The sequence below is a fragment of the Sapajus apella genome, unplaced genomic scaffold, assembly GCF_009761245.1.
Source record: "Sapajus apella isolate SASKATOON/1434 unplaced genomic scaffold, GSC_monkey_1.0 scaffold92, whole genome shotgun sequence".
Lineage (NCBI taxonomy): Eukaryota > Metazoa > Chordata > Mammalia > Primates > Cebidae > Sapajus > Sapajus apella.
In genome coordinates this window covers 5698543-5840351 of record NW_022437032.1, presented here as the reverse complement: position 1 = coordinate 5840351, position 141809 = coordinate 5698543, and the positions used below count along the sequence as shown (strand labels likewise).

Below are 141809 nucleotides of genomic sequence, written 5' to 3'. Positions count from 1 at the left end.
CTTTGGCCTCCCGCAGTGCTGGGATTACAGGTGTTGCCACCACACTGGGGCCTGCCTGAGCTTTAAGTGTGCTCTCCCTACTCCCCCTCCCAATTCCTTTAGTTCATCCATTCATTTATTTGCCCAGAAGGTATTGCACACCTCCTGTGGGCTGGGCCCTGCTTTAAACCGTGAACAGAGCAGACAACCCGCCTGCCTCACAGAGCCATCACTCCACCCGGGGAGACACACACGAGCACATGGCACACTGTACCCGGACAGGCGCCATTGGGGAGTCAGGACACAGCGGGGGCTTTCCCTGTTGGAGGGGGTTGAGGAAGGTGTCTCAGAAAGTGATGCCAAGGAGATCTGCAGGACAAAACGAAGGGAGTCATGTGAGTATCTGCGGAGAGAGAGTTCCAGGCAGAGGGAACGGCCAGCGCAAGGGCCTTGAAACAGGGGTGTGGCGGGCAGAGTCAAGGAGCAGCCAGGAGGCCAGCGGGGTGGGAGCAGAGTGGGTGAGGTGAGGGGGTGAGGCCAGCGAGGGGACAGAGTGGGCTGGTGGGTCAGGCAATGGGGAGGATGCGGCTTTTGCTCTGAGCGCCTGGAGGGTCCTGAGTAGAGGGGCTGTGGAGAGGGTGAGACAGTCAGATTCCAGGTGGGGTTGGGGGAGAACTGGCCTTCCAGGCAGACAGGCAGCGTCCCCACACCTCGCCTCTGCCCTGAGATGAAGCGCCAGCCTTGGATCAGGACCCTGCCCAGAGGCGGGCCCGGGCCAGGGCAGCTTCTCACCGTTGGCCTTCCCAGTGGAGGGCTGCTTTGGGGGAGGGGTCCCCTAAGTCTCTCCTTCTCTTTCCCCCTCTCTTTTGTAACCATCAGCCTAGCCAGAGCTTTGGTCAGGCCTGGGAGGTGGCTGGTGGAGAGAGGGTTCTCTGTCATCATCTGACCATGGGAAAGGTGAAGTAAAAGCCACGAGTGACGGAGAGAAGCAGTTTGTGGCCGGCCCAGCACCCCTCACCCAATGCGCACGCAGGCTGAGGGCCTCATCCCTTGGCCACGGCCCCCCAACCTCCAACATAATCAGGCCCGTGGGAGCCTGGCCAGAGCCGTGGCCAGTGACTCAGCAGGAATCACCCCAGACAGGAGCCAGAGCCCCGGTGTCCAGACCAGAAACCACCCCTGACCCGTCCGGCTGGGCAGGAACAGGGACAGAGTAGGCGGAAAAGCCCTCAGCCCAGGATAGCTGGGGGAGAGGGGGCGTGGGAAGACCCAGTCCAGAGGCAGTTCGTGGCCACCCGCCCCGATGGCGTCTGCTGAGGCCCGGATCATAGTTTTAGGAAGGGATTCTTGGCTGTTCTGCCCAACTCTGCTGAAGCCCTGAGCGTCAGCCTGGCTTTGACCGGTTGTGCTGGGCTGTCGTGGTGTATCCTGTCTATTCCATTGTATTGTTTCTGTTCTATTGTGTGTTCTGGTCTGTTCTAGAGCCTTCCAATCCTTTCTATTCTATTGTGATTATTCAGCAGATATTTACTGACCAACTCCTATGTGCCAGGCAATGTTCTAGATGTTGGAGTCACAACTTTGTTTATTTATTTATTTATTTTGAGACGAAGTCTCTTGCACTCTGTTGCCCAGGCTGGAGTGCAGTGGTGCGCCCTCGGCTCACTGCAGGGAGTTACAACTTTGGATGAAATGAGACCTCTGCTGCAGGGCGCTCATGGGGAGACCAGCGACAGGTGACTATCAGGTAGTGGAGAGCGCTGAGGACAGCAGCAGCAGCATCATAGCAGAGAGCCACGCAGGGAGCAAGACGCAGGCTGCACTCACAGCGGTGGGAGGCAGGCTCAGGAGCAGCCTCACTGGCAAGATGACAGTTTTTTGTTTTTTTTTTTTTTTTTAAGATGGAGTTTTGCTCTTGTTGCCCAGGCTGGAGTACAGTGGAGTGATCTCGGCTCACCGCAACCTCTGCCTCCCGGGTTAAAGCAATTCTCCTGTCTCAGCCTCCGAAGTAGCTGGGATTACAGGCATGTACCACCATTCCCAGCTAATTTTGTATTTTTAGTAGAGATGAGGTTTCTCCATGTTGGTCAGGCTGGTCTCGAACTCCCAATCTCAGGTGATCTGCCACCTTTGGCCTCCCAAAGTACTGGGATTACAGTTGTGAATCACCATGCCTGGCCTTTTTTTTAATTTTTAATTTAATTTAATTTTTTTTTTTTTGAGATGTAGTCTTGCCCTGTCATCCAGGCTGGAGTTCAGTGGTGTGATCTCAGGTCACTGCAACCTCTGCCTCCTGAGTTCAAGCGATTCTCCTGCCTCAGCCTCCCAAGTAGCTGGGATTACAGGTATGTACCACTACGCCTGGCTAATTTTTGTACTTTTAGTAGAGATGGGGTTTCATCATATTGGCCAGGCTGGTCTTGAATTCCTGATCTCAAGTGATCAACCTGCCTCGGCCTCCCAAAGTGTTGGGATTACAGGCGTAAGTCACCTTGCCCGGTCAAGATGACAGTCTTGAGCAGAATCAGAAGGAGCTGAGGAAGGGAGGCATGCAGATATCAAGGGGTCAGGAAGAGCATTCCAGGCAGAGGGAACAGCAAGTACAAAGACCTTGAGGCTGGAATGTGCCTAGTGTATTCCAGGACTGGCCAGGAGGCCAGTGTGGTAGCCAGGGAGAGCAGTAGGGAGGATGGAGTGTGTGGGGACGGGGACATGGCTTGGAGGAGGCAAATGCCGGGTGGGAGAGAGCAGGAGGGACAGAGCTCGCCACAGTCCTGCTGGGGTGTGGGGCCAGCTACATGGCCTTGGATGGGGGCTATGCGTGTGAGTGAGTGTCTGTGATGTAGATGTCTGCATGTGGGTCTGTGTGTGGTGTTGTGTGTCCCTGTGTGTCTGTGTATACCCATCTGTGTACCTGCATTGTGTGTCTCTGATTCGGGCAGTTAGTGCTTCTGTATTTGTAGGAGCCTGTGGGTGTGTGCAGTGTATCGTGTGTCTGGAATTTGGTGTGACTATACAGGTGCAGGTCTGTGTGTGTCGCATCTTTTTTGGCAGGTGCCTGGATGTGTGTGTTGAGTGCTATGTGTCTGTCATGTATTTTGTGCATGTATGTAGTATGTGTGCATGACAGTGTAGTCCGTGTATGACAGTGTAGCAGAGTCCGTGTTCTTGTGATTGTGGCATGGTGATAAGTTTCAGGGTTCCTGTGGGTGGAAGGGCATGGGAAGGAGCCTCCCTGCAGACCCACCCCAGGCCAGCAGCAGCCCCTCCCCACGGCAGCAGATACACACCCGCTCTGATGCCCAGGGAGGAGGCCGGGCAAGCAGCCCCAAGCAGCAAGTGGCATCAGATGCAGAATGAGGGTGGGGGCTCAGCTCAGCCACCTTTTCTAGGCCTTTCAGGGTCTGTCAGAAGCCCCCATGGAAAATGTGGAGGTTGGGGGACAGTGGAAGTTCGCAGGCCTGGGAATGGGGGTGTTTGAGTATCTGGGGTACCCACGGGGAGCTCTGGCCTCCTTGGGCTTAATGGGTGGAGCTGGGTTTGTGCACACATGTGGTGGGGTTGACCACATACACTGAGCTCATGACAGAGCATGGGAGGAGACAGCACCCAGCGTATGTACAGATAGACACATGTATGGAAGGATAAGTATATGTTCAAGGGTGGACACATGTGAGCACAGACTCTTGTATGTAGGGGCAAACATTCGTGTGCAGGGACAGACACACACATACAAATAGACATGCAGGTGCAAATGGACACACAGGTGCAGGAAAAGAGACTTATGTGCACAAATGAACATGAGTGTACATGGATAGACACATGAGTGTCCTCCGTGGGCCCCAGAACCTCTCCTGCACACACGTAAACACTAACTCACACTCACATGTGTGCAGGGCCTGGTCCACCAAGCACACCATGCATACAGGGTCCCTATGAATACAGAAAGTCCCCAAATGGGCCAGGCGCAGTGGCTCACACCTGTAATCCCAGCACTTTGGGAGGGAGTTCAACACCAGCCTGGTCAATGTGGTGAAAACCCGTCTTTACTAGAAATACAAAAATTAAGCTGGGCATAGTGGCCAGCACCTGTAATCCTAGCTACTCAGGAGGCTGAGGCAGGGGAATCCTTTGAACCCAGGATCAGAGGTTGCAGTGAGCTGAGATTGCGCCACTGCACTCCAGCCTGGGCGACAAGAGGGAAACTCCATCTCAAAAAAAAAGAAGTCCCCAAATGGAATGTGTGCCTCTCACCCTCAGTATCAACAATTATGTAGGAAGGAGAGTGCTGAGAGCAAACACGGCTGATATTCTCCATGTGGGGAGCAGGCACGTGGCCCCGGGAGCCAGGCCCGGCTGCCTTCTGCCCTTTGTAACTGGGGTCCTGCACAGTGTGCTTTACTTTCTGTACCTTGGTCTCCTCATTCTGTTTCTTTTTCTTGATTTCTTTCTTTTTTTTTTGAGATGGAATCTCACTCTGTCGCCCAGGTTGGAGTGCAGTGGTGCGATCTCATCTCACTGCAACCTCTGCCTCCCAGGTTTAAGTGATTTTCCTGCCTCAGCCTTCTGAGTAGCTGGGACTACAGGCATGCGTCACCAGGCCCGGCTCATTTTTTGTATTTTTAGTAGAGACAGGATTTCACCATGTTGGCCAAGATGGTCTCTATCTCTTGACCTCATGATCTGCCCACCTCAGCCTCCCAAAGTGCTGGGATTACAGGTGTGAGCCACCACGCCCGGCCAGTCGCCTCATTCTTTGGTGAGGACTGAAGCTGTTAACCCATGCCAAGCGCTTGCTTTACATCAAATAGTAGAAGTTACTCTTACTCCTGTCTGGTGCCAACCTAGGCTCATATTACAGATAAGAGGCCTGGCACTGTGGCTCACGCCTATAATCCCAGCACTTTGGGGAGGCCAAGGTGAGAGGATCACTTGAACCCAGGAGTTCAAGACCAGCCTGGGCAACGTAGCGAGACCCGGTCGCTACAAAAAATTTAAAAAAAAATTAGCCAGGCGTGGTGGTGTGTGCCTGTAGTCCCAGCTAGTCGGGAGGCTGAGGCAGGAGGATCACTTGAGCCTGGGAGGTTGAGGCTGTAGTGAGCTATGGTCACTACTGCACTCCAGTCTGGGCAACAGAGGGAGATCCTGTTTCAAAACAAACAAACAAAACTGGGCCCAGAGAGAGTAAGGTCCTAGCCTGGGGCTACACAGCCAGGAAATGGCAGATCCAAGATTCGTGTGCCCTGAAAGTCTCCCGTGCCCACAAATACACACACATGGGGCCCACATATCCACTTGGAAGGGGCCCAATCCTCAGATCGCACCACAGGACTGTGTGTGCACTCACAGCCTGGGCCCCAGCTGCAGAAAGGCCCTGGGGTCAGCAGAGGCTGGAAAGGTCGGTGGGAATGTTCCCTCCCAGCCAAGGCTTGCAAATTCCAGAACCTCTAGCAGCTGCTTTGGGAAGCCTGGATTCTTCCTAGTCTAATCTCTGCCTAAAATTCCATTTCTTCTTCTTTTCCTTGCTTTAAGCAAGGGTCAGATGACTCCAATGCCTGCAGATGCTAGGCAGGTACTTAAATAAGTGCAGGGTGAAGCAATAGGGCTTGGTAGAGACTGTGACGGGTGTGATTCATTGCCACGTAGGAAAGCCGGCCCATTGCTGTGGGAAAACGGGAAGTCAGAATTGCAATCGAATTTTTTTTTAAAGCGACGCAGTCTGGCTCTGTCACCAGGCTGGAGTGCAGTCGTGAGATGATAGCCCACTGCAGGCTAGAATTCCTGGGCTCAGAGGAACCTTCCCGACTCAGCCTCCTGAGTAGCTGGGACTACAGGTGCAAGCCACCATGCCCAACTAGTTTTTGTATTTTTATTAGAGACAGGGTTTCACCATGTTGGCCAGGCTGATCTCAAACTCCTGGCCTCAAGTGATCTGCCCACCTTAGCCTCCCAAAGTGCTGGAATTATAGACGTGAGCCACTGCGCCAGACCCATACCTGGATATTAAAAAAATTTGTTTTGGCTTGGTGTGGTGGCTCATGCCTGTAATCCCAGCACTTTGGGAGGCTGAAGCCGGTGGATCACGAGGTCAGGAGTTCGAGACCATCCTGGCCAACATGGTGAAACCCTGTCTCTACTAAATATACAAAAATTAGCTGGGTGTGCTGGTGCACGCCTGTAATCCCAGCTACTCAGGAGGCTGAGGCAAGAGAATCGCTTGAACACAGGAGGCGGAGATTGCAGTGAGCTGAGACCGTGCCACTACACTCCAGCCTGGCGACAGAGTGAGACTCTGTCTCAAAAAAATAATAATAATCTTTTTTTTTGTCGAGATAGGGTCTCTCCATATTGCTCTGGTTGGCTTTGAAGTCCTGGGCTCGAGCAATCCTCCCACCTTAGCCTCCCACAGTGCTGGGATTACAGGTGTGAGCCCCTTCTCCCAGCCTGATCTCGTGGACAAGGAATTCCAGTTGTATCTAACCCTGTGGGGGTCAAACAAGTCTCCTCTGTCCCTCTGTGGGTCTGGTTGGTCCCCGGTTTGTAATCTCTGCCTATACACTGAGGCCAGAGGCTGGGTGCTTGCTGTGTGCCCTAGGGAAGGCCCTGGGCTTCTCTGTGTTCAATTTCCTCATGGCCAGGCCTAGGGGAGGACACACAGCAGAGAGCTGAGACTGTCCAGGGGAGAGCCAGACCCGGACAGCAGAGGAAGGACTGTCATGCCTGAAAAAGTCATTTCTCTCCTTCATCCCTTCTCTGCCTGTCTCTTGCATCCGCCGGGACCTTAATGCAGAAAACATCCTGCCCATACCTAAGCTTTCCTCTCCGTCCTGCAACGGTGCCAGCCCAGATAAGTGGCTCTGGGCCCCTGTGGGTAAAGGGGTAGTGTGTCAGAGTTGCTCAAGAGCTTCAGAATGCAGCACGTCCCAGCAGGCCAGGGTCATTATGGAAGCCTTCCTGGAGGAGGGGGTTGAAAGTAGCTCTGTGGCTGCTAGCCTTGAAGTCAGGATACTTGGGCTTACACTAGATGGTTTGAAAGCAGGAAGGCAGTGACTATGTCATCCCAGTCACTTCTGTGTCCTCAGCTCCCAGACCAGGCCCTGATATATAGTAGGCACTCAATAATGATCTATAGGCCAGGCATGGTGGCTCACCATGGACAAGTTCCCCATCTATAACCCCAGCACTTTGGGGGGCCAAGGCAGAAGGATCGCTTGCAGCAGGAGTTCGAGACTAACCCAAGCAGCACAGCCTGTCTCTACAAAAGAAACACACACACACACACACATTTAGCCAGGTGTGGTGGTGCTCTTCTGTAGTCTCAGCTACTCAGAAGGCTGATGGGGGAGGATCCCTTGAGCCTTGAGTTCAAGGCTAAGCTATAATGGCACCACGGCACTCCAACCTGGGTGACAGAGTGAGACCCTGCCTCTGAAAAAGTAAGATTTGTAGGCCAGGCGTGCCGGCTCACGTCTGTAATCCCAGCACTTTGGGAGGATAAGACAGGTGAATACTGGAGGTTCAGGAGTTCAAGACCAGCCTGGCCAACATGGTGAAACCCCATCTCTACTAAAAATACAAAAATTAGCCAGGTGTGGTAGCGTGCCCCTGTAGTCTTAAGCTACTCGTGAGGCCGAAGTATGAGAATCACTTGAACCTGGGAGGACCCTGTCCAAAAAAAAAGAAAGAAAGAAAGAAAAAAAAGAAAAGATTTGTAAAATGAGATGGCAGAAAGTAATAGCTTTATGGAACACTCACCCTGGGCTAAGGGCCATAACAACCCTGTGAGGTAGGTGCTATTGTCTTCCATTTTATACACAAGGAAATTGAGGCACAGAGAGGTTAAGTAATATACCCAAGGTCACACCGCTAGCGAGTGACAACCAGGGTTTGAACCCAGGCCTGTCTGCAAAGCCCAGGGCGTATCACTTCCTGAACGGTTTCATGTCTGTCTCTCCCATGGGGCAGTGAAGGCCATAAAAGCTAGGCTTATCTGTTTCGGTCTCTGCTTATCTGTTTTGGTCTGGCATACAGTAGGTGCTTAATAAATATTTGTTGAATAAATTATAAAAGTCGTTTGGGTCCTCAGACAAGTCACTTCTCCCCAAGCCTTGGTTTCCCCATCTGTGCAATGGGCATACTCTAAGTACCAGCCTCATTGTATTGTTTTGACAAAAAAATGGCTGGAGTGGAGGAGGATTATGGCTCTGCAGAAAAAGTTCCAGAGTCAGCCAGACTGGGTTCGGGTCTACACTGCCTGCCTTTCCAGCTGTGTGACCTTGGACAAGTTCCCCACCGTCTCTGAGCTGCAGTTTTCTCATCTGTGTGATGGAGCAGTTTGGAGGCTGGGAATCTGGGCATCTGGGCTCTCTTGGGCCCCTGTCAAGCTCTGCCTCAGGTAATGACTGGCCTTGAAGCCTCCACCCCTTGGATCTCAGGGGCACTAAAGCTTTTGAGGAGGTGGCTTCCGGATCCTTCTCAGACTGGGCAACTCACCCCGGCAGGCAGGTGGCAAGGATGACTCTCTTTGGGCCTGACCCGGGGCTAGGAACCCTCTTGTTGGGGTGGGACAGAGCCTGAGCTCACAGCCCAGCTGCTCAGCAGGTTTGAGCTTGCAGTGGGTTAAGCAGCACCCTACCCCACTCCGCCTCCAACAAGGGAGATGGGAGCTCGTTGGAACCAAGCACCTGCTGAGTGCCAGGCTCCGGCTCTGAAACCCATCAACCTCCCTCTTCTTCGAGGTGTGGCCCAGGGCCATGCCCATTGTACGGATGGAAAAACAGGCTCCCAGAGGAACCTCACCCAAGATCACAGATTTTAGCTCCTCTAGCTCTGAGCTCTCTCCTCTGCCTGACCCTTCTTAGACTGAGGAGGGAGAGGGGTGAGAGAGCTCTCTCCAAAGGAGGAGGCGGAAATGGCAGCTCCAACTCTGTGTATGGGCCTGTCATTTTGCAGCCTTGGGAGCAGCTCAATTCCGTTTTCAGATGAGAAAACAGCGGCCCATCTTCTAGTCCTCCTCCTCCTCCCCCACCCCTCCCCCTGCTCTTCCAGCCCTGAGTAATCCGCCCCTATCTCTTGCTGTTCCTCAGACCCACTGGGCGCTCTCCCACCCCAGGGCCTTTGCTTGTGCAGGTCCAGCTGCCTAGGACACCCTTTCTCCTCTTCTCATGCTGGCGCCTTCTCCTCCTTCAGGTCTCAGCTCAAACCTCACCTCCTCGGAGATCCCTCAGCGCCCCTAAAGTGCCCTCAGTTAAATTTTCTTTTATTTTTATTTATTTATTTTTTTGAGACAGAGTCTCGCTCTGTCGCCAGGCTGGAGTGCAGTGGCGCGATCTCAGCTCACTGCAGCCTCTGCCTCCCGGGTTCAAGCAATTCTCCTGCCTCAGCCTCCCGAGTAGCTGGGCCTACAGGCGCATGCCACCATGCCCGGCTAATTTATTTTTGTATTTTTAGTAGAGACGGGGTTTCACCATGTTGGCCAGGATGGTCTTGATCTCTTGACCTCATGATCCACCTGGCTTGGCCTCCCAAAGTGCCAGGATTACAGGTGTGAGCCACCAGGCCCGGCCTCCCCTGTTAAGTTTTCTTTTGTGTCCTGGTCGTATCTGACATGATCTCGCTGGTTGCTTCCTTTGCTGGTTTCTTCTCTGTCTCCCCACTGGAAAGTGGGCTCCCTGAGACTGGGCTCCCTGAAACTTGGGTTCACATCCTGCTTGCTGTGTTATCTTAGGCAAGTGCCCTGCCCTCTCTGTTTTGTTATGTTTTCTTTTTCTGTCCATCCCATTCATGCTGTGTCCCCAGACCCAGCCCAGTGTTTGGCAAGTTACGTCTGCTGCATGAGACTTCCAAATGAACTTGGGCATGGCTAAATGCTTGGCAGAGGCTCTAGTGACATCAGCTGCCCGAGGAGACACAAGTTGGAAGAACAGGAAAAACACACAAACCTGTGTTCAAATCCTGCTTGCTGTGTTATCTTAGGCAAGTGCCCTGCCCTCTCTGTTTTGTTTTATTTTCTTTTTCTGGAGACAGGGTCTCTCTGTATTGCCCAGGCTGGTCTCGAACTCCTAGGCTCAAGAGGTCCTCCTGCCTCTATCTCCCAAAGTGCTGGGATTACAGGCCTGAACCACCATGCCCTCCATTTCCTCTGCTAGAATGAGGGATGACCAGTGACTCCCTCCAGGATGGTTGGAAAACCTAGAGATTCAATGAGAATGGGAACCAGCCAGGCCCCAGCGGGGCCCATAGGCTGTCATCCCTGCCACCCTCTTCCCCTTCCCAGCGCTGAAGTTTCCCAGCTGGCAGGGATGAGCGGAGAGGCCCCTGCCAATGGCGTCTGTACTGAGCGAGTCCCATTTGCTGTTGCCTCCTCCTCAGGCCAGAACAAATGCACACCTGCCCCAGGTCACAGCGCACCCAGCAGGGAGCCGAGGGGGTGGGGCAGGGAGCCAAGGAGGTGGGGCAGGGAGCTGGGGGGGGTGTGGGGGGCAGGGAGCCGAGGCTTGGAGCAGGGCTCCTGGTGTCTCTGAGGACAAAACAGTCCATTGTGGCCCTGTGGGTATTGAGGGAATCACAGGGCCTGAATGGCGGCGGCGGGTGAGGAGGCAGGGCAGGTGTGGGAGCAGGTGTCCACGGCCATCCCACGGCATCGCCCCTGGGGGGAAGTGCCCCCGTATGCGTGCCCTGGAACCGGCCTGGCTGGTCGGACACCTGTCCCCTGCAGCTTCTTGTCAGGAGACAACATAGGCGTGAGCCAGGCCCCAGGGGTGGAGTGGGTGGGGGGTTGGGGAAGTGGAAGATGGGGAGGATGGGGCTGGGGGACAGAGACTCCAGGGTCTAGGTAGGGCAGAGGGACCTGGGATAGAATCCCAGCCCTGCTACTTCAGGGTAGGACACTGGGCAGGTCACCTCTTCCAGCCGGTTTCCTCATCCACAAAGTGGGGCAGAATCTTCCCTCTGTGCCTCAGTGAATTCTCCAGGCATACACATTGGGGACGATGGGGGCCTTTGATGATTTGGGGCCCCAGTCTACCCACAGCCTCCCTCCCAGAAAGAGTTCATCATTCTTTTACTGAAGAAACAATTTAGAAAATAAGGCCAGTAGCTCACACTTTTAATCCCAGCACTTTGGGAGATCAAGTGTGAAGATCATGTGAGTCCAGGGGTTCGAGACCAGCCTGGTCAACACAGCAAAACCCCGTCTCTACTAAAAATACAAGAAATTAGCAGGCGTGGTGGCACGCCCCCTATAGTCCCAGCTCCTCAGGAGGCTGAGGTAGGAGAATCACTTGAAACCCGGAGGCAGAGGTTGCAGTGAGCTGAGATCACGCCGCTTCACTCCAGCCTGGGTAGGAGTGAAGCACTGTCTCAAAAACAAAACAAAAACACACTCTTATTGAGCTCCTACTGTATGCCAGAACCATGCTAGGTACTGGGGACACAAAAGTGAGCGGGACAGACAAGGTTTCTGTATTGGGGAAGAAGACAGAACATCCACAGGAGAAAGAATGAGCAAGAGAATTCCAGACGGGGATGCGGGCACCAGGAATTAAATTTAGGTTGTGCTGGAGGTTGTGCAGGGTGGTCAAGGAGGCCTCTCTGAGGAGGGGACCTGAAGCCCCGAGGAGGAGGAGCAGGAAAGAGGAGCAGGTGGGGAGACCTGGGGTGGGCTCCAGGCTTCAGGCCGAGGCCTGGGAAAGGACTGAGCTTGCATTTGCACTTGCGGAGGAAGTGCTTGGGGCACCCCAGCCCGGGAGGCATCTGGCCTGAGGGGACCCTCTCGGCCTGCCTCTGCCCCTCCCTGTCCCCAGGGGCTGAGGCTAAGGGGCAAGGTGCAGGCCAGGCTGGAGGAAATAGGGCCAAGACCCGTCTGGCCAGCAGACTCTCCTGAGACTGCTAATATCCCAAGTGCCGGTGACAAGACACAGCCCCGGGTGGCAGGGGGAGGGGGGGCCTGAGACTCCATAAACAGCCATGGCTCGTAAAGCTGATCAAAGGGGCAGGCCTGTCCCAGCCCTGGCCACTTCCTGCAGCGTGCAGAGCCCTGGCCTCTGGGAGATCCTGGGAAGGGCCTCTCAGCAGAGGCTGCTTTGGGGTCTCTAGGCGTTGGGGGCAGGGGCAGGGGCAGGGGCAGGGGCAGCTCCCTGAGCCTGTCCTGGCTTCAGTTTCCCCTCTTTTTTTTTGAGATTGAGTTTCACTTTTGTTGCCCAGGCTGAAGTGCAATGGCGCGATCTCAGCTCACCACAAACTTTGCCTTCTGGGTTCAAGCAATTCTTCTGCCTCAGCCTCCCAAGTAGCTGGGATTACAGGCATGGACTACCACACCCAGCTAAGTTTTCATATTATTAGTAGAGATGGGGTTTCTCCATGTTGGTCAGGCTGGTCTCGAACTCCCGAACCCAGGTGATCAGCCTGCCTCAGCCTCCCAAAGTGCTGGGATTACAGGTGTGACCGTGCCTGGCTCTGTTTCCCTCTTGTTTTGCAATGAGGACCCCCTGGAACCTCTGAGAAGCCTGTTTCACTGCACGTCTTTGACAAAAGCTCAGCCTCTGGAACCGGAGGTCTAGGGGTTTGAATCCCAGTCCTGCCAGGGTGTGACCTTAGGCAGTGACACCCGCACCTCCCGTACTGCCCAAGACTCTCCTTCGCTCTAAAATGGGGATAATGATGGTACCTATTTCAACAGCCTGAGACTGTGAAATTTTATTCATATAATTATTATTATTTTTTTTTGAGATGGAGTTTTGCTCTTGTCGCCCAGGCTTGAGTTCACTGGTGCAATCTCGGCTCACCATAACCTCTGCCTCCCGGGTTCAAGAAATTCTCCTGCCTCAGCCTCCCAAGTAGCTGAGATTACAGGCATGTGCCACCATGCCCGGCTAATTTTGTATTTTTAGTAGAGACGGGGTTTCTCCATGTTGATCAGGTTGGTCTCCAACCCCTGACCTCAGGTGATCCTCCTGCCTCGGCCTCCCAAATTGCTGGGATTACAGGCGTCAGCCACCTCGCCTGGCCTGATATGATTTCTAATTACAGTTCATTAATCATCTAATGACAACAGTGACAGTAGCAGGCATCCTGGCAGAGAAGGCATCCCAGTCCACAGGAGGGGCTGAGGTTTGTGGAGCCAACAGCAAGGCTTGCCAGGAGGGTCCTGCTCCCACTTGCTCCTCCTCCTGGGCCAGTTCTGGGCAAAGAGATGCCCCGAGGTGGAGGATTTCCAGGGGGGTGGAGGCTCCCCGGGTTACAGTCCCTGGCCTGACGTGAAGCAGCTTTTCCCAGGCCTGGCTTCAAGACCCCAGGGGTCTCACTGGGTCCCCGTGAGCCTCTGTTTCCTCAGCTGCCACATGGGGATGGAAATGGGCCTGAGGAAGATTTGAGGATGGAAACAGACCCAGGACTTGGCCAAATCTCCCCTCCCTGTTACCTGCCCGGCCGGGCCTCGTCCTCTCCTGCCCGAACCATTGTGGCCTCCTGGGTCCCTACCTCCCATCAGTCCCCTTCAGTCCCCTTTTGGCCACAGAAGCTAAGTCAGACCCTGTCCCTCCTCTGCTCAGAGCCCCCCAGGGCTCCCACCTCACCCAGAAAGCCCGAGCCCTCCTGCAGCCCACAGGCCCAACCGGCTAAGGCGGGTTAGGCCTGTCACCTCCCTACGCCTCTGTGTCACTCACTCAGATCCCGCCTCGCCACGTAAAACCACCACGGCCCGCATGCCAGCTGCCTCTCCTGACCTGGTGTTTTCATTTTCCTTAGCACTGGTTCCCTTCTGACGCCTGGTATAAAATCCCCGCTCATCTAGTCCGTCTCTCCCACAAGGGCGGGGTTTTTTTTCTGTTTTTGTTTTTTTCCATTTTGTTCCCAGCCGTATCTATACCCAGTTCCTAAAATTGGAGGCACTTAATAGGTGTTTGTGGGAGGCATGGACGGGTCCTCACCAGCTCTAGAGGAAGGCACTATTGTTATTTCCACTTTATGAAAGAGGAAGTGAAATTGAGCAAGACCTCACTCAGCTGGGAATTGGAAAGTCAGGGCCTTAATGATGATGATGATGATGACGACAGCTAAGCTATATTAAGCACCTGCTGTGTGCCAGGCACTGTTCTGGGTGCTGGAATCGTAGCAAAAAATATATACCAGTGCAGCCAGCAAGGTGGTGTGTGCTTGTAATTCCAGCACTTTGAAAAGCCGAGGTGGGTGAATCACTTGAGCCCAGGAGTGCGAGACCAGTCTGGCCAACATAGTAAAACCCCGTCTCTACTAAAAATACAAAAATTAGCCTGGCGTGGTGGTGCATGCCTGTAATCTCAGGTACCAGGGAGGCTGAGGCAGGAGAATCGCTAAAGCCTGGGAGGCGGAGGCTGCAGGGAGCCCAGATCGCGCCACTGCACTCCATCCTGGGCGACAGAGCCAGACGCTGTCTTTAAAAAAAAGAAAAGAAAAGGAAAAGAAAAATACCAGGTGCATCATATGTACCTTACAGCAGGTAACTCTTGGAATCCTCAGTGGGGCCCTCTGTGGAGGGGACTATTACTGTCCCCATTTCACAGATGCAGAAACAGAGACTCAGAGGGATTAAGTAACCGGTCTCTCACAATGACAGCTTCAACAGCAGCCCCTGTGTTCTGAGCTGTGCTCCGGGCCCTGGCATCCACCCAGTATCCCTCACCTTTCCCATGCCTTTGGTTATCCTCTACAGCAAAGAACCCAGGCTCTGGAGGTGCAGTTAGTCTCAGCCCGTTTCCCAGGCTCTTCTGCCCCCAGGCACAGACAGGCCCAAACACAGAGACCATTGCACATTTGCTGCCTCAAAGGGACCCACCTTGGTGTCTCAGTTTCCCAAATCTCTTTGGGATCTGGGGCCCATGGAACTAGCAAGCAGTTTTTTCTCATTCACACCCCCCACTGTTCCCAGGGAGGGCCTGAGGAAGTGGTGGCCACTCTCCTGTGTGACCTTGGACAAGTTGCTGTGCCCCTCTGATCTTCTAGCTCAATCAACTCCATGGGGTGGTGGCTTGCTGAGAAAACTGTGGGCTAGGATTTTTGAGCTGGGGCCTGGGAGGATTGAGGACCATTAATAGAAAGCCTGGCACCTGGGAGCACCTGCCTCCTGCCTGGGAGGACCACGTGGAGGGAGCACAGCTACCTTCACCCCTGTCTCAGGCCTCTTTTTCTTTCCCGCCCTACCCTGTGTTTTGCAAGCTCCCAAAGAGATGGGATTGGGTCCTGTCTACTGCTTCCCCACCCCCTATGTTGGCCAAGCATTCTCACTAGGAAAGAAAATGACCAGGAGGCCACATTCTACAGGCCCCCCAAAGCCTGCACTGGGGTCTCTCTGAATCCATGTCATTCCACCTTTTCCTGCTGCCACCACACCTCAGTGACCTCTTCTCTTGTCACTCAGTCCGTGCAATAACTAAGGATTCAGCCAGGGGTACGGCCCTGCCTTGTTTGCAGATCAGAACCTGGCATGGTTCTGAGTCCAGGGAAAGACAGGACGCCATCCCCAGAGGGCCACGGTGATCCGTCCAGGGGCCAGCCCTCCCTGCTGTGCCCTTGCTTGGGGCAATAATGGCTCAGCCAATGGACCATGTGCCACATGTACTGTCCCCCATTTTAAGAAAAAGGGAACTGTGTAGGGCATAGTGGCTCACGCCTGTAATCCCAGCACTTTGGGATGCCGAGGTGGGCAGATCACAAGGTCAGGAGATCGAGATCATCCTGGCTAACACAGTGAAACCCCATCTCTACTAAAAATACAAAAAATTAGCCAACCATGGTGGCACACGCCTGTAGTCCCAGCTACTCAGGAGGAAGAGTCAGGAGAATCACTTGAACCCGAGAGGCAGAGATTGCAGTGAGCCGAGATCACGCCACTGTGCTCCAGCCTGGGTGACAGAGCAAGACTTCATCTCAGAAAAAAAAGAAAAAGAAAAGAGAGGGAACTGGGCTTCAGAGGGGACAGCCAACTGCCCAAGGTCACCCAGCCAGGAGGTGGCAGTGCCTGTCTGATGCAGAGTCTGTGAGTACACGGAGGGAGAAAGAGGCCCAGTGAGAGGAAAGGCCTTGCCCAAAATCATGCTGCCCCTGTGAGGGCCGGGATCCCCCCAGGCTGAGCCAGTGCTGGGAGCACTGGAATCCCAGGCAGAATCTTCCCACGACCCTGGGTGGGGGAGGGGGCTGGCCTGGCATTTCCTGTTTGGGCAGGACCCAGGGCATGGCCTGAGTGGGGAGATAGGGAGACTTCCCACGGCCCCTCTCTGCTTAGTAACTAGCCCAGGATGCAGTTCGGGGCAGAGTTGAGGCCCGTGTCCTGGGTCCCAGGCCTGCTGTCCCCTTGATATCCTGGTGGTCTTGCTCTTGTCCCCCCACCCCACCTCAGAGTCTCTATGTCCTTGGATTCCCCATCCTGGGAGTTCACCATTTAATGAACAGATTCCGTCCCAGGTCGTCAGGAGAGCCTGAAGCCATGACCTTGGACAATCATATCTCCTTGTGGAGCCTCAGTTGCCTCCCCTGTCAAATGGGGCGATTGTCACGCCATTGCACTCCAGCCTGGGCAACAAGAGCGAAACTCCATCTCAAAAAAAAAAATGGGGTGATTGCAAGGATGAAATGAGAAGTCGCCTGCCAGCACTTTGGGAACTCCACTGCCCCAAGGGAGGAAGTCACCAAAGTCCTGACACTGACCTCAGGTGCTTCCCAGACACAGACCCGAGGCCACAGAGGTTGGGGGACCCATGTGAGGGCACACAGCCAGCTGACGCCCCTCCATTGCTATTTTCTGGGACACAGCTATGAGGTGCCAAGAAGCTACACTATCGTGTTCAATGCGCTGAGTTCACCCCAGCCGTGCTGCTCACTGGCTGTGTGGCACTGGAAAGGTCACTGCACCTCTATGAGCCTCAGTTTTCTCTTCTTCAAAATGGGAAGAAAACTAACCTGATGGCAGAACTTAATAAGCCAATTAAGTACACAAGCCACCAGTGGCAGAGTCTGGCACCTGGTAATTTATGATCTTCCCAGCGGAGGAGGCTGTGGTCTACTCTCCTGGGTCCCTTCAGGTGGGATAAAAGGCCCCCAGCTGGGAAGGGTAGAGTCCAGCTGGGGTTGCTGGGACAGCCAGGAGCAGTGGCTGACCCATGCTCTGTGTAAGCAGGACCACAGCACGGACCACAGCCTCTGGCCTGTGGATACTCTGGGGTGTGGGCACTGCTGACCCCTCCCGCCTTATCCCCCACCACACTCTTTCGCTAGCATCATTCTCCATCCACAGAGCCCCCTCTTTGTTCCTCCGTTCTACAAGCTGATTCCAGCCTCAAGATCTTTGCAGCTAAAGGTCTCTCTCCCTAGGTCACCCCCCACCCCACGTTTCCTCTATTTTATTTTCGTCTTCTATCATGAACTCTAAAACAGGACCTAGAATAGTTTAGGCACTTAATAAATGAAAGGCAATGAATAAATGAATGCATTTTGATTTTGAATCTGAGTCTTTGTTTTTTTAATAGACTCATTTAACTCATTTACATTTATTGTTTAAATGGGTATGTTTGGTGTTGTTATTTTGTATTGTATTTTCTGTTAATTGACTGATTGATTGAATGAATGAGTGAAGCAGAGTAAATTCCAGATTGCTGGGGTGAGCTGGAGACTGGGGTTTCTCCAAGCTTTCCTGGGGTGTCCAGGGTAAAAAGAGCAATTGCATTGACCCTAGACCCCTCACTTTTGCCATTATATTTTCCACAGCCCTTGATCCCCCAGATGAAAAATCTGTCCTTTCCTCTCCACTCCAGTCTCTCCAATGTAACCCTCATCCTGTCCCTCCCAAACCACCCTGAGGTTTGTACCTGGCTTATGATTCTGGGTTCTGAGATAGATTCCCTTTCCCATGCCTGCTTCCCCATGCCTGCTTCCCCATTAACCGGTGGTATGGCCTTGCCTTACCTGAGTCTTCATTTCCTCACTTGTAAAATGGGATCATAGTATTTGCTTCCTACTAAGCCTGTTGAAAGGATTACATGAAACAACTTGGGTCAAAGGGTCTAAGCCAGTGCCTGGTTTAGAGTAAGCACTCAACTAGGCTTAGATTTCGTTATTGTTTTTGTACCTCAGTTTCCTTCCATTGTAAACGAAGCTGAGTGTCACTTCCTTTCAGGCACCTCAGGTTCCCTAGCCCTAAAATCTGGAGCTGGGGAATCTATCCAACCCACACTCTCACCTTGTTCTCCACCCTCAGCTCCCAGAGAGGGAATTTCTGAGGACTCTAGGGGATCCTCAGAGGCCTGACCTGTCACCAGGAGGTGGGGAGAGCAGACAGCACAAAAATTTGAAAGCTTCTTCAGGGACTGGGTGCAGTGGCTCACACCTGTAATCGCAGGACTTTGGGAGGCCAAGGCAAGAGGATCACCTGGGGACAGGAATTTGGGACCAAACTGGGCAACATAGTGAGACCCCATCTTTACAAAAAGTTAAAAAAAAAAAAAAAAAGCTTCCTCATGCCTTCTCTGTGGCCACATCAGCATTATCCCCACACACAGATGAGGAAACTGGGACGGCACTTGCTCATTTAATTCCACAGACACGCCCCCCTGAGCACCTATTGTGCAGGCAGACCAGGCCCCTCTCCCCAAGGGCTCACAGCCCATCAGGGAAGACAGGAAACAGCAAGTCAGCCTGGGAGGATTTAAATCAAGAGCCTTGCCCAGCCCTTCAGAGCCTCCCAGAGAATTTTCCAGCATCCTTGCCTACTGGGCAGCACAGCTCCCTTTTCTCAAAAGAGAAAGCCCAGGCCAGAGAGGGCGTTCCCAGCCCGACTGGAGTCACAGCTTCCTAGGGGTGGTGACAGTTTTCCTGCCTTTGCCCCAGCTGGTGTCCCTGCGGGAATTCTCTTCCCGTGGTGGGTTGCCAGCAGATCCTGCCCAGTGCTGGGATGCTGATGGCCGTCACTTCCTCAGGGACCTTCCTGACTGAGAGGGTGAGGCCCTGACACTTGCTCAGCGCCAGAGGGTTTCCTCTTTCATGATGAGTTTCCTACTCACTAGGAAGGTCTGTGCCCCTCAAGACTCTGGGCTTCACGAGGGGCACAGGCTCTGCCACCTTCCTGGCACCTCTCACCTGCCCAGTCAAGATTTGAACGAGCTGCTGCTGGGTCCTGTCCTCAGGGAGACACCCGACCTCTGCTCCAGGCGTGGGTGGCACCGAGGGCCTCTCTCCCTGAATCTTCTCCAGCTGCAATTCTGCACTTGGTTTATGGAGTTATTTCTTTTGATTTTTTAAGACCTGAAGTACTTTTTAAATTTTTAAATTATTTTTATTTTTAAATTTTATATTTATTTATTTATTTTGAGACAGAGTCTCTCTCTGTTGCCCAGGCTGGAGTGCAGTGGCACGATCTCGGCTCCTGCAAACTCCGCCTCCCGGATTCAAGCGATTCTCCTACCTCAGCCTCCTGAGTAGCTGGAATTACAGGCGCTCACCACTATGCCCAGCTAATTTTTTGTGTTTTTAGTAGAGATGGGGTTTCACCATGTTGGCCAGTCTGGTCTTGAACTCCTCACCTTGTGAATTGCCTGCCTCGGCCTCCCAAAGTGCTGGGATTACAGGCGTGAGCCACGGTGTCCGGCCTATTTTTTTTTTTTTTTTTTTTTTTGAGACGGAGTTTTGCTCTTGTTACCCAGGCTGGAGTGCAATGGCGCGATCTCGGCTCACCGCAACCTCCGCCTCCTGGGTTCAGGCAATTCTCTTGCCTCAGCCTCCTGAGTAGCTGGGATTACAGGCACGCACCACCATGCCCAGCTAATGTTTTGTATTTTTAGTAGAGACGGGGTTTCACCATGTTGACCAGGATGGTCTCCATTTCTTGACCTCGTGATCCACCCGCGTCGGCCTCCCAAAGTGCTGGGATTACAGGCTTGAGCCACCGCGCCCGGCCCGACCGGCCTATTTTTAATTTTTTTTTTAGATGAAGTCTCACTCTTGTCCCCCAGGCTGGAGTGCAATGGCACGATCTCGGCTCACTGCAACCTCCACCTCCCGGGTTCAAGCGATTCTTCTCAGCCTCCTGAATAGGTGGAATTACAGGCGCCCGCCACCACGTCTGGATAATTTTTGTATTTTTAGTAGAGATGGGGTTTCACCATGTTGGCCAGGATGTTCTCAAACTCTTGACCTCAGGGGATCCACCTGCTTCGGCCTCCCAGAGTGCTGGGATTACAGGCGTAAGCCACCATGCCTGGCCAGTACTTTATTATTATTATTTTTTAATTTTTGTAAACACAGGGTCTCACTATGTTGCCCAGGCTGATCTCAAAACTCCTGGCCTCAAGCGATCCTCCCAGTTCAGCCTCCCGAAGCACTGGGATTACAGCCAGGAGCCACTGTGCCCAGCCCGTAGGGTCATTTCAGTGTCTAACTCCCTTTCTAGAATGTTGTCTCTGTGAGGACGGGACATTTGTCTGTTTTGGGCACCACTGTGTCCCCAGTGCCTTGCATGTGCTTGGCACGTAGTAGGTGCTTAATAACTATCTGTGGAAGCAAGGGAGGAAGAGAGGGAGAGAGGAAGGCAAGAAGAGAGGGAGGGAGGGAGGGAGAAGAAGGGAAAGAGACAGGGAAGGGGACATTGCCGTTTATTTGCCCAGTTTTTCATGTGTTCATTCCACAAATACTTACTGAACACCAACTGTGGGCTAGTTCTGGGGAGAGAGTGGTGCCAGACACAGACACAATCCTGCCCGCAAGGCACTGACTTTCTGGTCAGTGAGAACCATTGTCAGGTCCAGCAGTGCCAAGGGCGCACCGACATGCTGTCGGCAGCCCCTCACCCGCAGGGTAAGGCAGGATGCCTGGGCCAGGTGCCGGCAAGAGGGCTCAGCTGGCAGGGACAGCCCCCGGCTCCCCCTGCCCCCAGCTGGCAGATGCACAGGGCTCTCGTAGCTGTGGGCAGCCTGGCTTGCCAAACGCCACCACAGCTGCGTCACTGAGAGCTGGGAGGGCCCGAGGCTGAGGGGGGCTGGCAGGAGCCCTCACACCCGAAGCAGACAGAACTGGTCAAAGGCCTGCCCTGTGTCCACTGTTCCCCACTCTCCGTGACGTGGCTACACAGCTACTTCCTGTTCTGGACCATGTTCAATTTGCAAAAAGAAATGGTGCAAAAAATGTGTTAAAAATCAAATGAAAAAGAAAGAAATGGTACTTGAGCCTCTGCATGTGCTCCCACCTCCAAGAGAGAAGTTAACCATGGCAGTGACCATGGGAGGCTCCCAGCATCCTTCTGCTCTCATCCCCTCCCCACCCCCTCCAGAGGTGACGTCATCCTGAACTTGGCATCCACGACTCCGTGTGTGATTTCATAGTGTTACTTTCCTGGGTCTACACTTAGTGTGTCCCTGGGCAAGTCACTTATCTTCTCTGGGCCTCCGTTTTCTCAGCTGGAGGATGGGGGTAATAATAGTCCCCACGTCGGAAGAGTCTTGAAAATTAAATGAGTGCATCTGTGTAAAGCACTTCGATGGGCACCTGGCGCTATGCGGTAGCCAGTATTGCTGTTGGACACCCAGAACAGAGAGGGGGCAGACAGATGTCACTTGTATCAAGAATACAACTTTTATTTTTTTTGAGACAGAGTCTCATACTATTGTCCAGGTTGGAGTGAGTGATGCAGTCACAGCCACTGAATCGGTGACCTCCTGGGCTCAAGCAATCTTCCTGCCTCAGCCTCCCAAGTAGCTGACCTCAGGTGTGCACCACCATGCCCAGCCAATTTTTTATAGAGATGGGGTCTTGCTATGTTGCCCAAGCTGGTCTCAAACTCCTGAGCTCGAGCCATCCTCCTGCCTCAGCCTCCCAAAGTGCTGGGATTAGAGGCATGAGCCACGGCACAACCTCTCAAACAACTCCTTAAACAAACTCATCCATGGCAGTGCCAGGATGGCTGGCTGTGGAGTGGCATGACACAGGAGCTGGGTGCTAGCTAGGGTATATTCTTTTACTTCCTGTTGGGCTTGTCTCCCTGATCAGTTCTGAAAAACCAGGGTTGGTGCCTGGCTCGTCCTCCGCCATCACCCCCACCTCAGCCCTGGAAACTCCAAGGATGGGTTTTTGAAGTGAACAAAGGGGACTCAGTTTCCTCATCTGTGTGATGGGTCTTACAGGCTGTAGGAAGGAGAGGGTGCCCGCTGTGCAGTAGATGCTTTATGAACCCTTGCTTGTTTCTTCCTCTCCCAGCTGGACGCCACCCCCCACTCCCCCAGGGCTGGGCCTGGACCCCCTACCTTCAGGCAGCCATCATCCTGACAGAGCCCTCCGAGGTGGTCAGGCTGGGCTCCCCACTGACTCACTCATTCTTTCATATAATTATCATTCATGCACGCTCGCATTCAACAAGTGTTTTAAGCGGTGGCTCATGCCAGTAATCCCAGCATTTTGGGAGGCTGAGGCAGGCGGATCACTTGGGGCCAGAAGTTCAAGACCAGCCAGGCTAACATGGAAGAACCCCGTCTCTATGAAAAACATAAAAATTAGCTGGGCGTGGCGGCACACGCCTGTAATCCCAGTTACTTGGGTGGCTGAGGCATGAGAATCACTTGAGAATCGCTTGAACCCAGAAGGCAGAGGTTGCAGTGAGCCAAGATGGCACCACTGCACTCCAGTCTGGGTGGCAGAGGGAGACCTGTCTTGAAAAAATCACAAATGTTCTGAGCACCCACTATGCGCCAGGCTCTGCTCTAGGCTCTGGGGACACAGAAATGAATAATACAGGCAAAAATCTCTATCCTAGTGGAGCTGACACCTGTCGGGGAAGCCAGCCATCAGACAATGGTTATGACGCTGGGTGACCCAGGCCTGAGGGAGGGGAGAGTAAGGAGAGGGAGCTGGGCCTTATCCTGAGGGTGATGTGGGCACATGAGCTGGCAGAGGCCAGACTGGATATGGGTTCTTCATGCTTCCCTCTGGCTGCAGCAGAAGCATGTACCGGAGGAGTGAGGCTTAGCGCAGAGGTATCTGCAACCCCTGCCGTGCCAGGCCTGGCCTGAGTTCCCTAGAAACAGGCCCAGGATGTGGGAGCCGGGGCTTCCACCGTCCTCGCAGGGGACGGATCGGGCGTCAGCACCTCCCCATGGAGGACAGTTGGGCAATGGCCTTGGGCCTGAGGGCTGTTCAGTCCTGTGACCAGCCAGGCCCCTTCTGGGAATGGAACCACACCCCAGCCCCCAGGCAATGACGCCCCACCCGGGTGTTCCCCGCACGGCTCCCACGAGCCCCAGATGAAAACAACCCAATGGTGTATCCATCACCCAAAGCCTCATCAAATCCACCAGGATGCACCCAGATGGCAGAATATTCTGGAGTCTCGGGCAGGCAGGATGGGGCGGGGTTTTGGAGCACAGGCTTGGCCTGAATCTCAGTTTTCCAGTCATTGCTGTGTGGCGTTGGGAAGGTGCCTTGCTTCTTTGTGCTCCTGTTACCTTATCTTCAAAATGGGGATGTTGATGGCCGGGTGCGGTGGCTCACGCCTGCAATCTCAGCACTTTGTGAGGCTGAGGCAGGCGGATCACACGGTCAGGAGTTCAAGACCAGCCTGACCAACATGGTGAAACCCTGTCTCTACTAAAAAATACAAAAAATTGGCAAGGCGTGATGGGAGGTGTCTGTAATCCCAGCTCAGGAGGCTGAGGCAGGAGAGAATCACTTGAACCCGGGAGGCAGAGGTTGCAGTGAGCCGAGATCGCACCACTGTACTCCAGCCTGGCGACAGAGCAAGACTCCATTTCAAAAAAAAAATGGGGATGATGATAACAACAGACCTTCGGCCAGGTGGCACAGTGACTGCCGCCTGTAATCCCAGCACTTGGGAGGCCAAGGCGGGCAGATCACCTGAGGTCAGGAGTTCAAGACCAGCCTGGCCAACATGGTGAAACCCCATCTTTACTAATAATTAAAAAAAATTGCTCAGTGTAGTGGCATATGCCTGTAATCCTAGCTACTTGGGAGGCTGAGGCAAGAGAATAGCTTGAACCCGGGAGGCAGAGGTTGCAGTGAGTCAAGATCACACCACTGTACTCTAGCCTGGGCAACAAAGCGAGACTTTGTCTCAAAACAAACAAAACACAACAGGAGAGGCAGGGTGGCTCACGTCTGTAATCTCATCACTTTGGGAGGCCAAGGCGGGCAGATCACCTGAGGTAAGTAGTTCAAGACCAGCCTGGCCAACATGGTGAAGCCCCATCTCTACTAAAAATACAAAAATTATCCAGGTGTGGTGGCGGATGCCCGTAATCCCAGCTACTTGGGAGGCTGAAGCAGGAGAATCGCTTAAACCCAGGAGGCGGAGATTGCAGTGAGCTGAGATCACACCACTGCACTCCAGCCTGGGCAACAGAACGAGACTCCATCTCAAAAAACCAAAAACAAAAACAAAAAAACCCACCACAGACCCTCATGATAGGCTCAGCCCACCCTGTGGTTAATGAGTTAATCCATGTAAAGTAGTGGTCTCCGACCTTTTTGGCACCAGGGACTGGTTTCATGGAAGACAGTTTTTTCATGGAAGGGGTTGGGGACTGTGTGGGGGACAGTTTCGGGATGAAACGGTTCCACCCCAGATCATCAGGCATTAGTTAGGTTCTCATAAGGAGCGCACACCCTAGATCCCCCGAATGTGCGGGTCACAATAGGGTGCGAGCTCCTTTGAGAATCTAATGATGTGGCTGATGTGACGGGAGGCGGAGCCCAGCCGGTAATGCTGCTCCCGGATGCCCACCTCCTGCTGTGCGGCCCAGCTCCTAACAGGCCACAAATGGGTACCTGTCTCCAGCCCAGGGGTTGGGGACCCGGATATAAAGCCTCAGAGCTCTGTCTGGTACAGAGTAACCCCAAGGGAAATCTTGCTGTTGCTATGATTATTATTAACATTATCATTAGGTCAGGCAAGGTGGCTCACACCTGTAATCCCAGCACTTTGGGAGACAAGCAGGAGGATCCTTTGAGCCCAGGAGTTAGAGGCCGGCCTAGGCAACACAGTGAAAACCATGTCTCTAGAAAAATAAAAAATTAGCTGCATGTGGTGGCATGCACCTGTAGTCCCAGCTACACAGGAGGCTGAGGCAGGAGGATCACTTGAATCTAGGAGGTCAAAGCTGCAATGAGCTATGATTGCGCCACTGCATTCCACCCTGGATGACACAGTGAGACCCTGTCTCTTAAATAAAAAATAATTAATTTTAAAAATAAAAGCATTAGCAGCAGTAGTAGAAGCATGGATTAATCTAATGGAGAAAAAAGGAGGGGGTGGGGCAGAGGGAAAGCGAGCCGCTACTCCTAGAAAAAGGTAGACAGATGACCAGATAGATGCGCGCGTAGATGCTCACACTGTCTCCAGAGACCCAAGAGACTGGCAGCAGTGGTGGGGGAGTGGGGACCTGGGGGAGGGAAAAGGACCCCAACTTTCCACCCTGCGCTCTTTGTCTGCTTCCATGCTGTTTCAGTTGTCCTTTTTTTCTGTGGCTTGCTTTGAATATCCACTTGTGTGAATATTCACTATAAACACTACAGAAAGAAATTCTGCAAGAGGTTTCCTTCCTTAGCGAAAGCCCCAAGTCGTCCCTCTCCGCCCCGCCCCCTCCCGCCCCCGCATCCCGGCCTGTGGGTGGCCCAGTCTGGTCTCCCACCTCTGCTGGTGTTCTGCGCTCCCGGCCTTGGAGCAGGTCCGAGCCGGAGTGCCCTGCGAGGAAGGGGCTCCTCGGAGTCCCCCAGAGTGGCCCTGGCTCTGGGCAGCCAGGGTTGTGGGGCTTTGGGGAGGGGGTTCCCGGCTGACTGATGAGAACTCCAAATGCTCCCCAGCCCCGGCTGCTAATCGCTTCCAGATTGGCCGGGTCAGGGCCAGGGCCGCCGCCGCCGGGTTCCATAAACAGCCCGTCGCTCCAGATGGTGGCTGGCTCCAGCCTGGCGAGCAGGTTCACGGGGGTCTGGGGGTGGCAGCAGGTGGATGATCCGCACCCCACCAGCCGCCTCGGCTGCTGCGCCTCCACCCCGCCCTGAATTGGGGACCCTGGGGCAGAAGGAGCAGCAGAAATAGAGCCCATTGCTCAGAGGTGGAAAACTGAGGCCCAGAAGGGGCAAGGTGGGCGGGGCTCAAGGTGCGGGGGTAGACAGAGATGTAACCAGGGGGCTCCTTGAGGTTGATGCCAAGTTCGCTTCACCTCTGTGAATCCAGTACATGGTGAGGACGCCGTAAAGACCCGAGGAGGGAAGGAAGGGGAACATCGTTACTTGCTGAGTTCAAATTCTGGCTCCAGCTTTTAATCCCTTAGTGAATAAATTATTTCCACTCTCTGGGCTTCAGTTTTCTCATCTGTAAAATGGGGCTGGCTGGCGTATAGGATTGCTGGAAGATTCAGTGACGCAGCTCCTGCAGATACGGCTTGCACTGGCCAGCTACACACGGAGCAGGCGCTCAGCACAGCCTCTCCCTCTTCCTTTTCCGGAAACTCCTTCTATTCCCTCTTCTCCCCGCGGCCAGAAAGCACAGTGGCTTTCTCCAGGAAGCCACTTTGACTTTTACTCAGACCTCTCCTTTTGTGCCAGGCACTGTGCTTTTCCCACGGCCCCTCTCATGGGATCGACACAACTGGCACCTGTCGCTCTTGTCCTTCTGAAAACAAGGAAACAGAGTCAGGGAGGTAACTTGTACCCAGTGCTGTTGGGGACCCCGCCCCTTGCAGATGAGGAGACAGAGGGCCAGGGAGACAATGGGATGGATGTGTGGAGGTCATCAGGAAAATGCAGCCAGGTGTGCACCTGGAGCTGCCTCGGAAGGTCACACAGAATCTGGTGCAGCGTCAGGTGACCGGCCTGCCTCTCCTGCCACACCCACCAACCCCAGGGCTCACACCTTGGCACAGGAGGAAAAGATTCAGTCTGGTGCTGGGCCATAATACCCCAGGGAGAGGGATAAGGAGCTTCGACCTGCTCCCACACCTGCTGTCTCCCAATCGGGCTGGAACCTGGCTGGGTAGCGGCTGGGTGGTGGCCTTGTCCCAGCAGCAGGACAAGGTGTGGGGAGCCAATTGCTCTGTGGGTTTCCCTCATGATCATCCCTTCCTGTTCAGCTGGGCAGGGACACAGCTCCTCAAGGTCTGAGTACCCATTTTTCACCATCTTAATCCTCGTTCCTGGCACAGAAAAGCCTCAGTATTGCTTTGTTCAATGCGGTACTGAGCGCGTGGTGAGGCACCCGTCCAAGCAACTTTCCATAGTAGCTTCTTCAGGGGGCTGTTGTTGCCAGTTTACAGATGAGGAAATGGAGCCCTGGAGGGGTTAAGTGACTTACCGGAAGTCACACAGCTGGAACTAGGATTTGAACTCAGGTCTCCTAGCTCCAGCGGGCACATTCTTGCCCACACGTCCCTGCTCCCAGAATAGCGGTGAGCCTGAAATATGTGGAGCGCCTGGCAGGTAGTAGGTGCTTTTCCAAGCCCTTCTTTTGCATCGCCCAGCCTTGAGGTCAGAGGCCCGTTCTGCCCTGTGCCTGGGAGGAATGTTCATGGTGGCCCCAGCCTGGGTCCGAGAAGAAAGGCAGCGTTGTGGGCGAAAGGTGAGTGGCTGGGTGGGCGCAGGCGTGTTTATCCAGGGCCGGCGTGTGGCTCGGGGTGGCGCCGCTGTCAGCCGCGCCGGCTGCCCCGGGCCTGTGCTGGCCTCCAGATGTGAGCTGGCTCCAGCCGGCCGGGCCCCCCCACCCCACGCACAGAGGGGCTTTATCAAAAGCGGCTGTGAGGAGGCCCAGGAGGCCGCCTGGCTCCAGCCTGCTGGCTCTGAGCCCCGGGCCTGCAGAAGCCAGGCCAGTCGCACTTGGGCTTTTGTGCCCGGGTCTTCGTGTGCTCCACGGCCCAGCTTCTCTGTTCGCCTCGGGTCCCCTGGGGGCCCAGGCGAGGGACAGCCCCTTTGCCAGGAAACTGAAGCTGCAGGAGCAGTCTGGGAGGCGTGACAATGCCAGAACCCTCCTGCAGCGCTTATTTTTCTACATTCCTGGGGGGTAGAGGTAACCCACAAAGAAAAGTGCAGAATTCATCAAAATTCAGGGGGTGCTCGGTGAGACGTCAAAGTGCAGACACTCGTGGGAAGGAGAAATTGCAGATTCAGAGAGCCAGTTCTTATGGGGGCAAGAGAGTAAGTAGGGAGGGTTCATAGGGGCTATGTGTTCTCTGCAGTCTTCTTTTCTTTTCTTTTTTTCTTTTCTTTTCTTTTCTTTTCTTTCTTTCTTTCTTTCTTTCTTTCTTTCTTTCTTTCTTTCTTTCTCTCTTCTTTCTTTCTTTTCTTTCTTTCTTTCTTTCTTCTTTCTCTCTCTCTTCCTTCCTTCTTTTCTTCCTTCCTTCTTTTCTTCCTTCCTTCCTTCCTTCCTTCCTTCTTTCCTTCCTTCCTTCCTTCTCTCTCTCTCTTTCTTTCTTTCTTTCTTTCTTTCTTTCTTCTTTTCTTTTTCCTTCTCTCTCTTTCTTTCTTTTTTTCTTTCTTGAGACAGAGTCTTGCTCTGTCACCCAGGCTGGAGTGCAGTGGCAAGATCTTGACTCATTGCAACCTCGGCCTCCAGGTTCAAGCATTCTCCTGCCCTCAGCCTCCTGAGTAGCTGGGACTACCGGCACACACCATCACACCTAGCTAATTTTGGTATTTTTTGGTAGAGATGGAGTTTCACCATATTGGCCAGGCTGGCTTCGAACTCCTGACTGCTGAGGTGATCCACTCGCCTCAGCCTCCCAAAGTGCTGGGATTACAGGCATGAGCCACCAAGCCTGACCAGTATTTTCTTTCTTAGGTGGGTGTGCGGGGTGCTATTCTTTTTATTTTTTGGACACAGGGTCTCACTTTGTCACCCAGGCTGGAGTGCAGTGGTGCCATCTCTGGCTCACTGCAGCCTTTGACCTCCTAGGCTCAGGCAATCCTCCCACCTCAGCCTCCCGAGTGGCTGGGACTACAGGCACGCACCACCGCACCCAGGTAATTTTTTATTTTTAAGAGACAGGGTTTTGCCATGTTGCCCAGGCTGGTCTTGAACTCCTGAGCTCTAGCAATCCTCCTGCCTTGGCCTCCCAAAGTGCTGGGATTACAGGCGGGAGCCACCGTGCCTGGCCTCCCGGGATGCTATTCTTTATATTTTATTTAGTGGCCTGCACTATTTTGTAGTGATACATTATAATAACTGAGAAAAAGAGAGAAAAACCCGAGACCTCCCCTGCTCCTGACCCTCAGCCCTACTCCGATTAACAATGGCTTCTAATGCTTTCCAGAGATTGTCTGGGCACTCACAAGAAAATCCAGATACATTCTTTTTCCTGTTTGGTTTTTGGTTTTACAAAAAGTATCAAAATATAGGCCAAGGGCAGCGGCTCATGCCTGTAATCCAGCACTTTGGGAGGTCAAGGCAGGCAGATCCCCTGAGGTTGGGAGTCTGAGAGCAGCCTGGCCAATATGGTGCAAACCGTCTCTACTAAAAATACAAAAATTAGCCAGGTGTGGTGGCAGGTACCTGAAATCTCAGCCACTTGGGAGGCTGAGGCAGGAGAATCGATTGAACCCAGGAGGCAGAGGCTGCAGGGAACTGAGATCATGCCACTGCATTCCAGACAGTGTGAGACTTTTGTCTCAAAAAAAAAAAAATAAATAAAAGAAAGCTGCTTCGCACCTGGCTCTTTTCAATTAGCAATATACCCCGGCCTTCTCTGCAACTGTCTTTGTCTGCAGCTGTGTGGTATTCCTCCGTGGGAATGCACCACGGCCTGTTTTCCAGGCCGCTGTCGATGAAGATGCAGGTTGCTGCCTGAGGTTCACTACTGCAGACCTCGCTGACTGCGGGCGCCCTGTGTGCGAGTCTTCGAGGGCTCAGGCAGGTGTTGTCTAGACTCTCATGGTCAATTCTTAGAAGCAGAACCGCAGGGTAGGCGCCTTTCCTCCTCTGAGAGCCACTGTTAATTTGCTTTCCCCAAAGTCTGTGTCCCTGTGTTGTCCCACCAGCACTGTGGCTGAAAGGGAAACTGAGGCACAGGGACAGTCAGCTGTTCAGCAGGGTGAGAGAAAACAGCTTCATAAGGAATCTCTACTAAAACAACACACCAATAAACCCTACCTTGGTTTCGTTTCTTTCTGATTGCAAAAGTGGCACACGTCCATTGAACAAGCTTCAGAAAATACAGAGAATTGCAGAGTTAGAAAATAAGGCCTCCTCCCTCCTCCCCACATGGCTGCCTCCAGGGGCCGGACAAAGACCAGGGTTTGGGCCTCAGGGCAAGCTGCCTGGTGTCTTTGCTAGCCCCACGCCAGACTTGCTGTGTGGCCTTAGGCAAGTCTCAACCTCTCTGGGCCCCTGTGTCCTCATCTGTAACTGGGAATCCAAGGGTGCCAGACTCAAAAGGCTGTTGTGAGGATTACAGAAGGTCACACGGGTATAGGAGTGGCCCAGCGCAGAAGGTTTCATAAGAGGAGGGAGGCTGTGATGTGCCCTCCTCCTGCCTCTCCGCCTGTGCGGCTGAATCCAGAACCTTCCCCTTGACTTGCCCCCTACGGTGAGGGCTGGCATTTTATTCCCGCTACCCATGCTGGCATGGGACACAGCCCCGGGCACGTGGAAGGAACGTGATAAATGCTAATGGGTGGCCTGGTGACCCTCTCTCCTCCACCAAGGTCCTGAAGTCTGGGCAGTGGTTGGTGGCAGGAAACCTGAATGCCAAAAGCCGACCACCAGAGTCAAGGCTCAGTCAGAGAAAACAGCAGGTGTCTGAAACAAGCAAGCAGGGACTCCCAGACTCCGGCAGCCTGGCCCCAGCTGTCCCAGCGGGCACTCCACCAGCCCCTGGGTCCACTCCACCCAGGGTCCAGCCCTGACTGCACCAAAGGCAGCAAAGATGGAGGGGACCAAGGGTAACTCCCCAGCCACCACCAGCATTTAGGGAGCACCAACTGTGTACCCCACTCTGGACGGTGCCACATAGAGATTGTACCCCAGTGAATTCCTGGGGACCAGGGGTGGTGACTTCATTGTCTTCCTGTCTCTAGGGCTCCGCACTGGCTACACATGGATTCAAACATTTATGGAGCACCTGCTGTGTACCAGTGACTGTGCTGAGTACCTCTACCTGCCGAGAGAGAGAGAAGTTCTGGACAGTGGATTTAGGGAGGGGAGGAAGAGAGTGCACTTTTCTTCTTTTCTTTTTCTTTTTTTTTTGTTGTCGTTGTTGAGACAGAGTCTCACTCTGTCACCCAGGCTGGAGTGCAATGGCTCGATCTCGGCTCACTGCAACCTCCACCTCCTGGATTCAAGCAATTTTCCTGCCTCAGTCTCCCAAGTAGCTGAGATCACAGCCACCTGCTATCACACCTGGCTAATTTTTGTGTTTTTAGTAGAGACAGGGTTTTACCATGTGGGCCAAGCGAGTCTCAAACACCTGACCTCAGGTGATCCACACGCCTTGGCCTCCCAAAGTGCTGGGATTACAGGCGTGAGCCACTGTGCCTGGCTGAGAGTGCACTTCTCTATCAATGCTGTTTTGCTGTGTTTTGCTGTGCTTTGTTTTAACAGAAAGCATTCTTTTCATAAATAAATAAACATAAAGAATTCCCAAGTTAAGCCGGGAGCGGTGGCTCATTCCTATAATTCCAGCACTTTGGGAGGCCAAGATGGGAGGATCGCTTGAGCCAGGGAGTTTGAGACCTCCCTGGGCAACGTAGGGAGACATCATCTTTACAAAAAAATCAAAACATCAGCTGGGCATGGTGGTGCATGTCTGAAGTCCCAGCTACTCGGGAGGCTGAAGTGGGAGAATTGCTTGAATCCAGGAGGTAGAGGCTGCATTGAGCTGTGACTGCATAATTCCAGCTTATGCTACAGAGTGAGACCCTGTCTTTAAAAACATCAAAATTCCCAAGTTAGAAAAAAATACAACCCTACCACCTACCAGTGATGGGAGGATGTTCAGGGGGCCTTGGGAGCCCCAGAGGACACATCCAACATAGGCTGTGGGGCTGGGAGACGCTTCCGGGAGGGAGTGAGTTCCGGGCAAAGACCCCAGGAAGCATGAGAGGGAACTTGGTTGGGGAGAAAGAGCCCAGTGGGAGGCTGCTGCACGGGCCTGGTCGAGGCGGGCCCTAATGGTCTCACCCATCCCAGCTCAGCCGAAGGTGAGGCCTCTTGCCCCGTGAGTCCCTGTGTCTGATGCTCTTGGTGGAGCTTATTGCAGCCGTAACGAAAGCATCGTTTCCGTAATTATGTTTGTCTCCCTCCCGCCCACCCCACCTCTGAACTGGAACTCTAGGAGGGCAGAGCCCATCCTGTCTGCCTCATCTGCCACATTGTTTCTTGGGCCCGGAGCACACAGCAGGTGCTTATGGGGGATGGCGTCGTGTGCCCCTGAAGTTCATGTCCACTGGAAACTTCAGAATGTGACCATATTCAGAAATAGAGTCATTGGCTGATTAACTAGATAAGGATCTCCGGATAAGATCATACTAGAGGCTGGGCGCAGTGGCTCACGCCTGTAATCCCAGCACTTTGGGAGGACGAGGCGGGTGGATCATGAGATCAGGAGTTCAAGACCAGCCTGACCAACATGGAGACACTCCGTCTCTACTAAAAAAAAATACAAAATTTAGCCAGGCGTGGTGGCACGCACCTGTAATCCCAGTTACTAGAAAGGCTGAGGCAGGAGAATTGTTTGAACACGGGAGGCAGGGGGTGCAGTGAGCTGAGATCGTGACACGGCACTCCAGCCTGAGTGACAGAGCAAGACTCAGTCTCAATAAATAAATAAATAAGTAATCATATTGGAATTTCAGTGGCCTGAAGTCCAATGCCTGGTAGCCTTATAAGAAGAGGAGCGGGGACTGGGCGAAGTGGATGACAGAGCCAGTCTCAAAAAAAAAAAAAAGGAGGAGGATACACAGAGAGGCACAGAGGAGACTGTGTGAAGACAGAGGCGGGGACTGGAGAGGTGGGGCCACAAGCCCGGGAGTGCTGAGGAACCCTGGGAGCACTGGGAGCTGGAAGAAGCCAAGGCGGGTACTTACCTGGAGCCTTCAGAGGGGCGCACCCTGCAACGCCCTGATTTCAGACTTCTAGCATCCAGAACTGTGAGAGGACATATTTCTCTCTCTCTCTCTTTTTTTTTTTTTTTTTTTTTTTTGAGACAGGATCTTGCTCTGTCACCCAGGCTGGAGTGCAGTGGTGCGATCTCAGCTTACTGCAGCCTCAACCGCTCCAGGCTCAAGCGATCCTCCCACCTCAGCCTCTGGAGTAGCTGGGACTCCAGACACATACCACCACACCCAGCTGATTTTTGTATTTTTTGTAGAGACGGGGTCTCGCCATGTTGCCCAGGCTAATATTTCTCTTTTTCTAAGCCACCAAGTTTGCGGCCCCCTGGAAGACTGGTTCAGATCTAGCTGTGTGAATAAATATGTGAATGAATGAATGAGAGAAGGAATGAACCGAGAGTTCCTGTTGGCCAGGCAGGGCCCATGGGGTGTGGCCAGGCATCTGCCCGAGGGCCATAGAGAGCCATGGCAGGGTCCCAGCTGGGAGCGGGCTGGGTCTACATTTCAGGGCTGTTGCTTAGGCTGTGGTGGGGGCTGGATGCCATCTAGCCAGAGAGGTGGGGGATGTGAGGAGCTGTCTGGGGCCCGGCCTCATGGAGGTGACCAGGAAATTGGGTTCTGTAGAACCCCTTATCCCAGAAGCACATGTCCACACCCAGCTTGGACACCCACAGCTGAGATTTCGGGTGTCTGTCCTCCCACCTGGTGCCTTGCAGATAAGTTACAGCCAATGTTTATCCCTGAGTCCTGAATGCACCTCAGAAGGTCCACCCAAGTGACTCTCGTCACCTTTAGCTACAGCCCAGAGCCCGGGGAGTTGGGAGGGAAGCTCTCCACCTGTCTACCCTTCGTCCCTCTTGCTGTGGCTCTGGAAGGCAGGAGGCAGCAGGACTCAAGGGAAAGAGTCCAGATCCCTGCTCTGCCCATTGACTGGAGTGACTGCTCCTCACCAAGCCTCAGTTTCCCCGTCGGTAATTGGGGGAATATCTTCCAGTTCTGCAGAAGCTGTTGTGGGGAGTGGAGGCCAACACAGGCTGGCAGAACACCCAGCGCACAGTAGGTGCTTGCTAGGAGAAGAGGGCCCGAGTCCCCTGTCCAGACACAGCCCTGAGTCCTAAAGGGAGACCCCGGCTTTCCCAACCTCAGATCCTTTGAAAGTCCCGACCCCTCCCCTGAGGCCTGTCCAGTGACCCCACAAGGCCACCCTGTCTCCCCAGGAGCTTGACACCCTCGGAGGGACCAAGGCTTGGATTTCATGCTCATAAAATGACTGGAATCAAAGCAGGGCTTATGACATGGAGCTGTTTTGAAGTTGGCCTAGGGCAGGAGGGGTGTGAAATTCCTGGTTGTTTTGGCCCCTCTCCGGGTAAACTGGGGCCCCTGGCAGGAGGTTAATGGCTGAGTGCAGGTGGAACCTGCCATTTTAGCAGTGATCCAAATTCCAACATAGACTTTTGGGGAAAAACATTCTCTAAGTTTTAGAGAAGACAAATGGGAAAACGCAACTGAAAAACTCCCTTTATCGGGGGCTGGAGACAGTGAGGACCCAGTGGTTGCACTGTGTGGACCTGGACACTGAAGCTAGGGTTCTCGTCCCTGCCTTGCCACTCGCTTGCTGTGTGACGTGGGGCATATTGCCTAGCCTCTCTGCACCTCCGTTTCCTTCTCTGTTGAGTGGGGCCTGATACCAGTCCTTTCCTCAAAGGCTTGCGGTCTGTGTGACCACAGTGACGTTACCTGCCCTGCTGGCCCAGCCTCTGGGCATCACAAGCACTCAGCCACTGACACTGTTACTAGTATTTTTTTTTTTTTTTAAGAGATGGGGTCTTGCTATGTTGCCCAGGCTGGTCTTCAACTCCTGACCTCAAGTGATCCTCCTGCCTTAGCCTCCCAAAGTGCTGGGATTACAGGTGTGGCCACCACACCTGCCCAGTTACCAGTATTTTTTCTATAGACACGAACAGCTTCTCCTGAATTGAGGAACCCAGGCCTTTCACAGGCCTCCTCTCTCACCAAATCTTCCCACAGCTGCCGGAGGCAAGCCATGCACCCCCAGGCGGATGATCAGCGATGTCAGGACCCCTGCCCGGGGCACACAGTCAGTAAAAGGCAGGGCCAGGATTCCAGCCCCAGGCCTTCTGGTGGCTCAGTCCACATTCTTAGTCACTTTCCTTCAGGAAACATGGAGAGGCGAGGGGAGGAAAGCAATGGCCCCCCGCCCACACGGGGAGAGAAGGGTTGCTTTTCTTTGATTTTGTTTTTGTTTTTTTTGAGACAGGGTCTTGCTCTGTTGCCCAGGCTGGAGTGTAGTCACGTGATCATTGTCACTGCAGCCTCTAATTCCTGGACTCAAGAGATCCTCTGATCCTCCCACCTCAGCCTCCCAAAGTGCTGAGATTACAGGTGTGAGCCACTGCGCCTCCTGAGAACAGGGTTTCTCAACATGGACCACATTCTGGGCTTAGTGCGTCCGTGCAATGGGGCCGTCTGCCCTGTCCACCCTGGGCTTCTGCCTGCAGAAGGCCTATGGAGGCCCCCCAGAGTGTGACAACCCAAAATGTCTCCTCCACGTGTCTGGAGAGGGGCAGCTCCTGCTTGAGAACTGGGTTGGAGTGCTGGAGTTGAAATGGTGGAGTGTTTTCTTCTGGATTTTTTTCCTGACTACACCCATTCAGAGACACACTGAGGAAAAGAGGCATTTTGTTGTGTGTCTTGCATTTTCTCTTTTTTATTTTTTTATTTTATTTATTTATTTATTTTTGAGACAGAGTCTTGCCCTGTTGCCCAGGCTGGAGTGCAGTTGTGCGATCTCAGCTCATTGCAACCTCTGCCTCCTGGGTTCAAATGATTCTCCTGCCTCTGTCTCCAGAACAGCTGGGATTATAGGCACACGCCACCATGCGCAGCTAATTTTTTGTATTTTTAGTAGAGACGGGGTTTCACTGTGTTTGCCAGGCTGGTCTCAAAATCCTGACCTCGTGATCCGCCTGCCTCGGGTGGGAGGCCGAGGGATTACAAGTGCCGGGATTATAGGCATGAGCCATCTTGCCCAGCTGTTTTTTAATTTTTAAAAATGTTTGTTGACCTGGGCCAGGCACAGTGGCTCATACCTGTAATCCCAGCACTTTGGGAGGCTGAGGCAGGTGGATCACCTGACATCAGGCGTTTGAGACCAGCCTGGCCAACATGGCCAAACCCCATCTCCACTAAAAATACAAAAATTAGCCAGGCGTGGTGGTGGGCACCTGTAATCCCAGCTACTCAGGAGGCTGAGGCAGGAGAGTCACTTGAACCCAGGAGGCAGAGGCTGCAGTGAGCCGAGATTGTGCCACTGCACTCCAGCCTGCACGGCAGAGCGAGACTATCTCAAAACAACGACGAAAACGTTGACCTGTCAGCAGGAAGAATTTTAAAAATTATTTATTATACATATTTTTAGCATTTGCTCATTAAAAATACAGCTGGCTGGCATCACACATGCTTTGAATGTCGGCGAATCCATGTTTTCAGGCTGGGGTGAAGGAGAGAGAGTGCGACCATGAGTGATTATGGGGTGATGCTGGTATCTGTGAGCTGGAGCCAGGAGCTGTCACAGGCTCCCTGGCTGGGGCTTTCCCCCACCTTTGCCATTGTATGATGGGGAAACTGAGGCTCAGAGAGTGGACAGAGTTCCAGACTTCCAGGAGTAAACCTCTGGAACCCGTGTGGCTCCACAGCCAGGGCTGCAGATGCTGTCCCAGGGGCTCTGAGCCAGGCCCCCTGGTGCCTCGGGGCACCCCTTGTCTAGACCATTTCTGACCCGAGGGACCCGTGAGAGCAGGAGAAAGAATCAAAGGGGATTGGGCAGGTGGGAAGGAAGTGAGGGGTCGGGCCTAGCGGCTCACACCTTTAATCCCAGCACTTTGAGAGGCCAATGCAGGAGGATGGCCTGAACTCAGGAGTTCAAGACCAGCCTGGACAACATAACAAGACCGCATCTCTACAAGAAATACAAAAATTAGCCAGGCGCGGTGGCATGAGCCTGTGGTCTCAGCTACTTGGGAGGCTGAGGTGGGAGCATCACTTGGGCCCAGGAGGTCAAGGCTACCGTGAGTAGTGATCGTGCCACTGCACTCCAGCCTGGGCAGCAGAACAAGAGCCCATTTCTTTTCCTTTTTTTGAGATGGAGTCTTTCTGTCGCCCAGGCAGCTGGAGTGCAGTGGCGCCATTTCAGCTCGCTGCAGCCTCCGCCTCCCGGGTTCCAGCGATTCTCCTGCCTCAGCCTCCCATGTAGCTGGGATCACAGGCGCCCGCCACCATGCCTGGCTAATTGTTTTGTACTTTTAGTAGAAACAGGTTTTTGCCATGTTGGTCAGGCTGGTCTCGGTCTCCTGACCTCTTGACCCACCCATCTCGGCCTCCCAAAGTGCTGGGATTCCAGGCTTGAGCCACTGTGCCCAGTCCCCATTTCTTTAAAAAAAAAAAAATTTTAAAAAGGAAGGGTGGGAGGCAGGGTGGGAGGAAGAGGCCCTGTGCCCACCATCCTGGCAGGACTCTGCTGAGGGAGGCCCAGGGGCTTCAGGGCCAGGCCCCGGCTGACAGCTTCCTCCAAGGCACACACAGAGGGGCTGCTCATTCCCATTACACAAATGCAGACGCTTACCCTCCGAGGTGGGAGGGTGATGGCTGCCAAGTTGTCTACCCAGGTGGGCCGTGCCTGCAGGCATCTAAACGAAGACCTCCCTTTCTCCTTCCAGAGGTTGGGTTGTTACCCAAAGTCCCACAGCAGTAAGTCACGGGCTGGGATTTGAATGCAGGCCGCCTGCTCTGGAATCCTTGTTTTACCCATTCAGTGTCCGATATGGCCTGTGGACATGCATATGTGCACACACACACACACACACACACACACCCCTACACACACACACACAGTGGCAGCTGCTCCCCCAGACTCAAGGACCCCTGCATCTGTCTCCAGGGCCCTCTGAGACCCGGCTCGGCAGCAGCTGTGTCTGGTTTGCAGCCCAGCTGAGAGCAGAGAATCCCAAATCACTCAGACCCAATTCCAGCCCCACTCAGCCCACTCTGCAGCTGTATGTCTTTGGGCAAGTGCAATCCCCCATCCCCCGAGCCTCGGGGGTAGGCAACCAAGGTCACTGGCTCAAGGGTACAGGGATCAGAGTGGAATCTCACTTTGTGGCTGGAAGCTGTGTGATCTTGGGCAAGCCACTTGGCCTCTCTGGGCCTAAGTTTTATCCTGTTGACTTCAGAAGATCCCAGGACCGTACAGTGAGGGCTGAGTGTAACCTGGCATCCAGTCAGCGATGTGTTCTGCAGCCAATGCCTGGCACAGGGCTGTGCCCACCAGGAGAGGTGGGCGGGTGATGGTTCCCAGGTGTTCTGCCCAGGTGGGCCATGCCTGTAGGAGGGCAGACCTTTTCCTAATCTCAGCCAAGGCCTCCTTTCTTCCAACCGTACCCTCCCCTGGGAGCGTAGCCTCAGACCTTAAACTCCATTTCCACAGGGGATACTCTGGTGCCTGTCCCCAGGTCACTCTGGACTGGCCAGCCTCCTTGAGTCCCTCACCTGAAGGCCTCACAGGCTTCGTAGTTTTACATACTCCTGCCCAGCACAGAAGGCCCCCGTGAACTGGCTCTCCCTCAGCCTCCCCTGCTCTAGGCCAGAACCTGGGGGTCCCCTAGCTTCTCTCTTCCTCTTACCTCCTCGCTTCTTCTTCTTTTTTTTATTTTTTTTATTTTTTTTTTTATTTTTAGTAGAGACAGGGTTTCTCCATGTTGGCCAGGCTGGTCTCAAACTCCTGACCTCAGGCGATCTGCTTGCCTCTGCCTCCCAAAGTGCTGGGATTACAGGCGTGAGCCACTGCACCTGGCCACCCCCTCACTTCTGAGTCCTGTGGGCTCCCTGGCCTGAGTATTTTTCGTTTCATGGAATCTGAGAGGCCACAGGAAAGGTATACATCCCAGAATCAAGGAAATGCGGGAGCTGGAGTCTCACTCCGTCGCTGTGTTGCCCAGGCTCATCTTGAACCCCTGGCTTCAAGTGATCCTCTCACTTGGCCTCCCAAAGTGCTGGCGTTACAGGCATGGGTCACTGTGCAGTCCACTGATCACTTCTTACCTCTTCTGGAACACCAGGTCCAGCACCATCCTCTGCCCCTCTGGGATACTGCAGTCACCTCCTTGCTTATAGCAATGCCCCAACGGTCTGTTCTCTGCAGGAAGCTGGAGGGAAGCTAGGGGTAAAAACCTGGGGCACATTCGTCCCTCCTCTGCAATGGTTCCCATCTCCCTTGGAGAAAAAGATGGATCTTTGAAAGGCCCTGTAAGATCTGCCTCTGCCCACCACCACCCCTCCCCTGCCCACCACCACCCCTCCCCTGCCCTGTCTCCTGGGCCTCCTCCTCCCTCCGGGACCCTGGACACTGCTCCAGCTGCACTGGCCTGCTGGCTGTTTCTCCAACAAATTAGGCGTGCTCCTGCCTCAGGCCATTTGCACTGACTGCTTCCTCTGCAGGAGGCGTTCCTCCCCCAGATGTCCACATGACTCACTCCCTCAGCTCCTCCAGGTCTTTGCTCAAATGTCAGCTTCTCAAGCATCAGGCACCTGCCCCCATTCCAGTTTTCAATGGCACCTCTGCCCCACCTCATCCCCTATCCCCCTCCTTGCCTTGTTTTCCTCTATGGCATGTATCACGATCTCATCTTCCACATCATTTACTTTTTCATCTGTTTACTGTTTCTCCCTACTCCCTTGCCCTGCCCATCACCATTCCTGGAACATCCATTTCACGAGGGCCGAGTTTTTGACTTTGGTTCCTGCTGAGTCTGCTAGGCCTAGGGCAGTGCTGGGCACACAGTAGCTGCTCATTAAATCTGTGTGGAATGGGCAGCTCTGGAGTGTGGATGCCGACGTGCCTCTGGTGAAGCGGGAGCTCTAGGATTTAGAATCAGCCTGTAAGCTGTAGAGGGCAGTGCCCTTTGGACGGCACAGCTGGGTCAGCATGTTCCCAGCAGGGGGTTGTGGGAAACGGGCAGCGGAGGGTCCTGGTGTCTATAGTCCCAAGACAGGGTGCAGATGGATGGGCCGTGGCATGATGAGGAGGCCAGTGGGTGGCTGGGTCCAGCTTTAGGCCTCTGGCTACTGTGTCATTTGTGAAGCAAAGGATCAGGAAGGCACCGACGGCAGTGTGGCCGGAAGTGAATGGCCCGGCTTCTGGCCTGAATTATCTGGGAAGATAAAGAATTACATTCCAAGGAACCCATGGCTTGGGTGCCTGAACCACTGGGGGACAGGGAGGAGTGTGAAAGGGGCGGGGCTGGCGTGGGCAGATGGTGGCCTCGCCTGAGGTTCAGAGTGGTCGGGTCTGTAGGTCAGGGTGACCCTGGAGAGCTGGGATTTGGACAGGATCAGGGGAAGTGTCCCCCAGATGATGAATGGCTGGCGCATGGCAGCCAGTCCACGCTCCTGCTGCTGTAGGAGGGAGACCCCCACTCTGAGCTGGAGTGCAGCTCAGGGAGCCCCGGAACTGGCTGAGCCATGTCCTCGTGCCAGGTGACGTCCAGGTCCACCCCCAGGGTCAGATGTGGGCAACCAAGCCAAGAGAGGGAGGTGCTGAGGCCACGAGCTCATCCCTGCGTCCATTCATCCATCTGTTTACAGAGTGTCTACTATGTGCCATGTGCTGCAGACGTTTTTTTTGAGACAGAGTCTGTTCTGTCGCCCAGACTGGAGTGCAGTGGCATGATCTCAGCTCACTGCAGCCTCCAGCTCCTGGATTGAAGAGATTCTCCTTCCTCAGCCTCCTGAGTAGCTGGGATTACGGGCATGGGCCACCACGCCCAGCTAATTTTTGCATTTTTAGTAGAAACAGGGTTTCGCCACGTTGGCCAGGCTGGTCCTGAACTCCTGACCTCAGGTGATCCACCTGCCCTTGCCTTCCAAAGCTCTGGGATTACAGGCGTGAGCGAGTACGCCCGGCCCCTGTGCTGTAGACTTAATGTGATAATGTGACTTCCATCTTACTGCCCAGGGCCTCCGCTCTTGCTGTCCCTTGGCCTGGACTCTCTACCCACCAGATTCCAGGCTTGGCGGCTCCTCCTCACTTGGAGTCACCTCCTCCAAAAGGTTCCCCGCCCACTGCTGCCTTCCTGCCCCCTGGTCCTTTCCCTGGGTATGCGCTGAGAGCCTAGAAAAGAACACTGTGCATTTCCTCCTTTATCTAACTCCCCCATTCAAATGTCAGCTCCTCAAAGGCAGGGTTCTACCTCTTTCATCACTGCATGTCCCTAGCACAGGGCTTGGCACACAGTAAATACTTATTAAGTGTTTGTTGAATGAATGAATGGACAAACGAACGAATGGAAGCTCTACTGGGAAGCTCAGGGATGGAGCCTGGCTCCTAACCCAGATGGCGAAGCTGCCCTGGAGGAGGTCACCGGGAAATTGAAGCCTAAAGAAGCTCAGGCAGGCAGGTGAAGAAACCAGGGAGAGGGTTTTGTTTCAAAACACCTTCCTCTGTGGGAGGAAGAGGTGAACTATCTCTAACTTTGCTCAGAGGTAGAAACTGGTGATTAAAAATAAAAAACACTGGGAGTGGTGGCTCATGCCTGTAATCCCAGCACTTTGAGAGGCCAAGACGGGAGGATTGCTAGAGGCCAGGGGTTCGAGACCAGCGTGGGCAATATAATGAGACCCTGGCTCTACAAAAACAAATGAAGCCTTTAATTAATTGCTACCATAAAAATCAAGACATTTTACTACATCCTGATGTTCCAGTCTCTCTGGAAGACTTGGAAGATTTGGCCACGTGGGCCAGCATTCTCGAGGCAAATGTGGTTGGTCCTGTGTTCACGACAGCTTCCATAGGGTCCTCGAGGGAGGTGAGCTTCAAAGCCGTGCATTCACAGCTCGACCCTCACTACCCACACCTGCTGGGTGACCTTCGACAACCCTTTCTGAGCCTCAGCTGGTCTTTGGCAAAAAATGGGTTGGAGGCCACGCATGTGGCTTACGCCTGTAATCTCAGGACTTTAGGAGGCCAAAGCATGAGGATCACTTGAGCCCTGGAGTTTGAGACTGGCCGGGGCAACACAGTGAGACCCCATTGCTACTGAAAAAATATTTTTTTAATTGGCCAGTGGCTGGCGCTTGTAGTCCCAGCTGCTCAGGAGCCTGAGGCAGGAGGATCCGCTTGAGGATGAAGGAGGTCGTGGCTGCAGGGAGCCTTGATCATGGCACTGCACCCCGGCCTGGGTGACAGAGTGAGACCCTGTCTCTAAATGAATACATAATTAGTTGGGCGTGGTGGCACCCACTTGTAGTCTGGGCTACCCGGGAGGCTGAGGCTGGAGGATCACTTGAGCCCAGGAGTTGGAGGCTGCAGTGACCTGTGATTGTATCCCTGCACTCCAGGCTTGATGAGAGACCCTGTCTCAAAAAAAAAAAAAAAAAAGGAAAAGAAAGAAAGAGAAAAAAAGAAAGAAAGAGAAAAGGGGTTGGAAACACAGGTACTGGGAAAAAAGCTTGCGCACTCCCTCTCTGGGGATGTCCCGCAGTTTCCTGCTGTGCCAAAGGCTCACACTCAGATACCTGGTCCCCTGCCCGGCGGTCACGCCTGTCCCCTCCTCCAGCCCAGCTGGGAGGTGACGCGTGGCCCCGCCGAGCCGGCGCGTTGATCCCTAGCGCGCGAGCGCCCTCTGCTGGCCCAGGGCGGGCGCGCAGGCCCGAGCAGGAACCGGGAAGCCGGGCGCCAGGAGAGCCTGGAGTTTCACGCTTCTCGTCGGTGAGATCGGGAAGAACAATAGCGAATACATAAGCAGAATATACCGGAAGGAAAGGAAAGAACAACAGCGAACCAACATTTACGAAGGCGGTGCCCTGTGCCGAGGACTGCGAGAAGTCCACACCATGTAAAACCACACGTAATCCTTAGAATAATCCGGCGACGTGGCTACGGAAACGCACAGAGAGGTTGAGGAGCCTGCCTGGGGTCACACAGCTGGTAGTGGACTCCTGGGCCTGCACTGGTACCCACAGAGGCGGAGACAGGATGCGAAGGTCTCAGCTGCGCTCACTCATTCATCATGTCCTTCCAGCCACTCACCCATTCACAAGTATTCACTGAGCACCTGCTGTGGGCCAGACATCCTGTGAGATGGCAGGAACACAGCCGCGCCCCTGCCCTCTTGAAGCTGACATTTTAATGGGATGGGGAGGGGGCAGATGATAAATATAAATATATCATTAACAGTTGGGCCAGAGGCCAAAGGATAAACCTGTGTGACTCCCGGTGTTAGGCAGCCGCCCCAGCAGGACTTTTTGCTGCATCTGAGTCTTACCTGCACTATGACTTACTTGACATTTGCTCCTAGACAATTGGTTTTTACTTGAGTGTATTATTATTTATTTATTTATTTATTGAGACGGAGTCTAGCTCTGTTGCCCAGGCTGGAGTGTAGTGGTGCAATCATGACTCACCGCAGCCTCTGCCTCTTGGGCTCAAGCAATCCTCCCACCTCAGCCTCCCCAGTAGCTGGCACTACAGGCACACGACGCCATGATCAGCTAATCTTTGTATTTTCCGTAGAGATGGGTTTTGCCATGTTGCCCAGGCCGGTCTCAAACTCCTGGATTCAAGTGATCTGCCCACGCTGGCTTCCCAGAGTGCTGGGATTATAGGCATGAACCACTGTGTCAGGCCAAAGTGTTAGGTTTCTGTTGCTTTTTTGAGATGCAGTCTCACTCTGTCACCCGGGCTGGAATGCAGTGGCATAATCTCGGCTCATTGCAACCTCTACCTCCTAGGTTCCAGTGATTCTTCTGCCTCAGCCTCCCGGGTAGCTGGGATTACAGGCACGTACCATCATGCCAGGCTAATTTTCATGTTTTTAGTAGAGACAAGGTTTCACCATGTTGGTCAGGCTTGGTCTCAAACTCCTGACCTCAGGTGATCTGCCCGCCTGGGCCTCCCAAAGTGCTGGGATTACAGGTGTGACCCACCACGCCTGGCTACCAAAGTGTATTTTTAAAAGGGAATCTCGGTATGGTGAAACTCGGTCTCTACTAAAAATAAAAATATTAGCTGGGCCTGATGGTGCAAACCTATAGTCCCAGGTACTCAGGAGGCTGAGGTGGGAGAATCACTTGAACCTGGGAGGTGGAGGCTGCAGTGAGCCGAGATCGCACCACTGCACTCCAGTCTGGGCCACAGAGCGAAACTCCATCTCAAAAAAAAAAAAGGAAATCTCACATCACCACACCTAGCCAACCAGTATCAGCTGTCGCCTATCAGACAGCATCCCGGACTGAGGTTGAGGTATTGACATCACTGTTATATTAATGTCCTTGGCATGCCACCTCAGTTCCTCTGGGGCCTGGCAGAGGCACTAGAATCTGCCCCTGGTAACCCCAAGATGAAGCCAGCCCCAGGGCCAGGCCTCGGGAACAGAGGTGCCGTCAGCTTCTGAAGAAGGCGGGTAGCCTCACCAGGCTCCTCCCGGCCACTGGGACCCGTGCCTTTTCTGGATTCTGCTGGCGACCCTGCAGAACCTGAGGTGCCGGCCTTCTGGGCAATCTGAAAACAGTGGCTTCCATCTGAGCTCCCTACCCACTGTGGACAACACTGCGTCATGGAACCCCCGTCCGCTCTGTGTCATGGCCAGCAGTGGGTCTAAGGGGGACTTGCTCAGACCTGATTCTCAAAATTCCTGCCTGGAAAGGCCAGGCTTCTGAGCCAGTCCGTCTGTTGTCCCCCCGACCCAGCCACCCAGCTTCCCTGCATGCAGGGTGGAGGGAGCAGGAGGCCCCATGGGGCCACTAAGACTCCTCCCTTTTCACCACCAATGGCCTGAGAGGCCCATGTGACCCACCCAGAGAGGAAGGCCAGGCCCAGCCCTGGGGAGTTAATCATTCAGTAAACACAGTCTGACTTTGTGCTAGACAGTGTTTTTTGTTGTTGTTTTTGAGACAAGGTTTCACTGTGTCACCCAGGCTGGAGTGCAATGGCGTGATCTTGGATCACTGCAACCTCCACTTCCCGGGTTCAAGTGATTCTCCTGCCTCGGCCTCCCGAGTAGCTGGGATTCCAGATGTGCACCACCACTCCTGGCCAATTTTTGTATTTTTAGTAGAGATGAGGTTTCTCCATGTTGGCCACGCTGGTCTTGAACTCCTGGCCTCAAGTGATCTTCCCACTTTGGCCTCCCAAAGTGTTGGGATTACAGGCATGAGCCACCGTGCCTGGCCTAGACACTGTTTTTATTTTATTTATTATTATTATTCTTTGTGAGATGGAGTTTTGCTCTTGTCTCCCAGGCTGGAGTGCAGTGGCATGATCTCGGCTCACTGCAACCTTCACCTCCTGGGTTCAAGCAATTCTCCCGCCTGAGCCTCTTGAGTAGCTGGGATTACGGGCGCCTGCCCCCGTGCCCAGCTAAGTTTTTGTATTCTTTTTGTTTTTCTTTTTTTTAATATGGAACGCTTCAAGAATTCGCGTGTCATCCTTGCGCAGGGGCCATGCTAATCTACTCTGCATCGTTCCAATTTTAGTATGTGTGCTGCCACAGCGAGCACACTTTTTTGTATTTTTAGTAGAGATGGGGTTTCACCATATTGGTCAGGCTGGTGTTGAACTCCTGACCTCAGGCGATCCACCTGCCTCAGCCTCCCAAAGTGCTGGGATTACAGGCATGAGCACAGTCTATGATGATTATTTTTTGAGATGGTGTCTTGCTCTGTCACTCAGACTGGAGTGCAATGGCATGATCTTGGCTCACTGCAACCTCCGCCTCCCTGGTTCAAACGATTCTCCTGCCTCAGCCTCCTGAGTAGCTGAGATTACAGGTGTGCACCACCATGCCTGGCTAATTTTTGTATTTTTGGTAAAGATGGGGTTTCCCCATGTTGGCCAGGCTGGTCTCAAATTCCTGACCTCAGGTGATCTGCCCATCCTGGCCTCCCAAATTGCTGGGATTACAGGCTTGAGCCACTGTGCCCGGCCTTAGATGCTGTTTTTAACACTGGGTTCATGGCAGTGAAGGAGCCAGATGAGGTGCCCACCTGCAAGAGGGAAAAAGGAATAACGACCGCAGGCCGGGCGCGGTGGCTCACGCCTGTAATCCCAGCATGCTGGGAGGCCGAGGTGGGTGGATCACGAGGTCAGGAGTTCAAGACAGCCTGGCCAACATAGGGAAACCCCGTCTCTACTAAAAATACAAAAATTAGCCGGGTGTGGTGGCATGTGCCTGTAGTCCCAGCTACTCAGGAGGCTGAGGCCGGAGAATTGCTTGATCCCGGGAGGCAGAGGTTGCAGTGAGCCGAGACCATGCCATTGCACTCCAGCCTGGGTAACAGAGTGAGACTGTTTCAGAGAAAAAAAAAAAAAAGGAATAACTACCGCAATGAATGAGATGGTTAAAAGAGTGGGGGCGGCCACTTGACACGGGACTGGGAGGGCCTCTCTCAGGAGGAGACACACGAGTGGTCACGGAGGGGCTGAGACGCAGCCATGGAGGGCCGAGGGGAGCAGGAAGAGCATTCTGGGAGGGGAGAACTGCAAGTGCAAAGGTCGGGGTGGGGAGGCTCCGGAATTCCTCCCCTGTGTGGCCGAAAGCCCAGAGCCGTGACAGTGACGTGGGGTTCGAAAGCAGCCGTAGTCTGAGACCTGGCTTTCAAATCACTGCCCTGGGCTGGAGACAGCAGAAACGCATGCCGAGCAGTGAAGACACGCCCTGGTCACGGGCAAGCTGTGGCCACCACGCCAGCCTGCCAGGCTTCCTTTTCAACGCCTCTTCATCCACGAGACTCTGACAGGCAGAGGCCACTTTCCTGCCTTTCGAGGGAGGAACTGAAAATGTTCCCAACTGACCACAAGGGAAGCTTCCAATCTGACTGCACAAACTCACCCACCCGCCTGTTCCACAGGTCACTCGGCAGCTGGTGAAGGTGGCCACCAGTGGGCCGGGCCCACCAAGCCGTGCCAGTCATGTGTTTCTGCTCTCAATGACAGCCTTAGACGGTGAGAACTCCTTTACATAAGGCAGTCTTACAGGTGAGTGAGAAAAGGTAACAGAGGCCAGGCATGGTGGCTTAAGCCTGTAATCCCAGCACTTTGGGTGGCTGAGGCAGGAGGATCACTTGAGTCTGGGAGTTCAAGACCAGCCTGGGCAACATAGTGAGATCCTCATCTTTTTTTTTTTTTCTTCAGCTAAGACAGCGGAAGAGGTGATTTATTTTATGGTTGTTACACTTGGCCACAAGTAAACACAGAAATAGTCCAGAATGTCACAGGTCCAGGGCAAAGGACCAACATGGGCAGTTTTGGTTATGAGCAAGGTGGGTCTCAGAGGTGATCGGCGATCAGATGGCGATGAAGTTCTAGATCCATTGAGACAAGCTCTAGACAGTAGCATGCAGTCCCACAGCTTGTACCAGCATCCCCAGCATCTGGCATTCCATGTTTCTGCTCCTGTGGCCTCCACAGTGCAACAAGCTAGCGGTTTACGTGGACCTCTGCCTCATCTTTCTTCTTTTGCGCTTCAGCCTGTGCATTCGCTTCTTCCTCCACTTGGCTCTCATGGCGCAGAGCTTTCCAAAAAAAATGGCGCTAAGGCCAAGAGCTTTTTTTTTTGTTTTTTTTTTGTAGCTCTGAGGTATTTTATTATAAAAGCTTAGTACTCATGTACATAAACCAATATGAACTTAAAATTCATCATACATTCACTTCATTTTTAACTTGACCTTCTAGTAAATCTTTAGCTTCATGGATTTGAGCTGCTGTATAAGAAGACCCTCCTTTGTCAGGATGAGTTAAAAGCATAATTCATTGATGAGAATCTCTTATTTTTCCTTTATTGGCAGTTGGGCTTATACCTAGTATTAATGCTGCTTCCCGTTTTGTCATTTTGTCCCGTTTTGTCACCTCGGCAATAGCCAGCACTGAAGGCCTGCAAACCCTGCAGCTGCAAAGGTCAGTCCGACTGCTACCACCGTGCCGGCCATGGCTGTGCTGGGCTCCCTTGCTTCCACCGGGAGCACGGCTCATCCCAGCGCAGGGTCGAGGCTGACACCTGCACGCCTGGATCCGAGAGTGTCGCACCCGTGACTACTCGCACGAACCGCAGAGCCGAGACCCCCATCTTTATAAAAAATAAAAAAAACTGAATGCTTCTCGGCCTTTGGCTAAGATTAAGTATAAAAAAATAAAAAAAAAATTAGCTGGGTGTGATGGCGCACTCTTGTAATCCCAGCTACTTAGGAAGCTGAGGTGGGAGGATCACTTGAGCCAGGAAGGTCAAGGCTACAATGAGCTGTGATCGTGCACTCAGCCTGAGCGACAGAGTAAAAACCTGTCTCAAATTAAAAAAGAAAAATAACAAAGATGAGCAAAGAACAGAGTTGGCTTTTTGCCACAAGGAAGGACACACAGCCTTGTCTGTATGAAAATCATGCAGTACCACGTTCAGTGCAAAGATGGGCAGGCATGAACATGTGCGAGAAAGGGAGGGGACCAGGCGGGCCTGCAGCGTTGGTGGGAGAGTATGGCCCCCCCTTCTTTGCTGGGAACTTGAAAATGTCAAAATTTAAAATGCTGGCTGGGCACGCTGGCTCACACATGTAATCCTAGCACTTTGGGAGGCCAAGTTGGGCAGATCATGAGGTCAGGAGTTCAAGACCAGCCCGGGCAACATGGTGAAACCCTGTCTCTACTAAAAATACAAAAATTAGGTGGGCGTGGTGGTGGGCGCCTGTAATCCCAGCTACCCAGGAGGTTGAGGCAGGAGAATCGCTTGAACCCAGGAGGTGGAGGTTGGGGTGAGCCAGGATCATGCCATTGCATTCCAGCCTGGGTGACAGAGTGAGACTCTGTCTCAAAAAAAAATAAATAAATAAAACAAAACGCCTATATCCTTGGATGGAGAAATCTGCTCCTAGAACTGTGTTCTACAGAGGTACGCACACACATACGCCCTGAGGCCAGCAGGCAGCAGTGCAGCGGAGACCACCTCAGACCCAGCAGCACAGGCCTGGCCACCACGGTGGTGGCCCTTCATGTCCTAAGTATGCTGCAGCGGTGCAAAACTACGGGGCAGATCCTGGAGGCTGCCCTGCAGGGCTCTGGGAAGTATATCCCGGGGAGGAGCGAAGTGGAGACCACATTCCCATTTGCGTAAAAAAGTGGGGGAAGGTGCACAAGGGGAGGGGAAAGAATTCGGAGCAGCACTGGCCGCACGTGTGCGCTCAAATGCCGCTTGTGCCTTCTCAGGGGCCCGCGCACCGGGGCTTGCACCGGGAGAATGGGGTCAGAGGTGAGACTTTACTCTGCACTCTATTCCCTTTCTCTTCCTTCCTCTTTTCTTTCTTTCTTTTTTTTTTTTTTTTTTTTTTTTTGTGTGTGTGTGTGTGTGAGACAGAGTCTTACTCTTGTTGCCCAGGCTGGAGTGCAGTGGTGTGATCTCAGTTCACTGTAGTCTCCACCTCTTGGGTTCAAGCAATTCTCCTGCCTCAGCCTCCCGAGTAGCTCGGATTACAGGCACACACCACCATACCCAGCTAATTTTTATATTTTTAGTAGAGACGGAGTTTCTCCATGTTGGCCAGGGCGGTCTCACACTCCTGACCTCGGGTGATCAGGCTGGAGTGCAATGGCTCAATCTTGGCTCATTGCAACCTCCTCCCAGGTAACAAGCAAATCTCCTGTCTCAGCCTCCCAAGTAGCTTGGATTACAGGCATGTGCCACCATGCTTACCTAATTTTTTGTGTGTTTAGTAGAGATGGGGTTTCACCACATTAGTCAGGCTGGTCACGAACTCCTGACCTCAGATGATCCACCCACCTCGGCCTCCCGAAGTGCTGGGATTACAGGTGTAAGCCACCATGTCCGGCCACTCTATTTCCTTTCTGTTGTTTGAGATCCTTTCTAGGATCATGTATTCGCTATTTAATACAAATAAAAGTGGGCTCTTCAGCTCGGAATTTCCCCTGCTAGTGTAAGGGGCAGATTCATTTCTTAGCAGGGTTTTAACGTGGTCTCCAGCCTCCACCGGCAGTATGGCTCATTGCCTGTCACAACTGACAAACCCACCCTGCCTTCCACTGACTCTAAAAAGGACATCTTTAAATTTCTGGAATTGGAACGTTTCTTCCAGTTATAGTGTCTTACACTTATAATTGGCAGCATTTTTCCTTTTTTTTTTTTTTTTTTGTTGGAGTCTTGCTCTGTAGCCCAGGCTGGAGTGCAGCAGCATAATCTTGGGTCACTGCAACCTCCACTTCCTGGGTTCAAACAATCTCCTGCCTCAACCTCCTGAGTAGCTGGGATTACAGATGTCCACGACCACACTTGGCTAATCTTTGTATTTTTAGTAAAGATGGGATTCCGCCATGTTGGCCAGGCTGGTCTCGAACTACTGACCTCAATTGATGCACCCACCTCAGCTTCCCAAAGTGCTGGGATTACACAGTGAGCCACTGTGCCAAGCATTTTTTTCTTGATGGTACATAAACCAATACTGTGTCTTGCAGCAGGTTCGGAACCCCAAAGTTACCTGTGGATCTGGTTCCCATGGGTCCCATAAACACAGGTCCTGCTGCCTGGGCTCTAAGCATGTCCCTGGGCACAGCTGCCAGAACCACAGGCCTCCTAGAGGTCAAAGGGACACCATATTGACCAACCTGGGAGGACCAGGAGCAGCTGGTGACAGAGGATCATATATAGCAGTCTCATCAGTGGCCTGTGCTGCACATGGCTATGAATGAGTTTATGTTTTACATGGAGTAGGAGAGGTTTGTTTGTTGTTGGCATTTTTTTTCTTTGAGACAGGGTCTCACTCTGTCACCCAGAATGGAGTGCAGTGGCGTTATCATGACTCACTACAGCCTCAACCTCCTGGACTCAGGTGATCCTCCCACCTGGGCCTCCTGAGTAGCTGGAACTACAGGCATGCACCACCATGCCCGGTAAATTTTTTAAATTTTTTGTAGAAATAGGGTTTCACCATGTTGCCATCTGGTCTCGAACGCATTGGCTCAATGGACCTGCCAGCCTCTGCCTCCCAAAATGCTAACATTACAGGCAGGAGCGACTGCCCCCGGCCAACTCTGTCAATTAACACATAAATGTGGGGAGATTTCACATAAAAATCTGCATTCATAGCTTCCTTGGAAAATAAGAAAGATCTGGCATTCACTCAGCCCATATGCCCAGTACTTACTAACACCTTCAAACTCACCTGTCCCCACCCACCTGCGTGACATCAGACACATGTCAGAACCCCAAAGATGTGGCCCATGCCTCATTCTCATGGTGACAGGGCAATAAGCAGCAATGAGGCAGCTCTAGCCTGAGGTCTCCCGTCTCCCAAGGTCACCTTGGCCCGTGTGTGACAGCTGACTGCATCTAGTAGGTGACCTTGCGCAGGTCTCACAAGGAAGTCTTTGAGGTTGATCTGTTATCATCTGGAGCTCAGAGCTCTGTACAATCCACCCACCCCAGCAGCTTGTTTTCTTGCAAACTGGAAAGAATGAAGCTTTCGTAAGCTGCCTCTTTTTTTTTTTTTGAGATGGAGTTTTGCTCTTGTTGCCCAGGCTGAAGTGCATTAGCATGTTCCCGGGTTCAAGTGATTCTCCCACCTCAGCCTCCCGAGTAGCTGGGATTATAGGCATGCACCATCACACTTGGCTAGTTTTTTTTTTTTTTTTTTTTTTTTTTAAAGATGGGGTTTCCCCATTATGGCCAGGCTGGTCTTGAACTCCTGACCTCAGGTGATCCACCCACCTCGGCCTCCCAAAGTGCTAGGATTACAGGTGTGAGCCACTGCGCCCATCCGTTTTTTTGTATTTTTAATAGAGACAGGGTTTCTCCATGTTGGTCAAGCTGGTCTTGAACTCCCAATCTTAGGTGATCCACCCGCCTCGGCCTCCCAAGGTGCTGGGATTACAGGCAGGAGCCACCGCGTCTGGCCTAAGCTGCCTCTTCTTAAAGGAATTTCCTCCTGTGCCGAGTAAGGAAATTCCTAGTGCTGTATCTTGAACTTTGTCATGGGGCTCCTTGATGTGAGAGTGACATCAAGCAGGGACAGGCCAAGAAAGGAAATGTGACTGTCCCCGGGCTCCCCAGGGTCCTCTGAGGGGACGTGCAAGAGACAAAGCAGGGATCCACAGGCTGGGTGGAAAGGGGCACAGAGGCAGGGGCCGCTCTGTTTATGTGACACCATCCACATCGTTATGTCACACCATGACTAAAGGTGCAGTGCAGCCAACAGTGCTCTCATCCAAAGGGCTCGAGAACTTTCCGGTGGAGAGGCAGCCCAAGGAACTGGCCCTCGCCCCTCACCAAGACAACAGTCCATCAGAGATCCAGGGGAGCAGAGCCCCATGGCTGGCTTGCTGTTATGGGTCAACCAGAAGAGGTGCTTTCTACACCCGCTGCCTCCCCTAGCTTCGCCAGGTAGCGACAGATGACTCCCCACACTACAAGCTTCCACACAGTAAAAATTACCAGTGGACACATCCCCTCTGGTACCTAGACCTGGCACGGGCTTGGGACTGGAGGTGTGACCCAGAGAAGCCACCTGGCAAAAGTGGTAACATCTGGTCAGGCGTGGTGGCTCACGGTACTTAGGGAGGCTGAGGCGGACAGATCACCTGAGATCAGGAGTTCAAGACCAGCCTGGCCAACATGGAGAAAGCCCGTCTCTACTAAAAATACAAAAAATTAATTTGGTGTGGTGGCGCGTGCCTATAGTCATAGCTACTCAGGAGGCTGAGGCAGGAAAATCTCTTGATCCTGGGAGACAGAGGTTACAGTGAGCCAAGATCACGCCACTGCACTCCAACCTGGGTGACAGAGCAAGACTCCATGTCAAAAAAAAAAAAAAAAAGGCAACATCTGAACCTCCCATAAGCACTTCCTGTGTGCCCTCAATATAGGTCTAAACTCTGTCCGTAAACTTCAGACCATCTGTTAACTCACCACCAAGGAAGAGCAAATGACACAAACGTGGGACACAGTGCCCATAAGATCACAGATCCGAACGGCTGTCTCAGAGGATTTGGAGTGTTAAAGTTTCACAGGCCTTAAGCCAGGTCCAGCCAACCTGCTAATAAGGTAAAAAGTGCACACCCTAGGATTTCAGGCAGGATTTGTTTTCCTCTCGGGGTCACTCAGCACAGAAGACGTCACCTTTAGATTTAACCACGAATTTGTTCTGGGGTTCTCCAGCAACATTTTGAAATTTTATTTTTTAGAGACAGGGTTTCCCTCTGTAACCCAGGCAGGATGCAGTGGCGCCATCATGGCTCACTGCAGCCTTGACCTTCCAGATTCAAGTGATCCTCCCACCTCAGCCTCCTAAGCAGCAGGGACTGCAGGCACTCACTACTATACTGGCTCATTTTTAAATTTTTTGGAGTCAGGGGTTTTCCTGTGTTGCTCAGGCTGGCCTCAAAACTCCCAGGCTCAAGTGATTCTGCCGCTTTGGCCTCCTAAGGTGTTAGGATTACAGACGTGGGCCACCATGTCTGACCTGCAATGATTTTGGAAACTCTCCTGTCCTTCTCCCTTGGGAGAGCTGACTGAGAATGAAGAACACATAGCTGCCCCTGGCCTGCATGGACTTTCAGAACCGAAGGGCAGCAGTCTACTCCAGAGGACTCCAAAGACCATTGGCAGAAATCTGGGCAAGGCTTTCTGGAGCGTGGCCTGTTGGAAAGAACCTGGCCCTTTCCTTACAGCCAGCTCTTCTGACACCTGAGCTGGCTTCAACAGCCAGAGGGACTGGCCTGCTCCTGCCACCAAGGCTGCACCCGTGTGTAGCTGGGACCACAGCAGGAAGTTGAAGCTCTGGGTAAAAACGAGACATGTTCCCACTGCTTATGCAGTAGATGGTAGACAAATCGTTAATCATCAGATCGAAATTCTTGTTTCAAACATCAGAAATATATGTGACAATCCTATGATTTTTTTTTTTCTGAAAAGACTACTAAGTCAAGCCAATAAAGGGCTTCTAATGGACATTTAATAGCCCAAGACCTATGAAGCTACTTAAACCAAAGGAAGAACCCTTTTTTAAACTACCATCTTGGGCCAGGCATGGTGGCTCATGCCTGTAATCCCAGCACTTTGGGAGGCCAAAGTGGGTGGAGTACCTGTGGTCAGGGGTTCGAGACCAGCCTGGCCAACACAGAGAAATCCTCATCTCTACTAAAAATACACAAAATTAGGTGGATGTGGTGGAGTGCGCCTGTAATTGCAGCTACTCGGGAGGCTAGGGCAGGAGAATTGCTTAAACTCACAAGGCAGAAGTTGCAGTGAGCCGAGATTGCATCACTGCACTCCAGCCTGGGTAACAAGAGCGAAACTCTGTCTCAAAACAAACAAACAACAACAAAAACCTAACGTCTTTAGGGCAGGGGTTGGCAAACTATGATCCATGGGCCAAATCTAGCCCCCCACCTGATTCTGTATGGCTTCTCGCATGAAGAATGATTTTTACAGATGAACATTTGCAAGAAACTTGATGACAGGGAACACTAAGGAATTCCAATTAAACAAAATGTTATCTACTAAAAGAACTCCAGTCCTCACATTAGTGAGCCAGTAACACTACAAATAAACTCAACTCTAGTTTGAATTTCACCAACTAAAAATCTGGGGAAATCTGTTTTCTCTCAGCATATGAGTACTTACCTAATGTCCTGAGATTTTGCCTCTTGGGCTGCAAAGCCTATGTATTTACTAATTTGGGCCCTTTTAGAAAAAGTGTGCCGACAACCCCTGCTTTAGGATGTCAACTTGAATCCCAAAGCATCTAAAACATTAAATTCTGTCCCTAATATGCCAAGAGGAAGAAGAGCACAGCCTGTTAAATATTAACGCACACTTTTTTTTTATTATATTAAAATCAGGCAATGGTCTGACAATAAAAAGGCTGCTTATGGAATACTGTTATGTTAAATTTCACTTACAGGATGTTAAATCCTCAGAACTAAGGTTTTCCCCCGGAAAAAGATCAATGGAAACATCAATTGCTTTTCAGACTTGATAGTTGCTGCTTCAAAAGGTGGTTTACACAAATACTAAATTAAAAAAAAACCTTTAGTACACAATGAATTGCTTTTATTTCGGTATGCATCCACATTTCAGCATTTAGTGGTCCTGAACAGAAAGTGGAAAGACGCAGCAATTTGCCAGGAGGTCAAGCCCGCCAATTTCGGGGATCTGCTGTGCACACCGGGTTCTTTCTTAATCCCTGCTGAGGATCTTGAGAAGCAGCAGCACCAAAACCAAGGCATGCACCGGATTCAAGGTTCTTTTTGTTCCAGTTGTCAGATTCCAAACTAGACCCCAATGGATTGCAAGGATGGCCAAATGAAAGCCCTGTTTAAAACTTCTTCAATTTTTAAAAGCAAAAGCAATTACAGTAAAGTAAAACAATTCAGAGGGATCATGTGTGCTTACAAGTGTCTTCATGTGGTCTTTCTCCGAGTTCAACCACCAAGGACTCTGAGAGCTGGCAGGTCTGAGTAACCCTGGTGACTATTCTTTTCACCTTATCAAAACCTGAGCTAAAAACAACGCATCAGCTGATGACAGCAGAGGGTGGCAGGGCTGAGGACCCAATATTCATTTCCCAGGCTGGTGGAGAGTGAAAAAGTATGGTTCTGAAACTAAACAAGGGCGGTCAGAGACTCTTTCCAACCTTACCTCATGGCTTCTGGCCAAAGCAAGGAAGTGTCATGGAAGGTGTTGGGTGGTGATGGGGCAAAAAGGAACTTCAGGAGGAGGGAAGAAAAAGCAGCACCCCTCGATAAAGGTTGGGGAGAGAAGATATGGGGAAAGCCCTGAATTCCTCACCGAAGGCCAATCTCAGAGGGGAGCGGAGGGGTTACAATCTATGCTTCGGCCAAGGGCAGGAGTGGAGGAGCGTGGGGACAGGATGATGGCTTGGAAGGGGCATCATTTAAGACTTAAAGAAACCAGGGGTGCAGGCAAAGCACCCCACACACCCAGCAGTAGTCCCACAGGCTGCGACCTGAAACCTTCACATCTACTCTAACAAGCCCCCCAGGCTAGAGGGCTGTTGTTGCAGGGAGGGTGGGAGGCAGGAGGGTGAGGAGAGAAGGCAGAGACCCCAGGCCGTGTAATCAGCAGCAAGGTGATTGTGTGATGTGTCTTTTCACAGTTGAGTTAGATGTGCCCCACCAGTTATGATGGGAATCAATTTAAATAGACTTTCTTGATCCCAGAAGTTCAACTACGTGGACAGTGGTTACACTTGACAGGATGATTTGTTATAGCACAACTTATATATTTCAAATGGACAAAAAGTTAGTATCATTTACAGTATCTTAAGATAAATTTCCTTTGAATGGGAGCTTCCTTTCCAGTACTTTGAGGTCTACAAGACGTATCTAGAAAATTTACTACTGTGGAAAATGAAGACTGCTTAAATTGAATGGGGGGGAAGGGAAGGGCCTGTGGTTTTTCTTTTTGATTAATTGCTGTAACACTGTCCTTCAGGCGGCTGAGGGAGTTTCATATTTTCTTTAGACATCATTAGGCGCCGAAGCTCTTGCAGGACAACTTTGATGCTATATGAATTCTGCCATTTTGCTAGCACTGATATGGCTCTTGGGTCCACCTACAACAAGGCAAACAAAAGCAAATTACTCTCAGATGCTCAAACAAAATAGCTATATGCCGGGGTTAAGCTAAGGTTCAAATGGAGTAAGATGTACTTTTCAGGTTGAACCTGCTGCTAGTCATAACACCTAGCATGCGGAATACCTACCTGCAAGAATCCCTCCCTCCAGTCAGCCTGCCTTTCCCTTTTGTGCCCAGAACGCTTACTATCTGGGATAAGGAAACAGTGGTACTCACACTTCGTGAGAATCAACCCAGCCCTACTTGGCTCCACAACAATGGCCACTGCTGGGCTGGCTGCTGTCAGGCTTAGGGCCTGTCCTCTTCGCAGCACCCAGGTCGGGGGGGACAAATGTGTACACAGGACAGTATGGAGAGCAAGGGCAAAGGGGGGCCGGGACCCGTGCTCTAGTGACAAGGGCCTGCCACAGAGCCAGTGTCTCTCAGGTTAGGGCAGCATTTCCCAAAATAAGTTCCCCAAAGCATGGGTTGAGCTCTGGGCTCAGGACTTCAGGTGGAACTCAGATTCAGGATTAAACACCAAACACACTGTAATGAGGCTCATCTCTTTTCAGTTTTCCAGTCTTCAGAGTATCTCAAAGACGAAGGCCTGGCGTGATGTTAACATGTGGAAGATCCCTTCAACACCTGCTCTCCCCTTTGAACAGGAGAGCAGGCCTCAAAGGCTCAAAGCCTTTGGCAAACAACACATGGAGTAAAGAGGTATTAACATTGCTCTGGTTTTGTAATATTCACTGTGCCATTATTGCCCAATTATGACAACTGAGACAGGTTTTCCATTTATGATAGTAAAAATTAAAAAGGCCATTAAAGGAAAAAAAAATTAGTCCCAGAGGATAAAGGTATAGCCCTGGGCAAGATCTTTCATGTGTGCCTCAGTTTCCTCATCTCTACCTCATAGGGTGACATGATGACTGAAAGAGTTCATATCTCAAAGCCATATCTCAAAGCTACCAGCACAGAGCTAGCCCAGGGTAAGTGCTGTATGAGTGATCGTCAGATATAACTGGGAAACAGGCCCCACCCCAAATCTGGGCTCCTATGCACAGTGATAGTTTATCATCAAATAACCAAAGAACATATGAAACCGGGCCCAGTCCAAAAGCTCCTGATGTTAAGGACAAAGCAATCGTTAACCCCAAGGAACAAGTGGGGCCAGAAAAAACAACTTACCACTCCATTAGAACTATTAACTCCATTCATATTAATTTTTGTTACAAATCTTACAAAGGGGGGTGCTTCTGGGTATTTAGGTCCACATTCTATTTTAAGGCTGTATATTCGGTTTTCATAAATTGTCTGGAAAAAAAGGGCACAGAGATGTCACGCAATTACAAACAAAGAATTCAGAAAGGTAGAGCTTGTGAAACCCCGTGTATCACTGACTGTAGAACTGATACGTCTCCTTCCAGCATGGAGTCTACTGGTTCTGTGGTAGGTGAGCAGCTCTATACTAGTTCCTATACTAGTTTATATGACTTCCAGGCTTTGGGGGAATAAAAAGAAGATGGAACATTTAAGCAAGTACCAATAAAGTTTTAAGTTAGTATTAAGTCTAATAATCAGAGGGACCCGTTTCTATGTTAATTTCCCTACCTTGCATTCCTTCTCTGGGGAATGGTAAGAGACATTCTCTATTCTAGGAAGCCATGCTAAATGTCCACTCACCAGGATCATCAGCCAATCAAATGCCACTGTGTGCAAAGCGCAGAGCAGGCCACTGCCTTAGAGAACCTCAAAATTAAGACAAGATGAGGGAGGGGTGCAGACCCAGAGCTGCCTCCCCCTTCTCCATCACTCTGGGGTTAGGCATTGTGTAAGGGATTTCAACTGGGGTGTTCCATCCCTCCCTGCAGTCTTTTTTTTTTTTTTTTTTTTGGTAGTCTGACCTGAGAGATTACTGGCATTCAGTGGGTGAGGTGGCATAGGGAACAGTCCTTCTTAAAAGGCTATCTGTGCCTTTGTTGAGAAACACTGAAAAATTCCAACCCCCTATGCCAATAATCTCTTCGCTGTACCATCTACCTATGAGCAGTGAGACGTGCTCTGTTGCCCGGCCGTTCCTTCTGCTTGGAGCGCCCTGCCCCCACCTGAAATGCCTTGCAACCCTGAAGACCCAGCTCAAACGCCACCTAGTGTCCCTAGCTTTCTGTCCCATGTGAAGTCACACTGCTATTACATGTGAAGACCACACTGAAGGGTGATGTCTCCCCGTTAAGAGTAGCCCCCTCAAAGGCAGGGGCTACCCTCCTGCGGGTCCCTCTCAGGCATCAGTGCCCTCTCCTCAGAAAAGGAGTCTTGTGCTGCACAAGTAATTGCACCTGTGTAAACAGCGGCATCTAGTGGTCTTTGGGGAGAATAAATCAGAGGATGTGATTTAAACCCTTGCTTAATTCAGAAGGCATTCATAATATACCCATAGAAACTTCTTGTCCACGGGGATCCCAAACTATAACCAAACCAAAACTGTGGATTTCCACCTGCCCTCTTCTTCCTCAGTAAGTGACATCAGCATTTACCCAGTTAGCTAAAGCAAAAACCTAGCGGGCATGCAATTCCCTTTTCCCTTACCCTCCACCACCTCCCAATGGTCAGAAGGTCCCACTGCTTCTACCTCCGAAAGATACCCGGTATGACTCCCCTTTCCTCCACCACCGTCACCTCTTCGGAACTCCCCCAAGACTCTTTCTCTCTTGCTTCCGGCACAGCAGCCAGACTGACCTCTTAAAAACAGGAAGCTGTCTCTATTGGCTTAACCCTCTGATGGCTCCTAGTGACCTGAAGAGGAAGCTGAAGTTTCCAGACTTACTGGGGCAGCCTCACCTCCTCTCCTCTCGCTCTTCTCCGTCCCCTGCCCGCCATTCCTCTTCAACCTTGCCAAGTTCTCTCCATCGTGGAGCTCTCACCAGCTGCTCCCCATCGGAAGTCCTCCCGATCCCCTCAGCCCCTCCCAACTGAGGCTCGGTCATGCGTCAGACCCCCTCACTAAACACAGAAAAAAGAGGGTGGGGGCCTTGACAGTGACCCTCAACTGAATTGATACTCAAATGTTTATTGAATAAATGTTTCTCTTCACATTTTTATATTACAAAATGAACACCTCATTGCAATTAAGGCATTTCCTTAAAGAAAAAAAAGAGAAAGAAACAGAACAAGTAGGAGGCAAATAAGGGCATGACTCACATACGGATTTATGGAAAATGTGATAAGAGATCCATCCAGAGCCTATCATAGTCTCCATCAACTACATACTCAAGAAGTATCTGTTGACCGATGGATCCCAAATGGAGCAAAATCATGCTCCCTGGTTTTGCCACACAGTTCAAGGGTGAAATTTCCTACATTAAAAAGTCTCTTCTGAGGGGCATGGACTCATGGTAACTACTAAACTTAGTCTTAAAATCTTTGGTAACACACTTTGGAGGCTGGGATGCACTAAGTCAGTCATTTGCTGGCATGTTTTACAGCTTATCAGTGCTGATGAGATTTCACTGATCATTCTATCTATTAATAATAATGTCAGGCCAGGCGTGCTGGCTCACGCCTTAATTCCAGCACTTTGGGAGGCCAAGACAGGTGGATCACTGGAGGTCGGGAGTTCAAGACCAGCTTGATGAACATGGTGAAACCCTGTCTCTACTAAAAATACAAAAATTAGCCGGTGTGGTGGCACATGCCTGTAATCCCAGCTACTCAGGAGGCTGAGGCAGAATTGCTTAAACCCGGCAGGCAGAGGTTGCAGTGAGCTGAGATTGCACCACTGCACTCCAGCCTGGGCGACAGAGCGAGACTCTGTCTCAAACAAAAACTAAAAAAAAAAAAAAAAACAGTGTCAAAATGGCTAAGTAGGTAGGCAGCTTAGTAAGAGGATTCTGATTATTACATAGATTAAGTCTTTTTTTTTTTTTTTTTTTTTTTTGGTGAGACGGAGTCTTGCTCTGTCACCAGGCTGGAGTGCAGTGGTGCAATCTCGGCTCATTGCAACCTCCACCTCCTGGGTTCAAGCGATTCTTCCGCCTCAGCCTCCCGAGTAGCTGGGACTACAGGCGCGTGCCACCACACCTGGCTAATTTTTGTATTTTTAGTAGAGATGGGGTTTCATCATGGCCAGGATGGTCTCGATCTATTGACCTCGTGATCCGCCCACCTTGGCCTCCCAAAGTGCTGGGATTACAGGCGTGAGCCACCACACCTGGCCACTGTTGACATTTAAAGACATCCATGGCATGACTAATTTCTTTTTTTTTTTTTTTGAGACAGAGTTTCACTCATGTTACCCAGGCTGGAGTGCAATGGCGCAATCTCGGCTCACTGCAACCTCCGCCTCCTGGGTTCAGGCAATTCTCCTGCCTCAGCCTCCTGAGTAGCTGGGATTACAGGCATGCACCACCATGCCCAGCTAATTTTTTGTATTTTTAGTAGAGACGGGGTTTCACCATGTTGACCAGGATGGTCTCGATCTCTTGACCTCGTGATCCACCCGCCTCGGCCTCCCAAAGTGCTGGGATTACAGGCTTGAGCCACCGCGCCCGGCCGGCATGACTAATTTCTTAAAAGAACAAGAAGAAAAAAGAACTATCGAATTTCTCACCACTGATGTTCATCTGGTAATTTCACTGGAACACTGTAAAAAAAAAAAGCCTCAAGTCAAGTGATCACACACACCTGAAGGGTCATTTAAAAGCCCCTAGCTAAGATCACATGTAGTGGCTCACACCTGTAATCCCAGCACTTTGGGAGGCTGAGGCAGATGGATAACCTGAGGTCAGGAGTTTGAGATATGCCTGGCCAACATGGAAGCCCTGTCTCTACTCAAAATACAAAAGTCAGCCGGGCGTGGAAGCATGCGCCTGTAGTCCCAGCTACCAGGGAAGGCTGAGACAGGAGAATTGCTTGAACCTGGGAGGTGGAAGTTACAGTGAGCCGAGATTGTGCCACTGCACTCCAGCCTGGGGTGACAGAGCGAGACTCCATCTCAAAAAAACGAGCCCCAAGCTAGACTTAATAGAAAACAGTTTCTGGTTTTTTTTTTTTTCCCCTTTTATTTCGTTCATGAGTGCTCCAGGGACGTGCTAAAAAGGTTTCAGCAAAGGAAATGTGCCTGAAGGAGCATTGCTGGAACATTCTGTGTCTGTGAGGAATATTGCTCTTAAGATTCATTATTTGATCATGAAACAAACACTTTCCACTTTGTTGATATGGCTCATGCTTTGTGGAGCCATTTCGCAGTGCTCATCAACATCTGAAATGGGCATGCTCAGACCAGCAGGCCCCCTTCTAGCAATTTCCTTCAGAGAGACGCATACTTGTGCACAAAATGTGAAGCATTGTCTGCAATAACAAAAATAACCACAATCTAAACATCTATTTGGAAGGGACTATCTGAACATGGCATATTCATATAATCCGGAGACTTTGTAGCCTTCTCAAAGGCCGACAGACGCTCCTCAGGCACACGGACGCTGGGAAGGACTGGAGAACACAGCACCAGCTACAGACAGTACATTGCAGCATATGTATAACCTATAAAAGCAGACATACACTATCTTCCAATTCTGGATGTATTTGTGTGCACACAAGCTATTTTGTCCATTAGGCACAGCAGGCCCAGAGCCTAGAGATTACAAACTTTTCCAGGGCCAAATGTATACATATGCGATAACCCCAGTCTAATCATTAAAAAAAAAAAAAAAAAAAAAAAGGCAAATTCCAATAGGCAGCCATTCCACAAAACACCTGACCAGTACTACTTAAAACAGCCAAGGGCATCAAAAACAAGAAAAACCTGAGAAATGTCACTGCCACAAGGAGCCAGAGATATGCTAAGTGTAACATGGTATCTTGGGGGGATTCTGGAACAAAAAAGACATAAGTGAAAACTAAGAACACCTGAATAAAGTATGGACTTAATAAGAACTTATCAATATTGGTTTATTGGTTGTGACAGGGAAAGTGCTGGCGGGTGTGGCGCACGGGGAATCTCCCGTGCTACCTTTGCAACTTTTCTATAAGCCTGTAAGTTAGAAAATAAAATGTGTTTTAAAGGTGTGTGATCTAGGCTAGGCACAGTGGCTCACGCCTATAATCTCAGCACTTTGGGAGGCCAAGACAGGAGGACTGTGTGAGCTCAGGAGTTCGGGACCAGTCTGGGCAACAAAGCGAGACCTCATCTCTACAAAAAGTAAAAACATTAGCCAGCTGTGGTGGTACGCCTGTGGTCTTCGCTACTTGGGAGGCTGAGGCAGGAGGATTACTTGAGCCCAGGAAGTCAAGGCTGCAGTGAGCTGTGATTGTGTCACTACACACACACAAAAGTATGAGATATGAGAAAAGGTATAAGGTATGAATTACAAAAATATGCAAAGAAAGTTACTAAATCTAAACATAGAAAAAGGAAACATGAGGTCAATTGGTCACCTGCTACTCAGTTCAAACCTTATGTAGTTACATACAAATTACGTTTAATGTACAATGTGGGTACATGCTGTGTTGGAATGCAGAACACAGCTACTGTTGGGGGGAAGACTGGGGATGGCAGTTAGGGATAAGTCAGGAAAAAAGACTTTACACTAGATATTATAACGGAATTTAATATAAGATATTGGTTAAACAGGCATCAGTGGACTGCAAATGTAAAAAGGGAATCTAAGCTAACACAGACGTAATCATGAAATGAAGCAGGATGGAAACTCTTAAGGGCGGGGAATGAAGGGGATAAGCTGGAGTTTATCACCAGGCTTGGAGGCTAAGGAGAGGTCTGCAGAGTTGAACTCAGATCTCTGAGCAGGGGGTCCTGCCTGGCTGCTGCTAGAACCTCCAAGGAGGTGAACTGGGGGGGATGTAATGAGGCTGGTTTTGTGACTGTCCCCAAAAAGCTGGAGGCTGAAGCCCACTGCTGATGCCAGGGTGGTACAGACAGAACAAACAGGCAAACAGGATGCAGCAAATCCCCTTTCCCTTCCTCATGCCTTTCAGGCTCTCTCTTGTGTCCCTGACCGGTGGAACCTTAAGAGGATGCCAGCTGACAAAGGAAAGGTGTAGCGTGCAGAGTCACAGTCCCAGCATCCAAAGCTGGGCAGATAGAAGCGGGCTTGGAGCTTCCTAACCAGCACAAACAGGCACCTCTGCACAGCGAGGAGACACATCTACCCTTTGTACAGAGACTCTCCTCTTCTCAACACTCATGGTATCCTCTGAGTGAGCACAGGGCTCATCTCTAGGCAATATTACATTTTCACTTCTCTAATTAGCTTGTAGAATATGTGGGTGGCACTCAAACTGAATGGTCAAATTAACCACACAATTCTAATAAAAAGGCAAAGGAGGCATTTGCTCCTTCACATTTGCTTGCTGTTCCTTTAGGCATCTCTCCAGTATGAGCCCCTCACCTCGGCAGCAAGAGCTGGTTCTGAGCTTCAGTGTCTTTCACATTCTCCCAACCAGCCCTGCCCCTGCCCCACGGGTGCCAGCAGCAGCAGAGGGCACCTCTCTCCCAAGTGCTAGGTTGTGACAGCCCGAGCTTCCTGTCCTGGCCTCCCACGCCCCAGGGCTGCTTACTGCTTCTGCAGCAGTGTCTCTGTTTTCCCACAGTGTGCCTTTTGTGATTTTTCAGTCCAACGTCTATTTGATCAACTTCCTATTTTAAATTATCTTTGTTGCCTAGTATTGGATATAGATCCAAAGGAAATGAAATCAGTATCTCAAAGAGAAATGTGCATTTCTGTGTTCATTGCATGATTATTCACAATATCCAACATATGGAAACAACTTAAGCATCCTAGAGAAAATATGGCATAAATCACACAATGAAATATTATTCAGCCATAAGTAACAAATCCTGCCAGTCAGAGAATTGCTTGAAACCGGGAGGCGGAGGTTGCAGTGAGCTGAGATGGCACCACTGCACTCCAGCCCAGGTGACACTGCAAGACCCCGTCTCAAAAAAAATAAATAAATAAAAATAAAAAATAAATCCTGCCAGTCATGACAACATGGATGAGCCTGAAAGACATTATGCTAAGTGAAAAAAGCCAGACACAGAAAGACAAAAACTGTATGATCTCACTTACATGTGGAATCTAAAAGTAGAACTCACAGAAGCAGGGAACAGAACAGTGGTGGATAGGGACTGGCGTGTAAGGGGAGATACTGCTCAGAGGGCACAAACTTTCAGTTAGGAGTAAGTTCTGGGAATCTAATGTAAAGCATGGTGACTACAGTTAATAATACTGGATTGTTTACTTGAAATTTGGTAAAAGAGTGGATCTTAAGTTTCCTTATCACAGACAGACACACAAGGTAGCTATGTGTGGTTACGGATGCATTGATTAATTTGGTTGTGGTAATCATTACACAATGTTTATGTATATCAAATCATCACACTGTACACCTTAGATATATACAGTTTTTATTTATCAATTATACCTCAATAAAGCTGGGGAAAAAATTACCTGGTATGATTTCTCTTTTCCTGACTGACACAAAGAGTTAGAGTGGCACTAAGTTAACTTCTTATGCTACATACTCTGTATTGTTGAACAAAAAAAAATTTTTTTTTTTGAGACTGTCACCCAGGTTGGAGTGCAGTGATACGATCTCGGTCCACTGAAACCTCTGTCTCCCGGGTTCAAGTGATTCTCCCTCCTTAGCCTCCCAAGTAGCTGGGACTACAGGAGCATACCACCACACCCAGCTAATTTTTGTATGTTTAGTAGAGACGGGGTTTCACCACGATGGCCAGGCTGGTCTCGAACTCCTGACCTCAGATGATCCACCCGCCTCAGCCTCCCAAAGTGCTGAGATTACAGGCGTGAGTCACCATGCCTGGCCTTTTGTCACTGAAAATTTTTACAAGAATATATTCATTAATCAGTCATATAACTAAAAGCTTTAAAAAAAGAGGTCAATGTGCACTCAGATAGAAAGATGTCCACCATCTATTAAGTGAAAAAAATTAAGTTGTAAAACATTATGCATAGGAAGATCCCATTTTTCTTAAAAATATATTTACATTTGCATACCCACAGCAAAAGTGGGTAGAAACACACCACACACCAACTTAACAGTTTTCATTCGATGGTTAGCATAATGAATCAGAGAAGAACCACTTGCCTTTTACTTCATACATCCCTGTAGTTATGTTCGGTTCCTCTAAAGCATGGGTACCAGTACTCAGGGTAAGTAAGCGTATAAATACACATCTAGGCTCTAAGCCACACATAAGACACTATTTTGGCTGGGCACAGCAGCTCATGCCTGTAATCTCAGCACTTTGAGAGGCCAAGGTGGGCAGATCACCTGAGGTCAGGAGTTCGAGACCAGTCTGGCCAACATGGTGAAATCTCATCTCTACTAAAAATACAAAAAATTAGCCAGGCGTGGTGGCTCACATCTGTAACACCAGCTACTCAGAAGGCTGAGGCAGGAGAATGGCTTGAATCTGGGAGGTGGAGGCTGCAGTGAGCCCAGTTAAGGCCACTGTACTCCAGCCTGGGCAACAGAGCAAGATTCTATCTCAAAAAAGAAAAAACACTTATTTTGGAGAACCCCAGAGGCACAACAGTGCTTCTCAAGCAGGGCAATTTTTGGCCCTCTGCTGGGAAGGGGAAGGGAGGATCAAGCATTGCCTGGACACATTCATGGTTGTTGCAATGGAGGCAGGGGGTACTGCTGGCATCTAGTGAGTAGAGGCCAGGGATGCTGCGAAACAGCCTCCAATGCACGGGCCCAGCACCCCCATGACAAAGAAAAAAGGCAGCCTGATATGCCAAGGTTGAGAAACCCTGCTCTATATAACTTGACTATTGTTAGTATTTCTGTGGTCAAAGTAGAAATACTCCATGTCTAATGCTGTGGACAGCCAGACATTTGCCAGAATTGTACAAGGAGTAGTTGGGTCAGAGCTTTGTTTTTAGGGTTGGAGGATTTGCTTTTCTAAAAAAAAAGGTGGGGGCACTATCAAACAGCACAAAACATTCAAAGGGTACAGAAGGGTATATGGTAAACAGTAACTTTCCTTTCCACTCCAGCCCTAAACCAGCCAGCTCCCTTCTGAAGAGGGCAACCACTGTGAGCAGCTTCTTTTCCGTTCCTCCAAAGGTATTCTAAGCACACAGCACAAGTGTATGGATCACCTCTTCCTCTGCCTACTGCCCCCCACTCCAGCTGGCAGCATACTCTGTCTACTGCTTTGTAATTTACTTTTTCACAACGTCATGGAGATCATTCCATTCCGGCACACATACATCTGTCTCATTGTTCAAAAGCTGAACAGGACATAATATGGTGTACTCAAAGACAATAACGTTGTTTCCAATATTCTGCTGCAGGAAATAATTTTGTACACTGCCTATGGACTATATATTCAAGAGAAGCTGAAAAGTCCCTAGAAGAATTCCCGGATCATACGGTACAAACCTTTGAAATTCTGATGGAAATTTTTGAGTAAAATAATAACAAAAATATAATATGGAGATGAGTTACTCAAGTGCTCTATTTAGATGCTTTAATAACTGTGGATATTCCAGTTACACAGCATATAGCTCATATGCTAATCATAAAAGATTGGTCACAGGAAGCATCTACAAGCAGATAGTTCCTTTTATGACTTACTTTTCAACCTTGGGGAACCAGGATAATACAAACTACAGGGGTCAAAAGATAGTAACAAGAAAAGAATGGAAAAAAAAGATAGTAAGTGTTGGTGAGAATGTGGAGAAACAGGAATTCTCATGCATTGCTAGCAGAAATGTAAAATGGTGCAGTCACTTTAGAAACGGTTTGGCATTTCCTCAAAATGTTCAACATAGTTACCCTATGATCCAGCAATTCCACTCCTAGGTGTACACCCAGGAGAATTGAAAATATATATGTCTGTCCAGGCGCAGTGGCTCATGTCTTTAATCCCAGTACTTGAGCAGGCCAAGGTGGGTGGATCATGAGGTCAGGAGTTCAAGACCAGCCTGGCCAAGATGGTAAAACCCCGTCTCTACTAAAAATACAAAAATTAGCTGGATGTGGTGGTGGGTGCCTGTAATCCCAGCTACTCAGGAGGCTGAGGCAGAGAATTGCTTGAACCTGGGAGGCGGCAGTTGCAGTAAGCCGAGATCACGCCACTGCATTCCAGCTTGGGCAACAACAGAGCGAGTCACCAAACAAACAAACAAACAAATGCACACACAAAAAAACCTATGTCCATCTTCAAAGGAAGACAAATTAGGTAGCCAAAAACAAAAAACTATGCCCATCCCATTCCAGCAGGTGCAGCTAAAAAAAAAAAGAAAATATGGCTCACGCCTGTAATGCCAGCACTTTGGGAGGCTGAGGCGGGTGGATCGCAAGGTCAAGAGATTGAGACCATCTTGGTCAACATGGTGAAACCCTGTCTCTACTAAAAATACAAAAATTAGCTGTGCATAGTGGCACGTGCCTGTAGTCCCAGCTACTGGGGAGGCTGAGGCAGGAGAATTGCTTGAACCCGGGAGACGGAGGTTGCAGTGTGCCAAGATCGCACCACTGCACTCCAACCTGACTCCGTCACACATACACACACAAAAAAACATATATATATATTCACATACAAACCTCTAAATAAATGTTCCTAGCAAGCATTATTTATAATAGCCAAAAGGTAGAAACAACCCAAATGTTCATCAACTAACAAATGGATAAACAAAATATGGTATATCCGCACAATGGAATATTATTCAGCCATAAGAAGAATAAAGTATTGATAGATGCTACAATACTCTTGAACCTTGAAAAAATTATGCTGAGTAAAGGAAGCCAGTCACAAAACGCCACATACTGTAGTATTCCATTCATAATAAATGTTCAGAAAAGGCAAATTCATTGAGCCAGAAACTAGATTAATGACTGTCAAAGATGGGAAGTGGGGGATGAGGGAGGGAGAATGGGGAATGACTACCAACGAGTTTTTTTTTTTTCTTTTTTTTTAAGACAGAGTCTTGCTTTGTCGTCCAGGCTGGAGTACAGTGGCACGATCTTGGCTCACTGCAACCTCTGCCTACGAGATTCAAGCAATTCTCCTGCCTCAGCCTCCCAAGTAGTTGGGACTACAGGCACCTGCCACCATGCCCAGCTAATTTTTGTACTTTTAGTAGAGACGGGGTTTCACCATAATGGCTAGGCTGGTCTCGAACTCCTGACCTTATGATCCACCCACCTCGGCCTCCCAAACTGCTGGGATTCCAGATGTGAGCCACAGTGCTCGGCCCAGGGGATTATTTTCAAGGTGATGAAAATGTTTTGAAATTAGTGATGGTTGCTCAACTCTGAATATGATAAGACCACTGAATTGTACATTTAAAAGGGTAAATTCTATCCCAATAAAGCTGTTACTAAAAACGAATATAAGGAAAACACCTGGCATACCATAGCTACTCATTATAACTTCCAAAGCCTCTTTTGGAAAGAGATAAACTAAAACTCAGGGTAGCCTAAGCTGTTTTAGGTGGATAGAATATTTTCAACAGAACTTACTGGTTCATTATTTTGTGTGTTTGTTTGAAAGCGTACAATTCAGTGGTATTTAGTGTATCACAATTGGTATATTGGTTCAATTCTCAACATTTTAGAACCTGTAAATCAGTAAGTTGATTAACAAATCTATTGAATATCCCATTCGGAGTCATTTCTAGGTATTTGGGGAAGTAAGGAGGGAAGCACAGTCCTCATCCTCAAGAAACCCAAACCATTCTTAGGAAGAGAAGACATTCGGCAAAGAAGTCAGCATATAATGGACCTTCAGAGACAGCAAAGAAAACGATCTCCATGGAGAAACAGGATTTCTAGACTGGTTTCCCCAGTATTTAACAGACAGAAACAGGATTTCCCCAGTATTTAACAGACAGAAAATTCTGGTTTTCATAGGAAAAGAAGGATAAGGAAGTGAGTAAAAACAGATTAAATGTATATATTTTTAGAACTCCACAAAACTATAGGGTCACAAAATGACTCAAGAAGCAATATTAAATGACAAAGCCAATCATTCACCATGAGTGTTGATGACCGTCTGAGGTGAACATTAGCATCCTAACACTTAACGAACACGTCACTCGTCCCTGTTCCAGCCGGGGCCACGCCCTACATGTCTTTCTAGTCCCACAGTCCTAGTGCAGAGTCTTGCACATAATCAAAAGAATGAATGAATGTTGTCATCATCCTTAAACACAAGCAGACACAGGACAGGTCTTGCTACATCCAGGCAGAAGCTCTTGCTGCTTCTCTGAAGTGTGTGTCACAGTATGGAAATCAATTTCTTGACTCCTACATCAAGTTGCTACTTGATTGCTATCTTCTATAAGGCTAACAAATGAAAACTCAAAATGTAAACAAAAGGGAGACACCATGGCACAGTGGTTAAAAGCACAGCTCTGGAGTCAGACAGATCTGGTTTTGGGGTTACCAGCTATGTGACTTCGGGCAAGAGACTTCACTCCTCTGAGTCTGTCTCCTCATCTGTAAAATGGAATGCAATACACAAAAACAGCACCTATCAATAGGGTCTTGTGAGAATTAAGTGACATTTGTTGAGGGTTTACTATGTGCCCTCAAAAAAAGTTGGCTGGCATTATGAAGACTGGGAACTCTCACAAATCAGGAAGTTCTAAAAGAGGTCACTTTTCCCCATCCTCATTTTCTTGGTCTTCTTTGCAAAGGCCTCTGGGTCTAGCAGTGCCTGGAATAGACCAGGAGCTGACAGGCTGGCAATGGACCTTTGCTGAATGACCCAAGGAATTAGGATACAGGTGCACGGCAGACCTGGGAGACAGCAAATAAAAAACACAAGTGGAAGGCTTTCCAGAGTTCCCTTGGAGACCGGCTTGAGGAACGCTGGCTATACCTAGGATCTAGTTATTTGATTAGCCCAGAGATTGTTCTCAATGACTTCTGAGGGTGCAATGACCTCACACCTCACTGTCTACATTGTCATATAAATTCACACTATGAGTCTAAACAGGTTTTGCTTACCATTTAGAGGGGTTAAACAGCATCAGAGGAGGTTCAAATATATAAACTGAAACTGGTCAAAAAAGAATAGCCACATTTCTGAAAATATACCATTGGTGAGCTTTTTTCCGTGATAAGGCTAATATTTTTTAAAAGGAGGCACAGTGAATGTAAGACATTGACATTTATAGCCGTAGCTCGACGCTTACTCTTGGAGGCCCAATTATCATCCCTGTCCATCTTGTAAGTGTCATGTCTTCGTCATCTTCTAGACCCCAGCTAACTGTGCCATCTCCTACTCCTTTCTGGCCTTCTTCGAGTTCTTCCAACAGTCGGAAATTGCGAGGGACTTTTACTCCTAAAATAAATGGAAAGAAATTCAAGATACCAGCAACTCCAGGGGAACTTGTAAGCCTAGAGCTAGCTGCTCATTATCACTCCCTGGGAATAAAGATGCTAACATGCAAAAAAATCATGGAAAGTTATCACACCTCTAACTTGCCACTTATAAAGTTATCAGTATCAACCAGCGCAACCAGAGGGAAAGAGCACATGGTTCTGTGACAGGTGAAGTGACCAGGGCTGGATAACCAAACTTAGAAACCCACTCCCACCCCTTGGACAAACCTCATAAGGGGCTTACATGTCTAAATGTCGATTAATTGGGGTCAACCAGTTTGAGATGAGAACCATCAATCTCAAGTGCTAACAAAAGTACCCTGCAAGACAAGTGACTAAGAGTATGATTATTTGCTGGCATGACTCTCAAACAGCCTTTAGGGGGAACAGTCGCCATGGATATGGCAAATAAAAATGGTATCCTCTTAATCAACTAAGAGTCAACTGAAGGTACCAAGGATAAAATTTTCTATTGTTTTTCAGTTATTAAAGCGATAGTTTACCTTTTAATTTACAAAAAAGCTAAAAGGGAGTAGCTGGTTCTCTAATTTGTTTCCAAAAATCCCAAAGCCTGGCAAGTAGCTCTTGAAAGCAACGCATGAAAACATCTCATAGGTTCAAGCCACAGTCCTGGGTTCAGGCTGAGGCTTGAGCCATTTCTAGGCATCTTCCAGAACAGAACCTAGGTACTAGGGCCAGACAAGGGATGGGGGTACGGGAGGGGAGAGAGATGAACTTTCTTCCTGTGCTTGGGGAACAAGTCATCTCTCCTAGGGTTGCTCTCCCAACCAATCCTGCCTGTCTCTCCTTCCTCCCCTGTTTTCCTCAGCATATGCACTATTTTCTCTAGAAAAAACTCAGGATCCAGTCGAGTTTCAAGCTCTCTGCCTTAAATGCTGAGTTCTCAGTTGGCCAGACTCTCAGAGACGAATAGAACTAACCATATGACTGTGAAGAGAGTCTCACTGAAGGGACCCCAGATTGTGGAAGGTGTTGCCAGTATATGTATTTCCCCAAGTGTAGGACACGTGCCATTAATTCCATTGGAATAAACATTTGAGCACCTATTATACATCAGACACTTTTCTAAGCACTGAACAACAAGCAGTGAATAAAACAAAAATGCCTGCCCTCATGCAGCTTATATTCTAGTTGGAGACATATAGTAGACAAAAATCAATATGTAAATTATACAGTATGACAGATCCTGGTATTCTGGAGCAGAGAGTAATAGGGGAGGGACTGTACTTTTAAATGGAGGGATCAAGAAAAAGTGCAATCAGGTGTCATAACTGAAGACCTGAAGAAGGTGAAAGGGCATGATTTATGGACAGCTGAGGGGAAAGTCCTTGAGGCAGAGTGAATAGCAAGTGCAAAGGCCCTAAAACAGAAAGAAGTTTGCTTAGGGTGTCAAAGGACAGCAAGGAGGCCAATTTAGCTCAAATCAAGTGAGGAAGATGAGCAAGCAAGAGGAGATTAAGGATGCCAACTGTTACTGAGTGACATGATCTGACTTGTTTTTAATAGGATCCCTCAGACTGCTGTGTGAGGAAGAGAGTGAAGGGAGCAAGGGCAGAAGCAGCTAAGAGGCTGCTGCGTAACTCTAGCGAAAGATAATACCGCTTGGACCAGTGATAGCAGGAGAGGGTGAGGAACAGCGTAATTCTAGGCATTTTGGAGGTTTGAGCTGTCAAGATTTGCTATCAGGTTGCCTGTGAGGTGTAAGAGAGAAGAGTCAACTACAGCTCCCGGGTTTTTGGTCTGAGCAACTGAAGGACAGAGTTGGTAGAGGTACCTTGGACAACTTTAGGTGGTATGTAATTGAACACTTCATTTTATAGTCATGTATGTTTAAGAACAACTTATTTAGGGCAAATAATATACTAACCTCCCCTTTATAATAATGGTAAAAAAGTTTCCTTTTAAAATAAATGTAAGCGGGCAAGCGCGGTGGCTCAGGCCTGTAATCCCAGCACTTCGGGAGGCTGAGGCGGGCAAATCAGGAGGTCAGGAGATCAAGACCATCCTGGCTAACAAGGTGAAACCCGTCTCTACTAAAAATACAAAAAATTAGCCAAGCGTGGTGGCAGGTGCCTGTAGTCCTGGCTACTCGGGAGGCTGAGGCAGGAGAATTGCTTGAACCTGGGAGGCAGAGGTTGCAGTGAGTCAAGATCATGCCACTGCACTCCAGCCTGGGTGACAGAGCAAGACTCTATCTCAAAAAAATAAAAAAATAAATGTAATCAAGAGAGTCAGCTGACTGCAAGAAAAATATTAAATAGTACTACATGTGGCATTTGAAAGGAAACAGCAAAAACCTGCAAGCATACTTGAATTGCTTGTTTGGAAAATACTGGCATTTTCATCTGCAGAGTAGCCAACTAGATTATTCAGTTATGCTGGATTAAGTCTCCTCTAGCAAACATAAAACTCAAAGACAGTGGTGGATTATAGGCAAAAAGCCAGACAACACAATTGTTATTCAAAGGAGTTCAATCTAAATATTTAATAATCCTGATTAGGCTGGGTGGGGGAGTCACTATGCATTACTACTGGTTAATTTATAAGCCTGCACTAAATAAAAATGAAGATCAAAAGAGCACAGAATCATATTGTTAGGGAGGCTGATGACTGAGGTACCTGTTCAGAGATGGTGTTATGGGCTCAACTGTATCCCCCTCAAATTTATATATGGCAGTCCTAATTCCCAGTACCTCACAATGTGACAAAACCTGCTGACATCTTGTCCTGGACTTCTAGTTTCCAGAGTTGTGAGAAATTTGTTTAAGCCCCCCACCCAGTCTATGGCATTTTGTCATGACAGCACTAGCAAACTCATACAGATGATAAGTGATATCTTAAGAAACATATCAGAATTGGTAAGGATACAGAACCTCTGTCTTCCTCTATCTCCCTGGACATGCACATAGTTTACTACGGCATGTATTCCAACTGCAATGCTCTATTCCTATATATATATATACTTTTTTCTTTTTCTTTTTTTGAGACAGAGTCTTACTCTATCGCCCAGGCTGGAGTGCAGTGACATGATCTCAGGTCACCGAAACCTCCGCCTCCTGGCAGAGCCACCGCACTTGGCCAGTGATGATCTTAAAGATAAACTAGGCCCCCTCACTCTCCTACTGGAAGCCCACTCTTGGCCTCCCATTGCACCCCCAAACTTGTCACCTGGCCAACAGAGCCCCACCTGCTTTGCCAACACCATTTTGTGCCACTCTGCCTTGCTCCACTCTCCTCCTCCAGCCACCAGTCCTTCTCGAAGTTTCTGAGGAGACATTCCTACTTCCTGCCTTTGCATTCGCTAGTCCCTCACCCTGGAATTCTCTGTCCCAGAGCTGTGAATGGCTGACTGGTTCCCTTACTGTCCATCCCCTTATCTTGCTTTATTTTTCTTCATAGCACTCACTGCCACTTGACATTGTAAATATATTCAGTTCCACTTTATTAGTTGTTTACTGTCTGAACTTAAGCTCCATGAGAGTAAAACTTCATCTGTTTTGTTCACTGCCAACTCTCCAATGCCTCAGGGTGCTTTGCCCTCCAGAGTAAGCACTTGAATACTTATTGAAAGAATGAATGAGTCTGGGAACAGTGGTTTAGGGGAGATGGTAAAAATGCCCAGATGTTGGATAGATTTGGAGATAGGTTGGACATGGGGCATAAGGGAAAGACTTGTCATGACTTTTTGGCCAGAGCAGTATTTGTGCCATATACTGAGCTTGAGGAGTGGGTAGTTTTTGTTTTTTTGAGGAAGAGTGTAAGGGGATTCTGTCTTGGAGGTGTTTTAAATGTGAGAGGCCTATTAGGCATCTAAATGGAGATGTCTAAGAGGCAGTTGATTGGGAATAGAAATTGGAGAGTTGTCAGCTTACTCAGAGCCTTGGTCTGGGTAAAACAGACAGAAGACCTCAAAGGTAGACTGTGCCCTGAGGCCTGGCCTCCAGAGTCTGGAGGTCCGGCAGGTGAAACAGAGCAGCCAGTGAGAACAGAAGCAGAGGCTCAGGGAAGCAAGAATAAAAGAAGTGATCAGATGCTGTCCAAAGCTCCAGTAATAGGTTGGGAGCTGAGAACTGACTGTGAGATTTAGAGGGTGCTCCTCAGTGCCCTGACTGTGGGTGGAATAGCTTGATTGGAATGGGTGCAGGTAAGGTGAAGAATCTAGACAAGGGGTCTAGACAGCTGTTTTTGAAGTTTTTTTTTTTTTTTTTGCTACTAAGCAACAAAGAAATTAGTAGCTAGAGGGGGATATAGGGTGAGAGTTTTTTTGTTTTACGATGGATAATACAATTTGCTGATGGAGACGATTCAGCAGCAAGTTTACTATGCGCCAGGTATTCTACAAAGTGCTTTCCAGATCTTACCTCACGTATTCTGCCTTGCCACCTGTGGAGGCAGGTGTGCTGTGATTCCTGCTTGACTCAAGTTCAAGGTGACTTGCTCGGGCACAAAGCTAGATTGCTAGAGAGTTGTGGAGCCAGAATTTGATCTTAGGTCTATGGTCTAATCCTCTGCTAAAAGATAAGGGAATTTTCTCTAAAATAGGTCTGGCGTGGTGGCACATGCCTGTAATTGGGAGGCAGAGGTTGCAGTGAGCCGGGATTGTGCCACTGCACTCCAGCCTGGGCAAAAGAGTGAGACTCCATCTCAAAAAAAAAAAAAAAGAATGAATGATGGCTACATATTAGCTAGGCATAGTATTTCAGAATGAACAATTCTTAATGTCACAAAATTCTAATTCTGGTTTATTTTTGAAAATACAAGAGGGCAACATTCACAGCACCATTAATAGGGAGTTTAATATTATAAGGATTAGCAAAGGGGCTTGGTATGAATTTTAAAGGGCAAGAAAAATTATATCTTAAGAGGCAGAGTCTCACTCTTTCACCAAGGCTAGAGTGCAATGGTGTGATTTTTGGCTCACTGCAGCCTCCGTCTCCTGGGTTCAAGTGTTTCTTGTACCTCAGTCACCCAAGTAGCTGGGATTACAGGTGCCTGACACCACACCCAGGTAATTTTCAGTAGAGACGGGGTTTCACCATGTTGGCCAGGGTGGTCTCGAATTCCTGGCCTCAAGTGATCCACCTGCCTCAGTCTCCCAAGGTACGGTTACAGAAATCAGCCATCGTGTCTGGCTTGACTATAAATTTTTTTTTTCTTTTTTTTTTTGGGACGGAGTTTCGCTCTTGCCACCCAGGCTGGAGTGCAATGGCGTGATCTCGGCTCACCGCAACCTCCGCCTCCTGCGTTCAGGCAATTCTCCTGCCTCAGCCTCCTGAGTAGCTGGGATTACAGACATGCGCCACCATGTCCAGCTAAGTTTTTGTATTTTTGGTAGAGACGGGGTTTGACCGTGTTAACCAGGATGGTCTCGATCGCTTGACCTCGTGATCCACCCGCCTCGGCCTCCCAAAGTGCTGGGATTACAGGCTTGAGCCACCGCGCCTGGCCAAATTTTTTTTTTTTTTTTTTAAGATGAAGTCTCGCTCTGTTACCCAGGCTGGAGTGCAGTGACGTGATCTTGGCTCACTGCAACCTCTACCTCCCTGATTCAAGCAATTCTCCTGCCTCGGCCTCCTGAGAAGCTAGGATTACAGATGTGTGCCACCATACCTTGCTAATTTTTTGTATTTTTAGTAGAGACAGGGTTTCAGCATGTTGGCCAGGATGGTCTTGATCTCCTGATCTTATGATCTACCCACCTCAGCCTCCCAAAGTGCTGGGATTACAAGCATGAGCCACTGCACCTGGACAACTATAATAATTTTAAAAGCTATAAAGCTTAATTAGAAGCCAGGCAGTCAGGAGAGGCATTCTCAGAGCCCACTGTCCCATACACCTTGACTTCCACACAGGCCTGTGCTGTACTTTTTCTTTACATTTTCTTTCTTTTTTATTGACTGACTCACTCTAAGTTTCTCAAGTCAGAGCTGTGACTCATTCAATCCCGCCTCCCCAGAATCTGGTATATTGTCTGACATATAATGGTACTCAATATCAATAAATGTTTTTGGTTGAAGAAATAGCAATATCAGGCCAGTCGCGGTGGCTCATGCCTGTAATCCCAGCACTTTGGGAGGCCAAGGCAGGCGGATCACAGGGTCAGGAGATCGAGACCAGCCTGGCCAACATGATGAAGCCCCATCTCTACTAAAAATACAAAAATTAATCAGGCATGGTGGCAGGTGCCTGTAATCCCAGCTACTCAGAAGGCTGAGGCAGGAGAATCACCTGAACCCAGGAGTGGAGGTTGCAGTGAGCCACCACTGTACTCCAGCCTGGCAACAGACTGAGACTCCATCTAAAAAAAAAAAAAAAAAAAAAAAAAAAAAAAGAAATGGCAATATCTCCTTCCTTTCCTATTAGACACTGATACCATATAACTGACATACCTAAGGTGTTTTTATTTTGAGATAAGTAAAATTTGATAACTATTTTTATTTATTTTTTGAGATAGAGTCTTGCTCTGTTACCCAGACTGGAGTGTAGTGGTGTGATCTTGGCTCACTGCAACCTCCACCTCCCGGGTTCAAGCAATTCACCTGCCTCAGCCTCCCAAGTAGCTGGGAGTACAGGCGCGTGCCACCATGCCCAGCTGATTTTTGTATTTTTAGTAGAGACGGGGTTTCTCCATGTTGGTCAGGCTGGTCTGAAACGCCTGACCTCAAGTGATCCACCTGCCTTGGCATCCCAAAGTGCTGGGATTACAGGTATGAGCCACTGCTCCCAGCCTAGTTTTATTTGTAATGAATGGGAATTTTAGGGAAATGTACACCTTTTTTTTTTTAATGAGGGAAAACTGGCTTCCCACCCAAACCACACAAGTGAAAGAATTCATGAACTTTGTTTCATAAAATGTGCGTGAAACCAAGTTACTAATACTTCACACCATTTAAAAACTACATACAAAGTTAATACATCAATATTTTCTACAAAACAAAAGACGATTTAATTCCAAATAGCCTAACCACACTCTAGTTATAGAACTTCAGGGTCTACTCCAGGGACAGAAGTACAAATATTGTTGGAATTCAGAGATCCTGCAGACACATGGATGTATCGGTGACAAGTCAGAAGCTCATCCTATCCTAAATAGAATTTAAGTTCAAAATCATGATACATTAAACAAAACATTTTAGTGAATATACTAAAAAATTAAACCCATATATGCCAAAGAACAGAAGCACAGCAGATGAGAAAACCCAAGAATACTCGAACATATGTTTTGATCCTCTGGCACTTTAATCAATTGAACCAACATAAATTTTAAGATTCCCAATATTTCTTTGTGAATCTGACACCAAAAAAGCAGCTGGAGAAACAGCATTAAGTACACGGAGGACATAAAAATGGACTCTTGTAGGCCAGGCTCGGTGGCTCATACCTGTAATCTCAGCACTTTGGGAAGCCAAGGTGGCATATCACCTGAGGTCAGGAGTTTGAGACCAGCCTGGCCAACATGGTGAAACCCCATCTCTACTAAAAATATAAAAATTAGCCGGTTGTGGTGGCATACATCTATAATCCCAGCTACTCAGGAGGCCGAGACACAAGAATCACTTGAACCTGGGAGGTAGAGGTTTCATTGAGCTGAGATCATGCCACTGTACTTTAGCCTGGGCAACAGAGACTCGGGGGTGGGGTGGGGGGGAAGGCTCTTATACTCTTGCAAAACCAAGAGACCTACAGGCTCTATAATACCTAGGAAAATCTATAGCTAATGATAAGTATAATCAAATAGACTATTAAAAAATAAACCATGAAAATGTTAAGAAAACATCACCAAGGTGCTAAAATATCATAGTAATCCAAGACTTTTTGAAGAAAATCTTTGTTCCTATTGCTGCAGAATTATTCTTTCCAGAAGGCTTTTTCCTGGATCTGTGTCAGTATCAAAAGTCAGCCGGTTATTCTCTTAGCTAAATATAAACTGAAAAGTCAGCAGTTGCAGGGTATTACAAACAAAATACGGCAACCAGGTTGAAAAAGCATGAATATTTGATAGAGCTTTATACCATCTCACAGTAAAACATTTAATGCAGTAATCTGAAACACAGCAACATATTAAAATGTCTGTGGCATAAAAAGGATTCTGAAGTCCTTTAAAACATCTTTTGTGGCCGGGCGCGGTGGCTCAAGCCTGTAATCCCAGCACTTTGGGAGGCAGAGGCGGGTGGATCACGAGGTCAAGAGATCGAGACCATCCTGGTCAACATGGTGAAACCCTGTCTCTACTAAAAATACAAAAAATTAGCTGGGCATGGTGGCGTGTGCCTATAATCCCAGCTACTCAGGAGGCTGAGGCAGGAGAATTGCCTGAACCCAGGAGGCGGAGGTTGCGGTGAGCCGAGATCGCGCCATTGCACTCCAGCCTGGGTAACAAGAGCGAAACTCCGTCTCACCAAAAAAAAAAAAAAAAAAAAAAAAAAAAAAAAAAAAAAATCTTTTGGGAAAATCATGGCCACCAAGCGGCAGCTACCACAGCATGTCAATCTTGGAAAACCCTGGCCTAGGTCTCGAATTAAAATGGTAGAACCTCAGAGGTTTCTCCTGAAGAGAAAGCTGCTAGTTATAACTGGTTTGGTTGCCGAGTCAGGGAAGACAGGGAACTGAGCTAGAAATCTGATGCTGCTCCCACTTCAGAAAATGAGGAGGTCTGGAAGGTGATGCACTGGGATTCAACATCCCTGAAAACTGGATATTAAGTCAAAAGGAGGTAACTTTTATTTTTGAGCAACTGGCCAAGTGTAGTCTGGCTGTCTAGTTAGCTGCCCAGATCTTTTTCTCTCCTTCTCTAGAGCAATGGTTCTCCAAGTTAGTCCCCAGACTGCAGCCTGGATCTCATTTGGGAACTCACTAGAAATGTACATTCTCAGGCCTCACCCCAGAATTCCTGAATCTCAAACTCCAAGGGTGGGCCTAAGAATCTGACAAACCCTCCAGGTGACTCTGAAGTACATGAGTTTGAGACCCATTGCTCTAAGGGAATTGTAGGGGAAGAATTAGTAGCAACCTGTCATTCTTTCTTTCTTTTTTATTTTTGAGATGGAGTTTCACTCTTGTTGCCCAGGCTGGAGTGCAATGGTACAACCTCGGCTCATTGCAACCACCTCCCAGGTTCAAGCGATTCTCCTGCCTCAGCCTCCTGAGTAGCTGGGATTACAGGCACCTAACACCATGCCCGGCTAATTTTTGTATTTTTAGTAGAGATGGGGATTTCACCATGTTGGCCAGGCTGGTCTTGAACTCCTGACTTTAGGTGATCCACCCGCCTTGGCCTCCTAAAGTGCTGGGATTACAGGCATGAGTCACCACGACTGGCCTACAACCTGTCATTCTTTATAGTCCAACGACTCAACAACAGCAGGTGACAGAATGCAAGACCCTCTTTTCTTCTGCTGTTAGGGTCAGTGACCAAGGCCAAGCATCAGATTTTCTTTGACAAGAGGGAAAACAAAGAATAAGATGTGGGAAACGAGTCAGGACAACTGGGGAAGGGGAGGGTAGTTAATGCTATGATCAAGTGCCTCTATAAATACCACCTAATAAGGTTAAGAGTTTTAGTTTTGCCGGGCGCGGTAGCTCAAGCCTGTAATCCCAGCACTTTGGGAGGCGGAGGCGGGTGGATCACAAGGTCAAGAGATCGAGACCATCCTGGTCAACATGGTGAAACCCCGTCTCTACTAAAACTACAAAAAATTAGCTGGGCATGGTGGCACGTGCCTGTAGTCCCAGCTACTCAGGAGGCTGAGGCAGGAGAATTGCCTGAACCCAGGAGGCGGAGGTTGCGGTGAGCCGAGATCGCGCCATTGCACTCCAGCCTGGGTAACAAGAGCGAAACTCCGTCTCAAAAAAAAAAAAAAAAAGAGTTTTAGTTTTTTGGAAGGCTGAATAGCCACTTTTGCCTCTGCCCTATTAGATACATTGTTTCTCCACAAATGTCAAATGTATCCATTTGGGTACATCAAAGAGATCCTGAATTAACTCACTGCAACATTGACAAATATTTATTGAGTACCTACTATTTCATCCAGAACTGTGCTGGTGCTAGGGACACAGCAGAGGATGAGACACAATCTTGCCCCAGTGAAAAGGCATAGAAAATATGCAACGAAACAAATAATAACACCTTAGGTAAGGTTAAGTGCTTTGGAGAAAGAGAATAAAACAAGAAGCTGTGAAAATGACTAAAAAACTCTATTGAATGAAGTGCTCAGGGATGGCCTTTCTGGGTAGCTGTGACCTGAATTACAGCAGTCAGGCCCATGAAGATCTGGGGACACAGCAATATCAGAGGTGTGTGTGACACCACGTGAAGTCAGGGCGGCAGGGACTTGTGGGCCATGGAAAAAGGATGGATTATTCCATAATAAAAGCAGTGGGAAGGGCTTTCTGAAGGGGAGTGCCAGTTTCTGTTTTATGTCTGTGAAAGATCATTCTGTCTCCTGTATAGAAAATAGAAAGGGCAAGATTGACAGCAAGAGGCTTTTTCCATCTTCCAGGCAAGAGAAAGATGGTTCTGGTAAGACTAGGAGACAAGAGTGGAGACAGAAAGGAGGATTTGGCATTTATTCTGCGGTTGCACCTACTGGACTTGTGACAGGGTGGATGTGAAGATGAGGAAAGATTACTACTTGAGAGGCCATTGCTATCCACCCATGAAAAAACTAATCAGCCGAGGCAGAAGTAATAAGACATCCCAATGGCTGAAGATGCTTGAGATGCCTACCTCAGAGAATAGGCAATGAGGGCTGGAAGAACGATCATAAGGCCATCCTGAAGCATCACTGTCCCAATTTGGCATCCCAGCTTTGCACCTCAGGCTAGTCACTTCTCTCCTGGCCTGTTCCTCACCTTCACAATAGATACCTGCCTCAATGGGTTGCTGTGACAAGTGAGATCACGTAGTTAATACAGTGTCTGGCACTTACTAAACCCTAGGAGTGCAACTTGAAAAGAAGTCTGATGGCTTGCATGTAAATAAGGATGAGGAACTACTTTGTACATGATGTGATGGGGCTCCAAGCCCAAGAGGTATCAGTTATTCAGTATAAAATATAAGCAAATGCTTCCTTAAAAACAGACCTCACTTTCCTTGGATAGCATATAACCCAGAAGAGGACAAACCGTGGCCAGAGATGCTATAAAAGGGTTCCTGACACTTCTTATTAAAGCCCTTTCTCTCTCCAAGATTAAACACTCCAAGACCTAGGAAGAACATATCCCTAAATCCATGGTTTTTCTATTTCCTTCCTAAGGTACTGGAGCAGGTTGGGGAGGGAACCAGAGTTAAAAATGCCTGGGCTTGAGGGCCCGGTGTGGTGGCTCACGCCTGTAATCCCAGCACTTTGGGAGGCTGAGGTGAGTGGATCACCTGAGGTCGGGAGTTTGAGACCAGCCTGACCAACATGGAGAAACCCCGACTCTACTAAAAATGTAAAATTAGCTGGGCATGGTGGTGCATGCTTGTAATCCCAGCTACTGGGGAGGCTGAGGCAGGAGAATTGCTTGAACCCGGGAGGCAGAGGTTGGGTGGGCTGAGATTGAGCCATTGCACTCCACCCTGGGCAGCAAGAGTGAAACTCCAACTCAAAAAAAAAAAAAAAAAAAAAAAAGCCTGGTAGTCAGACCATCACCAGTCTTTCCTGGCTTTTGGCTCTTCCCTCAGTAAGCCTGTGGGGCGGATACCGCACCCCTGGCTGGTGACTGGGCTGTGGAGAGTTAAATGGGACAACATCACGGGTAAGTCGAAGTCTGTGGGGCACTCTAAAGCACTATTCACAATACAAAAGTAACGGTATTCAAATATTTGCTTCGTCAAATGTGCTGCTCTAAACTTCACTGTGGCCCCTCAAAATTAGGCAGAGCCCAAAGTTCCTATAGTGCTGTATCTAACAACAACAACAACAACACAAAATTAAGCAGAGGATTCCTGATTTCGTATTTTGTGTTCAACTTTTATCAAATTACTACAGAGCTACAATCTGGGAGGAGGTAGGAGGGACAGAAATATGAAGAGAAAAGAGAATATGGTGAGGGAAATAGAGAGGTTTTAAGTGAATGTGGAGGGGGAAATTATGATCATCAAAATCAACCTTGGTAATCCCTTAAGAAAATAACAGCTTGCACTACTCCAACAAAGCCAGTTTCCTCTCCATCACTGGGGCAGGCTGCTATTTCTTTGGCTGAGCACAATGTGAAGCTGTTCTGTTGAGAGTAGAGCCCATGTTGTACAAAAGGCACTTAAGGCCGGGCGCGGTGGCTCAAGCCTGTAATCCCAGCACTTTGGGAGGCCGAGGCGGGTGGATCACGAGGTCAAGAGATCGAGACCATCCTGGTCAACATGGTGAAACCCCGTCTCTACTAAAAATACAAAAAATTAGCTGGGCATGGTGGCACGTGCCTGTAATCCCAGCTACTCAGGAGGCTGAGGCAGGAGAATCGCCTGAACCCAGGAGACGGAGGTTGCGGTGAGCCGAGATTGCGCCATTGCACTCCAGCCTGGGTAACAAGAGTGAAACTCCGTCTCAAAAAAAAAAAAAAAAAAAAAAAAGGCACTTAATTCTAACTGGCATAAAGTGCTCACACAGTGAGACACACGGGAACTGAGACCAACTAAAGGACTACGAGTTTTCATTCATTTCCAGCTCTCTCTGGAGAAGACCCCCGAATAACGGGAAGACTAATCTCTGCTGCCCACGTGGTTAAGCTTTAATAAGTTGAACGTGCATATGAGGTCACTTCAGTGTATGCAGATTTAAAATCAAGCCCCACCAGGGCTTACCCCTCTGGCACTTACTTTCTGATTAAATGTCGGGCAAGCTCATGGGCTGCTGAGCGAGAGGAAGGGCCTGGCAACCAAGGGCCACTATTTGATGTGCTGCAATCCTGGCCAAGGCAGGAGGAAGTCACCTGTTACAACATGGGCATTCTGAGGATCTGTGGTGGGCTTTTCATAGTTCCACCCTCTAAGACATATGTAGATATCACACATTGCAGAACCAAAGGAAGTGGGAAGGTGGTGTAGCCAAAAGCTGAAAGCAGTGACCATAAAAAACTAAGTTCAGCCCTTACAGGAACTCAAAGGCTTCACAGCTGTTTCCTGGCAACCAAAGGCACAGATTAATCAAGAGCCTCACTCTAAACCTGACTAAGGAAGGCCTCAGGGCTCCGACCACACCTGGAAGACTTTTCCGGGCTAGAAAACGAAGAGGCCTATAACTCATTTTAGTTTAACCCAAGTAAGGTCTGCTTCACTCAGCACCCGGCTCTCTTTTCACTGCCTAGAAAGGCATGACCTTGTCATACCCCTCTTTTTAAGACTCTTATTCATTCATTCAACAAATATTTACTGAGTGCTTACTTCATACCAGACACTTGTTCGATGGCTTCCCCTCACACCAAGCAAAATCCAAAGCCAAGTGTCTCCAACTCTTCTTAACAAGCCTTGCTTGCACACTAAGGCCTTTTATTCTGTTTCTTCAACATGCCAAGCTCAGTCCAACCAAAGGGCCTTTGCACTCACAGTCCACCCTCTCTCCTGCCTATGACACTGTAGGGTTGGCTCTTTCCATTATTTGCCTCAGTTGAAATGCCACTTTCTCAGAGAAGCCTTCCCTGGCCACCTCTCCAGACACTTTTTATCACCTCACACAGTTTCCTCTGTCGCACTTACTGCTATCTGAAATTGTCTTAGTATTTACTCCTTAATAGCCTTCTTCCTGACTTGAATGGAAGCTCCTGAAGGACAGAGACTGTGTCCATTTTGTTTGCTATCCACGATGGGACACAGTAGGCCCTCAGTAAATATCTGTTGAATAAATGGACAAAAGAATTTTGGGAAGTCTATTTTAGGGCACCTCAAAGCCTGTTCTACATTATCTAAACCACCCCAAGTGCTCTTGTACTCCACTAGACAGCAGCTGACATTTTATCTGATCACCATAGCCATTTATGAAGCACTCACTCTTCAACTGTCAGGGTCTCGAGAAGTTAGAATTGGGCAGCTATTAACCCAGATTGTAGGTGGCCAACCGAGTGACTGCAAACAGGGCTGGGCTGCAGCAGCACCCTATTGCTGGTTACCACCAGCACACCGGGCCTCTCGGTTCATTACCATTACCACCAGGCAGGAGTGTTATTCTGGTGAGAAGTTACTCCAGCAGTCTGGCCTGACTCAGAATCTCTCTTCTGGGAGTGCCTGGGGCAGTGTCATGGTAAATGAATTGACTCAGCACTGTTCCAGCTGAAACCGAAATCGAGTTAAAGGATTCATGGTCTCCCCTGCACTGCAAGAAGACCGCACTGTTTTACATGCAAAAGGCAGCTTGTGGTGGGTCACTTCAGTCAGATCCCTACATTCAATTTCTTTTATTCTCAGCCCAACCATCCGACAAGTAAGGCTCCTTGAGACCACAGAGGAGCAACATTTGTAAAGAATTCCCCTCCCCCTATTTCCCTTGGATCACCAATTCCTTCCCAACACTGTGGAAGCTGCTGCTGTGGCCTTAAAATGCCCCGATGATTGCTGTACCCAGGCTCTCCATACGCTTTTTATCACCTCACGCCATTTCCTCCGTCGCACTTACTGCTATCTGAAATTGTCTTAGTATTTACTCCTTAATAGCATTCTCCCTGACTTGAATGGAAGCTCCTGAAGGACAGAGACTGTGTCCATTTTGTTTGCTATCCACGATGGGACACAATAGGCCCTCAGTAAATATCTGTTGAATAAACAGACAAAAGAATTTTGGGAAGTCCATTTTCGGGCACCTCAAAGCCTGTTCTATGTTATCTAAACCACCCCAAGTGCTCTTCTTTTCCACTAGACAGCAGTGTCCAACTGCAGGCTGGTGTCCCTGCAGGCCCATAGTGGGGAACACTGTGGCCCTGTTTGCTTCCTCCATCAGAGGTAACCCATCTTCACCCCATCTGAGAGAACCTCCTTGGCCAACTTCACTGCCAGGCACCTGAGGGTGCAGCCTCACCCAAGAGTTCCCATTTCATTTGTTCATTTCCCTGCTCCCATCAGCCACATATCTGTCCCAATTATCAAAAGTGTGGATGAGAGTGAGCGTCTCCACAGAAAAGACACTTCTAGGGTATGCTTCCCTCACTCAATTCAAGAAGAGGAGACTTTTCTCCTTTACAAGAAACATCTCCGGAACCCCACCTTTTCCCACTCACTCATTTCAAGGGCTTCCCTCAGTTGAATCCCCACTCCCAAAGAGATACCCTCGGGATTCTCAATTCACCAGTTCTTCCTCATCCAATATCAGAGTCTTCCACCTAGTGCTCCACTTGGACCTTGCCCCCTGAAACCTCACTTGGAGCAATCCATCTGTCTCCTCGAACAGGGAGGGGACTGGTAATGATGGGGTCATTTCACCATCACTCCAATCAGGTCCCTTTGGCATCTGAATCCTTTTCTCCCCTCTCACTTATCCTGCGGAGATCCCCTTAATTCTCCCCAAATGCAGCCGCTCCAAGGCTCCTCCTTTCTAGTCGACACGGGTATTTCCTCAGCTAACCCCATCTCTTAAAACTAACGCCGGAGCCGTCCCCTCAACCAATAGGGGATCCTCTCAAGTCACCCCTCAGGATCCCGTTTCCTCCTCCCATCCAGCCTGAGGGGCTTCTCTGATGGCCCCTCCAGACAGACATCCCAAGGCCCCGCTCAGCCGCACCCCTGGCACCCAGTATGGGACTTCCATCCGCTGTGGGGCGCCTCTCCCTCTAGGGGACCCCTCTACCGCCTCTAAAGAATCTCCAGCCCCGGTATCCTCAGGAGTGGCTCGGAGCTCGCTCCTCACCCACTCCGGCTCCCCCGGCAGCGCAGCGGGGCCCTCACGCCTCCCGGGGGAGCCTCAGGGCCTCGCCGCGCCGCCCACAGGCCCCTCAGGCCCCCGCCCGTGCTTCCGGCCACCGCCTGCTCCTCCTCCCCCCGTCAGGCCCCGCCAGTGGCTGCCGCGGAGCCCAGCGATCAGAGGCGGCGCGGGGACCCTGGCCCCGCTGCAAGAGCGTTTGAGAGTCCCCGGCCCGCGACCCAAGCCCGTGCCCCCTCGGCCGGCCGAGCCCGGCGCCCCCGCTCACCCGAGCCCGTGGTGGCTGCCATCTTGCGTCGCTGTCGCTTGAAGGCCGGCCCCTTCTTCACCCCCCACCCGTCCCCTGGTCCTGATGCGCAGGCGCGCGGGCACGCACAGACGCCGCCGCTGACGCCCGCTCCCGGGACCTGCGCGACCCGTGGCCAGGGAGGCTCTTTTTCCTTCCCTTTTAGAGAAAGGAAATATCTGCGTGCTCGAGGGCTCAGCAACCTGCAAGCCCCCCCAGATCGGCAGCGAGGGAGGTATTGACGATCTTAGTGAGAAGGGCAGGGGTGACGAGGCTTGGGAAGGCGCGATTGTGAAAGAAAAAGGAAAGATAGCTTCAAAACAAAAGCGCTGAATTCACTTGGGTTTTTTCCTATTTAGTTCCTATCTAGATCCTCACCACATCTCCACAAGTTCAGGATTAATGTGAAAAACGAAGCCGAGAAAGATTAAGCGATTTATCTAAACCCAGCTGTTAAGTGGCAGAGACAGACCGAATTTGAACCTCCAGGTTCAGATTTGAATTTGAATCACCACCCTCCCGGTCAGATGATCTTGCTTCTAAGATTGATGCTCCCTGGCCAGAAAAGGCTTGGAGTGGTGCAGCTAAATGATTTAGGGACGTTAAGATGGCAGGGAAAGCATTTGCTAACCATCTACACAATCCATTCATTCATTCAGCCAACCAAACACAAATATGTACCAGACACTGTGCTAGGCGCTGGGGATGGATAGACATCTCTGAAGAACCAAATCTTCGCTTTCAGGGGCTTACATTCTAGTCGTAGACAGATAGCAAGTAAACAAACAGGAAAGCCTAAGTCTGATAGAGAATAAACCAAGAAAAGAGCAGCAGAAGATGGTCAGGAAGGACCTCCTAAGGTGGGCATATTTCAACAGAGACCCTAACAATGAGGAGATGGAGGGAACACCTTGTGCAAAGACCCTCAGGAAATGTATTTGCAAATAAATGATAAACCCAAGAAGTTACTCCTCCTTTATTATAAATTGTCTGAGAAACCCTTATATGGATATGGACACTGAGGCTGAAAGAAATGAAGGGACAGGCTTAAGGTCACAGAGCAAAATACCGGCAGAAGGACCAGGACTGTCACTATAGAGGGACAAGGAAGCTGGAAGCCCTCACCCAGCTCATCCAATTCATCATCTTTTTCTGACAACAATGCCTACTCTGCATCTCTCCACTCCATTCACTTCTTCACTCAGGGCAAGCTGGAAGAACCAGCAGCCTCCATTCTCTCCTCCATGGTCCATTCTCCATATGGCAGCCAACATCTGCTCAAAACACCCGCCATCTAAAGCCTTCAATGGCTCCCCATTCCCTCTGGATAAACTACAAACTCTGCAAGTTGAGTGACCACAAAATTATCACCTAATGAGGTGACTCATCAGATTAAAAGAGGACCTATTATAATCTCACCAGGACAAGTGGAAACCAGGGCTCTCCAGGGCACACCAGGATGCCTGGACACATGTGCACAAAGCTCTGCACCCAGGGCTGGGACTAGGATGGGGCCATCAGACTTAAGGAGGCTTTCACTCAGGTCCTAACTCTGCATTTATACAACCCTGCAGGTGAGTGCCTCCTTAAAATCTGCACCCTAGGGCTGGGCATGGTGGCTCAGGCCTGTAATCCCAGCACTTTGGGAGGTGGAGACGAGTGGATCACCTGAGGTCAGGAGTTTGGGAGTGCAAGGCCCCTGAACACATGCCTCTCCCACTTCAGGGGCTTTGCCTCTGTTGTTCCCACTCTTCAGTTCTCAGATCCAGGACCACCCCCTCAGGGAAGCCTTCCTCGATTCCTCCAACCACATCAACTTCAGCTATAATTAGCTCTCAAAGTGCCAGGTGTTCCTCGTTGCCAGCACTGGCTATAAGTGAAGCAACTTGACTTTTCGGGTATCACGTGATACAAGTTTGCTTTGGGGAGCACAGAAAATACTTGCCCTGGACTTGAGGTCACTGTAAAGCATCGGTAGCAAGTGGAGGCATTTGGTTTCCTAAGGTGGACTCACTTTGCAGTGAAATTTTCTGGGTTCAAGCCTTCTTTCATCACTCATTTTGCTTTGTGGCTTCAGGTAAGACGCCTGAACCTCTCCTGGCATCAGTTTCCCCTTCTATGAGGATAGTAGTATCAACCTCATGGGATTTCTGTGGAGATAAAATGCTTTCCTAAAACTCCTTGGCACAGGGAGAAGGAAGGGACACCAGAAGAGCTGATATTTATCAAGCTGTTACATCCAGCTTTTAATCCTCACAACTTGATGCAGCAACTCCTAGGAATATCCCCATTTTAGAGATGAGAAAACGGAGACAAAAGCTAACAGGTGGAGGATGAGGATTAAAACAAGCCTTTTATCCATGATGTCCGTAAATGTTTACTCGCAGGAATTCTTTGGCTCTTGTAGAAAACTTCCTGCAAGTAAAATTGACAATAAGAATTTCAGTGCAGAGCGCATCGCAGGAAGAAGAGGTTAAGCGGGACAGGCCGAGGCATTCTGGTTATTGTAGTCTAGCGGTGGCGCGATGCCTGCTGGGAGTTGTAGTATATCCTGCGCACACGCTCCCTCGGAGAAGTTCCGCCCAGTCCCTGGACGTCACAGCCGGTCCCCAGAGCGCGAGTCCTGCCGGCGCCTGCGCCTGATCTCTGCTCTGCGCTTGAGCTGATAAACTCAGCTGATCGGGATAAGAGTCCCGTTTTATCGGATTTTGGGGAAGATTAAAATGGTTAATAGAACAAGAGAATTTAGAAGAGGGCTTGACACTAAGTGTAATATAAGTATTAGCTGCTATTATTACTTAATCCTCAGTGACCCTTGCAAAGTAGCTGTTATCATTTCCATTTGTGAGATGAGAAAACTGAGGCACAGAGGAGCTAGATGGCTTTTCCAAGGTCACACAACAAAGAAGGAGTAAAATCAGTTTTGGAATCCAGTTCTTTTTACCCTGTGTCACCTGCTGGCTCCCCTGTGATGAGGGAAGCGGAGCCTAGGAGGTTTTAAACAAAATGTGGGCAGGTTTATGTTTTTACAAAGTGCATCCTGGTTGTCACGAGGAGACAGGGCGAGGACACCCAACTGAACAGCAGCAATACTGGTGGCAGGGAGCCCAGAGAGGTGTGTTGGGTACTGTTTTCTGCCAGTCCAGTCACCATGTCCCCACATTGCAGAGTGTGTGTTTGGAAACTTTCCCTCCCCTGGCTCATGCCTGTAATGCCAGCGCTTTGGGAGGCCGAGGCGGGCAGATCACCTGAGGTCGGGAGTTCGAGACCAGCCTGGCCAACATGGAGAAACCCCGTCTCTACTAAAAATACAAGAATTAGCCAGGCGTGGTGGCAGGCACCTGTAATTCCAGCTACTTGGGAGGCTGAGGCACGAGACTCGCTTGAACCAGGAAGGCAGAGGTAGCAGTGAGCCAAGATTGCGCCACTGCACTCCAGCCTGGGTGACAGAGCAAGACTCCGTCTCAAAACAAAACAAACAAGCTGAAGAAAAAGCCTATTTTTGATCCCTTCCTGAGGTTGTGATGGTTGGGGCTGCCTGGGTGATGTGGCTGAGCTGCTGAAGGGATTGCGGGCTGCCCACCTGCAGACTTCTGAAGATGTGAGATAATGTGCCTGTACTTAAGCTGTTCTTAAAGGTAGGTTTTTGCTACCTACCGCAGAAAGCATACCTAATAGATACCTAGTAGATGCAGTGGTTCAGTTGAGAGACATATAGACCTGACTGTTCTGCAGTGTTCATTTATGAACTCTGTTCTCAAGTGGGAAAACAATAGAGCTGGTTTGGAATCTCTGCGATGTAAAAGGCACGAATATACTTTGAAAAAGTATATTTGAAAGGTGAAAAAAAATTATATATAATGTTATCCACAACCTTGATATTTCCTATTTATAGTTAAGGGAAAACCCCAACCTTGTGCTACAGTTTTTATAACACAGCTACAGAAAGTAAAGCTGACAAACTGTTGACAGGAGGGGCTGTGGACTTGCTGAAGACAGAGGAAAATCCCTGGGAAGGGATGTGTGGTTAACAGGGTGTGTGATGAGGCTGGGCACAGTGACTCACACCTGTAATCCCAGCACTTTGGGGGGCTGAGGCAGGTGGATCACCTGAGGTCAGGAGTTTGAGACAAGCCTGGCCAACATGGTGAAACCCTGTCTCTACTAAAAATACAAAACTTAGCTGGGCGAGGCGGCACATTCCTGTAATCCCAGCTACTTGGGAGGCTGAAGCAGGATAATCACCTGAACCTGGGAGGCGGAGGTTGCCATTACTGCACTCCAGCCTGGGCAACAGATCGAGACTCCATCTCAAAAGAACCAAAACAAAACAAAACAGGGTGTGTGATGCATTTGCTAGTGAAATTCTATGGCACATATATGGAGTCATGGCTCCCTGAGGTGTGTCTAGCCATTGCATTGAGACATCTTATTTAGTGTCTAATGTAGTTTCTGAAATATACAGTCAAAAAGAGGTGGGAGTGGGTGGGCAGGGGGTCTTTAGTACACTTCAATAACTCACTCTATCAGTGGACATCTGAGTTGTTTCCACTGGCTTCTTCTGATACACTTTTTGTAATATTTGAATTTTGCATTATATGTTACTTTTGTGGTCAGGGGAAAAGGAATGAAAACTAGGGGTTTGGGGCAGAAACAAAAAAGATGTTTCCTTAACTTATAAAGAGCCCTTGCAACTCATTAAGAAAAAATAACTTGGGCCAGGCGCAGTGGCTCACACCTGTAATCCCAGAACTTTGGGAGGACAAGGTGGGTGGAACACGAGGTCAGGAGTTCAAGACCAGCCTGGCCAATATGGTGAAACCCTGTCTCTACTAAAAATACAAAAATTAGCTGGGCGTGGTGGCACGCGTCTGTACTCCCAGCTACTTGGGAGGCTGAGGCAGGAGAACTGCTTGAACCTGGGAAGCAGAAGTTGCAGTGAGCAGAGATCGCACCACTGCACTCCAGCCTGGGTGACAGAGCAAGACTCTGTCTCAAAAAAAAAAAAAAAAAAAAGAAAAGAAAAGAACTCGAAAGATGGTTATAGCAAGTATTTATTGAGCATTTGCTGTATTCTAGGAACACGGTATTTTACATATACTAATGTATTTAATCTTCACACCTATCCTATGAGGTAGGTACATTATTATCCCCATTTTACAGATGAGGAAACTGAGACACAGAATGGTTAAGTAACTTGCCCAAAGTCACAAGCTTGTAAGTGGTAGAACTGGGATTTGAACCCTACACTGTTAACCACTACTACCCTGTCTTCCAAGAAAAACAGGACAAGGACATGAACAGATGAAGAAATGCAAATGCCTTTTAAACTCACTCAACATATTGTATTTCAGCGATTCTAAGATATGCATTTTTACGTTTAAACATCTCTGAAATCAGGATGTATCTTAGAATCAGTGACATCTCGGATTCAATGAAATATAGTAAGAGAAATGCAAATTAAAACCACCTATCAGATTGGCAAAGAACAAAACATTTGATCACACGCTGTGTTGGCAAGGGTGTGAGGAAACAGGGACTCTGAAAACTGTGAACTAAATGGGCACGGCCTCTGTGGAAGACAATTTGGTATGCACTATCAAAATGCACACTCAGCCAGGTGTGGTGGTGTAAACCTGTAATCCCAGCACTTTGGGAGGCTGAGGTGGGAGGACTACTTGAGCACAGGAGTTTCAAACCAGCCTGGGCAACAAAGCAAGAACCTCGCCTCTACAAATAATAATAATAAAAAAATTAGCTGAGCATGGTGGCATGCACCTGTAGTCCCAACTACCTGGGATGGGGGGCTGAGGGAGGATGATAGCTTAACCCAGGAGGCAGAGGCTGCAGTGAGCTGGGATTGAACCATTGCACTCTAGCCTGGGCAATAGAGCAAGACCTCGTCTCAAAAAAAAAAAAAAAAAAAAAGAAAAAGAAAAAAAAAAAGGTCCATTCCATTGTGAAGTTGGAACACTAAGCAGCTGTAAAAAATAAGAATGATTTTGTGAACATTGATGATAACACTGTCTCCAAAATATATTAAGTGAAAAAAGGCAAGGGGCAGAACTGTGTGCAAAATCTCCTACATATTGTGTGACAAGGAATGGGGCTGACAAATCCCTTTTTGCCTACATAAGGAACTGCAAGTGTCTTGTCAAAGTGACGGCCTCTAAGGAGGGGAACTAAGTACTTGAGGGAACATGACTGGGAGCAGTTTACTCTTCATTCTAGACCAGGGAGGGGTTGGTAACTTTTCTCTGGAAAGGGCCACAGAGTAAATATTTTAGGCTGTGGGGACCATTTGGTCTCTGATGCAACTATGAACTCTGCTGCTGCACTGCAAAAACAGCCTTGGACAATATGTAAATGAGGGGCACAGCTGTGTGCCAATTCAGCTTTACAAACTAGAATTTGAATTTCCTGTGTTAGGAAATGTTGTTCCTCCTCCCCCAGCCATTTAAAAACCACTCGTGGCTGGCACGGTGGCTCACACCTGTAATTCCAGTGCTCTCGGAGGCTGAGGTGGGAGGATCACTTGAGACCAGGAGTTTGAGACAACCCTGGGCAACATAGCAAGACCCCTTCTCTACAAAAAAAAATTAGCTGGGTGTGGTGGTGTGCATCTGTAGTCTTAGCTACTGGGTAGGCTGAGGTGGGAGGATCACTTGAGCCCAGGAGTTTGAGGTTACAATGAGCTGTGATTGTGCCACTGCATTCCAGCCTAGGCAACACAGCAAGGCCCTGTCTCTAAAAAAATAAGCAACCCACAAAAGCTTCTGAGCTATAGAAAAGCAGGTGGGCTGGATTTGGCCCACTGGCCAGGGCCCGCTAATCCCTGCTCTAGCCCCTTTTATGTTATTTGACATGAGCCACTGTACCTGACATGATTCTTATTCTTTATCTATGCAAGCATTGCCTATTGCAAAAAATATATATATGTAGAAAAGGGTAGCCTGAAAATTATTTTTTGTTTATCAAAAGGGGGTTGGCTGGGTTCGGTGGTTCATGCCTGTAATCCCAGCACTTTGGAAGGCCAAGGTGGGCAGATTGCTTGAGCTCAGGAGTTTGAGACCAGCCTGGGCAACATGGTGAAACCCTGTCTACAGAAAATACAAAATGAAGTTAGCTGGGGGTGGTGGCTCGTGTCTGTCATCCCAGCTATTTGAGCAGCTGAAGTGGGAGGATTGCTTGAATCTGGGAGGTTGAGGCGGCAGTGAGTGCGGATCATGACTCTGTACTCCAGCCTGGGTGACAGAGCGAGACCCTGTCTCAAGGGAAAAAAAGGGGGGGGTGATGGAGTTGAAGTCAGGGGCAAGTGCCCTGAGGTGTGTCCTCAGGCCTCCTCTAAAGAACAGTGAGCACAGGGGGGCATGCAAGTTCACTACAGCTCCCCTGGTGCAGCTGGAAACCCATCTGTTTGCCCTGCATGCCACCTACCCTGTGCCACCACCAGATAGCAGCACATGCCCACCTAAAACCAACCCATCCTGCACCAGCTAGGAGGGAGGCTGCAGGCAGTGGGCCCCATGCACCCGTTTCGTTTTGCCCACAGTACGTTTTAAACATGGAGCCAGCATTTTTAAAGTTTAGATTTCCGCCTCCTGTTTAAGCAGCTGCTGTGAGTAGCAGCTGCCCTTTGGGGCCTTATGTCTTCAGGTCATCCCAGTCCCCAGCGTCAGCTGCCCGTTCTCAGGCATGCTGCAGTGGCCCCATCGTGGCCACATTCCCCACCTGCCTCCTTCTCACCTCCCTCTCCACAATGGGAGTGTTAAAGCACATGGGCTTTGGGTCAGACCTTGGCTCAAATCCTGATTCTGCCACCTGCCAGCTGTGTGACCTTGGGCATGTTACAGGACCTTTGTGCCTCAGTTTCCCCATCTGCAGACTGTGCAAAGAGTACTCACTTCTCAGAGCTGCAGGGACTGCTTGACGGGACCCATGCGAGAGCTCTCTGCAGTCTGACACAAGGTTAGGTGCTCAGTAATATTAAGTAGCATTTTTCCCTGTCTGGCCCTCATAGGCACTTATTTGCAAGTCCCTGATCTCACAAGTGGTCCCAACACTCTCAGACCCAATGCACACCTTCGGTTCTGGTTTTGAGATGGATTTTTTCCCCAGCCCCCAGGATTCAGAAGTGAAATGGTCTGAGTCTGAAGCCTGCTCTACTCTTACTAACTGTGGGACCTTGTGGGGAGTCACTTAACCTCTCTGGATTCAGGCTAAGGGTTTTTGCTGGCTCCAGGGGAACTGACACAGATTGGTAGGGCCTGGAAACCAACACCACAGTTGTGAGCCTTGGCCTCTGAATTTAGCTGCCTGTCCCATCCACTACAGACTTCTTTTTGTGGTAATGCCTTAATTTTGATCTAGGAACCTCCCTCTCTCCTGTGGCTTAGGAAGAGGTCACCGCAATCCTGCAGATCCAGGTGGACATTTGTCAGCCCCGGGACTTCCACTGCAGCTACTGGAAATGCACTTTCCACTGAGATTGCTGAGCTAGTCCGGTAAGTCTCAACTCAGAAAATCAGAGCTTACGGAGACCACGTTTTGATGAATCATGTGAGCTCCTGGGTCCTGCCAAACCTTAAGTCAGAACACCTGTGGACTTTAGCGTTTTGTGAGCTGATATTTTAGCTGTTAACTTCTGCTTTAGTTTTCTGTCATTTATGAGTTGTTGAATTCTAATACCCTTGCCTGTATGGTCCCCTCAGGCATAGTCACAAATCAAAAGTCTAGTGGTGGGCAAAGGAAAATGGCATTATGGGTCATATTTAAAAAAAAAAAAAAGTCATAGCTGGGAGTGGTGGCTCATGTCTGCAATCCCAGCACTTTGAGAGGCCGAGGTGAGTGGATCACCTGAGGTCAGGAGTTCGAGACTAGGCTGGCCAACATGCTGAAACCCCATCTCTACTAAAAATACACAAAATTAGCCATGCATGATGGCGAGCACCTGTAGTCCCAGCTACTTGGAAGGCTGAGGCAGGAAAATGGCTTGAACCTGGGAGGCGGAGGTTGCAGTGAGCTGAGATTGTGCCACCGAAAATGTCATTATTTGTGATTGCTTTGGAATCCTTTAGGCATCTCCCTGTCCCCAACAGGCTTTCTTTTTTCTGGCTAATATTGTAGAAACTAGCCCAGACTAGACATTGACTATCTCTGTAGTGTTCACTACAGAATCACAGTACCTAGTTCATAGGAATGCCTTATAATTACTTGCACAATGAATAAACTAATTACTAATTTGTCAACAATGTCCTGGCCAGGTGCTGTGGCTCATACCTATACCTATAATCTCAGGACTTTGGAAGGCCAAGGTGGGAGGATCACTTGAGGCTAGGAGTTCGAGACCAATCTGGACAACATAATGATACTCTATTTCTAAAAAAAAAAAAAGCCAAGCCAGGCGTGGTAGTACATGCTAGTCCCAGCCACTTGGGAGGACTGTGTCCAGGAGTTCAAGGTTGCAGTGAGCTATTATCACACCTCTGCACTTTAGCCTGGGTGACAAAGCATGACTGTGTCTCTAAAAAAATAGTAATAAATAAAAATAAATGAAAGGACCAGCAGCTCCCCACTCACCTCCGCCTGTGAGTCTCTGTGTAACAAGTCCATGTGTTCCCAACCTCGTCTTCCATTGCTCCTTAGCTCACTCTAGTCCAGCCACAGTAGCTGCCTCACCAACTCTTAAAGTCCCAAGCTTGTTCTTGCCTCAGGGCCTGTGCCCTTGCTGTCCCATCAAGAGGCCTCTTCCCTCACTTCTTTCCTGGCTGGCTTCATCTCCTCCTCCAGCTCTCAGTTCAGAGGCCCTCCGTGACCGCCCTGCCAAAGCAGTGCCGACCTGCTTTTCCGATGTGGTTCTGTCCTGTTTGATTTTCTTCACAAATCACCACCTGAATTTCCACGTGCATTTATTTGTTTATTGTCTCTTTCCCCAGGAGGTCAGCTCCACCAGGGCAGGCCATTGTTGGTTCTCTGACTGCTATACCTGTGTACAGGACAGAGCCTGGCACACACTGGGTACCAGTGAATATTTGCTGAAGGAAATCACAAATAGGGATCAGCCATCACTACTTTATCATCATGATCAACAAGAAAGACCACTGTCCCCACCCAATCCCCTCCAAAAGACTTTGGAGCAGATGTCAACATTAATTCATTCACTGTCTCGGGTGACAGCTCCCATCCTGAGGCCAGGGTTGGGGGGAGCTGGGAATAGGGTGAGAGTGGGGCCTCATACTCCAGGCTCCTTGATACCCCCCACCCCATCCAGCCAGGAAACACCACGAGGCAGCCAAGGTTAAGTAGATTCTTGCTGCTTTGTTATAAATATATTATGTACATCCAAAACATGACATTAAAATATTACTCCGTGTTACAGAAAAGATATTAAGGCTTTCTATTATTTACATTAAACAAGCAAGCACCTTTAAAAAAAAACAAAACAAAAAAGCCCTACTCTTCCTTCTCGGACATACTTTGGCCAGAGGGGATACCGTGTCCTCTTCCAAATGACCAAGACCCTCTATAGGGGCTGTACCCTGTGAAGACATCCGGTATTGGAAACATCAGCTCTGGCAGGGTGGGGACAGCGGAGAAGTAGGGGTCTAGACTTGGGCAGGAGGTTCCAGCCTCTTCTGGCTGGCTGCCCTCAGACTCCTGCTGAGCTTCGCCATCCCTGGGAGACAGGCTGGGGCTGTCCACCTGCCCAGCCTTCCGGGGTCAGTATGCAGGGCCGTGGCAGAAAAATGCTCCGAGATGCTTAGGTGTGCTGGGGGCTCCCCAGACCACTGGGGCCAGACAAGGAGGGAAAGACAGAGGCAACTCAGTGGCCCCAACGCCAGCCACACGGAAGGGCTGCCCAGCGGGGCAGGGGTGGCAGGCGTGCAGGGAGTGGGTAAACCTCCTCTCTACCAGGGGAGGCTGGCAGGGTGGGGGCTCCCTTTTCTGCAGAGTCAGGCTTGCAGACAGAACAGCTCAGGTGGCTGAGGAGGGGTCAAGGAAAGAAAATAAAAAAAGAAAATGAAAAATCAGTGGCTCAAGTATACTGTGTCATGAGGGGGTCAGGGCTGGGGGTACCCAGGCCCAGCCCAGGATTTGTCCTCTCTATCTGGAGGGGCTAGCTCGAAGAGGCTGGCATTTGGCAGATGGCTTCGATTTGGGGGCTAGGGAAGGTTGGCAGCCAGGTAGCAGGCTCGGAGAGGTTATTTGATCTTCTGGGCCCATTTCATGTCATCTGCCCGAGGCTTCTCGCCCGTCAGGCCCTGGATGAGGTCCTCCAAGCGTCGCCAGAAGCCTATCTTCTCCAGAGGGTAGTTGAGCCAGCCTGCAGTAGAAATGGCACCGGGAGGTTGAATGGGAGAGTAGTCAAGGGGCCATTGGGAGAGAGGTGGCCTTCACTGGGCTGGAGGGGCCCAATGCGGAGTGAGTCCGTACAGGATAGGACACAGGGACTGACCAAGGAACTGGAAGTGGGGGCCTCCAACCAATCGGCCTGGGGGCCACTCAGGCCTCCAACCCCCTTATTCATCTACTTTCTTACTATATACCGCGCACTAACTTGTATTTGAGCACTTACTATGTACCAGGCACTGTAGTGGCCTTATTACTCAGCTCAAATGCTACCTCTGCCAGGAAGCCTTCCCTGATCACTCATTTAAGCAACACCCCAGGTTTCTCGAATTATTCTTTATTTATTTCTATTTTTAATACAGATGGGGGTCTTGTCATGGGGTCTTGTCTTACACAGGCTGGTCTAGAACTCCTGGGCTCAATCTTCTCACCTTGGCTTCCTAAAATGCTGGGATTACAGGCGTGAGCTACCATGACAGGCCACGCTCTTTCATTTCTTTATAGCCTGTATGATAACCTGTAATCATCTTCGTTAATTCTCTATTTTCCTGTTCTGAGTTTGTTTACCTCCCAATCCCCAACTAGAATATCAGCCCCAAAATGCAAAACACCATGTTCTTCCACTGCTGATCTCAGTACCTAAATACAGCCAGGCACACAGGAGGTGCTCAATAAATACTGCTCACAATCTGACAGCCTTCCAGCTCACCATGAGGTCGACACTAATATCAGTCCCATTTTCCACACGAGCACACTGAGGCTTAGAGAAGTTTCCCGGTTAGCAGGTGGCCAAACCAGGATTAGAACCCAGGCCTGCTTAAGTAGCTAACCCATCTCCTAAATAGCCTAAATTCTAACCCCTCCACCTGCGCTCCAAGGAGCACAAATTGAGGACATGAAAAAGAATATTTTTTTGTGGTTCTCAGTTCTGTTTCCAGAAAGACTTAAAGAAAAAAAAAAGTAGCTGTAACTTATCAAGTACCTACTATACGCCAAACACTGCACTTGCCACTCCCCCTGAGAAGGTGATATATGAAGGAGGGGGCTTCAGCCATATTTTGTGGAGGAGAAGAGTGGCCCCCAGGGAGGTTCGTGAGTTTCCTAAATACATATATGGAGAAGCTGAGACTTAGGCCTGAGGTGGCCTGACCTGACAGCCCCTGACACACTCAACCTTGAACGAAGCCCAGCTGGCCCCAGAGAGACTGCTCAGTTCACCCTGCCTCTTCCGCACTGGCCGCCAACCGAGCCTGGCATGTGGGTCTCCTTTCCATCCCTCCTTGCACCTGGTGCACTCCTGCCTCTGGCCTGCGTGCTTCCTGCTTCCTTTGCTCTCATCTGTGACCATCTATCTGCAGGCCTTCCCGTGCTTCTCTCTTCCCTCTTCCATTGCTCTGCCCCCAGCTCCCTCCACGCCAGGCACGAGCCTCTTTGCCATGCTGGAAACATCCCAAGCAAGCACAGGCCAGCCTCACGGCCTTTGAACCTACTGTTCCTGCTGCCTGGAGTGTCGCTCCCACAGAGGTCTTTCTCCCTCAGCTCCTTGGGTCTTTGTCCAAGTGTCACCTCCCTGACCATCCCATTTAAAAGGCAAAATCCCCCACTTCCTTCTCCCACCCCCTGCTTTATCTTCCTCCATAGCAGATAGCAAGTTAGCACCATCAGCTACACTACATATTTTATTCATTTGGTCCCTCTCCCTCACTAGACGGTGAGTGCCACGAGGGCAAGGATCGGGGGGAGGGGTGTGTGTGTGTGTGTCAGACCCACTCTTGTTGCCCAGGCTGGAGTGCAGTTGTGCGATCTCAGCTCACTGCAACCTCTGCCTCCCCAGTGCAAGCAATTCTCCTGCCTCAGCCTTCCGAGTAGCTGGGACTATGGGCAGCCGCCACCACGCCTGGCTAATTTTTTGTGTGTTTTTAGTAGAGATGGGGTTCACTGTGTTGGCCAGGCTGTTCTCCAACTCCTGACCTCAAGTGATCCACCCGCTTTGGCCTCCCAAAGTGCTGGGATTACAGGCGTGAGCCCCCGTGCCTGGCTGATTCCTGCCGTTTTGTTTGCTGCAGGAGCCTAAGCCCAGAGCACCGTGGTATGTGGTAGGTGCTCAATAAATACAGGATGATGGGTGACTGGAACCACAATGCCATGAAGTTGGGGGACAGAGTTTTGTCTGTCTTATTTACTGTGTCCTCAGCACCTAGAAGAGTGCCTGGCACACAGTAGGTGCTCAATAAATGCACGTTCTGAGAGACTGTTCCAGAGGGCAAGGACTGTGTGACCTCCCGCTGTGATCTCTGCCCTCCTGACCTCGAAGATGGTGTGGTAGCTGGGGTGGGGAAAGCCCATTCCACGCTGCCGCTGGCCGCACCTGTGGTGATGCAGAAGTAGGTCTCGTGGGGCGAGACATGGTGGATGCGATGGTGTTTACGTGGCAGGATGACATGCCAGTCCTGCAGGAGGGTGACCCAGCGCGGCAGCCCAAAGTACGTGTGCGACCACTTGTGGATCTGGTTGGTGAAGGTGCCGAAGATGATCAGGCAGAAGACGAAGCACTCCCAGGGGTAGCACAGCTGCTCCAGGGCTTCTGCAGGTGGGGGAGAGGGAGGGCCGGCACAGCTGTCACTTGGACAGGGAACCCACCCCTACCGGCCCTCACCACCTGCCCCTGGCGGCTCGTGCGCTGTGCAAGCACACAGGATTCTTTCCCACCTCCGGCAGGGCTGCAGGCAAGCTCAGGTGCTGCCCTGGGCTTCGGGCTTTCCTCCTGCTCAGGAAGCAGGCGTAATGGCAAGAGGATAATGGCTAGGAATGGGGACAGGAGTGAGCTGGAGCTGGGTTATGATCCCTGCCGACATTTCTTGGCAGTATGAGCTAGAGTCAGTGGCTGCCTCTTACAGGCTTAATTTCCCCGTCAGGAAAATGGGAATAATGCCTTCACCCAGGTTCCTTAGGAGCAGAGCCTGAAACAGGTTCCTGTGTCTGTGATTTATCAAGGGAGGGAAGCGAGACCGGGCAGGGTAAGAGCAGAGCAAAGCTGAGGTGGGTGGCGCCCTGCCTCAGGCCGTTCCTGCAAGGAGCTCTGAGGTGTTAATGGCTCTTTAGAATTAGACCCACTCAGAGGCAAAGGGACTGGCCTCAGAGGCCGTTCAGTCACTGGCTCCAGGCTTATCCCAGGGGGAGAGGCAGGACCTCCGCTCCATTTCTGGAGAAGCTGGGAGCTGTCAGCAGCCACCACTCACAGGAGCAGAGGATCGGTGAAGGGGATGGGTAGGGTGCCTCAGCACCCACGGCGTACACATCCTCAGCAACTCTACCCACGGGAGGCTGCCCGAAGAACCAGTGGGTGTAGAGGTGCTGGAACAGGACCGGGCCCCACCTTACCTCCACCTGACAGATAAGGCGACTGAGACTCAGAGTGGTGAAATCACTTGCTTTGGGACAAGTCCCTCTAAAAATAGGTAGGCCCTATTTTCACAGCCTAGATGTTTTCTACTAAGCCATGGTAGCAAAACCAGAAGCCCTGCCAGGCAGGTAACACAAACGAACAAGGTGGGTCAGGTACAGGGCAGCAAGCGGTGGGGATGGTGGTAAACTGGAAAGATGCGTCCTGTCAAAGGCGGTGGCTGCAGTTCAGCTCCCACCCACTGAGGCCAGGTGGGAACACGGACCCAGGGGGGCCAGAGCAGATTGTGCAAGAGAAGCTGGAAACCCCGATCTTTATGTCAGGTTTCCTGATTTTACATGAAGACAATGAATGAAAAATCTTTTAAAACACCATAAGGAGCCAAACACACAAGTCCCAGGAAGCTCCTGGGGTGGGCCTCTGCCCCCACGGCCCCCTCCCGGCCCACCACTAGCTGGGCACCTCACCAGGGCTCTGGGTGCGGAACTTGTAGGCCATGTTTAGCAGCGGCAGCAGCGTCACCAGGCAGTTGTCCCCGTTGGTCTCGATGAAGTCGTGCCGTGTGATAGCTGTGGGATCAATGTGGTGCTCCCGGAAGGGGCGGATGAAAGCCTGGGGTTGGGGGGGACACAGCCCCAGCAGTCACCCCACGTTAGTCAGCTGCTCTCACGGACCCCTAAACACACTCACCCTGGGCTCACCTCCCGCCTTTGCTCCTAAGTTCCCTCCACCCTGGATGCCTGAACATTCCACCCCGCCCACTGCTGGACACAGACCTCATCCAGCCTTTGGGGAGATAAGCGAAATATCCCTGGAGGGACTTTGGGTTGGCACTATCTGCCTCTGGGCCTCAGTCTCCCCACCTGTGCTGTGAGGGGGCTTGGAGACAACATCTGCCCTTCCTCCCTACCCCAAGGCAGCTGAGGCGGCCCCGCTAACTAACAGGTGGGACCCTCTGGACCCCATGCACCTCCTGGGGTAACAGCCTCCCCTCCTTAATCCAAGCGCTTCTGATTGGGCTGACCCCGCCCCCTGGCTGAGAAAGAACATGTGACCAGGCCTGGCCAATCACAGCATCTCATCCCTCTAGCCAGTGACTGGCTGAGGGCCCAGAACGTGACCCAATCTGGGCCAATGGGAGTGAGCCATGAGACTTCGGTCGGCAGAAACGATGGGAAAGGAGAAATGCTGTTTTCCTGGGAGAAGGACTGTTCTCTTGTCCCAGGAGCTGGAAGGATGTGTGTCTGGGCAGTGAGAAGCCACACTGGCCACCTCATGAGGTAAAAGTAGAGACAGAGATGGAAGAATAAGCCTGAAGAATGTGGTCTGTCTGCCCTGCTGGACACAGCTGTACCTTAATTTGGCTCTAACCTTGAAATTTTTAGTTACATGAATCAGTACCCTTGTTTTCCTAAGACAGTTTAGATTTTCTGTCAAAACCAAAAAAGTCTGACTAATACAAAATAAAATGCAGTTGAAAAAGCAAGGAGCAGCAGGGAGACAATGGAAAAGCAAGATGTGGCCCCCAAATTCAGGGGTTCTGGTGAGGCTGGCACAGATCTAAACTCTTGGACCATCCCAAGCCTGATGGTTTTGCTTCCAAAATCCCAATGGACTCCTGTTCTAGTCTTGCAGGATGGGGGTGAGGGACAGGTGCCTTCTTTCAGATAGGGAAACAGTCTTAGAGAGGAAAGGGGACTACCCAAGGCCATACAGCCCAACCTCCTTCTGGAGGACATGGTTGGGTCAACATACGAACCTTCCCCACAACAGGCAGCTCCACGGAGCCCCACGTGTCAGCACCCCAGTGCACCAGGCCAGATAAGAAGTCAGCAATGAGAGCCCCTGCAACTGTGGACAAGACGTGAGTGAGTGAAGGGACATCCCTGTACCTCCCCCAATCACAGTCCCTCATTCATTTACTCATTTGCCTGCTCATTCATTTGTTAGGAGGGGAAAGTGTCCCTTCTCTACTCGGGATGTTATCTTCCCTGAAGATGAAGCCCCAGGCATAACACTCCTGCTTATCACTTGCTGTGCCCCAGGGGAGAGGCCAAGACTCATCTGCTTGGAGAGTCTGAAGAGCATAAACTGGGCATGCTCAGATCAGCCCAATCTTTCCCTATCAGGAGCTGGCTGTGCCCTTCTCTCTGCCCCACATAGGGAAGCCTGCTCTGCACCAGTGTTGCCTGGAACTGGGGCAATGTCCTTCTAGGTTTGGTGTTAGAAAGAAAGTACCTTCCCTGCAGATAGAAGCCTCACTGCTCCACCCCCACCCCCAGCCCTTTTATCAGTAATAAACGTGATCATTTGGTCTCCAGCAGCCTTTTCCTTGTTTCTTTTCTTTTTTTTTTTTTTTGAGACGGAGTTTCGCTCTTGTTACCCAGGCTGGAGTGCAATGACGCGATCTCAGCTCGCCGCAACCTCCGCCTCCTGGGTTCAGGCAATTCTCCTGCCTCAACCTCCTGAGTAGCTGGGATTACAGGCACGCGCCACCATGCCCAGCTAATGTTTTGTATTTTTAGTAGAGACGGGGTTTTACCATGTTGACCAGGATGGTCTCGATCTCTTGACCTCATGATCCACCCGCCTCGGCCTCCCAAAGTGCTGGGATTACAGGCTTGAGCCACTGCGCTTGGCAGGCCTTTTCCTTGTTTCTGTTCTCAATCTGTTCGGAACTAGATTAGGGTTCCCTCCGACACCATGCTCTCACTTGAGGGTTCAGTAGATTTGGACTCAAATTCCAGTTCTGTCACTCACCAGCTGTGACATTGTCACTAGCCATGACACTGCACATGTTATTTAGCCTCTCTGTGCCCAGTTTCATCTTGTAAAATGGGAATGATACAGCCGGGTGTGGTGGCTCATGCTTGTAATCCCAAAACTTTGGGAGGCTGAAGCGGGGGGATTATGTGAAGTCAGGAGTTTGAGACCAGCCTGGCAAACATGGTGAAACCCCATCTCTGCTAAAAAAATACAAGAATTAGCCAGGCATGGTGGCACATGCCTGTAATCCCAGCTACTCATGAGGCTGAGGTGGGAGAATTGCTTGAGCCCGGGAGACGCAGGTTGCAGTGAGCCAAGATTGTGCCACTGTACTTCAGCCTGCCGCACACGGTAAGACTCTGTCTCCAAAAAAAAAAAACAGGAATGACGCTAACATTTATGAGCATTTTCTCAATGCCAGGCACAAGGGCTTTACGGGCTAGACCCTGATGAATTCTCACCATTTCTTATAAGTTGGTAGCATTTTTATTCCCATTTTGTAGAGATGGAGACTGAGGCTCCCACCCCATGCTGCCTCCCATCACTCTCCTCCTTCACTGCAGCCCAGGTCTACTGGCTTATCCCCTTCCCTTGCACACACCTTTATGCAACTCTGGGTCTTTGCATCTGCTGTTCTCTCTGCCTGGAACATTCTTTCTCAAGCTGCAGCACAACTCACTCCCTCACCTCCTTCAGATGTTTACTCAAATGTCCTCCCTGCACACCCGATGGAAAATTGTAATCACCTCATCTCCCAGCACTTCTGATCTCCTATGTATATTGTTCTCCAAGCACTCAGCATCTCTGACTGCTCCTCTGCTGCTTTATTTTCTCCCCTGACAAGGATGTCGGCTCCACCATCGCCAGGGCTTTAGTCTGTTTGTGGCTGTATCCCGGCTCCTGGCACCTGTGCAGAACTCAGTAGAGCACTAAGTGCAGTGCTTGGCACACAGTAGGCTCTCAGGACATATTACTGTTGCAGTCAATCAACTAAGCAACATTCTATGGAGACCTACTGTGTACTAAGCTCTAGGGACAGAAACATGTCAGACACTGAGCTCACGTCTATGGGGGAAGGAACGTTGTGAAACCCAGCAGGGGATGATGGCAGCTGTGAGTGATGACACCTGCAGCCTTGGCTCATGGGGCTTCAGACAAACCCTTTCCCGCCTCTCCCCAGACTCAGTTTGTCTGTGTCAACTCGTCGTCTGAGGTTCTGAGTTCTGCTGGTGCCCTCAGCCCCTTGGTGACAGGTGACCAGGCTCTTGGGCACTGCAGAAAAGCCCCTGGATGCCTCCTGGGTGAGACTTGTGGTCGAAGGGACAAAAGTAAACATGCCAGTCACTGTAGACGGGCAATCCTGATGCCCGAGCCCGGGGTGAGGGGCAGCCGCTTGACACAGACTTTCAGAGGCCCTATGGTGTCCATCACAGATGCCAAACATGGGAGGGGTGGCGGTGGTTGGGGCAGCACACTTTCACGCAAGCACCTGCAAGTTCCTGGTGATGAGGGTGGGAGGACAGGTGGGCACAGGTGGCAGCTATAGCTCCTAGCATGCAGATGCTTAAGGACAGGCTGAAGTGTGTCACTGCATGGTGGCTGGGCTGAGGGAAAGGGTCTGGGCTCAGCAAGGCCCCTGAGCCTGGGCACCCAGTGGCCCTGCTCTGGTCTGGGCAGTCCTGCTCCTTGGTGATGGGGAGGGTGGATCCAGGCTGGGGCAGGGGAGGGGGTGTAGAAGGTGAGGCAGGTGTAAGCCTGAGAAGGGCTTCTGCATTTGCTGTTCCTCTACCCAGCACCCACCCCCACTCCAGATCCCCTGTGCTGGCTCCTCCTCAGCCTTCTCACTCAGAGTAAAGGTCAGCCAACCCTCCTGGCTGAAGCTATCCTCCCAGGCAGTTGCTCTCGCTCACATCTCCCTGCTTTATTATTATTATTGAGATGGAGTTTCACTCTTGTTGCCTAGGCTTAAGGGCAATGGCGCAATCTCAGCTCACTGCAACCTCTGCCTCCTGGGGTCAAGTGATTCTCCTGCCTCAGCCTCCCAAGTAGCTGGGATTACAGGTGCCTGCCACCATACCCGGCTAATTTTTTGTATTTTTAGTAGAGATGGGGTTTCTCCAGGTTGTTCAGGCTGGTCTCGAACTCCTGACCTCAGGTAATCTGCCCATCTCAGCCTCCCAAAGTGCTGGGATTACAGGCGTGAACCACCAAGCCCAGTCCCCCTGCTATATTTCTTTCATAGCATGTGTCATCCCCTGAGATGGACTCATTTGTCATCCCCACCTCTTGGATGAACAAAGAGGCCTGGAGAAGTTGAACCACTGCCTCCCAGTCAAGTGGCAGCTATGGGATGACAAGGGGCCTGTCTACCAGCACCCTTTCAAGCCCTTAATCTGCACTGCAGAAGGTCCATGGCATTATTAGAGCTCCTACTGCATACTTTGGGATGCTGTGTATGCACTGCCTCTGTCTACCAGGAGGGACAAGAGGCCATGTGGCCAAGAACTATGACAGAGCTAGATCGAGTTACCATATTGCTGTGTGACACTGTGCCTAATCTAGGCCTCAGCATCCTTACCTGCTTAACAAGGTCAACCAAGGATCTCAAGGCCCTGTCCCCATAGCTCTGACTAATGACATCTCTAAATGCTGCCTCTGGGCCAGGTGTGGTGGCTCACACCTATAATCCCAGCACTTTGGGAAGCTGAGGTGGGCGGATCACCTGAGGTCAGAAGTTCTAGACCAGCCTGGCCAACATGGTGAAACCCCGTCTCTACTAAAAATACAAACATTAGCCAGGCGTGGTGGCAGGCACCTGTAATCCCAGCTACTCGGGAGGCTGAGGCAGGAGAATGGCTCGAACACGGGAGTCGGAGGTTACAGTGAGCTGAGATTGCATCACTGTACTCCAGCCTGGACAACAAGGGCAAAACTCTGTCTCAAAAATAAATTAATTAATTAAAAAATGCTGCCTTCATGAAAGGAATAGCTACTGGATAGAGGAGAAGCGACTGGATGTCATAGGGGTGGAGCCTTGCAAGGAATTCAGAGTCCATGTTCCTTGTTCCCCGAATTCTGGGCTCCTGGTGAGATGGGGACAACCCCCTTCCCTCCCCTTAAACTTCGGCTCATTTTATGTTATAATTGAATATAACCTACAAACAGTAAAGGTCATAGGCCTTACGCAGCTCACAGCTTTTACACACATAGAGACACCTGTCTGACCACCCCCTAGGTTAAGAAAGAGATTCTAAGGCTGGGCATGGTGGCTCACGCCTGTAATCCAAGCACTTTGGAGGCCAAGGCGGGTGGATCACCTGAGGTTGGGAGTTCAAGACCAGCCTGACCAACATGGTGAAACCTCGTCTCTACTAAAAACACAGAAAAATTAGCCGGGTATGGTGGTGCGTACCTGTAGTCCCAGCTACTCAGGAGGCTGAGGCAGGAGAATCGCTTGAACCTGGGAGGCAAAGGCTGCAGTGAGCAGAGCTCGTGCTACTGCACTCCAGCCTGGGCAACGGATGGAGACTCCATCTCATAAATAAATAAATACACAGACAGTAAATATTTTGGGCTTTGCAGGCCCTGCAGTCTCTATTGCGACTGACTGAGACTCCATCTTAAAAATAAACAGACAGTAAATATTTCGGGGTTGGCAGGCCAGGCAGTCTCCACTGCAACCCTTCGACTCTGCAGCCGTAGTGTGAAGGCAGACATCAACAGCATTCCCAGAATGCTTGTTTGCAAGTATTTTTGGTCCTCAGGCCATAGTGTGCTGACCCCGACAGAAAACATTTCTGGCCCTGCAGCGGGCTCCCCTACGCTCCCTTCCAACCCTGTTCCCTGCAGCCACAGAGCTGCTTCCCATCAGCAGAGACTGATTTTGCCTAGAACTTTATGTAAACGGATTCATATGGTAGGTGCTCTTTGGAGCCTGGCTTCTGTTACTAGCGTAATGCTTCTGGTGTGGGCCATGCAGTCGTGTGGTCAGCAGCGGGTCCTCGTTTTTAGGGCTGATGAGTATCCCACTATCTGGACGTACAACAATGCATTTATCCACCTAGCACAGTTGGACACTGGGGCCGTTTCCAGTTTGGGGCTGCTTTGAATCAAGCTGCAGTGAATACTGGTGTACAAGTCTACATGTAGACTTCCACCCTCATTTCCTTTGGGTTAAGATGTCAACTCTTTTTATAAAAACAAACCTGAAATTTATTGAGCACTTACAACTACCAGGCCTCGTGCCAGTGCCTTAAATGTTTTATTTCCTTTAATCGCTGAATGGCACTAAGGCCTGGCCTAGGCCACGTCTTATCTCCGTAATCATCCTAAACACTTAATCCTCACAGATAATCAGAAAGCTGAGGATAATAGCAACGATACAAGGCCGGGTGCGGTGGCTCAAGCCTGTAATCCCAGCACTTTGGGAGGCCGAGGCGGGTGGATCACGAGGTCAAGAGATCGAGACCATCCTGGTCAACATGGTGAAAACCCGTCTCTACTAAAAATACAAAAATCAGCTGGGCATGGTGGCGCGTGCCTGTAATCCCAGCTACTCAGGAGGCTGAGGCAGGAGGATTGCCTGAACCCGGGAGGCGGAGGTTGCGGTGAGCCGAGATCGCGCCATTGCACTCCAGCCTGGGTAACAAGAGCGAAACTCCGTCTCAAAAAAAAAAAAAAAAAAACAAACAAATAGCAACGATACAGATGAGAAAACAGTACTTGGGCTAACGCTGTGTACCGGGGCTTTGTCAAGTGGTAAAAAGTGCATTGCTGGGAGCATAGCTTCCCATTCCTTAAGTGTGGGTTGTGTACAGTGACCTTCCAAACAGAGCACAGGATGACAGAGGAGGGAGGCCGGGCATGGTGGCTCATACCTGAAATCCCAGCACTTTGGGAGGCTGAGGCGGCCAGGTCACTTGAGGTCTAGAGCTCTAGACCAGCTGGCCTACGTGGTGAAATCCCCTTTCTACTAAAAATACAAAAATGAGCTGGGCCATGGTGACGCAGGCCTGTAATCTCAGCTACTTGGGAGGCTGAGGCAGGAGAACTGCTTGAACCTGGAAGGAGGAGGTAACAGTGAGCCAAGATTGTGCCACTGCAGTCCAGCCTGGGCAACAGGGTGAGACCCCGTCTCAAAAAAAAAGGGGGCCAGGTGCGGTGGCTCACACCTGTAATCCCAGCACTTTGGGAGGCCAAGGTGGGGGGAATCATGAGGTCAAGAGATTGAGACCATCCTGGCCAACATGGTGAAACTCCGTCTCTACTAAAAACACAAAAATTAGCTGGGCATGGTGGTGTGTGCCTGTAGTCCCAGCTATTCGGGAGGCTGAGGCAGCAGAACCCCTTGAACCCGGGAGGTTGAGGTTGCAGTGAGCCGAGATCGTGTCACTGCACTCCAGCCTGGGTGACAGAGCGAGACTCCGTCTCACAAAAAAAAAAACAGAAAAGAAAAAAAAAAAAAAACTAAGGGGAGGAAGGCTGGGCACAGTGGCTCATGCCTATAATCCCAGCACTTTGGGAGGCCAAGGTGGGAGGATTGCTTGAGTCCCAGAGTTCAATACTGACATATCAAAACCCTGTCTGTACATAAAATAAGAAAATTAGCCAGGTGTGGTAGCAGGTGCCTACGTTCCTAGCTGGAGGCTGATGTGGGAGGACTGCTTGAGCCTGGGAGGTTGAGGCTGCAGTGAGTTGTGACCGAGTCACTGCACTCCAGCCTGGGTGACAGAGGAAGACTTCATCTCAAAAGAAAAGGTGGGTCGAGGGGAGCAGAGTAACTTTTTTTGTTTGTTTTATTGTGACAGGGTCTCCCACTGTGGCCCAGACTGGAGTGTGGTGGGGCCATCACAGCTCACTGCAGCCTTGACCTCCCGGGCTCAAGTGATCTTCCCACCTCAGCCTCCCGAATAGCTGGGACTACAGGCATGTGCCACCACACTCTGCTAATTTTTAAAATTGTTTGTAGTGACAAGGATCTCACTACGTTGTGCAGACTGACCAGTGAACTCCTGAGCTCATGACCACCCACAAATCCTGAAGTGCCTCCCAAAGTGCTGGGATTACAGGCTGAGCCACTGCACTGGCCGACAGTACCTTTACCGTGGAGTACTCTGACGGCTGCTACCTTAGCCAGGGGACCAAAGTCATCCCAGTGATAAGTCATGTTGACAGTCTGTACTTCTGCTATGATGTGATGACAATGGCACTTTACTTCTGAACTTTCCTCATAACCCATAAACCCAGTCTAATCTTGAGAAAAACATCAGACAGATACCAACAGAGGGGCGGCCTATAACACATCTGACTAGCACTCCTCAAAACCGCCAAGGTCACTGAAAATAAGGCAAGTCTTGGAAACTCATGGACAAGAGGAGCCTGAAGGGACATGACCACTAAATGCCACGTGGTACCCTGGGTGGGATCCAGGGACAGAAGAAGGACGTTAGGAAAGAACTAAGGCAGTCTGAATAAGCTACGGGCTCCAGCATGAAAGTGTATCCACACTGGCACACACTGTAACAAATGTACCCTATTAAGTAAGATTTCAGATGTGAATAATGAAGGAAGCTGTGTGCCCAGACATATGGGGACTCTCTGTACTATCAGCCCCGTCTTTCTATAAATTGAAAACTTGCTCTAAAAAATAAAGTCTATTTTTCAAAAAGTGTACGATCTCACTTCATGTCCACAGTAACAGGCCCCACCCCATTCCCACCTTCCAGAGGAGGGTAAGGACCGGCCAAGGTCACACGGTGGCAGGGGCAAGGCAGGGCTGCTGGTGAGTAGCCAGAGACTCGATAGAGTCATTCAGGATGATGCAGCCTTAGGGTTAGGGTTAGGGAGCCTTCACACCCAGGAATGGAGGATGGGGACATTTACCTCCCTTCACTACAAGAAGTTAATAAAATAGGCCACTGGGTGAAGAGCCCGGTGGGTTCCATGACGCAGCAAGCCTCCCCCTGACGCTGCTCCAGTGAGTTCTCTGCTGAGCCTCAGTCTTGCCATCTGTCCAATGGCCAGGCCCGGGCACCTGCAGGGTGCCCAGCAGGGAGGGGTGAGTGCTTTGGACAGAAGGCAGGAATTATTTTAGGAGTTGAGGAGCCCTCCCCCTGGTTTTGTGATCCTGGGGCCTCTGCTGGTGGCAGTGACTCCAGGCTGCTGTCTGAGGCTGCTTTAATGGGGGCAGGGGTGGCAGACAGGCACACAGAAGCCTCTTTGTCCCAGCTCTGGGGTGGTAGCAGCTGGCAGCCGGCTCCCCCTGGGGACAGCTTTGGCCTGGTTACCACCCCTCTCTGCAGAACACTGAAACAAGGAGAGGGATGGGAGATGGCTCACTCCAGGCTACTGTGACTCACAGGGGACCTTGAAGCAGACTCTGGGCACCTGGGGGCTTCCACTTCCCCAGAGGTCACCCAGCTGGGACTTCCTCACCCCTCCCTGCCCACCTCAAAGGCCTCGCATGGAGATGGAAAGCGTGGCTGAGGGCGCAAGTGAATGCCCTGAGGGCAAGCCCATGGGCTGTGGTCCTGGGTCCCAGTCCTGTCTTCACCGCCTTTCAGCTCAGTCAGATCCAGATTCCATCTCCACCCACAGGGCGGGCCACCACCCGATGCCTCCTGACTTCTCTGACCCCCTCTCCGACCTGTGGACTCACTGTGCCCTCTGCCCAGAACACCCTCTCCCAAAGTCCACGGAGGACTCTGACTGCTCTTTAAGGGATGACTCACAACACAAACACTCTTCCTTCCCTCCTCCACGTGGAACCAAAGCTCAGGGTTCCCATGGCCTTCACTTGTTCACCCACTCATTCATAAAAATGAGGTGCTTGTCAAGGTGGCTGATGACCTCCACATGGCTAAATTCAAAGGTTCCTTTACTGCCCACCTTGCTGGTCCACTCGGTGGCTGTTCCCAGTTGACCCCCAAGACTCCTGGAAACACATTCTCCTCTTGGGCCCTGCAAGCCCTCCCTGGTCTCCCTGGCAGTGCCATCCCAGCCTCCATTGCTGGCTCTTCCTCCTCCCCAGCCTGGAAACCCTGGGGACTCAGCCCCTGGGGGTGCTCAGCTAGCCTAGATGAAGAGGTCTACCTCGACACAGGTGACCCCAGATTTCTTTTTTTATTCTTTTTGGAGACGGAGATTCCCTTGTCGCCCAGGCTGGAGTGTAATGGTGCAATCCTGGCTCACCGCAACCTCTGCCTCCCAGGTTCAAGCGATTCTCCTGCCTCAGCCTCCTGAGTAGCTGGGATTATAGGCATGTGCCACCATGCCTGGCTAATTTTGTATTTTTAGTAGAGATGGGTTTCTCCATGTTGGTTAGGCTGGTCTCGAACTCCGGACCTCAGGTGATCCACCCACCTCAGCCACCCAAAGTGCTGGGATTACAGGGGTGAGCCACTGAGTCTGGCCTCTTTTTTTTTTTTTTTTTTTTTCCCCCAAATGGAGTCTTGCTCCGTCTCCCAGGCTGGAGTACAGTGGCACGATCTTGGCTCACTGCAACCTCCACCTCCCGGATTCAAGTGACTCCCCTGCCTTAGCCTCCCAGGTAGCTGGAATTATAGGTGCCCACCACTGTGCCCAGCTAATTTTTGTATTTTTAGCGGAGACAGGGTTTTACCGTTCCAAAGTGCTGGATGACAGGTGTGAACCACTACAACAGGTTGGACCCCCAGATTGCCATTTCCAGCCACCTCTCCCTGCCTCCAGACCTGGATTTCAAGTTTGCTGCGCGACACCTCTCCTTAGCTCACCAGTGGCCATCTCGAGCATCTCCCTCAGGCCTGCCCTGCCAGCCTCTCTCCATCTCTGTGAATCACAGCTTCATCCCTTCCATCTCTCAAGAGAGAAACCTTGGAGTCAAGCTAGCTCTTCCCTTTCTCGCCCCCACAGCCAACCTGGAAGCACATCCTGGCAGCTCACCTTTCACAGCTCATCCAGAACTTGACAACTCATCACCATCTCCCCTGTTCCACCCAGGTCTGGGCCGCCCTCGGGTCTGGGCTGCCATCTTCACGTGGCTGGACCATGGCAGGTGCCTCCTCCCTGGCTGTCCCCACCACCAGCCATCTTCCCCTCTGTATCCAATGATGTCAGCTCCCTGTGGGAAACTCACCAATGGCTTTTCATGACCCCACATCCAGACCAAAGCCTCAAGGCCCCACAACATCTGCTTCCAATGCCTCTCTGGGCTGCCACAATTTTCCTTTGATCAGTTTCCTCCAGCCACAGTGGCCTTGCTCTATTCCCCAAGCACACGAGGCACGTGCCAACCTCGGGGCCTTTGTGTTTGCCCTTCCCTGTGCCTAGGATGCCCCTCCTCCAGATCTCTGCACAGCCCCTCCCTCACCTCCTTCAGGTCTCTTTTCAGAGAGGCCTTCCCTGCCTATTCCGTTAGCTCGATTTTGCGTGCCAGTGTTGCATCACGTGTCTCTGTGTTTATTAACTCAACACCTTTTCACGCTTCAGCCTTCCTTGATTCCTGGGGCCTGCCTGGGACAACGGAACCTCTGGGGAGATAGTGAGGGGCAGGGGGCAGGCTCTGCAGGCTGGCACGGTGCCCTGACTGTCTACATGTTAACACACAAATCAGGCGGCTATTTAAATCGATTAGGGACTGTGCAAACACCACTATCAGGGGATTGTCTGCTCTTATCAGCCCAGAGGGAAAGGTGTGGAATGGGGAAGCTGGCGCTGTGCAGCCTTGAAAGCCAGAGATTTCCTGGGCTGTGGCTGGAAGCTCAGGTCCCAACCAGGGAAGAAAGACAGTGACCTGCCTGGGACATCCCCCCTCCCAGCCTGCATGGCACATACCTGGTCTCTGACCCAGCCCATCCATTGCCCCAGCTGGGCCTGCTGCTGCGAACGGCCTGGCCTCCCACTGTTAACTGGAGGCTATACAGACCCTGAGGGTGGCATTAGAGAGCCAGGAAGGTCCGGATTTGCCATCTCTGACTCTGCTGCTGCCTGGGGGAGGACCAATATGTGACTTACTTGGCCTCTCAGATGGTGATGGGAACCTCCTCACTAGGGTGGCACAGAGTGAAAAGTGTAGGTGCTCACAAAACACCCATCCCTAAGCCGACCAGCGAGGCTGAGGTGCAAGCTTGATCAGTGGTCTGGCAGGTAATGTCCCCTCTCCACCTCTGCTAAGTCACTGGTTTTCTCAGCACCTCGGCACACCTGCATTTTGTCCTCACAACAGCCTTAGGAGGTGGGTACTGCCAGTAGCCTTATTTTACACCGTGGAAAATGAGGCTCAGAGGTGCAATGACAATTGCCCAAGGCCACACAGCCAGGAGGTGGTGGAGCTGGGACATGAACCCAGGTCTGCAGAGGCCTTGCTCGTAACCACCCCCAGATGAGGCTCCAAGGCTCAAGCTGTCTATATTCCTGCCCTTGAATGCGGGGCTTGAGGCAGAGAGGCCGGTGGTACAGGTCCCTCCCATCCCTGGGGGCAGGGGACAGGCTGGCTCCTGCAGGCCAGGCTTCTCAGCAACGGACAGGTTAATCTCTATCCCCTCCAGCTGGTACGGCTCCTGCCCCCAGCATATGCCAACCCCACCAGACCCAGATGGCTCAAATAGCTGGCCTGAGCACTATTGGCTTAGGCGGCCAGAATGCTTTTAATGAGATTGTGGGAGTTGAACCCTTAGGGAGGGCCAGGCAGGACCAAGGGCACAGCCAACCCCCTTCAGTCTGGAAGCCTGGGATGGGGAGGCGACGGGTGGCACATGAAGAGGAAGGAAACTGAGTCATCCAGGGCCTGGGAGTGGAGGCAGTATATTCAAAACTATGTTGTACTCTAGCTTGAAGTGTGACTCTGGGCTAGTCCCCTCTGTGAGCCTCAGTTTCCTCATCTGGAAAATGACGACAACCTTAGCGTAAGGAGTGACCAATGGAAAAACACCCAGGAGGTCCTAATAAACAGCAGCTCCCTCATTCACTCACTCACCGATTCAAACAACACTGAGCACCGGCTGTGTGCCAGGCCTGGGGCTTGGAGCTAGGGATGCGGCAGTGAATTTAGTTGGGAGAGAGAGATGATAAACAAATAAAGACACCGTGGACCCAGTGTAACAACAGAAAAGGGGATAGTGTGTGACAGCGCTGCTATTTTGAGACAGGAGTCTTGCTCTGTTGCCCAGAGCAAGTGATCTGCCTCCCAAAGTGCTGGGATTACAGTCAGGAGCCACCACCCCTGGCCAGGGCTGCTATTTTTTGTAGGGCAATCAGGGAGGGATTCCCTGAGGAGGTGACATCTAAGTAGAGACCTGGAGCAAATCATGTAGGTGTCTGCTGGAAGAGTTCTAGGCATAGAGAACTTCTGCACATACAAAAGCCCTGAAGTAGGAATGCATCCAAGAGTAGGTGGTGGAGGCGGAGCCAGGAGGCCAGTGTGGCAGGTGCAGGGTGACCTAGCATGAGGGTGGAGAGAGGACACTGGGGCAGGTACGCTGAGGACTGGCTGTTCTATACAGCTGCAGGTGTCAGCAGATGAGAGTGGGGGAGTGGCATGATCTGCCTGGGGCTCTGGCAGGCTCCCGCTAGCTGTGTGGAGACTGCACAGCACAGGGCAAAGGGGAAGGCAGGGAGACCAGGAAGGAAGCTCCTGAAACAGCCCAGGCGGGAGGGGATGGTGGCTGGTCCAGCGTGGGGACCATGAGGATATGGAGCAATGGCTGGACTCCTCGTGCGGTCTGAAGTAGAGTTAACAGCGTTTGCTGATGGTTTGGATGTGGAACGTAAGAGGAAGAGAAGAACTGAGGATCATGTTCAGGTTTTGGGCCCAATGGACAGGCCGCAGGGAGGTGCCGCCGACTGAGATACGGAGGCGGGGTACTCAAGCACACGCTGGACGTGAGCACACACACACACATCCATGCATGCGGACACACACGTGCACCAGTTACCCGGTGGGTCCCTGGGCCCTAGGGAAGTTGAGGCAGGCAGCAGTGCCTCAGGTACTCACCGACACCCAGTATGACGAGGGGCGTGTGCTCCCAGCGGGCCAGCAGCAGGAGGTGGACCAGGTTGTGGGCGATGAGGCTGAAGCACAGGACCACACAGCACCACTCCTGGAAGCGCTTGCCTGCAAGGAGTAGAGGCGACAGGGAACAGGTGGTGGGTCAAAGCCGGGCAGAGCGGGGCCCCACGGGCGCTTTACAACTGTGTTCAATGCATCTACAGTGCCAACCACAAGCTGAGCTTACAGACTGTACCCATTTCACAGATGATGTCACTGAGGCCCTGCCCAAGGTCAAACAGTCAGGGCTGGATGCATTAAATCAAGAATAGGGCCCTTCAGACCCTTCAGAGAGGGGCCAAATTCTTTGATAGGCCAATTAGGGCCCTTCAGACCCTTCAGAGAGGGGCCAAATTCTTTGATAGGCCAATTCTTTGACAGACAGGACCAGAACTCTGGTCTCCTGGGCCCCTCTGGGCTCTCTCTGGGGACACCTAAGGGAACTTTAATGAGCTTCTTTTTCTTTTTTTAAACTAGAATCTTCGTGGTTTCACGTGTCCCCTTTTGAAGGTAATTATTTGGAGGCAGAAGCTACAAACAATCTTTAATCCCAGTGGCTCCCACCCTGCCCAGCCTCCCTCAAGCAGGCTCCAGACAATGAGTCAGGAATTGATGGACAAACAGGGCCCTGGGGACAGTGGGGCTTCTAAAAGGATGGCCGCGGTCTAGCTGATGTGCGGGCCAGGGAGTCGGAGCTTCTGATTCCTAAGAGGAGCCGGAAGTCAGGCTTTGGGTGTGAAATCTGTTTAAGTGTTGCCACAGTTTCTTTTTTTTTTGCTTTTTATTTTTTTTTGTTTTTGAGATGGAGTTTTGCTCTTGTTGCCCAGGCTGGAGTACAATGGCGTGATCTAGGCTGACAGCAACCTCTGCCTCCGGGTTCAAGCAATTCTCCTGCCTCAGCCTCCCGGGTAGCTGGGACTACAGGCATGCACCACCACACCCAGCAAATTTTGTATTTTTGTAGAGACGGGGTTTCTCCATGTTGGTCAGGCTGGTCTCAAACTCCTGACCTCAGGTGATTTGCTCACCTCAGCCTCCCAAAGTGCTGAGATGACAGGCGTGACTCACCACGCCCAGCTGGCCACATAGTTTTCATAGGCATGTGAACTCAGACAAGCTGCAGCTTTATTTGTGGTGTCAAAACTTGGGAAATAACCTAAGTGGCCATTGCCTGGGGATTGGCCAAATGAATTCGTCCACATTATCTGAAGCTGGGAACACGCCTGGGCAGTTATCTATAAGGGGATGTGGAGAGGGGTCCAGGACACCTTGGTAAATGCAAAAAGCAAAGTGCCAAATAGCAGCCATTTATGTTAAAAAAAAATCTATATAGTTAAGTCTGGCTTTTCCCTTATTCCCTTTTAAAGTACTAGCATATCGCATTTGTTTTCTTTTAATTGTAAATTAAAATAAATAAAAGAGGGCTGTGCATGGTGGCTCACAATCTGTAATCCCAGCACTTTGGGAGGCCGAGACAGGAGGACCACCTGAGACCAGGAGTTCGAGACCAGCCTGGCCAACATGGTGAAACACCATCTATACTAAAAATACCAAAAGCAACAACAACAACAAAAATTAGCCAGGTGTGGTGGGTGCCTGTAATCCCAGCTATTCAGGAGGCTGAGGCAGGAGAATTGCTTGAATCCGGGAGGCGGAGGTTGCAGTGAGCCAAGATCGTGCCATTGCACTCCAGCCTAGGCAACAGAAAGAGACTCCATCTCAAAAAAAAGAAAAAGAGAGAGAAAGAAAGAAAGAAAGAAAGAAAGAGAGAGAGAGAGAGAGAGAGAGAGAAGGAAGGAAGGAAGGAAGGAAGGAAGGAAGGAAAGAAGGAAGGAAGGAAGGAAGGAAGGAAAGAAAGAAAGAAAGAAAAAGAAAAGAAAGAAAGAAAGAAAGACACCATGTGGGTGACAGAACATGTGACTAGGGTATGCCCCAGGCAGCTGCTACAAAAGGCACAGAAGACCTTTAATGACAATAATTTTATCATGAGTGTTGAAAATACACTGAGCAGTTACTACTTGCCGGACGCCTGCTGAAGTGATGCCCTTTTGCAGATGAGAAAACTGAGAGGTCAAAGAAGTAGCCCAAAGCCACCCCAACCAGTCAGCACAGACCAGAATTTCACGGCCAGAGGGTCTGCCTCCTAAGATCCGGCTCTCACCCTGCTCTATCCTGTTCCTGCTGCCCCTCATTCCCCATCACCCTATCACCTTGACGACATTCTGGGTCAGGGGGCCAGACAGGTCCCTGTGAAGGGGTCAGGGCCAGAGGAGGTAAGAAGGGCTCCTCCTGCTTCTGTCCTCTCTTTTTCTTTTTTTTTTTGAGATGGAGTTTCGCTTTTGTTGCCCAGGCTGGAGTGCAATGGCACGATCTTGGCTCACCACAACCTCCGTCCCAGGGATTCAAGCGATCCTCCTGCCTCAGCCTCCCAAGTAGCTGGGATTATAGGCATGTGCCACCAGGACTGCCTAATTTTTGTATTTTTTTTTTTTTTAGTGGAGACAGGGTTTCTCCATGTTGGTCAGGCTGGTCTTGAACTCCTAACCTCAGGTGATCTGCCAGCCTTGGCCTCCCAAAGTGCTGGGATTAAAGGCGTGAGTCACCGCACCTGGCCCATCCTTGCTTCTTTCTAGGTTTGTGCATGCTGTTTCTGTCACTCCCTGTACACCTGACACTGTTCCTGTAGATCTCACCTTGGAAACCTCCATTTCCAGGAAGCCATCCATGATGCCTCCTCTGACTCCACGCTCCCTCAACATGAGGCCCATTGCTCATGCCTGTGGCCTTGCCTATGTTTGTCTTCCCCTTCCTAAATGTGAAGTCGGGAGGCCCAGAAACCATGTGTGGCTCACTCACCAGGGCCCTGCCTCCGTAAATGCTTGCAGAATGAACAAATTCCCAACCACAATCCTAAAGGACAGCTCCAAGGCTTTATCTCTGGGTGCTGCTCATGGACACACTTTGGGAAGGCAGTATTGGGCTCTCCGTTTGTCCTGATAGGGAAACTGAGGCTCAGGGAGGGAGAAGGCCTTGTCCAGACGACTCCAAGGCTTTGTCTCTGGGTGCCGCTCACCTACACACCTTGGGAAGAAGTGCTGGCTCCCATCTGTCCTGACAGGGAAACTAAGGCTCAGGGAGGGAGAGGGCCTTGCCAAGGTCATACAGGGTAGCTCCTGACCTACCCTGAACCAGAACCAGGACAGCTGTCCTCCCCTGGCCCATAAAAGACCAAGGCTCAGAAAGGAAAGGGGACAGACACATCAGGGTCACATCCCCTTGGCCCTTTTTGTACAGAAAAGGACACTGAAGCCCAGGAAGGACAAGGAACTCAACAGAGGTCACAGAGCAGAGGTCACAGGGGCCTAGATCTCCCAGTTTCCCAATTCTCAGGCAACGGCTGTTTCCCTCGGGTACACAGCACCCCCACCGCCCCAGCAGCCGCCCCAGCCTGGGGATCACCATGATCAGGCCTCGCAAGGCCTTCCCCTTTCTGGTTCTTGTTTGTAGCCAAGGCTCAGGGCTCAGAAGCAGAAAGCCTTGAGCGAGTGGGGTGGGAGAACACGGAGAAGCAGTGAGGAGGAAAGAACAGGTGAGCCCTCTCCATCAGCACGCCTGCCCCACAGCCCACAGGGACAGGAAGTGGGCAGAGCTGACTGCAATGCAATCAAGTAACAGCTACCCTAACCATGGCTGACACCCACTGAAACCTGTCATGTGCTGGGGTGTGGCCCATATCAGAGAGGTTGCAAACTGGCCTCCTCTGGCATGTTTTGCCTTCAGTTTTAAAAAGTGAGCTACATTTAAAAGTCACATAAAATTCCTGATTTCCTGCTTCACTCAAGAACACAGGCCACCTAGGCCTGAACAGTAGTGGCGACTCCCGTCCGATGGGGTACGAGCTCCAGGTTCACCCTCGTCCTCTCCCTTCCCTGTGGTCTCACACTGGGTGGCCTGATTTGGTGGCGCCCTGGCTGGGCCCCTGCAGCCATCTGAGTTTTTGAGCCAGAGGCACGGTCTCTCATTCAAGTCTCAGCTCTTCAAGGAAGGAACTGAGTGATCTCATTTCTCAGACAAGGAAACTGAGGTTCAGAGCTGGGTTTGGATCCCAGACTCATAAATGAGACACACGTTAGCCTGGACGTTCGGGGTGTCCTGAAACCAAAGACGATCCAGCTCTCTCCCCATGCCATGGAGAAAGCCCTCCAAATCTGAGTATTTTTCCATCTGAACTCCATCTCCCGTTGGCCTCTGGAAACTGGATCCTTCCGCAGACCAAATACATTAATTCTGATCCATAAAAAATACATATACTACGGCTGGGCGCAGTGGCTCATGCCTGAAATCCCAGCACTTTGGGAGGTTGAGGTGGGCGGATCACGAGGTCAAGAGTTCGAGACCAGACTGGACAACAGGTGAAACTGTCTCTACTGAGAATACAAAAATCAGCCAGGCATGGTGGCGTGTGCCTGTAATCCCAGCTACTTAGGAGGCTGAGCCAGAAGAATCACTTGAACCCGGGAGATGGAGGTTGCAGTGAGCTGAAATCATGCCACTGCACTCCAGCCCGGGCGACAGCGCAAGACTCTGTCTTGGGGGGAAAAAAACATGCACAACATAAGTAGCCTTCACTGAGCACCTGGAACATGCCAGGTACCCAGGGCTAAGATGACTTCAGCAACCCTCACCACCTGCTGGAGCTAGGGACCCTCTGTCCCATTCTTTAGAGAGAGAAGCTAGGCCTGGAGAGGTGAAGGCGCTTGTCCAAAGTCATTTGAGAGTCACCAAAGTCACAGCATGGACCATCAGCCTGGCAGGGCCTGTGGGGTCAGCTGGCCTAAACTGCATCACTTTACAGATGGGCAGACTGAGGCGGGGGCAGGGAGGGGAACTGCTCAGGACATAGGAGGCCTGGCTGTCCTCTGGCTGTGTGCTGAGGTCCTGCTTTCTGAGCCAGCCACTGGCTTGGCAGGGGTTACAGATCTGAGCCAACAGTAGTGGCCACCTGTCGGCCTGAGGAAGGGCTGGCCTTGTGTGGCAGAATGGAGGGCTAGGAAGAGGTCTGGGTCATGCCTTCGTCATCTTGCTTTCCAGGGGCAGGCTGCAGTCAAAGGCTTGGCAGGCCCAACTCTTCTGGTTGCAGGTAGAGATAAGCCCCAAATAAGCTGGACTTTTGAGGGCCCCTGGCCACCAGCAGACCCTCAGCCTCAGGGAGTGGGGGACAAGAGGTAGAGAGAAGGCAGGAATGAGTGACAGACAGATGGACAGAGGGACAAAGAAGAGATGAGAGACAAATAAGGAATCAGAGTCATGTGAAGATGAGAAACAGGCTGAGCACCGCAGCTCACGTCTGTAATCCCAGAACTTTAGGAGGCAAAGGTAGGAGGATCGATTGAGGCCAGGAGTTGGAGACCAGCCTTGGCAACATAACCAGACCTTATCTCTACAAAAACAAAAATAAAAATTTGCTGGGCGTGGTGGCTCACACCTGTAATCTCAGCACTTTGGGAGGCCGAGGCAGGAGGATCACTTGAACTCACAAGTTTCAGGCTGCAATGAGCTATAATTGCTCCACCGCACTCTACCTGGGTAACAGAGCAAAACCTTGTCTCAAAAACAAACAAACAAAAAAAGCAAAAGCAACAAAGATGAGAAACAGAGACAAAAGGAACAAAAAACAGCCAGAAGGCCCGTTTGGGGGACTGAACCCCTAGGCTCAGCTTTGGGAGTACAGGCCGGGACTCTCGCCCAGCGCTCCTGACACCCTCCACCTTTCCCTCCCACTGTGCCAAGACCCTCTGTAATCCCCAGGGCAGGGGGCACCCCCAGTTGGCCTGGGTGGGGGACAGGTGGATCAAGGACCCCCAGGCTGCACCCTTGAAGCCTGGGGCACCTGAGAAGTGGCACACACATGGCCTTTCAGCTGGGACCTCCTGGGAAGCTGGATACCTGCCTCACCCTCTGGCCTGCCAAGCTGGCCAGGCCCTTCACAAACCCTGGCATCTGGCATGAGGTGGGCTGCTGCTGCGAAACTCAAGCCCAAGACAGAACCCTTCATGGCTCTGGGGTCCTGCAGGACCAGGCCTCAGCCACTGGGCCAGACACCTGGGGCCTGTGGAATCAGGCAAAGGCTGCTTCCCTGCTATACCTGTCACCATTCCCTCCACCCCATGCTGCTCAGTTTCAACGACTCACAGCTCCCTATACATAGTAGGCCCATTCTCTGCCTCCTGCCCTACACACATGCTGTTCTGATGGCCTGAATACTTGCCCCCACTAACTCCTGCACACTCTCCCCGGGCTGGCTGACTTCGATAGTGGGGTGTAATAACACAGAACCTAGTACACCTCCACCCCGCCCCTCCCCGACTCAGGGGTTCCAGGCCTAGCCCTGCTGCTGCCCCGCCCTGTGACCTCAGGCAGCCCCTCCCATTTTCTAAGCCTCATGAAATGTTCCGGCAAAGGTGGACTGGGTGCTCATGAGGGGCCAAGCACTTCAAACAAACCAAATAGGTTCAGTCCCTGTCCTGCCAGCCTTCCCGTCAGACAAGGGCAGATAAGGCCTAACCCCGATCAGGGCGAGCTTTAGGAAGAGATGCATGGGGTGGGGGTTGGGAGGGTTGCAGCCTCCTCCTCTGTGGATGGGATTAATATCAGGGTACAGCTCTCACAGCTGTAGACAGGATGCACTGAGAGCAGGTGAGGAAAAGGCCCAGCACAGTGAGGGCCCAGTCAAACTCGGCAGTGTTGATTGCCATGATTACGGGTGTCAGCTGTCGCAATGCCAAACCACCTCCGGCCCCAGTAATCTCAAACATTCCACTCCTAGAACCCAGGAACTTCTCCCACTCTTCCCACCAGCCTACATGTGTCCTCCAAGTTCCCTAAATGTACCCAGCAAGTTCCTGACTCAGGGCCTTTGCATTTGCTGTTTCCCTGGTCTGGACCAACCCTTCCTCAAGTATCTTCAGAGCCCCCTCCCTCCTGCCTTCCTCCCTTCAGGCCTCCGTCCCAATATCACCTGCTCAGGAAGGCCTTCACTGCCCCCTCTCTAAAATGTCAGCCCTTCCCCAACATTTCAGGTCCCCCTCTCCAGCTACACATTTGTTCCATGGCACTTGCCACCACCGGGCATGTGAGATCGTTATCTGCTGAGTTTATTGCTTGGCTCTCTACTAAACTGCCAGCTCCGTTTTTCTCTTTTTCTTTTTTTTGAGACAGAGTCTCTCTCCCTCTGTCATCCAGGCTGGAGTGTTGTGGCGTGGTCTCGGCTCACTGCAAACTCCATCTCCTAGGTTCAAGTGAGTCTCCTGCCTCAGCCTCACAAGTAGCTGGGATTATGAGCGCCTGCCACCACATCCAGCTAATTTCTGTATTTTTAGTAGAGTTGGGGTTTTGCCCAGGCTGGTCTCGAACTCCTGACCTAAAGTGATCTGCCCGCATAGGCCTCCCAAACTGCTGGGATTACAGTAGTAAGCCACCGCACCTGACCAGCTCCATGTTTTTCTGTCTTGTTCACCACTCTGCCCCCCAGAGCCTAGAACATAGGTGTTCAATAAACATTGAACCTGGTCTCTCATTTTATCAGGCCCAGAGGGGTCAAGTACTTCCCCAAGATCACACAGTGAGGGGACAGAAGCAGAGAGCCCAGTGAAAAGAAATTTGGAGAAACTAGTTTGGCAAGTTTCCTCCTCCACCTCCAGGTCAGGAAGAGATAAAGGACTTTGACTGCAGATTTGGGGCATCAGGCTGTCTGCAGACTCTGATTCAGGCATGGTTGTTCTTCAGAGAGTGAAGGGTACTTGGGGAAACCAGAAATGGACAGATATGCAATGGATCGTGGTGGAGTGGGGAGACGGCAGTCCCTGGGGAGGCTCGGAATGCCTGGGAATGATTTGGGCTATCTGAAAGTAGGTGGGGTTCACAGGAGCAGGCAGAGCTGGACACTGAAGAGGGAGGCCCTTGCATCCTTACCCTCAATTCCCAGGTGGGAAGTTTGAGGACCAGAGAGGTGAGGCGGATCCCCCGCAGCAAAGGTCAGATGACTGTGTTAACAACAGAGAGTGCCTACTGGATGCCAGGTGCTGCACCACAGCGGATCATCTCACTTCCACTTCCTGACACTAAGGGGCACGTAAACTTCAACTTGCAAGGAAACCAAGGGGAAACAGAAATGGAAAGTGGCTTGGACCAGGTCACACAGCTGAGTCACAGAGTCGGGATGTTAACCCTGGCCTATCCCCAGGGGAGGTTTTAAGTCCATAGGCTGGGTGTCTTGGGTATAGGCCTGAAGAAACCATGGTGGTATGGACCAGGTGCCCACGTCAGGTGTGAAGAGTCACAGAGAATGGAGTGGTCTAGGACCCAATGAGGAAACGCAAATGGCCCATGGTCATGCTGCCTCTTAAGGAAGGGACAGCACGGAACCCAGGCCAGTGAGGTCAGGAAGCTAAGGTGCTAGTGACCCCAGGCCCACCCCAGGCAAGGGCTGTGTGTGGTGCTTGGTGGCTGCCCCACAGCAAAAGGAAGGATGCCAGGATGTTTGACAAACAAAGCTTGAAGCGATGGTGACACCCAGGCAGAGGGGCCTCCCAGTCACCTGAACCTGGAGATCTCAAAGGCACTTCCTTAACCCCTGGGGATAAAGGGCCCTCCTGAGGCCAAACAATAAAACCAGGGCTCACAAAGGAGTCAGAGAAGATGGGGGTGGGGAGTGCTTGCTGGAGCGTATACAGTGAGCAAAGGAGGAAGAAGCCAGGGAGAAAGCGAGGCCTGAGGGAAAGGGGCAGAGAGGGAGACGTGAGCTCCAACTTATGATCTGGTATGGGGAATATGGGGTTTCCAGTCCCAAGTCCTACGGAAGGGGCTAATACATGGATGTGTGGGAGGTGCAAGAACTGGAGTTGGGGTTTATATACAGGAGAGCTTACACGGGGGGGACGTTCAGTCCACTCACTGCCTGGGACCCAGGAATATGGGGTGAGGGCTGATGCTCCCCACTGAGGGTTGGGGAAAGGATCTCCATCTGTAGCCACTGAAGCTATCACTAGGATGGGGTTTTGGGGGAAGGGTGTGGGGGGCACTCTGCAGCTGAGAGCCCCTGAGGTAGGGTTCCCTGGGCGGAGGGGCTGACATTCCCCTGTTTGCAGCGAGGGCCTGGGCTAGGGCACAGAGGAGACACTAGGGTTTAGATTCCAGATCTGAGAAACCCGGGATGAGGTGTCACTTTTAGGGGCCCGAGGGCAGTGCTTATAACTGAAGGGCAGCTTTGGGCTTGGAATGGGTCCTGGGGGGATGGGAGGTGGGGTTCTAAGTCTAGGAGCACTCTTCGCAATCGAGAATGCCCCGGGGCTAGGATTCCGTATCTGCGGGTCCGAAGGGAGTTCCGTTTGTCGCCCAGAGAGAGCTCAGGGTAGTTTCTTGATCTGGGGAGTCTCTTTGCAGTCAGGAACCGCCGGGGCCAAGGTTCTGGCTTGGGTTTGGAAGTGACGCTGGGGTGGGGTCCCCGGACTTAGGGGCGCTATTTGCAAGTTAGAAGCCCGGGCTGGAGTTCGGCATCTGGGCCCGAGGTTGGGGCTCCGATCTGGGGTCGCTGTCCGCAGCCCGGGCTGGTGACCGCAGGCCTGGAGGGGGGCTCGGAGGTCTTACCTGGCGAGTATAGCGCAGCCAGCTCGCGGGCCCCGGCGTGCTGCGCGCCCCAGCGGCAACAGGCCGCCTCGTCCTCGTCCAGCTCCAGCTGCTGGCCCGGCCCGTCCTCGGCGCCCGCCATGGCCACCCGCCCGGCCCGCCCGGTGCGCTCTGCTGGCGGCGGCGGCAGGGCCGCGGAACCGCGGCGAGATCACGCCGCCCAATGACCGCCCAGCGCCGGGCGCGGCGGCGACGCGGGTGGGGTCCTCGCTCGGCCGCGCGTCACAGCCAATCGGGGCCCGCGCCCCAGCCGCGCTGGCCAATCGGATGCCGCTGAGCCGCAGCCAACCGCGGCGAGCCGGGGGCTGGGCTGCAGCTGGACGCAGCTGGGCGCGGGAGCGTGGGGCCGAGGCGCGTGCCCGCCTGCCCCGCTCCGCCCCGGCCGGGCTACCGGGTCCAGCCCCCGCCCGCCCCCCCCGGGAACTCGCAGCGTGTTGTCGCCCACCTCGGCCTCGGCTCACGGGCCCATGTAATGGGCCGAAGCTGGGCCCAGAAATGGGCATTTCTTGAGCCCGCAGCGTTAAGCGCCCACTGTGTACAAGGAACGCGAGGGCAGGGCGCCGGCCCAGGGCGGGGGCCGAGGCCAGGGAGTATTTGGCCCGCACTTTGTACGATGCTCTCTAGGGAGGCCAATGGACCGTGGGCTGGTTTATCTAGCCCTACTGTGTGCAGAGGTTTCGGTGGCCGTGTGTTCATCAGCTGTGTGCCAACTCTGTGCTGTGCGCCCAGAGAAACCTCGAGCCTGCCCCGCATTCCCCCTCAGTTCACGTTCTCCCGATGGAGAGGACAGTACACTAGTGAAAAGGACAGCTGGGGTCAGTATGAGATGGGCTGAGCGCTTAATATCTGTCAGGCGCTTCACCAAGAGCTAGACGAGCAACATTTCTTTGACCCTTAAACATCAATGGTACTGCCTCCTCAGAGAGCACCCCCACCACCTCACTGCTCAAAGGTACCCCCTCCTCCAGTCACTGTGACATCACCCCGTTTTGTCTTCACAGCGCTTGTGGTGGGCAATGAGCTTGCAGTCCCTGTCTCTCCCATCAGAGAGCAAGCTCCTGAGAGCAGAGAACAGCTTTGCTGACAGCTGAGCCCCATGCCAGGATCAGGACTGGAACACGGTAGAGCTCAATAAATGCTTGTTGAATGAATTAAGGCTCAGCCAGATGTCTTTAATACTTTAGCAGATAAATTGACAGCAGCGGAGATTTATCCCAGGTCTAACCGACAACAAAGTACACAATAATTGCGCATAGAAATTCCATACAGGCCTGGCGTGGTGGCTCAAGCCTGTAATCCCAGCGCTTTGGGAGGCCGAGGCTGGCGGACCACCTGAGGTTATGATCAGCCTGGCCAACATGGTGAAACCCGTCTCTACAAAAAATACAAAAATTAGCTGGGTGTCGCAGCACATGCCTGTAATCCCAGCTACTTGGGAGACTGAGGCAGGAGAATCGCTTGAACCCGGGAGGTGAAGGTTGCGGTGACCTGAGATTGCACCATTGCACTCCAGCCTGGGTGACGAAAGCAAAACTGTCAGGGGAAAAAAAAAAAAAGAAAAAGAAAAAAAGAAAAAAATCCATACAGTGTGATCTTATAGGAGCCACCCTAGAGGCTGTGGAAGGTCCTGAGAGGTGCTGTGGGGAGCAGAGAAGGGAGGTAAAATCCCCTTCCAGAATCCAGATTCTCCCCCTGGACAGCCACAGCCAATCAGGGCCCGCGTTTTTTATGCTATGCTCCCTCCGTTTCTTTCCCACACTTCCTCCCAGGAAGGAAAAGCCACTTTCCAGTGGCAGGGACGGGTTGCAGCCCCAGTCCTGGTGAATTCTGGTGAAGCTGTCTGGTCTTGCATGATTTATTTATTTATTTATTTATTTTTTTTGAGATAGAGTCTTGCTCTGTTGCCCAATCTGGAGTGCCCTGGTGCAATCTCGATTCACTGCAACGTCCGCCTCCCAGGTTCAAGCAATCCTTGGCCTCAGCATCCCGAGTAGCTGGGATTACAGGCGCCCACCACTGCACCCGGCTAATTTTTGTATTTTTAGTAGACGCAGAGTTTCGCCATGTTGGCCAGGCTGGTTTTGTGCTCCTGATCTCAGGTGATCCTCCCGTCTCAGCCTCCCAAAGTGCTGGGATCATAGGCATGAGCCACCAAGCCTGGCTAGTCTTGCATCATTTATTAACAGCTCAGTTAATTCAACAGTTGGAGTTTTTAACCCAGGAGCTTAAGGCAGGGGGTGGTGGCTTTGGTGGGTGCCGGATGTCAGATTTCAGGTAAACACCTTCTAAAACTCTCTACTTGTGTCCCACAGCCTCCAAACGGGATAGGGTGGCTGGTTGCTGCTGGTATCCAGAGACCCTCTCAGTGGCCAGCACCAGATGGTTGATGGACAGACTGCCTCAGATAACTCATTCCTTCATTCATTCACTGAACACCGGTATTAAACACCAACCTGACCCAGGAAAACAGCTGGGAACACGAACATGACAGAATCCTTGCTGTTTTGGGAGGTGGGGGTGGAGGTTAGGGAAGCCCTGTTCAAGAAAATGACATTTTTTTTTTTTTTTTGAGACAGAGTTTTGCTCTTGTTACCCAGGCTGGAGTGCAATGGCACAATCTTGGCTCACCGCAACCTCCGCCTCCTGGGTTCAGGCAATTCTCCTGCCTCAGCCTCCTGAGTAGCTGGGATTACAGGCACGCACCACCATGCCCAGCTAATTTTTTGTATTTTTAGTAGAGACGGGGTTTCACCGTGTTGACCAGGATGGTCTCGATCTCTCGACCTCGTGATCCACCCGCCTCGGCCTCCCAAAGTGCTGGGATTACAGGCGTGAGCCACCGCGCCCGGCTGAAAATGACATTTGATCCAAGCCCTAAAAAAATGTGGGAGAGTCACTAACTTAAAATGAGCTGGGGAGTCCTTTCCTTATGGGATTTTGAGTAGAGGAATGAAATGATCTGACTTTTTTTTTTTTTTTTTTTGAGATGGAGTCTCGCTCTGTCACCATGCTGGAGTGCAGTGGCGTGATCTCGGCTCACTGCAACCTTCGCCTCCTGCGTTCAAGCCATCCTCCTGCCTCAGCCTCCCAAGTAGCTGGAACTACAGGCGTGCCACCACGCCCAGCTAATTTTTGTATTTTTAGTAGAGATGGGGTTTCGACCTGTTGTCCAGGATAGTCTCGATCGCTTGACCTCATGATCTGCCCACCTCGGCCTCCCAAAGTGCTGGGATTATAGGCATGAGCCACTGTGCGCAGCCTATGTCCTTTGTTTTATGAGATAAAAATTTCATACCTTTTAAAGTAAACGCTATTAAATTCTGTGGTTTTTAGTATATCCACAAAGTTGTGTAATCATCACGACTATCTAGGTCCAGAACATTTTCAGTACCCCCAAAAGCAATCCCATGTCCATGATCAATTACTCCCTACTTCCCTCTTTCCCCTGCCCCTGTTTGTTCCCCAAACAAACAAATCCTTTGCCCTTTTTCAAATTCAGTTATTGGTATTTTTCTTGAATTGTAAGAGTTCTTGATATATTATGGATATTAATCCTTTAACAGATATAGAATTTATAACATGTTTTCTCTCATTCTGTTGGTTGCCTTTTAAGGTTTTTTTTTGAGATGAAGTTTTGCTCTAGTTACCTAGGCTGCAGTGTCACTGAGGCAGGAGGATCATTTGAGACTAAGAGGTTGAGGCTACAATGAGTCATGATTGTGCCACTGTATTCCAGCCAGAAAGACAAATAGAGAGAGCTACTCCCAAGTAGCTCAGATTACAGGGACACAGCACCATGCCTGGCTAATTTATTTTTTGTAGAGATGGGGTCTCACTGTGTTGCCCAGGCTGGTCTTGAACTCCTGGGCTCAAGTGAACCTCCCTAGCTTCCCAAAGTGCTGGGATTATAGGTGTGAGACACTGCGCCTGGCCTCCGAGTGGTACATTTGTTAACTGACAAACCTACACTGACACTCCATTATCACTGAAAGTTCATAATTCGCATTAGGGTTCAGTCTCAGTGTATATTCTGCAGGCTTGGGGAAACGTGCAATGACATGGATCCACTGTTGTAGTCATCAGACAGAGTAGTTTCACTGCCCTAAAAATCCTCTGTTGTAGCTGGGTGCGGTGGCTCAGGTCTATAATCCCAGCACTTTGGGAGGCTGAGGCAGGCGGATCACAAGGTCAAGAGATCGAGACCATCCTGGCCAACGTGGTGAAACCCCATCTCTACCAAAAATACAAAAATTAGCCGGGTGTTGTGGTGGGCACCTGTAGTCCCAGCTACTTGGGAGGTTGAGGCAGGAGGATCGCTTGAACCTGGGAGGTGGAGGTTGCAGTGAGCCAAGATCGCACCACTGCACTCCAGCCTGGTGACAGAGGGAGACTGTCTCAAAAAAAAAAAAAAAAAATCCTCTGATGCAGATGCATTTTAATCAGACTGAATATGTGGGCTGCTAAGTAGTGGGCTTGGAGCCCATGGAAATTTAAAAAAACCCTGGCCATAGCCTGGTAGAAGGACCAGGGGGCCTCAGAGAGTATACCAGGCTGCGAGAAGAGCCTCAGAGGCAGCAGGGATGGCCATGTGGGGAGGATGTTGGGGGCTCCTGAGAGGCTGTGTGTGCCCAGCAGAGCCACCTGTGCCCTGAGCCGGTCACTAAGCACAACTCCTCACCCACAGCAGGGCCTCCTACCCAGCAGGAAGTGCCCCAGGCAGTGCTCTGGCCCTGTTTCGGAAGGTGTGGACAGGGAGGCTTCCTTCCCTGGGGTGAAGTGTGCTCCGGAGGGGATGGCCAGAACTAGATGTTGCCTGTCTGGGCTATGGCACAGCTGTCCCCAAACCAAACTTCCTCTTTTCCCCACAATGTTCCTTTTGAAACATTTGGTTGTACCTGTGAGTCACAGGCATGCGGATATCTGTTCCTGGCTGCCCACATCCATTCCCCCTCCTTCATAGAAATAATACCCTGAATTTTTGGAGGACTCTCTCTTGCTGCCCCTGTTCTCAGCCCCTGAATTTAGCACAAGCCTAGCAACATTGTCCAGTCTCCTGGAATGCAGAGATTGGTTCAGGGATGAGGATGTGACTTCAGGTGGTCCAATCACAGTGGACTTCAGGATCCTGCTATGGAATTGGGATGTGAATAAGGAAGCAAGTCTCATCAGAATCTGCTGGCAGCCATGAGGACATGATCCTCAGGGTGAGTTCAACATTAGTGGAAGCAAAAAGGAGATACCAAGAGAAACCAGGTCCTTGCTAGGACCTTTGAATGGCTGGATCAAGCTTCACCTGAAAGCAGACCTATACCTTTCCAGTCACAGACTTAGGTTAAGTCTCAGCTCCACCACTTGGGTGCTGTGTGACCATGGGCAAATTATTTATTCTCTCAGGATGTCAGTTTCCTCCTGTAAAAATAGGGATCCTGACCGGGCGCAGTGGCTCACGCCTGTAATACCAGCACTTTGGGAAGGCTGAGTTGGGCAGATCATGGGGTCAGGAGTTCAAGACCAGCCTGGCCAGCATGTTGAAACCCCATCTCTTCTAAAACCACAAACATTGGCCAGGCATGGTGGCACGCACCTATAATCCCAGCTACTCAGGAGGCTGAGGCAGAAGAATCTCTTAAACCCTCAGAAGGAGGTTGCAGTGAGCCAAGATTGCACCACTATACTCCAGCCTGGGCGACAGAGCAAGACGCTGTCTCAAAAAAAAAAGGAGGGGGGGGGCGATTCTAGCAGAGTGCCTGCTTCATAGGGTTGTGAAGATAAACAAGTTAATACATATATAGTTGTCAGAAGAGTGCCTGGCATATTCCAGCCAGCAGGAAGGGGCAAAGAAGACAACACTTCCCCGCTTTGATCCCACTGGTTAGAACTTGGTCTTGGTCATATGGCACTCTCTGCTATGCAGGAGGCTGGAGAATGTAGTTATCCTCCGTGGAGACAAACTAAAAAGCTGAGGTTCTATTAACAATAAGAACGAAAACCAGTATTATTAATAGTTGATACTTGGAAGCCTCTGCCACACACATGGCAGACACGAGTCCTTCTTTTTGGCCTCCAGTGTCTGAACTGCTTTCCTAGGCTCTCCAGCTGTCCTGGTGTTCCTGCGAGTTCCCCAGTTATTTCCCTAGTAAATTACTTGTTTCTTGCCTGTCATCATGAGCCCTCATAGTGAATGGCATAGGGGATGAGAGTAGAAATGCATGATCAACGACGATGGTGAGCATTTATTGAGCACTTACTGCATGCCAGACCATGTTATAACCTTACTGAACCTTCACATTAATCCCCAGGCATCCCCTGGACGCCTGGCTCAGGGTCTGGCTCATTTTAAAATTGTTTCTTAATCCTAGTTGCTTAAAAACAGAGTTGTTATTTCTGGTGAGTCTGTGCATTGGCTGGTGGTTCCTCTGTGGGCTTCACCTGGGATCCGGCATGCAGCTGCTTCTGGCTTTCAGCTGTGCTGGCTGGGCCAAGGTGGCCTCATTCATGGTGTTCAGATGGGATTCTGATGGGATTCAGATAGCAACCGATTGTTGGCTGAGGCATCTCAGTGCCACATCTGGGCTCTTATCATCCAGAAGATTAGACTGGCTTCTGTATGTGGTGTTTTCAGCACAGCATGCAGGAGCCCTAGGCCCAGATGTCCCATAAAGTCACATTCTCCCATTTGCTCTATCTCAAAGCAAGTCAAACGCCAGCTCAGGGCTTCTTCCAGGAAACTGCTCCTTGCTCGCTATTGGCCTACAGACTTCATTTGTACTAACTAGCACAGGGATAAGATTACCTTTTGACTCATCTGGTCCTTCAAGGTGGGGCGGGGGATGGGGTGACTTCCCTGAGGCACCTGGGCTGCCTGGGAAAGGGGTGGACGTTTGAACAAAACTGGGGAGGGGCAGGTGCAGGGAGAGGGTGGTTACAGGGCAGACAATAAACAATAGGATCATCACCACCCACTGTTAATGTTTAGTGGAATTTCTGTCCAGGCATTTTACAAATATACGCAAGGGATCTTCCTGCCTGCCACATTTACCCTGAGAGCCCTTTTCTGGAAGCCTCTTGGGACTGTGCCCTAATTATGCCCAGATCCTGGAAACAATCATACAATGATTTTCTTCCTTTTCCTGGGAGCAGGTGGGAATGACAGATTAAAACTTTGCTTTCAAAACCAGAATAAAATAAAGGTGAGTTTCTTTAAAAAAAAAAAAAAGCCTTGAAAAAATAATGATTTGGCCGGGCATGGTGGGTCATGACTGTAATCCCAGCACTTTGGGAGGCCAAGGTGAGTGAATCACCTGAGGTCAGGAGTTCGAGACCAGCTGGCCAACATGGTGAAACCCCGTCTCTACTAAGAATACAAAAATTAGCTGGGCGCGGTGGCGTGCGCCTGTAATCCCAGCTACTTGGGAGGCTGAGGCAGGAGAATTAATGGAACCCACGAGGCAGAGGCTGCCGTGAGCTGAGATTACACCACTGCACTCAGGCCTGGGTGACAGAGCAAGATTCTGTCTCAAATAATAATAATAATTCAAATTTTTTTCAAATGTACAGAAAAGTTGTAAGAATAGTACAATAAACTCTCACATCCCTTTCCCACAGATACCCTAATTGTCAACATTTTGCTACATGTTATTTATCCTTCTTTCTCTCTGTGTGTGCCATTTTTCAGAACCATTTGAGAGTCAGTTTCAGACATAATGCCTTTTTACCCTAAATTCTTCAGTGTGTAATTCTTAAGAACAAGAACATTCTCTTACAGGAACTCTGTATAGTTTTTAAAATCAGAAAATTTCATATTAATACAATGTTATAATTTAATTTCTTTTTTTGTTTGTTTTTTGAGATGGAGTTTCCCTCTTGTTGCCCAGGCTGGAGTGCAATGGTGCAATCTCGGCTCACCGAAATCTCCACCTCCCAGGTTCAAGCGACTCTCCTGCCTCAGCCTCCCGAGTAGCTGGGATTACAGGCATGTGTCACCAGGCCCAGCTAATTTTGTATTTTTTAGTAGAGACCAGGTTTCTCCATGTTGGTCAGGCTGGTCTCGAACTCTAGACCTCAGGTGATCCGCCCACCTCAGTCACACAAAGTGCTGGGATTACAGGCTGCTCTAGAACTCCCGACCTCTGGTGATCCACTTGCCTTGGTCTCCTAAAGTGCTAGGATTATAGGCATGAGCCACCACGCCTGGCCTATAATTTAATTTCTATGGTCCAGATTCAAATCTCGTTATCCCAATCAGGACCTAAGACTTTTTTTTTTCCTCTGAGTCTGCTTGCAAAGGACGTCTCTTATTCTTAAACTAGTGACTACCAATGTCATTGCACCTCTTCTAAGGAGGCAAAATGCCCTTCTGCCCAAAGAGAAGAAACTCAATAACACATAAAACCTGCTTAAAGAACCTGTGGTTAGAAATCCTACTCATAAGCTCTATACAGTTACAGCAATGGTTCTCAGTTGGGGGTGATTTTGACTCCCAGGGGATATTTGGCAATGTCTGGAGACATTTTTGGTGGTCACAACTGGGAGTGGTGATTTACTGCCATCTAGTGGGTAGAAGCCATGGATGCTGGTAAACATCCTACATTGCAAAGGACGGTCTCCCCCGGCCCCACCCCCTACAACAAAGAATGACCCAGTCCAGGATGCCAATGGGGTCAAGGTTAGAAATCCTGACCTGTAAGTAAATTAAAGAGGCCTTTTTCTGTTGCAGTGGAGCTCCCGTGGATCTACAATTCACTCTAACAATTCCATTTCTCCCCACCTATGTTGCAAAATCCCACCTCTGTAGGCACAGGGAGGTCCAGCCAAGTGTGCTTAGGATTGCTGGAAACCGGAACCGACCTGCATGCTCATTGGAAGGAGACAGATAAAGAACCGAGTCACGCTGTGCTATGTCTCTTCCCTCCACTTCTTTTGCTCCTGGGTAAATAGGGCGGGAGAGGTGGGATTGGAAGGCTGCCAGGAATCTTGGGCCTAGCTGCTGCTCTATGACTTAGGGATAGAACTGCTTCTGACTCACGCGTGATTGGCTCTTTGTGATTATGTGCCAAAGTACGTCAGCAGGAGGCTGTCCCGGAATGTCTCCCCTTGGGAATCGAGGGTGGGGCCTCTGCTGAGTCACCTCTGGCTCCTAGAAGCCTGGCTCAGGCTCAGCTCTTTTTAAAAGCAGCTGCCATTTCTTTTTTTTTTGGGGGGGGGGGGACAGAATCTCACTCTTTCCCCCAGGCTGGAGTGGTGCAGTGGCACAGTCTTGGCTCACCGCAACCTCCGCCTCGCAGGTTCAAGCAATTCTCCTGCCTCAGCCTCTTGAGTAGCTGGGACTATAGACACACACCACCACTCCTGGCTAATTTTTTTGTATTTTTAGTAGAGACAGAGTTTCACCATGTTGGCCAGGCTGGTCTCAAACTCCTGACCTCAAGTGATCCACCTGCCTTGGCCTCCCAAAGTTCTGGGATTACAAGTGTGAGCTACAGTACCCCGCCTTTTTCCTTTTTTTTTTTTTTTTTTAAACTTGGGAAAATACGCAACACAAAACTTACCATCTTCGCCATTTTTAAGTGTACACTTAAGTGGTATAAAATATATTCGCAGTGTTCAACCATCCCCACCATCTATCTCCAGAGCCCTTTTCGTCTAGAAAAACGAACACCTTGTCTCCATTACACAGTAACTTATCATTCCCTCCCCCCAGCCCCTGATGACCACCATACTACTTTTCTTTCTCTTTCTTTCTTTCTTTTTTTTTTGGGTGGGGACATAAGGTCTCACTCTGTCACCCAGGCTGGAGTGCAGTGGCACAGCCATGGCTCACGGCAGCCCTGACCTCCATTTTTTTTTTTTTTGTATTTTTTGTAGAGACAGGGTCTTGCTGTGTTGCCAGGCTGTTCTCAAGCTCCTGAGAGGATGACTCACACCTGTAATCCCAACACTTTGAGAGGCCAAGGCGGGTGGATCACTTGAGGTTAGGAGTTCGATACCAGCCTAGCCAACATGGTGAAACCCTGTCTCTACTAAAAATACAAAAATTATCCGAGTGTGGTGGCACACACCTGTAATCCCAGCTACTTGGGAGGCTGAGGCAGGAGAATGGGTTGAACCTGGGAGGCGGAGGTTTCAGTGAGCCAAGATTGCACCACTGCACTCCAGCCTGGGCGATAGAGCGAGACTTCATCTAAAAAACAGAAAACAAAAAACTTCTGAGCTCAAGTGATCTGTCTGCTTTAGCCTTCTAAAGTACTGGGATTACAGGCATAAGCCACCGTGCCCTGATAACCATTTTACTTTCTGTGCCTACTAACTTGACCATTCAAGGTATCCTCTAAAAGAGAATTGTGTAGCATCTGTCTTCTCGTGACTGATCTATTTCACTTAGCATAAAATCCTCAAGTTTCATGGACATTACATCATGAGTCAGAACTTCCTTCCTTTTTAAGGCCGAAGGACCACATTTTGCTTGCTTGTTCATGCGATGATGATGGACACTTGGGTTGCTTCCACTTTCTAGCTCTCATAAATACTGTTGCTAACGTGCTAATGAACGTGGCTGTACAAAGATTCCTTCAAGATCTTGCTTTCAGTTCTTTTGGGTATATACCCAGAAGTGGAACTGCTGGATCATATGGTAATTTCTGTGTTTAATTTTTTGAGGAACCGCCATGCTGTTTTCCACACTGGCTGTTCCATTTTTAAATTTTATTTATTTATTTATTTATTTATTTATTTTTGAGACTCGCTGTCACCCAGGCTGGAGAGCAGTGGCGCGATCTCGGCTCACTGCAACCTCCGCCGCCCAGGTTCAAGCCATTCTCCTGCCTCAGAGCCTCCTGAGTAGCTGGGACTGCAGGTGTGTGCTGCCACACCTGGCTAATTTTTTGTATTTTTAGTAGAGGCAAGGTTTCACCTTGTTGGCCAGGCTGATCTTGAATTCCTGACCTCAGGTGATCTTCCCGCCTTGGCCTCCCAAAGTGCTGGGATTAGAGGCATGAGTCACTGAGGCTGGCCTGTTTTGTAGTTCTCACTGTACAAGTTTTCCACTTTTTGGATTAATTCCTAAGGATTTTCTTCTTTTTGATGCTATTGTAAATGAAATTGTTTTTACAATTTTTGTTTCAAATCACTCACTGTTAGTTGAGAGAAATGTAACTGATTTTTGTGTGCTGATGTTGTATTTTGCTATTTTGCTGAATTCATTTATTCATTCTAACAGTTTGTTCTTAGTTTGTGAAATCTTTAGGGTTTCTACATATAAGATCATATCATTGGCGGGGCATGGTGGCTCATGCCTGTAATCCCAGCACTTTGGGAGGCTGAGGCGGGCAGATCATGAGGTCAGCAGTTTGAGACCAGCATGACTAACATGATGAAACCCCGTCTCTACTAAAAATACAAAAATGAGCCGGGTGTGGTGGTGCGCACCTGTAATCCCAGCTACTCAAGAGGCTGAGGCAGGAGAATCGCTTGAACCTGGGAGACGGAGGGTTGTGGTGAGCCGAGATTGCGCCACTGCACTCCAGCCTGGGCAACAGAGCAAGTCTCCGTCTCAAAAAAAAAAAAATCATATTATTGGAAAGCAGAGATTATTTTACTTCTTCCTTTCAATTTGCATACCTTTGACTTATTTTTCCTTCCTAATTGCTCTGGTTAGAACTACCAGTACTACGTGGACTAGAAGTCAACATAGTCACTTTGTCACCCAGGCTGGACTGTAATGGTGCAATCTCAGCTCACTGCAACGTCTGCCTCCTTGGTTCAAGTGTTCCTCCCACCCAGTCTCCCAAGTAGCTGGGACTATAGGCACCTGCCACCACACTTGGTTAATTTTTTTTTCTAGAGATGAGGTTTCACCATGTTGCCCAGGCTGGTCTCCAACTTCTGGGCTCAAGTGGTCTGCCCACCTTGGCCTCCTAAAGTGCTGGGATTCCAGGCATGTGCCACCGTGGGCAGCCATTTTGGACCATGAGATGAAAACTACCAGTTGTCTTCAAGAAGAAAAAGAGCACAAGACAGAAAACGACTGGGTTCCTGACACTGTAAAGCCACCATGCAGCTCTGGACCGCTTTCATTCACATTAATGGGAGAGGAAAACAAACTTTTTTTTTTTGACTAGGAGACAGTTGTTATCCGAACCTTTCTTACAGCACGAAGCCTGTATCTCACCATTCCAGTTTGTCTGATGAATACATGGAGGATTGAATAACCAAAGGAGCAGTCAGATCCAGGCCCTTATACAGATTCATGCACAAAGACACTGTTAGCTTGGGTGGGAGCAACGTCCGGGTGCAGTAGAAATATTCATGGCTGGAGGCTATTTTTGATACAGGGTCTCACTCTCTTGCCCAGGCTGGAGTGCAGGGGTGTGATCACGGCTCACGGCAGCCTTGACCTCTTGGGCTCCAGCGGTCCTCTCACTTCAGCCTCCTGAGTAGCTGGAACTACAGATGTGTGCCACACCTGGACACACACACACACACACACACACGTTGTTATTTTATATGGAGACGTGGTCTTGCTATGCTGCCCAGGCTGGTCTCAAACTCCAGGACTCAAGTAATCTGCCCACTTGGTCTCCAAAAGTGCTAGGATGATAGGCCTGTGCCACCGTGCCTGGCTGATTATTTTTCTGTATCTTTTGTAGAGACAAGGTTTCACTATACCAGGCTTGTCTCGAACTCTTGGGATCAAGCAATTTGCCCACCTTGGGCTTCCAAGGGAATTACTTCCAAGGGGATTTCTAGAAGAAGAGAGGTTCAGGGCAATTGTGTGAGGATGGTTTGGGAAAGCACAGAGCAGGGAGAGATTTGGAAGGAAGGTCAAGGCAAGGAGGTAGCCTGGGTGTGGTAGTTGCAAGCATAGACTTGGGTTCGAATTCCAGCTTCACTATTTACTAGCTGGGTGAGCCTAGGTGGATTTGGGACTTTCTCTGAGCCTCACTTTCTTCTTCTATAAAATAAGGATCCCGGCCAGGTGCCGTGGCTCGTGCCTATAATCCCAGCACGTTGGGAGGCCAAGGTGGGCAGATCACATTAGGTCGGGAGTTCAAGACCAGCCTGACCAACATGGAGAAACCCCGTCTCCACTAAAAATACAGAATTAGCCAGGCGTGGTGGCACATACCTGTAATCCCAGCTACTTGGGAGGCTGAGGCAGGAGAATTGTTTGAATCTGGGAGGTGGGGGTTGTGGTGAGATGAGATCTCACCATTGCACTCTAGCCTGGGCAACAAGAGTGAAACTCCATCTCAAAAAAAAAAAAAAAGATCCTAAGGCCTGTGTTACAGATGATTGGTGAGGGCTGGGTGAAAGAATTCATTTAATCATTTATTGAAACAACATTGTGCACCTAAGATGTCAGTGACTGACAATCTCATCTAGGTGCCAGGGATACAGCAGAGGGTGAGGCCTGGGCCCTGCCCTCCTGGAGCTTACAGTCTAGTGTAGAGAACACAATAACCAATAAGTATGCATATGGGATAATTTCAGGTATTATTATCATTTGAGAGACAGAGTCTCACTGTGTCGTTAGGCTGGAGGGCAGTGGCATGATCTCGGCTCATTGCAACTTGCGCCTCCCGGGTTTAAGCAATTCTCCTGCCTCAGTCCCCTGAGTAGTTGGGAACACAGGCGCACGCCACCACACCCAGCTATTTTTTGTATTGTTAATAGAGACGGGTTTTCACCATGTTGGCCAGGATGATCTCGATATCCTGACTTTGTGATCTGCCTGCCTCGGCCTCCCAAAGTGCTGGGATTACAGGCGTGTGCCAATGCGCCTGGCCAATTTCAGGTATTACAGTTATTTATTTATTTAGAAACAGAGTCTTGCTCTGTCGCCCAGGCTGGAGTGCAGTGGCACCATCTCGGCTCACTGCTGCCTGTGTCTCCTGGGTTCCAGCGATTCTCATGCCTCAGCCTGCCAAGTGGGCTGAGACCACAGGTACACACCACCACACCGACTAATTTTTAGATTTTTAGTAGAGATGGGGTTTTGCCACATTGCCCAGGCCAGTCTCCAACTCCTGTCCACCTCGGCATCCCAAAGTGCTGGGATTACAGGTGTGAGTCACCGCGCCCAGCCTAATTTCAGGTATTGAGGACACTATAAAGGAAAATAAAGCAAGAGGTGCGTTGATGTGGGCGGAGGCATTGTTACAAGTGGGGAACATGGGGATGGCATCTCTGAGGAGGCTTCAGCAGAGCCCAGATGAGCCATGTCCTATGTGCATGTGGAATGCGTGTGAAATGCTAGCGGAAGAGCCTCACACATAGGAAAGGGTCAATACATGGTGGATGATCATCTTATTACACACATCAGGGGGAGCGAAAGGAAGGGAGGGATTGGAATCCATTTCCCAGGGTCTGTGGCAGTCACAAAGGGTGACAGAAGGTTCCCTGGGCTGGCAGGTGGAGCAGCAGTGTTGCTCATGGCATGGGGCGTGGGAAGCCCTGAACCTGGGGAGACGCAGCTTGGGTGGTCTTGGTGAGCCACTGTCAGGGCCTCAGTTTCCTCATTTGGAAAACAGGGTCGATAATGCCCACTTTGTGAAATTGGGGGATGTCATGGGCTGAATGATGACCCCTTCCTAATCATTATGTTGAGATTCTAACCCCCAGTACCTCAGAATGTTACTGTATTTGGAAATAAGGGCTTTCAAGAGGTAATTAAGTGGCCAGGCACAGTGGCTCATGCCTGTAATTCCAGCGCTTTGGGAGGCTGAGGTGGGCAGATTACTTGAGGCCAGTAGAAACCAGCCCGGCCAACATGGTGAAACCCCATCTCTATGAAAAATACAAAAATTAGTTGGGCATGGTGGTGCACACCTGTAATTCTAGCTAATGGGGAAGTTGAGGCAGGAGAATTGCTGGAACCTGGGAGGTGGAGGTTGCAGGGAACTGAGATCGCGCCGCTGCTCTCCAGCCTGGGCCACAGAGTGAAGCTTCCTCTAGAAAAAAGGAAAAAGAGGTAATTAAGTAAAAATGAGGTCATTAGGGACCCTAATCCATATGATTATTGTCTTCATAGGAAGAGGAAATTTGGACACAAATAGAGAAGGTGGCGGCCATCTACAAGCCGTGGAGAGCGGCTGCGGGAGAAACCAGCCCCACCGGTACCTTGACAGCAATCTGTCGTTTAAGCCACGGAGTCTGCAGTGCTCTGTTGCGGTAAGCCTCGAAAGCTGAGATGGGGGTGACATGAGAGTCCAGTGGGCACACAGGAGGCCCTCAGTGGAGGCTGGTTTCTTCAGCCCAGTGTCACATGGAGCCCATCCACTGGCTGAGCTGGGGGTCTCTGCAGAGCTCAAGGTCTGCCCGGAGATCCTGCACTTACCACGGAGTGGCCCTGCCTTGGGCACCCGTCTCACTTCACTTCTGC

General features: G+C 50.5%; 2 protein-coding genes, 1 non-coding gene and 1 pseudogene across 5 annotated transcripts; all 4 read right to left on the bottom strand.

Moving 5' to 3' along the window:
• Positions 1–45505: 45505 nt before the first annotated feature.
• Positions 45506–45612, bottom strand: LOC116535221. Its single transcript, XR_004262099.1, has one exon. It is a non-coding gene; the product is annotated as a U6 spliceosomal RNA (small nuclear RNA).
• A 2137-nt stretch (positions 45613–47749) lies between these two features.
• Positions 47750–48157, bottom strand: LOC116535132 (annotated as a pseudogene).
• A 6746-nt stretch (positions 48158–54903) lies between these two features.
• Positions 54904–87295, bottom strand: UBE2V1 (ubiquitin conjugating enzyme E2 V1). Of its 3 annotated transcripts, XM_032256017.1 has the most exons (5): positions 87186–87224; positions 70886–71034; positions 70698–70749; positions 57879–58004; positions 54904–56682 (listed from the first exon to the last, which is right to left on the bottom strand). In XM_032256017.1, the coding sequence occupies exons 3-5, from the start codon at positions 70698–70700 to the stop codon at positions 56536–56538; spliced, it is 276 nt and encodes a 91-aa protein (XP_032111908.1). In that variant the 5' UTR covers positions 70701–70749; positions 70886–71034; positions 87186–87224; the 3' UTR covers positions 54904–56535. The 3 variants fall into 3 exon arrangements, with proteins under 3 accessions (XP_032111908.1, XP_032111907.1, XP_032111909.1); XM_032256016.1 differs by lacking the exon at positions 70698–70749 and having other exon boundaries at positions 87186–87295; XM_032256018.1 differs by having other exon boundaries at positions 70698–71034.
• A 9810-nt stretch (positions 87296–97105) lies between these two features.
• LOC116535182 (transmembrane protein 189) lies at positions 97106–126602 on the bottom strand. The gene is made up of 6 exons (XM_032256015.1): positions 126392–126602; positions 116693–116812; positions 103715–103806; positions 102423–102567; positions 100921–101136; positions 97106–98526 (listed from the first exon to the last, which is right to left on the bottom strand). The coding sequence occupies exons 1-6, from the start codon at positions 126510–126512 to the stop codon at positions 98405–98407; spliced, it is 816 nt and encodes a 271-aa protein (XP_032111906.1). The 5' UTR covers positions 126513–126602; the 3' UTR covers positions 97106–98404.
• Between the last annotated feature and the right edge of the window lie 15207 nt (positions 126603–141809).

Coding starts and splice junctions, on each gene's coding strand:
- UBE2V1 (XM_032256016.1), bottom strand. CDS start 87,207: ATGGCAGCCACCACGGGCTCGG. Junction 58,005..70,885: donor TGATAATTGGGCCTCCAAGA/GTAAGCGTCGAG, acceptor CTTTTTTTCCAG/ACAATTTATGAAAACCGAAT. Junction 56,683..57,878: donor TTAATAGTTCTAATGGAGTG/GTAAGTTGTTTT, acceptor GCCTTGTTGTAG/GTGGACCCAAGAGCCATATC.
- LOC116535182 (XM_032256015.1), bottom strand. CDS start 126,512: ATGGCGGGCGCCGAGGACGGGCCGGGCCAGCAGCTGGAGCTGGACGAG. Junction 116,813..126,391: donor GGCTGCGCTATACTCGCCAG/GTAAGACCTCCG, acceptor TACTCCTTGCAG/GCAAGCGCTTCCAGGAGTGG. Junction 101,137..102,422: donor GTTCCGCACCCAGAGCCCTG/GTGAGGTGCCCA, acceptor CCCCACCTGCAG/AAGCCCTGGAGCAGCTGTGC.